This window comes from Coregonus lavaretus, assembly GCF_964263955.1.
Source record: "Coregonus lavaretus genome assembly, contig: HAP1_SCAFFOLD_1206, whole genome shotgun sequence".
NCBI classification, from domain to species: Eukaryota; Metazoa; Chordata; class Actinopteri; order Salmoniformes; family Salmonidae; genus Coregonus; species Coregonus lavaretus.
In genome coordinates, this window is record NW_028162821.1 from 1 (window position 1) to 105,000 (window position 105,000).

General features: G+C 45.6%; 3 protein-coding genes across 6 annotated transcripts; 2 read left to right on the plus strand and 1 right to left on the minus strand.

The window, feature by feature from the left end:
• Nucleotides 1–8,692: 8,692 nt before the first annotated feature.
• LOC311118799 (GMP synthase [glutamine-hydrolyzing]) lies at nt 8,693–26,375 on the minus strand. The gene is made up of 16 exons (XM_084193580.1): nt 26,174–26,375; nt 24,333–24,508; nt 22,837–22,951; nt 22,501–22,598; nt 17,793–17,896; nt 17,369–17,562; nt 16,926–17,091; nt 16,503–16,654; nt 16,021–16,194; nt 15,244–15,349; nt 15,002–15,117; nt 14,344–14,469; nt 12,309–12,424; nt 12,080–12,210; nt 10,906–11,078; nt 8,693–10,778 (listed from the first exon to the last, which is right to left on the minus strand). Exons 1-16 carry the CDS (start codon nt 26,198–26,200, stop codon nt 10,677–10,679), a joined length of 2,076 nt encoding a protein of 691 aa, XP_084049706.1. The 5' UTR covers nt 26,201–26,375; the 3' UTR covers nt 8,693–10,676.
• Nucleotides 26,376–35,140: 8,765 nt separating this feature from the next.
• LOC311118801 (acetyl-coenzyme A transporter 1-like) lies at nt 35,141–52,349 on the plus strand. Of its 4 annotated transcripts, none has more exons than XM_084193584.1 (9): nt 35,141–35,305; nt 36,679–37,121; nt 37,235–37,394; nt 37,483–37,678; nt 41,085–41,287; nt 41,929–42,113; nt 42,197–42,314; nt 47,860–48,075; nt 48,185–52,349. In XM_084193584.1, the coding sequence occupies exons 2-9, from the start codon at nt 36,721–36,723 to the stop codon at nt 48,350–48,352; spliced, it is 1,647 nt and encodes a 548-aa protein (XP_084049710.1). In that variant the 5' UTR covers nt 35,141–35,305; nt 36,679–36,720; the 3' UTR covers nt 48,353–52,349. The 4 variants fall into 4 exon arrangements, with proteins under 4 accessions (XP_084049710.1, XP_084049708.1, XP_084049709.1 ...); XM_084193582.1 differs by lacking the exon at nt 35,141–35,305 and adding an exon at nt 35,652–35,728; XM_084193583.1 differs by lacking the exon at nt 35,141–35,305 and adding an exon at nt 35,680–35,894.
• A 341-nt stretch (nt 52,350–52,690) lies between these two features.
• LOC311118800 (protein C3orf33-like) lies at nt 52,691–63,618 on the plus strand. Its single transcript, XM_084193581.1, has 5 exons — nt 52,691–52,818; nt 52,982–53,041; nt 55,006–55,159; nt 58,704–58,867; nt 62,687–63,618. Exons 1-5 carry the CDS (start codon nt 52,708–52,710, stop codon nt 62,939–62,941), a joined length of 744 nt encoding a protein of 247 aa, XP_084049707.1. The 5' UTR covers nt 52,691–52,707; the 3' UTR covers nt 62,942–63,618.
• Nucleotides 63,619–105,000: the final 41,382 nt, after the last annotated feature.

A 105,000-nucleotide genomic window follows, 5' to 3' on the forward strand; every position in this document is an offset into this window, starting at 1 on the left:
GAGGGATACAGGGAGGCAGTCAGGGAGGGAGGGAGAGATACAGGGAAACAGTCAGGGAGGGAGGGAGGGAGGGAGGGAGGGAAGAATGGAAACAGTCAGGGAGGGAGGAAGGGAGGAAGGGAAACAGTCAGGGAGGGAGGAAGGGAAACAGTCAGGGAGGGAGCCAGTCAGGGAGGGAGGGAGGAAGGGAGATAGTCAGGGAGAAGGGGGGGAGGGAGGGAGGGAGACAGTCAGACAGAGGGGGGGAGGGAGGGAGACAGTCAGACAGAGAGGGAGACAGACAGAGGGAGGGAGGGAGACAGTCAGACAGAGAGGGAGGGAGAGAGACAGTCAGAGAGAGGTGGAGGGAGACAGTCAGACAGAGAGGGAGGGAGGGAGACAGTCAGGGAGGGAGTGAGGGAGAGAGACAGACGGGTAGTGAGGGAAGGAGAAAGTCAGACGGGGAGGGAGGGAGGGAGATAGACAGGGAGGGAGACAGTCAGACAGGGAGGGAGGGAGGGAGGGAGACAGTCAGACAGAGAGGGAGGGAAGGAGTCAGACGGGGACCCTAGGAAGCTCTTTGCCACATTCTCCTCACTGCTGAATCCCCCCCCCCCCTCCTCCCTCTCTGTGGATGACTTTGTCAACCACTTTGAAAAGAAGGTTGACGACATCCGATCCTCGTTTGTTAAGTCTAATGACACTGCTGGTCCTGCTCACACTGCCCTACCCTATGCTTTGACTTCTTTCTCCCCTCTCTCTCCAGATAAAATCTTGCGACTAGTGACTGCAGGCCGCCCAACAACCTGCCCGCTTGACCCCATCCCCTCCTCTCTTCTCCAGACCATCTCCGGTGACCTTCTCCCCTACCTCACCTCGCTGATCAACTCATCCTTGACCGCTGGCCATGTCCCTTCCGTCTTCAAGAGAGCGAGAGTTGCACCCCTTCTCAAAAAACCAACACTCGATCCCACTGATGTCAACAACTACAGACCAGTATCCCTTCTTTCTTTTCTTTCCAAAACTATTGAGCGTGCCGTCTTTAGCCAACTCTCTTGCTATCTCTCTCAGAATGACCTTCTTGATCCAAACCAGTCAGGTTTCAGGACTGGTCATTCAACTGAGACTGCTCTTCTCTGTGTCACGGAGGCTCTCCGCACTGCTAAAGCTAACTCTCTCTCCTCTGCTCTTGTCCTTCTAGACCTGTCTGCTGCCTTTGATACTGTGAACCATCAGATCCTCCTCTCCACCCTCTCCGAGCTGGGCATCTCCGGCGCGGCTCACTCCTGGATTGCGTCCTACCTGACCGGTCGCTCCTACCAAGTGGCGTGGCGAGAAGCTGTCTCCGCACACGTGCTCTCACCACTGGTGTCCCCCAGGGCTCAGTTCTAGGCCCTCTCCTTTTCTCCCTATACACCAAGTCACTTGGCTCTGTCATATCCTCACATGGCCTCTCCTATCATTGCTACGCTGACGATACACAACTAATCTTCTCCTTTCCCCCTTCTGATAACCAGGTGGCGAATCGCATCTCTGCATGTCTGGCCGACATATCAGTATGGATGACGGATCACCACCTCAAGCTGAACCCTGGCAAGACGGAGCTGCTCTTCCTCCCGGGGAAGGACTGCCCGTTCCATGATCTCGCCATCACGGTTGACAACTCCGTTGTGTCCTCCTCCCAGAGTGCGAAGAGCCTTGGCGTGACCCTGGACAACACCCTGTCGTTCTCCGCTAACATCAAGGCGGTGACCCGATCCTGCAGGTTCATGCTCTACAACATTCGGAGAGTACGACCCTGCCTTACACAGGAAGCGGCACAGGTCCTAATCCAGGCACTTGTCATCTCCCGTCTGGATTACTGCAACTCGCTGTTGGCTGGGCTCCCTGCCTGTGCCATTAAACCCCTACAACTCATCCAGAATGCCGCAGCCCGTCTGGTGTTCAACCTTCCCAAGTTCTCTCACGTCACCCCCCTCCTCCGCACACTCCACTGTATTCCAGTTGAAGCTCGCATCCGTTACAAGACCATGGTGCTTGCCTATGGAGCAGTGAGGGGAACGGCACCTCCGTACCTTCAGGCTCTGATCAGTCCCTACACCCAAACGAGGGCATTGTGTTCATCCACCTCTGGCCTGCTGGCTCCCCTTCCTCTGCGGAAGCATAGTTCCCGCTCAGCCCAGTCAAAACTGTTCGCTGCTCTGGCACCCCAATGGTGGAACAAGCTCCCTCACGACGCCAGGACAGCGGAGTCACTCACCACCTCTTTAAGGAACACCTGGGATAGGATAAAGTAATCCTTCTACCCCCCCCCCCCCACAAAAAAATAATAATAATAATAATAATTGTAAAGTGGTTATCCCACTGGCTATAGGGTGAATGCACCCATTTGTAAGTCGCTCTGGATAAGAGCGTCTGCTAAATGACGTAAATGTGCCCTTGAGCAAGGCACTTAACCCTAATTGCTCCTGTAAGTCGCTCTGGATAAGAGCGTCTGCTAAATGACTAAAATGTAAATGTAAAATGAGTCAGACAGGGAGGGAGACAGACACAGACAGACAGGGAGGGATGGAGGGAGAGAGTCAGACGGGGGGGAGGGAGACAGTCAGACAGGGAGGGAGGGAGACAGACAGGGAGAGAGGGAGACAGACAGACAGACAGACTGGGAGGGAGGGAGGGTGGGAGGGAGGGAGTCAGGGAGGGAGACAGTCAGTTAGGGAGGGAGGGAGGGAGGGAGGCATTCAGGGAGGGAGGGATACAGGGAGACAAGGAGGGAGACAGACATACAGGGAGGGAGACAGTCAGGGAGGGAGGAAGCCAGTCAGGGAGGAGGGGGAGGGAGTCAGACAGAGAGGGAGGGAGGGAGGGAGGGAGACAGTCAGACGGAGGGAGGGAGGGAGCCAGTCAGACAGAGAGGGAGGGAGAGAGACAGTCAGAGAGAGGTGGAGGGAGACAGTCAGACAGAGAGGGAGGGAGACAGTCAGACAGAGGGAGGGAGGGAGACAGTCAGACAGAGAGGGAGGGAGGGAGACAGTCAGACAGAGGGAGGGAGGGAGCCAGTCAGACAGAGGGAGGGAGGGAGCCAGTCAGACAGAGGGAGGGAGGGAGACAGTCAGACAGAGAGGGAGGGAGACAGACAGAGAGGGAGGGAGACAGTCAGACAGAGAGGGAGGGAGGGAGTCAGTCAGACAGAGGGAGACAGTCAGACAGAGAGGGAGGGAGGGAGACAGTCAGACAGAGAGGGAGGGAGGGAGTCAGTCAGACAGAGGGAGACAGTCAGACAGAGAGGGGGGAGGGAGATAGGCAGGGAGTGAGGGAAGGAGACAGTCAGACGGGGAGGGAGGGAGGGAGGGAGGGAGGGAGACAGACAGGGAGGGAGGGAGGGAGATAGTCAGGGAGGGAGGGAGACAGGGAAACATTTCAGAAATGTAGATTTTTGGGTGTAGTTATCCTTTAATTCAAGTGCAGTGTACACTTAGCAAGAAACTGTTCTTTAGAGGTGGGGGGTTCTGCACACGTGATGGTAGAGTTTGCTAAACAAATACCCACTGGATTTATGCATATACAGTGGGGGAAAAAAGTCTTTAGTCAGCCACCAATTGTGCAAGTTCTCCCACTTAAAAAGATGAGAGAGGCCTGTAATTTTCATCATAGGTACACGTCAACTATGACAGACAAAATGAGAAAAGAAAATCACATTGTAGGATTTTTAATGAATTTATTTGCAAATTATGATGGAAAATAAGTATTTGGTCAATAACAAAAGTTTCTCAATACTTTGTTATATACCCTTTGTTGGCAATGACACAGGTCAAACGTTTTCTGTAAGTCTTCACAAGGTTTTCACACACTGTTGCTGGTATTTTGGCCCATTCCTCCATGCAGATCTCCTCTAGAGCAGTGATGTTTTGGGGCTGTCGCTGGGCAACACAGACTTTCAACTCCCTCCAAAGATTTTCTATGGGGTTGAGATCTGGAGACTGGCTAGGCCACTCCAGGACCTTGAAATGCTTCTTACGAAGCCACTCCTTCGTTGCCCGGGCGGTGTGTTTGGGATCATTGTCATGCTGAAAGACCCAGCCACGTTTCATCTTCAATGCCCTTGCTGATGGAAGGAGGTTTTCACTCAAAATCTCACGATACATGGCCCCATTCATTCTTTCCTTTACACGGATCAGTTGTCCTGGTCCCTTTGCAGAAAAACAGCCCCAAAGCATGATGTTTCCACCCCCATGCTTCACAGTAGGTATGGTGTTCTTTGGATGCAACTCAGCATTCTTTGTCCTCCAAACACGACGAGTTGAGTTTTGACCAAAAAGTTCTATTTTGGTTTCATCTGACCATATGACATTCTCCCAATCCTCTTCTGGATCATCAAAATGCACTCTAGCAAACTTCAGACGGGCCTGGACATGTACTGGCTTAAGCAGGGGGACACGTCTGGCACTGCAGGATTTGAGTCCCTGGCGGCGTAGTGTGTTACTGATGGTAGGCTTTGTTACTTTGGTCCCAGCTCTCTGCAGGTCATTCACTAGGTCCCCCCGTGTGGTTCTGGGATTTTTGCTCAACGTTCTTGTGATCATTTTGACCCCACGGGGTGAGATCTTGCGTGGAGCCCCAGATCGAGGGAGATTATCAGTGGTCTTGTATGTCTTCCATTTCCTAATAATTGCTCCCACAGTTGATTTCTTCAAACCAAGCTGCTTACCTATTGCAGATTCAGTCTTCCCAGCCTGGTGCAGGTCTACAATTTTGTTTCTGGTGTCCTTTGACAGCTCTTTGGTCTTGGCCATAGTGGAGTTTGGAGTGTGACTGTTTGAGGTTGTGGACAGGTGTCTTTTATACTGATCACAAGTTCAAACAGGTGCCATTAATACAGGTAACGAGTGGAGGACAGAGGAGCCTCTTAAAGAAGAAGTTACAGGTCTGCGAGAGCCAGAAATCTTGCTTGTTTGTAGGTGACCAAATACTTAATTTCCACCATAATTTGCAAATAAATTCATTAAAAATCCTACAATGTGATTTTCTGGAGAAAAAAAATCTGTCTGTCATAGTTGATGTGTACCTATGATGAAAATTACAGGCCTCTCTCATCTTTTTAAGTGGGAGAACTTGCACAATTGGTGGCTGACTAAATACTTTTTTTCCCCACTGTAAATGTCATATTTGCTCAAATTTATAAAAACCTGTTTTTGCTTTGTCATTATGGGGTCTTGTGTGTAGATTGAGGTAAAACAAAAATATTTAATCCATTTTAAAATAAGACTAATGTTATTTTTTTTGTGGAAAAAGTCAAGTGGTCTGAATACTTTCCGAATGCACTGTACGTATAGTAAATTACATGTGAATGTTGGTCTATATTCATGTTAACAAACATAAAAGTGCCACAGGCTCCGATTTAATTGGCTGTAGCATGTGGCAACTTGCAGAGATGATGCGGATGAGCGCTCACCAGACATTGGCCTTAATGCTCAATAATAACCTGGGATGCTGTATCGTTTATTTCCGAAGCGTCCTCTGGGTCTCTCGCTGTTGTGAGTCTGAGCTTGTCGACACTTGTCCTTCAGTCATCCGGGAGAGAGGAAAGGAACACCTGAACCCCTGCCGTGGAGACACCCATGGGATAGGATCGCTGGCGGTGCTCGGTTTGCACAAACAGGGGGCTTCTCGAGTTGACACTTAACTACTGAAAGTTATTTAACCCAAATATACAATTTATTGTAATGAAACGCACACCATTACAATACATATTTCATGAAGTAGGCTGACATAAGCAGGGCATGTTTTTCTGTCCTGAAAATGTATCTTCATCTCCTGGAGGCCTCTCTGTAAGTCTAGACTATCATATCTACTTCCCTAACCTCCTCGTGAGTAGGCTACAAGGACGAGCAGGGGTGTGTGTATATATGGATGCAAAGGGAAACCAGGCTTCCCCTAAAAAAATGACCAAGAACATTTTTTAAACATAAAATAAATGTTTCTTTCATCTCTCAGTTTCATAATTTCCCTTCAATTCGCAAGAGGCTGAATGTATCTCACAGCAGAAAGCATCTGAGCGAAAGAAACAGCGCCCCTCTGTCTCTCTACGTGTAGGCCATCTATCTGATGATGTCTGGTCCGAACGAGTATGGCATTGTTGCCGCCCGTAGCATTGAAGGCAAGGGAAGCCAGCGAGCATTTGGCCTCCCTTGACAAAGAAAAAAGTACAAAAAAAATGAGCTCACTCAGTTTAGCTCAATGCTGGTTGACACAACTGTGAATGGTCCTGGCGCACCAAAAAAAAGTGTGAAGGGAAGCCAGCTTGGATTTGGCATCACTCTTATCAAATCCCATTGAGAGCATACATCATTGACAGAAAAACTTGAATTGTTGCATCTCATTGTGTTGTCCTCCAGTGGCTGGCTAGCCAGCCAGCTAGCTAAAATTGGCCCTTTCCTAAATTAGCCATGGATGGAGATAGGGATTTGGACTTGTGGTTTTACTTAATTCTCCGTACTGGCCAATGATTATAACGACTATTCTGATCCAACAATTAATTCATACCTTGTTGTGCCCCTGGCCTGAGAGGATGAAAGTTCAATATGTAGCTAGATGTAGAAGGCTAATGTTAACTAGCTAACATTGCCCATGAATGGAAGTTATGCTAGTGAGCAAGCATTGTAGCCAGGTAGCCTAGGATAACAAAAAATAAAAGTGTGTACTATATTACAGAGTGATAGACCATTTCGTCAACATGAAAGAGAGGAGGATGGCATTGGCGTTTCTCTACAAGTAGGGTGAGTCAACATGTTTTTCTACTTGCACGAACGCACACACAAATCAGAACCATGGACAGCCACATCATATTTAGCTTACGTTGATTGGACTAAATTAGTTTTTGTTATCTTTTAGTTGTCGCTGTTTTAGACTAAGCAGAGGTGATTTCATGATGTTGAAATGTTGAATTTGAAATGGTGCTGGAATAGTGGAGGCAGCACCTGTTTTCTTTGCGACTTGCGGTAACTCTCTGTGGTTCTAAATCAATAGTTGTTTATTGGTCCGAAAATGTCGAAAACATGAACTTGCTTGACCATGCTGTAGGTCATGTAACTGTCTGTTACTGTACATGCAATAGGCTTTGTGGACTTCACTGGTCAAAGGTTGCTCTCCGGTTTTGTGATAAAACAAAGGTGTGGTTGAATTTATTCTGCCACTGTGTCTTCTTATTGTCTCGGGCCTTTAGGCCTATTTATTATTGTGGCAAGGCATACGAACTAACAGGTTATAGAGTAAACAATGCAATTATCACAACACATAGGTTTGTCACTGGCTTCCCCAGTGATTTTACCCATGCACCACTACTGGTGATGATGTTCGATGCGAGACATCAAACCCAATAAGAGGTGCGCGTTCCAGGGGATATGGTATTCTGCTACAGCAGAATTTTAAAAAAGTATTGCGAAATACAAACATTAAAAACATCTGTTGGTTGTGAAAATGCACTATATACACACACACACACAACAGTATGTGGACACCCCTTCAAATTAGAGGATTTGGCTATTTCAGCCACACCCGTTGCTGACAGGTATAAAATCTAGCACACCGCCATGCAATCTCCATAGACAAACATTGGCAGTAGAATGGCCTTACTGAAGAGCTCAGTGACTCAACGTGGCACCTTTCCAACAAGTCAGTTCCTCATATTTCTGCCCTGCTAGAGCTGCCCCGGTCAACTGTAAGTGCTGTTATTGTGATGTGGAAACCGCTAGGAGTTACAAATGGCTCAGCTGCGAAGTGGTAGGCCACACAAGCTCACAGAACGGGACCGCCGAGTGCTGAAGCGTGTAGCATGTAAACATAGTCTGTCCTCGGTTGTAACACTCACTACAGAGTTCCAAACTGCCTCTGGAAGCAACGTCAGCACAATAACTGTTAGTTGGGAGCTTCATGAAATGGGTTTCCATGGCCGAGCAGCCGCACACAAGCCTAAGATCAACATGTGCAATGCCAAGCGTCTGCTGGAGTGGTGTAAAGCTTGCCGCCATTGGACTCTGGAGCAGTGGAAACGCGTTCTCTGGAGTGATGAATCACGCTTCACCATCTGGTAGTCCGACGGACGGATCTGGGTTTGGCGGATGCCAGGAGAACGCTACCTGCCAGAATGCATAGTGCCAACTGTAAAGTTTGGTGGAGGAGGAATAATGGTCTGGGGCTGTTTTTCATGGTTCGGGCTAGGCCCCTTTGTTCCAGTGAAGGGAAATCTTAATGCTACAGCATACAATGACATTCTAGACGATTCTGTGCTTCCAACGTTGTGTCAACGGCTTGGGGAAGGCCCTTTCCTGTTTCAGCATGACAATGCCTCCGTGCACAAAGCGACTTGCATACACTAATGGTTTGTCGTGATCGGTGTGGAAGAACTTGACTGGCCTGCACAGAGCCCTGACCTCAACCCAATCGAACACCTTTGGAATGAATTGGAATGCTGACTGCGAGCCAGGCCTAATCGCCCAACATCAGTGACCGACCTCACTAATGCTCGTGGCTGAATGGAAGTAAGTCCCCGCAGCAATGATCCAACATCTAGTGTTATAGCAGCAAAGGGGGGGCCAACTCCATATTAATGCCAATGATTTTGGAATGAGATGTTCGACGAGCAGGTGTCCACATACGTTTGGTCATATAGTGTAAACATACACATTTTGATTAGTTGGTAAAGAGTTTGAGAAGATTCAATATGGACTTCTTTATTAAAGCTTGGTTTTTCATTATACAAATTTCATAGTTGAAACTGCATGCAGTGGCTTGGTTTGAGGCACGTTACTAAGGAAAAATGAGCATTGATCCATTTTAAACAAAACAAACAAAAAAATTATATCAAACACAGAATTGCATAAATTAATATTATTTCAATATTGCAGTAAAATCCAACTACAAAATTAAACTTCCATTAATTTTAAGCTGTTTTTGTTTTTCCAAGTAGACATATGTATTATAAAATACACAAGTAAAAGGCAACACAAAGGGAGAGACATTAAGAACAAGTTGCAATTAAGACAGTTAAGGAACAGATTCATTTTGCATTGGGGTATTTTGACCGTCGTAACTAAATAATATTGAAGGTGAGGGGTACAAAGTCAAACACAGAGGCATGTAAATCAGTACTATCGCACAGTAAAACATGACCTACAGGCTGCACATGGGGCAGACAGGGGTCCTTAAAAAGACTTGCTTCAGGCCCAGTAAAACACAAGAGTCCTGTACTAACGGAGGACTCTCTCAGTAAATGAGTGTTGAAAACATTGAGCTGACAGCCAGGTCACTGAGAATGCCTACTCGGGAGTCCTCTAGTAGATTAAATGTTCCAAGATGGCCACTGCCAGTCTTCAATTTGACCCTATAAAAAAAAAGGAGGGATGCTTTCGTGATTGTGTTTTAAAAATCCATCAGCTGGGAGTACTATCCCTTCCCTACGCGTCAGGAAAGCACCAAGGCTTTACGTGCAGAAGTTGCTCCTACACCACTGTAGGAGGTGCCACGTGCCAGTATGGTGATGATGAAGATGACACCACTGTAGGAGGTGCCACGTGCCAGTATGGTGATGAAGATGACACCACTGTAGGAGGTGCCACGTGCCAGTATGGTGATGATGAAGATGACACCACTGTAGGAGGTGCCACGTGCCAGTATGGTGATGATGAAGATGACGTTCACACATCAATGGTTGTTTTGACTATTACTAACATCTTAATTAATTCTCAGTCCTCTTGTTTCTCTTAAAAAGCATATATTTGCAGCATGAAAAAAAATAACAGTCAGGTCAAATAAAGAAGGAGCAGAAATGTAAAGAAAAACAGGCACAGAAAAGGACACACCGTCATTTTGGGGGCTTCCCACAGTTACACATCTCTGAAAATAAACTAATATTTTCTGTTGACCGCTGTTGGTAGCTTAACATCACAATTTTTAATTAAAGTGGATCGTCAACAAGAGCCAAGAACCCAGATCAAATTTCACCACATCTTATCTACATTTGGCAAAACATTTAATGACGTTGGACAGGCAGCCCCTGTCTGTCTCTTTGCACAGTATACAGTTGGATCGGAAATGGATGAGTAAAAATAATCTTGGGACAAAAATAACCGTCGTAAGTGGAACAAAAAAAAAGCCAAAACGCGATGGATAACTTTAAGCCACTGGCTGCTGTGCATTCTCCTTTATGTCATACAAGTATGTTCTTTTGTTTTCTTCTGTTGTTGGTCTCACGCTGTCATCTGAGGCACGCCGTGTACACAATCCACTTCCTGAACTCTCGGACTCTTAACCCTTGATCTCAACTGGCCGTTTCCAAACAGGAAGCAGCACTTACACCAAAGACGGAAAAATAATGCATTGTCACGCATGAAGAAACTGATCCAAAATGAAGGTTGAATAGTCATATCGATAATAACTATAATACAAACACCCCTCCCAAAAATTGAGAGGGGGGGGGGGGGCAGAGTAGCGGCTTCAGGTGTGCGCTGGTCACAGTACTGCCTGCTTCCCATGGGAATGTTCTAGAGGGGGGTGATCGGAAAGGGGGGGTGAGATGGGGGGGGGGGGGGTTGCAGGCCAGTGGAGTGTGGAGGTGTTAGGAGAAGGAATGAAAGGAGGAGGAGAAGAGGAGGAAGAGAGGAGCTCACCACTCCTTCCTTCTCTCGCTCTCCCCACAAGCTCTACTCCCACTCTGTGGTGCCGGGAGGTTTGGAGGTCAGGTCAAACATCACCCTGGAGATGCCAGGGATCTTCTTGATCTCATTCACCATCTTCAGCACTACCTGAGGAGACGTGAGAGATGGAGAGAAAAAGTGAAAAGGGTTGGAAATCGTGATTTATACATCTATACTGGGTGCAATAAAACAACGTCTGTCTGACTAATCCCCATCTCATGGCTAGCGGTAGTACCTCTTCAGGGATGTGGTTTCCGGGCGTGGCAGGTATCCCGGTCATGAAGTCACTGGTGATAAAGGTTCTGACGACCACAGAGCGCCGGCAGGACGGCTGCCTCTGTGAGGAATCGCGGTCAAAGTGCAGAGGGGTCAGGATGACCGGCATCTGACTGATCTTACCAGAGTAACCTGGGAGAAAGAGGGTTACCACACCAGACAGGGTTAGCAATGAGCAGTTCATAAGGGAAGTGTGTTCTACCGGGCTGGGGGGGTTTGAAATAATTTCACTATTCGAATAGCATCATGATTTTTTTTTGACGGATACACATGTTTTTTTGTTAAACGTAATGTTTTAACCTGAGCACTGCTGCGTGAGGGAGAGAGGCTGGCATTCTATTGCTGCAGCTGCGGAGGTGGTGTGTGAGAGATTGGAGTGAGCAGACGGAGGGTGAGAGAGAGAGAGAGACGCCAACGCAGCACTAGCTAACTTGTAGCAGCCACAACCGTATTCATCATCCCATATAACAGTGCCTGTCTTGACTGGAGTAACCTAGAGAAGCTAGCTAGGGTAATTGAGGCTACATGCTGTGTTTTCTCCCCAACCCCATTAAGATAAAACAACAGCCTACCTGTTGGTTGCTCACTGTAGCCTTCTCCTTCCGCTAACTTTTAATTCCGTAATTTTATTCCATCTTGCATTGCATTAGTGAACTCTCACACCATTTGCTCCACATTGAGCCTCTTTGCTGCTTTGATTGGCCAACAAACAAGCTACCAGTCTTTTTATGGGGCGCACCGTGCACATCATAAAAACTTACCTTGAAGTGTGTTGTTTCAATACATTAATAATTTTAAATGTCATGGTATATCCTTGTATGTAACAAAGTCACATGGATATTTTAATTTAATTCAGAAAAAGCCTTTTCAGTGTTAAAATAGGCCTATAATTGTTCTCTCTCGCAAAAATGAATACTCTCACAAGTATTTGAATACTAACGTCCGTTTGGCTATTCTAATAAGCGTGCACCTCCCTAGAGTTCTATACATTGTAGTTCTATACTCTATTCCCCGCTCCACATCCCTAGAGTTCTATACATTGTAGTTCTATACATTGTAGTTCTATACTCTATTCCCCGCTCCACACTGAATCCAGCCATTCTGCTCCCCTCCTGAAGCAGGAAACCACTTACCAGACTCTCTGAGGATGGAGTGAGCCACGAAGTCTGCCTGTCTGAGTGTGCTGAGAACGCCTGTGGTAAGGAAGGTGGGGGTGATGTCTGTGGGAGGCTCCTTCACGTGGGACCCAAATACATACACAACTCTGGAGGGAGGCAGGAGAGAGCAAAGACACAGACAGTCCATATGGCATCCTGCTAGCAGTAAAGGTGTTACTTCATCTACTAACATGTACTGTGTTACCTGTTGATGGTGTGGCACATGCGAGGGATGAGTCTGGCCAGGAACATCAGTGATTCCCAGTGTGGAGCCTCTTTACTGGTGACCCCACACACATAACTATAGGACCGACAGTCACCCTACACAGACAGAGAACAGGTTAGGAGCCTCTTTACTGGTGACCCCACACACATAACTATAGGACCGACAGTCACCCTACACACACAGAGACAGAGAACAGGTTAGGAGCCTCTTTACTGGTGACCCCACACACATAACTATAGGACCGACAGTCACCCTACACACACAGAGACAGAACAGGTTAGGAGCCTCTTTACTGGTGACCCCACACTCATAGCTATAGGACCGACAGTCACCCTACACACACAGAGACAGAGAACAGGTTAGGAGCCTCTTTACTGGTGACCCCACACACATAGCTATAGGACCGACAGTCACCCTACACACACACAGAGAGAGAGAGAGAGAAAACACACGATAGAGCTTTGCCTAGGACCACTGTTGTATGCTATAGTCGTTCTCTCTTGACCAACACTTCATTATTGTGATGATTAGTCAATAAAAAGTGATCTATTGGGGTCCATCCTTCCCATTTAGACTTCATTAAGAGACTGGGGGATTTGAGGCCTTTCTGTTAGTCACTTCCCTCTACTCTCAGCCAAACTCCACAGAGAATAATAAGCCCCTCTGTTTATACCCTCCTGTGGCTCTCCTGCCCCCCTTAACACACACAGACACACATTTACTCTTTCTGGGGTAAATATATCCCTCTGTGGCTTTCAGCAGGAAGTGAGGAGGAGACACCCACCACTGAATGGGCGGAGCCAGCTGTGTCACCATCCCATTACCCAGGCACTTGTCAACAAACACACATTGTGTAGCCACAGCCTGGGGCTGAAGGAAATGAATGGATGGAGCAGTAAATCTCCAAATTACCCATTGACTAGTGAGAGCAGCCAAACAGACATTGCCCCTAACCACAGATCTAGGATCAGATTGCCCCTCCCCAATCCTAACTATTAGCAGGGTAGTGGGTTCGATCCCCGGGACCACCCATACGTAAAAAAATATATGCACGCATGACTGTAAGTCGCTTTGGACAAAAGCGTCTGCTAAATGGCATATTATTATTATTATTATTATAATAAACAAATATATCTGACCCAGTATCGGCGATTAGAGGAGAGTTCTACCTACTCAGCACTGGCTGTAGCAGTGCCATCCTGTTATAGTGAGAGGGTGAAGGAGTACCAGGGAGATGGCTGCCAGGTGAAGGAGTAACAGGGAGATGGCTGCCAGGTGAAGGAGTAACAGGGAGATGGCTGCCGGGTGAAGGAGTAACAGGGAGATGGCTGCCGGGTGAAGGAGTAACGGGGAGATGGCTACCGGGAGAAGGAGTAACGGGGAGATGGCTGCCGGGTGAGGGGGTAACGGGGAGATGGCTGCCGGGTGAAGGAGTAACGGGGAGATGGCTGCCGGGTGAGGGAGTAACGGGGAGATGGCTGCCGGGTGAGGGAGTAACGGGGAGATGGCTGCCGGGTGAAGGAGTAACGGGGAGATGGCTGCCGGGTGAGGGAGTAACAGGGAGATGGCTGCCGGGTGAAGGAGTAACGGGGAGATGGCTGCCGGGTGAAGGAGTAACGGGGAGGTGGCTGCCGGGTGAAGGAGTAACTGGGAGATGGCTGCCGGGTGAAGGAGTAACTGGGAGATGGCTGCCGGGTAAAGGAGTAACAGGGAGAGATACTGTACACTACACTACTGGCCTACACCAGAGAGGCAAACAGAGACCTGTTTTCACTTCGTCATTATGGGGTATTGTGTGTAGATTGCTGAGGATTTGTATTCATTTAATCCATTTTAGAATAAGGCTGTAATGTAACAAAATGTGGAAAAAGTCAAGGGGTCTGAATACTTTCCGAATGCACTGCATGTATATACAGATATATTTGTATTTATTATAGAAGTCAAAGGTCACATAGACAGAGACCAGCGTCGTGGCGAGCAGTGCTTAGTGTGAGTATCCTGTAAGAAGTGTTACCTGGACTCCAACAGTCTTGATTGGAAGCAGGAAGGCATTGAGTGAATGGAGACTGGTGATCTGCAGGAGTTTCTCCTCCTCCTCGTCTGATATACACGACTTCACTCTCTGCAGCAACGTGTGGGGCTGGAGGGACAGTAGGTTATGTTTATTATTATTATTATTAGCTAGTCAAATCAAATGTTATTTGCCACATGCGCCGAATACAACAGGTGTAGACCTTACAGTGAAATGCTTACTTACAAGCCCTTAACCAACAATGCAGTTTCAAGAAAAATTAAATGTTAAGTAAAAAATAAAAAATAATTAAAGAGCATCAGTAAAATAAAATAACAGTAGCGAGGCTATATACAGGGGGGGTACCGGTACAGAGTCAATGTGCCGTGGCACAGGTTAGTCCAGGCAATTGAGGTAATATGTACATGTGGGTAGAGTTAAAATGACCTCACTCTCTGCAGCAACGTGTGGGGCTGGAGGGACAGTAGGTTATGTTTATTATTAGCTAGTCTGACATAAAGAGTTAGTTATCAGCATGTTGGTGCATAATGTTGGTGCATTAAGAAGGAAAGTTGGGGTCAATTACATCAACAGTCCATTCTAGAGCTCTGTTATTAGCACTGTTTTCCCGTCATAGACTAGTGATGCTCTGCTCTCTGACCTTTTTGACCATGGCAGAGAAGTCTGTGATGATCTTGAGGATATTGTTGGTCTCAGCAAAGTCCTTACAGATGTAGGGCTCATCTGCACATATCACTCTGATGGCCAGGCCAGGCCCTACAGGAGAGGATGGGGTTAACATTACAGCCATACTGCAAAACATTCTGCTATTCTCCATGTTGGTTCCAAATGTTCCATGACTACATATAACATTCTATTGTGTGTGTACGGTGGGGTACTGACCAGGGAAAGGGTGTCGACAGACGATGTCCTCTGGCAGTCCCAGTTCTCTGCCAAGTGCCCGTACCTCATCCTTATGGAAGTCCTTCAGCGGCTCAATGACTTTTCCCTGGAGGGAGTGAGAGGAGACCGTTCAGACCAGAGGTGTGGACTCGAGTCACATGACTTGGACTTGTCTCAAGTCATGAAATTTGTGACTCTTGACTTGTTAGAAAATAAAATAATTACTAGCATAGGCCTACTCATCTTTTGGTATGTCAAAATTGCTAATGTACTTATGAAGCTTGCATTTTGAATTTGTTGTCTGCAAACGTGCAGGTGAATAAGGGAATCTGACAACATTACTGTCGATGTCCAATGTTTACTTTACCCTCTGCATTTCATACATGATACAGCTTGTGTCACACTCAATGCGGTCCCCACACACCCCACTTATAGTCCATTAGTTCCTGGTGGAACACCCACCCATCTATATTGTCAAGATTAATTATTACTTCATCAAAATGTGTTGTAGACTAAATAATGAAAAGGGCCGTCTGGTAGCCTCAATAAATAGACAAAGATTTGTAGTTAAACAAGTCATTGCCTGTATAGATTTTTTTTACTTGACTTGCTTTTAGTCTGCACGACTTGGACTTGACCCGCTCAACTTGGGACTCGACTTGAGACTTGCTTGTGACTGGAATAATAGTGACTTGGTCCCACCTCTGGCTCAGACAGCTCTGATACGCGCTTTCAAGGTTGTGTTTGAAGTTTGTCTCAGTGTGTTTGTGTGTGTACCTCGTCTCTGAGCTTGCGGATGAGCTCTGTGTCGTTGTGGTGTGTTTTGATGACCTCTGCCTTGCCGCTGGCGAGGTGAGAAGCACTCTCTATGAGGTCTGGCCTCAGGGTGCCCTGGGCTAGGAACACCTCCTCCGGCTTCAGGTTCATCTCCCCTATCACCTCATTGGCCACCTACAGACACCAATCACACACACAAGATGTTAATTCAATAGTCTTGATTTATCTATTTTTTTGAGAAGGACAGACAGAAAGAGACTCGCAGACAGACTCTCAGACAGACAACAGACTAAGATAAAGTTTAGGACAAGTCATGATTCCATGTGGAAGCTTTTCAAAAATAAACAGGTTCATGGGACCAGCGCCGTTGCTAACTAGCATAGCTGGTCCATTGTTGCAAAGAGTTATGGGATATTAGAAATATCTCGACTTAACCCTTGTCATCTTCAACTTAGACAACAGACAGGCAAGACAGACAGTACCTTGACGAAGGTGTCTCCGATAATCTTCCTCTTCTCCTCAGGGTTGGTGGTCATGTTGAGGGTCTTGCTGATGCGTTTCCGTGGCGTCCGGTCCTCGTCGGAGATGGGCAGGGTCGTCGTGCCATTATAGAAGGTGTGTGCTGCGTTCACCACTGGAGAGAGAGAGAGAGAAGTATAGTTCAGTCAGTGATAATGTTTTTATATACACATCCAGGCACATGTATGCTACATGAGTCCATTCTAGACAGGTGTAGGACACCAGCTTGGCCTGACCTCTCACCTTTTGAGGACTCTCACCTTTTGAGGATGACGCCCAGCTTGGCTTGACCTCTCACCTTTTGAGGTTGATGCCCAGCTTGGCCTCTCACCTTTTGAGGACTCTCACCTTTTGAGGATGACACCCAGCTTGGCTTGACCTCTCACCTTTGAGGTTGATGCCCAGTTTGGTGAGGGCCTCCTCAACGCTCTGGCTCTCTCTCTTCCTCATGAAGCCGTTGTCGATGTGCACCGCGATCACCTGCTCCTGGTTCAGAGCTTTGTTCAGCAGGGCCGTACACACCGTGGAGTCTACCCCGCCACTCAGCAGAACCTGGGGACAACATTGGACCAGACACGTCAAGCAACACAACGCCAGGACTAGAAAAACTCTCTCGCTCTCTCACACACACACTTACTTTCTGAGAGCAGAGGGAGTCGATCACATCGTTTCAGCAGAGAACACAGTTTAATTTCACTGTCTAATTGAGTGTTTAATAACTCAGATTGACTTACTACGCCCTCCCCCTCCCAGGGTCTCTATGTTCTATACTATGGGGCACATGCTGTACACCCACATACTGCATCTAACCATACTATAGATTCCTCACCAGAACTTTGGACTTGCCAACTTTCTCCTGAATCTCTGTGATACAGGACTGCTGGCGGTTCTGGACAGTGAAGTTGGAGGTGCAGCCGGCGATCTCAAACAGGAAGTTACGTAATATCTCTGTGCCCCGCTCTGTCAGGTCCACTTCCGGGTGAAACTGGGTCCCATACAGCTTCTTCTGCTCGTTGGCAATACCTGTCAGAGAACACCGGGGGGCAGTGGTGAGGTGTGGGTGGTCAAAGACAAGGGGAAAGAAGGGTTGGGGATGGAAGAAGGGCAGGGGATGGAAGAAGGGCATGGAGGGCCAATGGGCTTCATGATCATATTGTGGAATTGACTGAACGCAGGGAAGTATGGCGGTAGACTAAATGAGTCTCAAATATAAATTATCCTCCAGGCCCAGGATCCTTTCCCAGAATGCTTACCTGCAATGATGCTCCCTGACTGAGCCACCACCTTGAAGCCATCGGCCACCTTGTCCACACTGTCGCCATGAGTCAACAGCACCAGCTCCTCCTTCTTCAGGCCCCTGACAACATCAAGTCACACACAGGGTCAAAAGGTCAGACAGGAAGTAAAAGCATCAAAACAAACAAGCATCAAAAGAACAAAAGCATCTCCCACTCCAAACGAGGAGAAGCTCCCAGCACGAATCTGCTCCTGTGGAAACAAGATATCGGTCAAGGACACCGGCTCGGTGTGCATCGCTTGCCTTGGGCTGCAACATGCCAGGGAAGCATTAGTCTCCCCCAGCTCCTGTCCACACTGTGCCGAGTCTCCGTCGCAAGCAGGCACGCCAAGCTAGCCTGAGTCAACAGGACCCTAACATGGGGGATGGCGTCCCCAATGGCTCATCAGAGGCAATGGATATCCCCACGGGGAATCCTGGAGCGACCAGCTCGACGCCATTGACCCACTGCTGGAGGAATCCAGCAACGACCTCGCGGCATCCCTGCCAGGCTTCCTGACTGGAGACGGCAACAACACCATGGGGTTTTCCGACAGCCTCCTTTTGAAATCATCGGACGGAGACGAAGACTCCTTCATCCCCTCAGGCCAGGCCACCAAGCCTCCTGCCGGGGAATCTGAAACCGGAGACGCAGGCCATCCCCACCAGCTCTCGGTGTGGACCTGCAGTATGTGTGCAAACGCGCTGTAGATAAACTGGTGATTCCCTGGCCCAATGCAGTAACAGAGACCACCACGTCCCGCTGCGAAGGTAAGAGGCTACCCAAAGCCAAACGGGCGGCAAGGCAATTACTACCAGTCTTCCCAGAATGCCCGGAGGAGGTTACCAGTACCTGGAGTACACCTTTATCCTCCAAGAACCCTGTCCAAAGTGGGTTGGTGTTAGACTGTGTTGACATGGAAGGGATTGGGCTTGCCGACATGCCTACCATCGAACCCCTGGTGGCTTCCCATCTACACCCCAGCCAGAAGTCCTCCATGACCTCGACTGGCCCCACCTTACCAAGTACGAGCGCTTCCAGTCCTCCGCGACAGAGAAGGTCTACAGGTCGGCCGCCACAGCGGTGCCTCCATGCTCTCGGCATACCAAGCTGACCTACAGGAGGAGATAATGGTCACACTGGAGCCGGGGGTGTTGGACGAGATCTGCATTGCCACAGACCTCAACCTGCGTCTGCTTAAAGCCGCCGTCCAGGCATAAGGAAGAGCGATGACGGCTCAAGATATCTCAGGAGAGGGCGCGATGGATCAATCTATCCACAGTGTCTGACAGTGAGAAGCTGAAGATCCTGGATGATCTGGGAGATCCTAAAGGCCTTTTCCACCGTCGAGATGATGCAGAAACGGTGCGAGGAGAAGAAGAGGGAGTGTGAAGCCCTCCAGCTCTCACTGCCCAGGAAGACACAGCCCAGTGCCTCGCCGCAATTTCTCTCAGGCTGCAACAGGTCGACCCCTCAACATTTAAGATCCCCAGATGTCCAGCCCCCCAGGCTGCGAGCCCAGGGCAGCAGAGAACCTTGGACCCTAAAGGCCCCTGGTCTAAGAATCCCCCCCCCCCCACACGACACCAAGGAGCCAGCTGGCCCCTAACCCCACCCTGGGGGTAAAGAGGAAGAAGCGAATGGCCTAGCGGTGTCCCCATCGCCAAAGAGGCAAGAACGGCCTCCCCCAAGCACCGTTCTATTTCCTCCACCAATCCTGAGCCTGTTCCAGTGCGCAAGTTCCCAGGCACCTCAGTGTTCTTTCCGGCGTACCGGTCCCAAGTCAGTGGTCACAGAGTAAAGCCCAAAGAGCAAAATAGACAATGGTGAATGCCCCTACAAAACACTCCCCAATGTCAGTTCACATTAAAAATGTTACCACTAGCGCAACCAGGCTACAGGCCAAGGGCGCAGTCAGACGTTGTTTCTCACAAGATCAAAACAAACAGGGTGCCTCCCTATAACGCCATCAGAGGGAGCCACATAAGCACTTTCCCGGTACGGGCCAGCCGAGCATGTGCAGTGCGTTGCGGATTGTTGTACACCCTCTCCCCGACAGTGGGGTGAAGCCCCGGCAGCCCTCTCTCGGAGCGGAGAGAGAAAACTGCCGGGCATGCAAAGTGTCAAACTGGGTACAGGGCACGATAGACGGGATACAGACTACAATTCGCTGTCACCCTGCCTCGATCCAAAGGCTCAGGGGGAATCAGCGTGTGTCTTCCGGGAGGAAATAAGAATTGTTCCTCCTGAGCAAAGCCACTGCGGTTTTTACTGCGGTAATAGCCTGATCCTAGATCTATGTGCTTTGAACAGGCACATGAGAAAGAGTACACGTTCAGAATGTTGACGCACTGCTCTGCTATGTTCTGTGCGCCCAGGCGATTGGTTCGTATCCGTTGACCTGAAGGACGCTTACATTCACATCTCAATTTACCCTGCTCACAGGACATTTCTCAGATTCGCTTTTCAAGGCGTAATCAATGTATTTCTGGTCCTCCCTTTCGGCCTCTCACTGTCACCTCAGGTTTTTACAAAGTGTCCCGAGGCAGCCATAGCCCCACTTAGAGAGAGGGGCATTAGGCTGTTGACGTACATAGACGATTGGCTGCTATGCGCTTAATCGAGACAGGACGTCTTAGAACACAGTCAACTGCTTTTGGAACACCTGACATTTCTAGGTTTAAAAATAAACACAGTAAAGAGCGTTCTGATTCCCACGCAGACAATCTCTTTCCTAGGTCTAACCCTAGAATTGGTATCATTCAAAGCTCGCCTCACAGTGGAACGTAGAACATTCCAGAATTGCCTAGCACTGTTTTCGCAGAGGGAACCTGGTGTCTTTCAAAACGTGCCTAGACTGCTAGGTTTGATGGCATCGGCTTTAGTAGTCATCCCATTAGGACGCTTGAATGTGAGAGGGTGTCAACGCTGGGTCTCTTCTCTAGGTCTGAGCCCAATACGTCACAAACATCACTGTGTACAGATCTCCATCGATTGCACGGCAGCACTACACTCCTGGAGACACCCGACGTTTCGGTCACAGGTTCTCCAGATATGCATTGTTTTAGGCAGAAAAGTAGTCAGGACGGACACAACTCTTGTCAGGTTGGGGTGTGCGACCCACGAGGGCAGAACGGTGAACAGGGTGTGGGGACCCCATCTCCATTTTACTCACATAAACAGCCTGGAACTCCTTGCGGTGTCCCTAGCATTAAAAAGTAGTTCCTCCCATTTCTAGAGGGTCATCATATTCTAGTCAGAACTGTTGTGGCTTACATAAAACAGACAATTATATAGATAGGCACGCTTGATCTTGTCTGGTTTGGCATCCCAGATAAAGCTAAATATTTTCTTCTCCTATGATTTGATCAAATCAGGAGTAGGCAGCGCCATAAGTGAGTAAACTGAGATATGACTAAGGAGTTAATCAGTGCAATTTTTCCATAAATACAGGTATTTACCTCTCCATGGTTGCAGGATCTTGTCTATTTGTTACTAGTTTTCTATTGAAATTCATTGTGGAGAGCTCATTTATATATTTTGTGATATGAATACCAAGTATGTCTACTTCACCATCAGCCCATTTTATAGGTAAACTGCAGGGTAATGGAATATTGTCCACTTATCATAATTAGGTTTTAGTCCAGAGAGTCCAGAAAAGTTATCTAGATGTTCAATGAAACATTGCAGGGATCTAGCTTGCGGACATAATATAAAACTTGAGTCATCGGCATACATGGACACATTTGTTTTTAAGCCTTGGATTTCAGGCCCCGTGTAGCTCAGTTGGTAGAGCATGGCGTTTGCAACGCCAGGGTTGTGGGTTCGATTCCCACGGGGGGGGGGGGCCAGTATGAAAATGTATGCACTCACTAACTGTAAGTCGCTCTGGATAAGAGCGTCTGATAAATGACTAAAATGTTTTTTTAAATGTTATTTGATCTGATTTTAATAGCTAGCATTTCGATGGCCATAACGAATAGATATAGTGACAGCGGACACCCATATTTGATGTGTCTTCCCCTTGAGCTGGTAGCTTTTATCCCCCACTGTTTTCCTCTCCGGAACATCTGTGGTTGCATTCATTGTGCCCACTATGTGCTCTGCGCATTTACATGGACAGGATTAAGTGGTTTAGAAAATGTGATCAGGTTGTTCATTTCCTGGGCAAAACTTTACACGGGTAAAGCGCTCACTAAACACAACTCTCCCACTGGATAGTGGGGGCTACTGCTTTGCCCTACACAAGTATGGGTCTTCAGTCTCCTGCTGGCCTATGGCTCATTCCACTAGAGGAATGGCTATATCCTGGGCTTTATTTAAGGGCATATCTATCCAAGATATTTGCTCAGCCGAGAGTTGGGCTTCGCCTCATACATTTGTGAAGTTTTATAGGCTTGATGTCTCTGCACTGACCCTGGCGCATACTGTTTTACCTTTAGGCCCATTTGTGTGATATATCGCACAGGGCAGTCGGTCGTCAGGATAAGCTTGTCTGGCAATACGAGAGTCGGTATATCCCATAAGTGAAATACCGAAACTAACACTTGAAAGAAAACCGCAGTATGTGACTGTTGAAATTTTGATCCAGATACACTTGTTTTGGCTCTTCGATCCCATCACCTCTTCTCTCTGAGTGGTTATGGTGAAACTGTCTGAAGAATCATTAGTTCTTCCAACCCACCTGAAGAGAGAGCAGGTGTTGTCCAGTCCGATGTTGAACACGCCATCCTCCCTCACACTCTTCCTGTGTACTGTGCCTCCAAAAACTTTATTCATCATCTGTGGACAGGACAATTGATCATTAGCCTCGTAAATCTGCATTTTGTATCGATTGAAAGATCTCCTTTCATTTGTATGCGATGTGTACATAAAGTGATTATTAGTGGGTTGTATCCAATTGATCCGTCTAGACACACTGTTATTGAACTCTAGGTGGTGATGTCCTGAACCCTGAGTTTTATGCTAAGATCTTCTGGAGGAAGGTTTCATGTATGTGCATTTCTCAGGGCCCTCCTACCTGCATTCCATAGCAGATACCAAGGACAGGCTTTCCAATGGTGAATATGGCAGGGTCAAACCAAGGGGCATCCTCAGCATACACAGAGTTAGGACCACCAGAGATGATGATCGCTCTGGAGAGAGAATGGGGGATGAAAGTAAAAAAAGGGTTGAAGGAAGGAGGATAAATATTCAAAGAGACAAACAATCAACTTAACCTTACAACAGAGTAGTCATTCCAGACTAATAGCATACACATGAGCATACAGCTGTTTGAAAACCCTGCCTCTCTCTAGTGTGCTCACAGTGCAGACATTCTCTATTGGCTGTTCAAACTGAAGCATTCTTAAAAAGGTGTGCGTGTGCATCTATTCTGTAGGGGTGGAGTGATGATTTCGCAAGCTGTAATGGGAAAAACAATGTATCCTAAAAAGCCCCCCCTGCCCTCTCGCTCTATCCTCTCTGCAGAGAGATGGGGACCTCTCCTAAGCTGTAGAATTATGTGTGAACACACACTCCCTCCCTCCAAGGTCAGATAAGAGAAAATGTACAGTAATATTTCACATATTTACAAAAGACCTGCTTAGTCTAGCCACTGGTTTGTGTTCCTTTTGTATAGAACTCCAGGCTCTCTCCCAGGCTGTCCTGACAACGGTGTTCCTTTTGTATAGAACTCCAGGCTCTCTCCCAGGCTGTCCTGACAACGGTGTTCCTTTTGTATAGAACTCCAGGCTCTCTCCCAGGCTGTCCTGACAACGGTGTTCCTTTTGTATAGAACTCCAGGCTCTCTCTCAGGCTGTCCTGACAACGGTGTTCCTTTTGTATAGAACTCCAGGCTCTCTCCCAGGCTGTCCTGGCAACGGTGTTCCTTTTGTATAGAACTCCAGGCTCTCTCCCAGGCTGTCCTGGCAACGGTGTTCCTTTTGTATAGAACTCCAGGCTCTCTCTCAGGCTGTCCTGACAACGGTGTTCCTTTTGTATAGAACTCCAGGCTCTCTCCCAGGCTGTCCTGACAACGGTGTTCCTTTTGTATAGAACTCCAGGCTCTCTCCCAGGCTGTCCTGACAACGGTGTTCCTTTTGTATAGAACTACACTGCCCTACAAAGGCAAAACGCAGCAACTATGAATTTGATCAAACATCTTTGATCGGTTGTAATGGCCAGGTATATTATCTGATTAATGTGGTATTTAGTTCTCTGACACAAGAACAAGCCAGTTGATCAGAATATATCATGGAGTATAAGAAATTGCTGTGTCTAGACAGAAAATTACTTTGAAATCATATTTTGCAGTAAAACAGCTACAGCGTTTTGCCTTTGTAGGGCAGTACAGGCTCTCTCACAGGCTGTCCTGCCAACTGTGTTCCTCCACAGACGATGGACAGATAAAGTGGAGATCTTGGGAATAATCACAGTGTCATTGTTCTGACAGGTTCTCCCTCTCACACTATTTGGTCCAGATTCGGTGACTTGTAAACGCCACCCAGGTGCAAGTTTGACGTCAGTCAGTCTCACCTGAAGCCTTGTTCTCTGATGGCGAAGGCTGGCGTCTCTAGTGGGAGGATCTCTGAGCGGACAAACAGCTCTCTGACCCGCCTGTCAATCACCTTGCCGTACTGAGCCCCAGCATCCAGGATGACCACCGCCCCCTCACATGAACCATTCTGAGGCTCAACGCTGCTGATGTCCAGCTGGGGGAGGAGGAACACATATCCACACACACTGTCATGACCACGTACGTACACTCAATCAGGATAACAACATAGGCCTACGTGTGGAATAGCCTTCAACCATGTACACGCATCAAGCATAGCATGGGGTGTTTTGAATGAAGATACAATAGCCTATTTCCCAACACAGTGGTTGAACCAGCGGGTGTTCAAAAAGCGTTGCAAAATGTTTAAATTCAATCAACGACAGACAAACCATTTGCAACGGTGAATGACCGCCACTTTGCCAACCTCTAACCTCACCGGGAGGAACTGGGATTCATTAAGGCCAGAACACAACTTGAGACATGTGAGTCTCAGTACTGAGAAGAGGACATGCATGACAAGACGTTACACACTCATTCCCTCAACAGAATCAGGAGTCACACAGAAGCTAGGGGCCTGAGTAGGGACCAGCTAGAGGAAAAATCCAGCAGGGGATGCCAAACTTTTGGAGGCTTTAACCCGCCTTTTGAGGTTTCTATTGACCGGATAGATGCTTCGAGCCAGGAGGCACAAGCCAGTGGACCTTACTCTAGAATAGATATATCGAAACAAGTTTTTTTGCATTATTGATGTAGCCATTGATTAATTGATATGACCAGTCAACGGTGTTATCAAGGGAGATAGTGATTGCCTTAACAATCATTATGGTTACAAGATTCATATTCCTATCAAAACTGTAAATTTCTCGTTCAATACATTGGGGCATTAGATATGGGCAAAACATTCAATGTACCGCTCTTGTAGTAAATTGTGAAATTGAGTAGCGTGTCCCCACGTGGTTTCTGACACGCCGTACTTCCGTCAATGAAAAACAACAGGCATTCGCTCGTATCAAACACTGCAAGTTACACCATAAAAACTGCCAACAACACATTGCATATAAAACCGCGTCGATACTGGACGTGTTGTTGTTATACTGGGCCTGCTTTCCTGGGGAAAGTAAAATTGAGTACTTATGGATATAAAAAAATAAGACCATGGTTGGCCTATGCTGCAGCTGGCACAACTGTGTGGTGGGTGGACAGACTGGAGACCGGGCGCTAGCTGGCAAGTCATAGTTAGCCATCAACCCGATGTATGTTTCTGTTAGTTAAATCACCAAAAAAACATGCATGTTCGTAACACGAAATCTCGTACTATTGCTACAAAGTTTAAATATTATATAAAGTCCACGACAATCTGTAGCTACACTGCTAGCTATTATGCTAGTGAGCTAACTATATATCGGGCTATTGCTAACGTTAGCTAGCTAACTACTGTAGTCGATATTCAGCTGTGCGGCTACGGTGTGGCTGCAGCTAGCTAGGCTAAATTACACGCGGCTTCAATTAGCAATGTCTACACCATGAAAAATACAACAGTGGCATAAAGGTTACATTCACTATCTGCTGGATGTTTATGAAACCCTCCAAAACATACATTTAAAAGACGAGGCAACAGGCATGAAGACATTCATCCCCGGCGGGGGAGCACGCACCGCCGCAAGTTTGCTGGAAACACGACATAGGCCGTAACTAACCGGGGACTCTCCCGGCGCCCATGTCACGCAGCCGACAACCACCGACAGACAGCCGATATACACTGAACGAGAAACGGGATATGTTGCTTCCTTGGCGGAACATAGGCCGTTGTTTGACTGACCTTGGTATCTCCGTTGCACAGAGCCATTGATGACTGTAGCGGAATGAACTCTCGTCCTCGGTCTTCCAGATATTGTACGCAACAGAGAGAGACTAGTGGTTGCTCGCTGAGTTGGTGCGCCGACCGCTGACGAAAATGTGTGCTAACTAGCGCTTCCGTAGCTACAGTACCCGCTAGCTGGATGGCTTTCTATGACCGTGCACTGTCCGACCACTTCACTCAATGCCTGTCTCTGTCCCCTCCCCTCTTGGAGAGTACTAGTGACTGCCTGCGTGGGAATTTGGCCTTCTAGGGAGGAGTTAGTCCTGGAGAATTCAGTGGAAAAGTTTATTATGGAAAAGCTGCTGCAGTTTACAAGCTGAATAATTTGCCCTATATGTCTATATCACGTGAATAATTTAAATAGTATATGTAATTGCTAGCGGACTAACGCCACTCCATGGAGAAAGACGTTTCTGGTGGACTCCATCACCGTGGAGTTTAGTCCGCTAGTTATGTAATTGCTAGATGTATGTTATCCTAGGGTACATAGGCCTAAATCAACTCAGCACCTTCAAACCAGAACATCCAATGTGCAGGTGCACCGGCCAATCACTTTAATAATTCTACCTACATGTACAGTTGAAGTTGGAAGTTTACATACACCTTAGCCAAATACATTTAAACTGGTGGTCCTCTGTAGCTCAGCTGGTAGAGCACGGCGCTTGTTATGCCAAGGTAGTGGGTTCGATCCCCGGGACCACCCATACACAAAAAAAATGTATGCACGCATGACTGTAAGTCGCTTTGGATAAAAGCGTCTGCTAAATGGCATATTATTATTATTTATTATTATTAACTCAGTTTTTCACAATTCCTGACATTTAATCCTAGTAAAAATGCCCTGTGTTAGGTCAGTTAGGATCACCACTTTATTTTAAGAATGTGAAATGTCAGAATAATAGTAGAGTGATTTATTTCAGCTTTTATTTCTTTCATCACATTCCCAGTGGGTCAGAAGTTTACATACACTCTAGTATTTGGTAGCATTGCCTTTAAATTGTTTAACTTGGGTCAAACGTTTCAGGTAGCCTTCCACAAGCTTCCCACAATAAGTTGGGTGAATTTTGGCCAATTCCTCCTGACAGAGCTGGTGTAACTGAGTCAGTTTTGTAGGCCTCCATGCTCGCACACGCTTTTTCAGTTCTGCCCACAAATGTTCTATAGGATTGAGGTCAGGGCTTTGTGATGGCCACTCCAATACCTTGACTTTGTTGTCCTTAAGCCATTTTGCCACAACTTTGGAAGTATGCTTGGGGTCATTGTCCATTTGGAAGACCCATTTGCGACCAAGCTTTAATTTCCGGACTGATGTCTTGAGATGTTGCTTCAATATATCCACATAATTTTCCTTCCTCATGATGCCATCTATTTTGTGAAGTGCACCAGTCCCTCCTGCAGCAAAGCACCCCCCACAGCATGATGCTGCCACCCCCGTGCTTCACGGTTGGGATGGTGTTCTTCGGCTTGCAAGCCAACCCCCTTTTTCCTCCAAACATAACGATGGTCATTACGGCCAAACAGTTCTATTTTTGTTTCATCAGACCGGAGGACATTTCTCCAAAAAGTACGATCTTTGTCCCCATGTGCAGTTGCAAACCGTAGTCTGGCTTTTTTATGGCGGCTTTGGAGCAGTGCCGTCTTCCTTGCTAAGCAGCCTTTCAGGTTATGTCGATATAGGTCTCGTTTTACTGTGGATATAGATACTTTTGTACCTGTTTCCTCCAGCATCTTCACAAGGTCCTTTGCTGTTGTTCTGGTATTGATTTGCACTTTTCGCACCAAAGTACGTTCATCTCTAGGCGGTATGACGGCTGCGTGGTCCCATGGTGTTTATACTTGCATACTATTGTTTGTACAGATGAACGTGGTACCTTCAGGCGTTTGGAAATTGCTCCCAAGGATGAACCAGACTTGTGGAGGTCTACACTTTTTTTTCTGAGGTCTTTGCTGATTTCTTTTGATTTTCCCATGATGTCAAGCAAAGAGGCACTGAGTTTGAAGGTAGGCCTTGAAATACATCCACAGGTACACCTCCAATTGACTCAAATGATGTCAATTAGCCTATCAGAAGCTTCTAAAGCCATTACATCATTTTATGGAATTTTCCAAGCTGTTTAAAGGCACAGTCAACTTAGTGTATGTAAACTTCTGACCCACTGGAATTGTGATACAGTGAATTATACGTGAAATAATCTGTCCGTAAACAATTGTTGGAAAAATTACTTGTGTCATGCTCAAAGTAGATGTCCTAACCGACTTGCCAAAACTATAGTTTGTTAACAAGACATTTGTGGAGTGGTTGAAAAACTAGTTTTAATGACTCCAACCTAAGTGTACAGTGAGGGGGAAAAAGTATTTGATTCCCTGCTGATTTTGTACGTTTGCCCACTGACAATGACATGATAAGTCTATAATTTTAATGGTAGGTTTATTTGAACAGTGAGAGACAGAATAACAACAAAAAAATCCAGAAAAACGCATGTCAAAAATGTTATAAATTGATTTGCGTTTTAATGAGGGAAATAAGTATTTGACCCCTCTGCAAAACATGACCTAGTACTTGGTGGCAAAACCCTTCAATCACAGAGGTCAGACGTTTGTTGGAGTTGGCCACCAGGTTTGCACACATCTCAGGAGGGATTTTGTTCCACTCCTCTTTGCAGATCTTCTCCAAGTCATTAAGGTTTCGAGGCTGACGTTTGGCAACTCGAACCTTCAGCTCCCTCCACAGATTTTCTATGGGATTAAGGTCTGGAGACTGGCTAGGCCACTCCAGGACCTTAATGTGCTTCTTCTTGAGCCACTCCTTTGTTGCCTTGGCCGTGTGTTTTGGGTCATTGTCATGCTGGAATACCCATCCACAACCCAATTTCAATGCCCTGGCTGAGGGAAGGAGGTTCTCACCCAAGATTTGACGGTACATGGCCCCGTCCATCGTCCCTTTGATGCGGTGAAGTTGTCCTGTCCCCTTAGCAGAAAAACACCCCCAAAGCATAATGTTTCCACCTCCATGTTTGATGGTGGGGAGGGTGTTCTTGGGGTCATAGGCAGCATTCCTCCTCCTCCAAACTTGGCGAGTTGAGTTGATGCCAAAGAGCTCGATTTTGGTCTCATCTGACCACAACACTTTCACCCAGTTCTCCTCTGAATCATTCAGATGTTCATTGGCAAACTTCAGACGCCCCTGTATATGTGCTTTCTTGAGCAGGGGGACCTTGCGGGCGCTGCAGTATTTCAGTCCTTCGCGGCGTAGTGTGTTACCAATTGTTTTCTTGGTGACTATGGTCCCAGCTGCCTTGAGATCATTGACAAGATCCTCCCGTGTAGTTCTGGGCTGATTCCTCACCGTTCTCATGATCATTGCAACTTCACGAGGTGAGATCTTGCATGGAGCCCCAGGCCGAGGGAGATTGACAGTTATTTTGTGTTTCTTCCATTTGCGAATAATCGCACCAACTGTTGTCACCTTCTCACCAAGCTGCTTGGCGATGGTCTTGTAGCCCATTCCATCCTTGTGTAGGTCTACAATCTTGTCCCTGACATCCTTGGAGAGCTCTTTGGTCTTGGCCATGGTGTAGAGTTTGGAATCTGATTGATTGATTGCTTCTGTGCACAGGTGTCTTTTATACAGGTAACAAGGTGAGATTAGGAGCACTCCCTTTAAGAGTGTGCTCCTAATCTCAGCTCGTTACCTGTATAAAAGACACCTGGGAGCCAGAAATCTTTCTGATTGAGAGGGGGTCAAATACTTATTTCCCTCCATTAAAATGCAAATCAATTTATAACATTTTTGACATGCGTTTTTCTGGATTTTTTTGTTGTTGTTATTCTGTCTCTCACTGTTCAAATAAACCTACCATTAAAATTATAGACTGATCATGTCTTTGTCAGTGGGCAAACGTACAAAATCAGCAGGGGATCAAATACTTTTTCCCCTCACTGTATGTAAACTTCCGACTTCAACTGTACATATTGCCTCGACTGGCCGGTGCCCCGCACATTGACTCAGTGCCGGTGCCCCCTGTATATAGCCTCTCTTTTTAGGGTATTATTTCTTAAAACTGCATTGTTGGTTAAGGGCTTGTAAGTAAGCATTTCACTGTAAGGTCTACAGCTGTTGTATTCGGCGCATGTGGCAAATACAATTTGATTTGATTTGATTGGGACACTAGTGTGACGACGAAAGACAATTAATTGTACATTCATCAGACACAAAGTAGCAAAAGAAAGCACTCATGTGGTATAAAAGAACAGCTACTCTCCAGGGCAATAAATCACTTAAATGAATAGCAAGAGATGCATCCATTCTGTTTGTGGATAGATTTCAGTGGTCTGCATAGATTCTGTGTAGGCTAGGCTAGGCTAGGCTAGGCTACTCCGCTCCTTTTTTTCAATGGGGTAGTGTGGCAGATGGGGAGAATCACATCCAGCCTCTAAGAGGCTTCTTTGGTTTCACGTGAGCGCTGTGCGCTAGCTGTCCCCCTCTTTTTCAGGCTCTGTGGGTGAAGTGTAACAGGAGCTATGAGGGGAAATCAAGACACCGGTATGTCTGGATCATGCTGTTCAACTTCAACTCGAGGAACAGAGTGTTTGTACACTCACTGTCAGCATGGTATACTGCAGGTAAAAAGGGACAAATATGAAGAGGAGTCATCTGACTTTCTGAAAGGGACTATTAAAGAAGGTTCCCTGCTGTTGGAGTAGATGGAAGATGGACGTGTGAACCTTTTTCAAGCTCTGTGTTGTGTACCTTCAGTTAAGTTATGCAACACCTGAGGAGGGCAGAGGAGAGGGAATCTCACAGCAAAGAGACAGAATGCCCACTACTGGAACAAAATGATCCAACTGTTGTGCTGCAGGGTCGTGTTTCACCCTTTCAGTTTCACGCGGAACATACTGGTTTGTTCACCTGGGATTATTATCTTTAATGAAAGGTGAATCATATTTGTAAAATAATAAAGAAAGCTGCTGGATATATAATTTGATATGACTCGTGGTTGGATGGATGCAGTTATCAGGGTGGTTTATTTCTGACAACATCTCTCTCATGTATCAAATGCTGAGAGAGTGAAAGGGGGCTTGAGGGGGAAATGATCCATTCTAAATGGCAAATTGTCAGAAAAATACTGTAGAAATGAGTACCACTAGATCAGGGCAAGATGGGGAAATTAGAAGATAAATAAAAAGGTTATTATTATGTAGTTATAATGTAATGTCAAATAAATACCCATATAGTGGACTGTAAATTCAAGTTTGAGGCCTAGCAATCCACCCCAAACCCTCATCCCCCTTTCTATCTGAAACAGTGACTTCTTGTGTATGGGGTTAGCTAACGCAGTGTCACATGCTTTATCCTCGTTTGCCTTGCCTGGTCACACGACATTAACCAGTTTCACATGGCCCTCATAGCTGTGGCATAGAGGAGCGTGCAGTCATTCATTACCTTAGACACAGAATGGAGACTCACCCTGGTTGACACGATGGATGCTTTACATGGCATTTACTTATAATACTATGAGAGGGGGCCCCTCACAACGTACCTCTTGTTTTAGGTTGGGTGAGTTGGTAGCACCTGGGTGATATAGGTCAAAGGAGGATCAGTTACCCCTCAAAAGTCTGTTTAAGAAAACAGAGTTTCCCCTCCATCTGAACACATCACCTTGACACTGCCACTCTTAGCATACAAAGATAAGTAACAGATCCATTCACAAACGGACAAATTATATCAAATTTAGAAAATGTCCTGCTTGAATTAAACTGGGCCCCGTATGAAATTAAACTGTTTCCAACAATCAGTGGAGTGCAGAGGTTTGTTTACATTTACATTTACATTTTAGTCATTTAGCAGACGCTCTTATCCAGAGCGACTTACAGGAGCAATTAGGGTTAAGTGCCTTGCTCAAGGGCACATTTACGTCATTTAGCAGACGCTCTTATCCAGAGCGACTCACCAATTGGTGCGTTCACCCTATAGCCAGTGGGATAACCACTTTACAATTTTGGGGGGGGGGGGGGGGGGGGGGTAGAAGGATTACTTTATCCTATCCCAGGTATTCCTTAAAGAGGTGGGGTTTCAAATGTCTCCGGAAGGTGGTGAGTGACTCCGCTGTCCTGGCATCGTGAGGGAGCTTGTTCCACCATTGGGGTGCCAGAGCAGCGAACAGTTTTGACTGGGCTGAGCGGGAACTATGCTTCCGCAGAGGAAGGGGAGCCAGCAGGCCGGAGGTGGATGAACGCAATGCCCTCGTTTGGGTGTAGGGACTGATCAGAGCCCGAAGGTACAGAGGTGCCGTTCCCCTCACTGCTCCATAGGCAAGCACCATGGTCTTGTAGCGGATGCGAGCTTCAACTGGAAGCCAGTGGAGTGTGCGGAGGAGGGGGGTGACGTGAGAGAACTTGGGAAGGTTGAACACCAGACGGGCTGCGGCATTCTGGATGAGTTGTAGGGGTTTAATGGCACAGGCAGGGAGGCCAGCCAACAGCGAGTTGCAGTAGTCCAGACGGGAGATGACAAGTGCCTGGATTAGGACCTGTTTGTTCTGAGGAATACTGTATAAATACTGTACCATAGGATATAGGCTCCATATTGTGAGAGAAATCAGCACCAGGTTAAAGTAAAGGCTTGTTCCAGCCACACACAATCTCTCTCATTCTATTCCTCTACCAACACTGCCCTGTCTCCCAACCCTGCCCTGTCTATGGGAAAGTGATGCATAAATGCACAATGGTAAACGGGCCAAAAGTACTGCTGTGGATAATATTTCACATGGTTAATTATCACAGTATGAGAGAGACAGGGAGAAAACTTATCTGGTGATAAGATGATCCCACAGTGTCAGTGGATGTCAGGTTTCTCTTGAAACTGTAGTTATACCAAATTACCACTAGAGGATGCACGTCAGTCAATTTTGAAAGGTGCTGTTCCCCCTTAGAAAAACAAAACTCACCTTAAATGTCACATTTCTAAGCAAATTGGGGAAAACAGTGACTAGATTAATTTTTGTGGAAATATCAAGCAGTAGGCCTATGAGTATTGCCGCAAACCAGCTGAGAGTAAATAAGTTAGTACATTTTCCAATTTCTTTTTTTATAATAATCTACTATTGTACAATATTAATAATAATAATATGCCATTTAGCAGACGCTTTTATCCAAAGCGACTTACAGTCATGCGTGCATACATTTTTTGTGTATGGGTGGTCCCGGGGATTGTGTGTGGAAGTACATCATTTGTATCCTGTCAAATGATCAGTGTTCCTACTAGTGACTTATAATGTGAGATCAATGGAACATGGAGATGTGATGAAATCCTTGGTGAGATCTTACCATGTGTTCAATGCCAGGTTCATTATGTGACGCCTTTCCCCCCTCAGAAGACTGAAAAGATATGGCATGGGTCCCCAGATCCTCAAAAAGCTATACAGCTGCACCATCGAGAGCATCCTGACCGGTTGCATCACAGCCTGGTATGGCAACTGCTCGGCATCCGACCGTAAGGCACTACATAGGGTAGTGTGTACGGCCCAGTACATCACTGGGGCCAAGCTCCCTGCCATCCAGGACCTATATCCTAGGCGGTGTCAGAGGAAGGCCCAAAAAATTGTCAAAGACTCCAGTCACCCAAGTCACAGACTGTTCTCTCTGCTGCCACACGGCAAGCGGTACCGGAGCGCCAAGTCTAGGTCCAAAAGGCTCCTTAACAGCTTCTAACCCCAAGCCATAAGACTGCTGAACAATTAATCAACATTTTCTTAACTCTATTTTCTTAAAACTGCATTGCTGGTTAAGGGCTTGTAAGTAAGCATTTCACGGTAAGGTTGTATTTCACCTGTTGTATTCGGCGCATGTGACAAATAACATTTGATTTGATTTGATTACATTAAGTAATAGGCATAAATGTTGTGTGTGTGTGTGTGTGTGTGTGTGTGTGTGAGAGAGAGAGAGCACATCATTTAGGAGAGTTGACTTGTTGTACGTGGCAGTTGAAGAAGTGAACGTGTTATCACATTTCAGTGTAGGATTGAGAGTGTGGTCACTTAAAATGTGCATTGTCCTCCTGTAGCTCAGTTGGTAGAGCATGGCGCTTGCAACGCCAGGGTTGTGGGTTCGATTCCCACGGGTGGCCAGATTGAAAAATGTATGCACTCACTAACTGTAAGTCGCTCTGGATAAGAGTGTCTGCTAAATGACTGAAATGTTTAAAAAAAGTTATAAATCCATTGCCCTCTAATTATTATTTGTCACAATCTATAACTCATAGCTATATAATATGTAACAAAAAGTTAAAAGAGATTAGCTATTAGATTCAATGCAGTGCCTCCTTAATTATTGGGACAGTGAAGCATTTTTTCTTTTGACTCTATTCTCCAAATGTATGAGGTTCAAGCGCAGACTGTCAGCTTTAAGTTGAGAGAAATCACAGGACTTCTTGTACATCCTGTCTGCTCCTGATAAATGCAACTATGTGAGACTGGCCTGCCTGAAGGCCTGGTATAAAATAGAACTCCAGTCTGCTCCTGATGAATGCAACTATGTGAGACTGACCTGAAGGTATAAAATAGAACTCCAGAGTGTGCAAAGCTATCATCAAGGCAAAGGGTGGCTATTTGATAAAATATATTTTGATTTGTTTAACACTTTTTTGGTTACTACATGATTCCATATGTGTTATTTCATAGTTTTGATGTCTTCACTATTATTCCACAATGTAGAAACTAGTACAAATAAAGAAAAACCCTTGAATGAGTAGGTGTGTCCAAACTTTTGACTGGTACTGTATATCTATATGTATATTTATTAATTATTTTTTATTAAAGATTAACATTTGCAACTGTAGTGAGTGACCTTTGATCATGACTCTCAGTTCCATTACATTACACATACGAGTCATTGGACGAAGGCGTCTTCTGTGCTGGGAGTTTTGTTAAGAGCGCCAACGATCAGTCTGAGCATCAACACGTATCCCTTGCAATACGGTTTTGGAAGCATAAGGACCTTCTTATCTTTCATGTCAGCGATAAATAATTTTCTAAAAACAAAAGGTTAAATTGTCGGCTGCAACTGTGTTAAAACCGGTTAAAACAGTGTACAGTAAGTGTGTATTTTGCATTTGTGAAATTATTTTGATGTGATATGAAATTACAGGGATTTATGTTTCTTGAACCATACCACAAATGTGAATCTATTCACGTTTAGATGGAGTATTTGGCTGTTTTGGCTTCCATAGCCAATTCGCCTTTAAATAAAACATGCAAGGTCCTTGGACTATAAGGAGTAACGTTTGGCTCATTAAGTCCATTACTGGGCTGAGTGACAAGAGGGCATACTGAACCACATGAAAGGCATACATGAAAAGCATAATAATGTGTACGCAGATCCAAGCGGAACTTTAATTAACAGCATTTTGACACGTCAGCTGAAGCACACGGACACATGTCGACGTTACACACATAGCTATACTTCCTCGCCCTCTGCAAAACAATCTATCGATGTAACCAGGTGAAGGCAAAATAGGTAGCTATTTATGTGTTGTTGACCGTATTAAATGCAATTCATACAAAGTTCAAGGCAACGTTCGCTGTCGAATCAACTACAATCCATTGTTTGAATGATAGTGATCGACACATTCATTAATCATTCATTGTTTGGTTTGGGATGTGGTGTCGCATGACAACACAAGGTAACGTCAAATATTTCCTACAACGTTATGATAACATGCTTAACTAGCTCGCTATATTGTCATCTCTCATTCGTTGTCAAATTCATGTTTGATCTTCAATTACCCCTTTAACCAATATTTATTGAATTCACGTTGCCTTTTTGTTTTTCTTAGCAAACTGAATACTATTTTGCTGTGTGTTAGATAAGATTTCCTGGAGAGTTTCTTTTTTAAACTTATCAATGTGTCATGGCACTGCGTTGTTTTGGTTCCCACCCACGTCAGGAGGTTGCAGGTGCCTGCTTGGGCTGCCTTCTCTCCCATGGATTAAGACTTCTAACTAGCAACCTTCTCTCTCCTATTGGTCTGGATTAAGACTTCTAGCTAGCAACCTTGTTTATGCAGAAGCTGAGCATTACTGTGCTAGCTGGAGATGCTAACTAGGGTCTCATCCAGACCAGGAATTCACTTGTTTGTAGTTCTACATTGCTTTGACAAAGGAAACCAACCTCAGAAAAGTGTGGCCTAGAGCCCTCAAACTCAACTCTGGACCCCGAAGCCAGTTCCACTGCATTTTTTCATCGCTCCCTTCTAATCAGGGACTGGTTTAGACCTGGGACACCAAATGGGTGCAATTAATTATCATGTAGAACAGAAAACCAGCAGGCTCCTGACCTCATAGGGTAAGAGTTGCGTACCCTTGGCCTAGAGTAACCCATCTAAAAACACAAAGTGAGGGATAGAACAAGGCGGATATTTTCCTACTAGAAATGGACTAACCCCTGCCTGCATCCTTCCTCTCCAGGTTTCCAGAGGGCACAGCTGGTTTGATGCCCGCAGCTGCACAATGGAGCTATCTGACTCAGTCACACATAGGAACGGGCGGCAGAGGAAGCCTGCTGTCCCCCAGGGAGACATGAGGGACGAGAATAGGGTTCTCAACACCACCCCTGACCTGGAAGAGGAGGGGGAAGCCCTGCTCCAAGGATCCGACACGGAGAACAACGGACATGAAAGTGTGCGGCCTGGGATCAGAGAGGAGCTGGGGAACGTGTCTCTGCTGCTCTTCCTTTATGTCCTCCAGGGCATCCCTCTGGGCCTGGCTGGGAGCATCCCTCTCATTCTGCAGAGTAAGAATGTCAGCTACAAGGACCAGGCCTTCTTCAGCTTTGTCTTCTGGCCCTTCAGTCTCAAGCTGCTGTGGGCCCCTCTGGTCGACGCGCTCTACCTGACCAGGTTTGGACGCCGGTAAGACAATTATTTATAAGGCTGATATGTTTACTTTATGTATTATATTGTGTCTGATGTTTTGACTGTTGCAGTCAAATGAGTGAAAGCCTTATCTCATGTCTCCCTCTCAGGAAGTCGTGGCTGGTGCCCACCCAGTACCTGCTGGGTCTCTTCATGCTGTACCTGTCGGTTACCGTGGATACGCTGCTGAAAAGTGACGAGGGGCGGGGCCCCGATGTGGTAACCCTGACGGCAGTGTTCTTCATGCTGGCCTTTCTGGCAGCCACCCAGGTAACACACACACACACACACACACACACACACACACTCCAAGTTATGGTGATATATAACTCTGTTATTTTCCCATCCCTGATCCCAGGACATAGCAGTGGATGGCTGGGCTCTGACTATGCTGTCTCGGGAGAACGTGGGCTACGCCTCCACCTGTAACTCTGTGGGACAGACCGCTGGCTACTTCCTAGGCAACGTGCTCTTCCTGGCCCTGGAGTCAGCTGACTTCTGCAACAAATACCTGAGAGCAGAGCCTGAAGAGACTGGCATCGTTACACTGTCAGGTAGGGAGGGAGAGACTGGCATCGTTACACTGTCAGGTAGGGAGGGAGAGACTGGCATCGTTACACTGTCAGGTAGGTAGGGAGGGAGGGAGGGAGGGAGAGACTGGCATCGTTACACTGTCAGGTACGGAGGGGGGGGGGGGAGACTGGCATCGTTACACTGTCAGGGAGGGAGGGGGGGGAGAGACTGGCATCGTTACACTGTCAGGTACGGAGGGGGGGGGAGAGACTGGCATCGTTACACTGTCAGGTACGGAGGGGGGGGGAGAGACTGGCATCGTTACACTGTCAGGTAGGGAGGGGGGGGGAGAGACTGGCATCATTACACTGTCAGGTACGGAGGGGGGGGGGGAGACTGGCATCGTTACACTGTCAGGTACGGAGGGGGGGGGAGAGACTGGCATCGTTACACTGTCAGGTACGGAGGGGGGGGGGGAGAGACTGGCATCGTTACACTGTCAGGTACGGAGGGGGGGGGAGAGACTGGCATCGTTACACTGTCAGGTAGGGAGGGGGGGGGAGAGACTGGCATCGTTACACTGTCAGGTACGGAGGGGGGGGGAGAGACTGGCATCGTTACACTGTCAGGTAGGGAGGGGGGGGGAGAGACTGGCATCGTTACACTGTCAGGTACGGAGGGGGGGGAGAGACTGGCATCGTTACACTGTCAGGTACGGAGGGGGGGGGGGGGAGAGACTGGCATCGTTACACTGTCAGGGAGGGAGGGGGGGGGAGAGACTGGCATCGTTACACTGTCAGGTAGGGAGGGGGGGGGGGAGACTGGCATCGTTACACTGTCAGGTACGGAGGGGGGGGGGGAGAGACTGGCATCGTTACACTGTCAGGTACGGAGGGGGGGGGGGAGACTGGCATCGTTACACTGTCAGGTACGGAGGGGGGGGGGGAGAGACTGGCATCGTTACACTGTCAGGTACGGAGGGGGGGGGGGAGACTGGCATTGTTACACTGTCAGGTACGGAGGGGGGGGAGAGACTGGCATCGTTACACTGTCAGGTACGGAGGGGGGGGGGGAGACTGGCATCGTTACACTGTCAGGTAGGGAGGGGGGGGGAGAGACTGGCATCGTTACACTGTCAGGTACGGAGGGGGGGGGGAGAGACTGGCATCGTTACACTGTCAGGTAGGGAGGGGGGGGGAGAGACTGGCATCGTTACACTGTCAGGTACGGAGGGGGGGGGAGAGACTGGCATCGTTACACTGTCAGGTACGGAGGGGGGGGGGGAGACTGGCATCGTTACACTGTCAGGTACGGAGGGGGGGGAGAGACTGGCATCGTTACACTGTCAGGTACGGAGGGGGGGGGAGAGACTGGCATCGCTACACTGTCAGGTACGGAGGGGGGGGGAGAGACTGGCATCGCTACACTGTCAGGGAGGGAGGGGGGGGGGGGGAGACTGGCATCGCTACACTGTCAGGTACGGGGGGGGGGGGGGGGGAGAGACTGGCATTGTTACACTGTCAGGTACGGAGGGGGGGGGAGAGACTGGCATCGCTACACTGTCAGGTACGGAGGGGGGGGGGGGGAGACTGGCATCGCTACACTGTCAGGTACGGAGGGGGGGGGAGGGAGGGAGGGAGGGAGAGACTGGCATCGTTACACTGTCAGGGAGAGAGGGAGGGAGGGAGAGACTGATTGATTGATTTAATATATTTGACAATTTGTAAAATACATACATAAGGGCGCTCCAGCCGGTGAAGCCTCCACATACAATTTAAGAAAATCGGATAACACAATAAAGCTTAATAGCTTATTTCCATTGTGGTCCTTTTGAAGAGGGAAGAGGGAAGGGGGAACGGGGAAGGGGGAACGGGGAAGGGGGAAGGGGGAACGGGGAACGGGGAAGGGGGAATGGGGGTACGGGGAAGGGGGAATGGGGGTACGGGGAAGGGGGAACGGGGAATGGGGGAAGGGGGAACGGGGAACGGGGAATGCAACAAGGTTGGGCGGTAATTGTAATTGTAATGGCAACAGACAATGACAGACACATTTTTCTGTTTGTTTCATAACATGAGATAATTAGTACAATTTCCTTTCCTAATGAACGACTATGGACATGTACTCCCTTGTCTCACATACCCTTAATATATAAAACAATCAATCCCTAATCTATACAAGACAATCACCATATAATAAACAACAGGCACCAAAAGGCAGACCATATGCTATCCCAGGTATTTCCTTCTCAGCCACTTACTATCATCTTACCACTCACTTTTGAGACTGGCATCGTTACACTGTCAGGTACAGAGTGAGGGAGGGAGGGAGAGACTGGCATCGTTACACTGTCAGGTATGGAGAGAGGGAGGGAGGGAGGGAGAGACTGGCATCGTTACACTGTCAGGTACGGAGGGAGGGAGGGAGGGAGAGACTGGCATCGTTACACTGTCAGGTACGGAGGGAGGGAGGGAGGGAGAGACTGGCATCGTTACACTGTCAGGTATGGAGAGAGGGAGGGAGTGAGTGAGGAAGGGAGGGAGAGACTGGCATCGTTACACTGTCAGGTATGGAGAGAGGGAGGGAGGGAGGGAGGGAGAGACTGGCATCGTTACACTGTCAGGTATGGAGAGAGGGAGTGAGTGAGGAAGGGAGGGAGAGACTGGCATCGTTACACTGTCAGGTATGGAGAGAGAGAGAGAGGGAGGGAGGGAGAGACTGGCATCGTTACACTGTCAGGTATGGAGAGAGAGAGAGAGGGAGGGAGGGAGAGACTGGCATCGTTACACTGTCAGGTATGGAGAGAGGGAGGGAGGGAGGGAGAGACTGGCATCGTTACACTGTCAGGTATGGAGAGAGAGAGAGAGGGAGGGAGGGAGAGACTGGCATCGTTACACTGTCAGGTATGGAGAGAGAGAGGGAGGGAGGGAGGGAGGGAGGGAGAGAGAGACTGGCATCGTTACACTGTCAGGTATGGAGAGAGGGAGTGAGTGAGGAATGGAGGGAGAGACTGGCATCGTTACACTGTCAGGTATGGAGAGAGGGAGGGAGGGAGGGAGGGAGAGACAAAGATGAGAAGGCAGAGATCTGAGAATGTAATCTATGTATCAGATATTTAGGCCAAGCAACATTTTGAGGCCAAGCAACTTTTTATTATCTTGGGAAATTTGAGTGGCAGTGTCACCTAGTGGGCAATGTTGGGGCAATCCTCCAATCAGAGCGCAGATATTGGTCATTATTTAGCTAAGTGAGATATAAAATAAACTCTGGGTTTGGAGTGAACTCTTGGCTGATGATTTTCAGTACAGTGTTGGCAGTCAACAGGCAGTAACATGCTATAGAAGATGGGTGAATAACCCTTGACCATCATTGCACTGTGTCATATCCCATTGCTCTGCTGTTGTAATCACTCTGTAACGTTGTTGTCTGTGATTGGCTCCCATGGCGCAGACTTCCTGTTTTTCTGGGGTGTGGTGTTCCTGGTGTCAACCACGCTGGTGGCCGTTATGAAGAAGGAGAACGCAAGGGGACAGCATGGGAAGAGGAAGGTCCGGGAGGAGACGCAGAGCGTCATGGAAACATACAAGATGCTGGTGTCCATCATCAAGATGCCTGCTGTGTTCACCTTCTGTAGCCTGCTGCTCACTGCTAAGGTGCCTGCGATACAGCTTACTGCACCTGACTTACCTGACATATCTATACATGTCACCCAGTATAGCTTACTGCACCTGACTTACCTGACATATCTATACATATCACCCAGTATAGCTTACTGCACCTGACTTACCTGACATATCTATACATGTCACCCAGTATAGCTTACTGCACCTAACTTACCTGACATATCTATACATATCACCCGGTATAGCTTACTGCACCTAACTTACCTGACATATCTATACATATCACCCAGTATAGCTTACTGCACCTGACTTACCTGACATATCTATACATATCACCCAGTATAGCTTACTGCACCTGACTTACCTGACATATCTATACATGTCACCCAGTATAGCTTACTGCACCTGACTTACCTGACATATCTATACATGTCACCCAGTATAGCTTACTGCACCTAACTTACCTGACATATCTATACATGTCACCCAGTATATCTTACTGCACCTGTAACTTAACCAGGCCAGACAAGCCCCCCGACTGTGGTCATCCTGTGTAGCCTGTCGCTAATTAACCAACCAACCTGGACAACTAACCTAACTCACCTGCTGTATCTAACCCACTCGCTGGAAACGTACCCGTGGGACTTAGCAGTCTGTCTGTGTGTCTCCAGATGGGCTTCTCTGCGGCAGACGCAGTGACGGGTCTGAAGCTGGTGGAGGCAGGTGTTCCTAAAGAGCAGCTGGCGTTACTGGCAGTCCCAATGGTTCCACTACAAGTACTACTACCACTCATCATCAGTAAATACACTGCAGGACCACGACCACTAGACGTCTTCTACAAGGCCTTTCCCTTCAGGTACACACGCGCACACACACACACACACACAGAGAGAGAGAGACACACACACACTTCCTGTACATTTGTGTTTGTGTGTGTAGGTTGTTGATAGGTCTGGAGTATGCCCTGTTGGTGTGGTGGACTCCCAGTTTAAAGCAGGATGGAGGATTCCCTCTCTACTACTACGCTATAGTACTGTTCAGCTACGCACTGCATCAGGTAACACTGCTCACACTCAATCTATCTCATCTCTGTTCTCTCTCTCTGTCTCTATTACCCTTTCTCTGTCTCTCTCTCTTACCCTTTCTCTGTCTCTCTCTCTCTTACCCTTTCTCTGTCTCTCTCTCTCTTACCCTTTCTCTCTCTCTCTCTCTCTCTTACCCTTTCTCTGTCTCTCTCTCTCACCCTTTCTCTGTCTCTCTCTCTCACCCTTTCTCTGTCTCTCTCTCTTACCCTTTCTATGTCTCTCTCTCTTACCCTTTCTCTGTCTCTCTCTCTCTTACCCTTTCTATGTCTCTCTCTCTCACCCTTTCTCTGTCTCTCTCTCTTACCCTTTCTCTGTCTCTCTCTCTCACCCTTTCTCTGTCTCTCTCTCTTACCCTTTCTATGTCTCTCTCTCTTACCCTTTCTCTGTCTCTCTCTCTCTTACCCTTTCTATGTCTCTCTCTCTTACCCTTTCTCTGTCTCTCTCTCTCTTACCCTTTCTATGTCTCTCTCTCTCACCCTTTCTATGTCTCTCTCTCTTACCCTTTCTCTGTCTCTCTCTCTCTTACCCTTTCTCTCTCTCTCTCTCTCTCTTACCCTTTCTCTGTCTCTCTCTCTCTTACCCTTTCTCTGTCTCTCTCTCTTACCCTTTCTCTGTCTCTCTCTTACCCTTTCTCTGTCTCTCTCTCTTACCCTTTCTCTGCTCTCTCTTACCCTTTCTCTGTCTCTCTCTCTCTTACCCTTTCTATGTCTCTCTCTCTTACCCTTTCTATGTCTCTCTCTCTCACCCTTTCTATGTCTCTCTCTCTTACCCTTTCTCTGTCTCTCTCTCTCTTACCCTTTCTCTGTCTCTCTCTCTCTTACCCTTTCTATGTCTCTCTCTCTTACCCTTTCTATGTCTCTCTCTCTCTCTTACCCTTTCTATGTCTCTCTCTCTCTCTTACCCTTTCTCTGTCTCTCTCTCTCTTACCCTTTCTCTGTCTCTCTCTCTCTTACCCTTTCTATGTCTCTCTCTCTTACCCTTTCTATGTCTCTCTCTCTTACCCTTTCTATGTCTCTCTCTCTCACCCTTTCTCTGCTCTCTCTCTCTTACCCTTTCTCTGTCTCTCTCTCTTACCCTTTCTCTGTCTCTCTCTCTCTTACCCTTTCTCTGCTCTCTCTCTCTTACCCTTTCTATGTCTCTCTCTCTCTCACCCTTTCTCTGTCTCTCTCTCTTACCCTTTCTCTCTCTCTCTCTCTTACCCTTTCTCTGTCTCTCTCTCTTACCCTTTCTCTGTCTCTCTCTCTCACCCTTTCTATGTCTCTCTCTCTCTCTTACCCTTTCTCTGTCTCTCTCTCTTACCCTTTCTCTCTCTCTCTCTCTTACCCTTTCTCTGTCTCTCTCTCTTACCCTTTCTCTCTCTCTCTCTTACCCTTTCTCTGTCTCTCTCTCTTACCCTTTCTCTGTCTCTCTCTCTCACCCTTTCTATGTCTCTCTCTCTCTCTTACCCTTTCTGTCTCTCTCTCTCTCACCCTTTCTCTGTCTCTCTCTCCCTTTCTCTGTCTCTCTCTCTTACCCTTTCTCTGTCTCTCTCTCTTACCCTTTCTCTGTCTCTCTCTCTCACCCTTTCTATGTCTCTCTCTCTCTCTTACCCTTTCTCTGCTCTCTCTCTTACCCTTTCTATGTCTCTCTCTCTCTTACCCTTTCTCTGTCTCTCTCTCTCACCCTTTCTCTCCTCTCTCTTACCCTTTCTCTACTCTCTCTTACCCTTTCTGTCTCTCTCTCTCGCCCTTTCTATGTCTCTCTCTCTTACCCTTTCTATGTCTCTCTCTCTTACCCTTTCTATGTCTCTCTCTCTCACCCTTTCTCTGCTCTCTCTCTCTTACCCTTTCTCTGTCTCTCTCTCTTACCCTTTCTCTGCTCTCTCTCTCTTACCCTTTCTCTGTCTCTCTCTCTTACCCTTTCTGTCTCTCTCTCTTACCCTTTCTGTCTCTCTCTCTTACCCTTTCTGTCTCTCTCTCTTACCCTTTCTGTCTCTCTCTCTTACCCTTTCTATGTCTCTCTCTCTTACCCTTTCTCTGTCTCTCTCTCACCCTTTCTCTGTCTCTCTCTCTTACCCTTTCTCTGTCTCTCTCTCTCACCCTTTCTATGTCTCTCTCTCTCTCTTACCCTTTCTGTCTCTCTCTCTTACCCTTTCTATGTCTCTCTCTCTTACCCTTTCTCTGTCTCTCTCTCACCCTTTCTCTGTCTCTCTCTCTTACCCTTTCTCTGTCTCTCTCTCTCACCCTTTCTATGTCTCTCTCTCTCTCTTACCCTTTCTGTCTCTCTCTCTCTCACCCTTTCTCTGTCTCTCTCTCTTACCCTTTCTATGTCTCTCTCTCTCTTACCCTTTCTCTGTCTCTCTCTCTCACCCTTTCTCTCCTCTCTCTTACCCTTTCTCTACTCTCTCTTACCCTTTCTATGTCTCTCTCTCTCTCTTACCCTTTCTCTGTCTCTCTCTCTCACCCTTTCTATGTCTCTCTCTCTCTCTTACCCTTTCTGTCTCTCTCTCTCGCCCTTTCTATGTCTCTCTCTCACCCTTTCTCTGTCTCTCTCTCTTACCCTTTCTCTGTCTCTCTCTCTTACCCTTTCTCTGATCTCTCTCTTACCCTTTCTATGTCTCTCTCTCTCTTACCCTTTCTCTGTCTCTCTCTCTCACCCTTTCTCTCCTCTCTCTTACCCTTTCTCTACTCTCTCTTACCCTTTCTATGTCTCTCTCTCTCTCTTACCCTTTCTCTGTCTCTCTCTCTCACCCTTTCTATGTCTCTCTCTCTCTCTTACCCTTTCTGTCTCTCTCTCTCGCCCTTTCTATGTCTCTCTCTCACCCTTTCTCTGTCTCTCGCTCTTACCCTTTCTCTGTCTCTCTCTCTTACCCTTTCTCTGCTCTCTCTCTCTTACCCTTTCTCTGTCTCTCTCTCTTACCCTTTCTGTCTCTCTCTCTCTTACCCTTTCTGTCTCTCTCTCTTACCCTTTCTCTGTCTCTCTCTCTTACCCTTTCTGTCTCTCTCTCTTACCATTTCTGTCTCTCTCTCTCTCACCCTTTCTCTGTCTCTCTCTTACCCTTTCTATGTCTCTCTCTCTCTCTTACCCTTTCTCTGCTCTCTCTCTTACCCTTTCTATGTCTCTCTCTCTCTTACCCTTTCTCTGTCTCTCTCTCTCTTACCCTTTCTCTCTCTCTCTCTTACCCTTTCTGTCTCTCTCTCTTACCCTTTCTGTCTCTCTCTCTTACCATTTCTGTCTCTCTCTCTCTCACCCTTTCTCTGTCTCTCTCTCTTACCCTTTCTATGTCTCTCTCTCTCTCTTACCCTTTCTCTGCTCTCTCTCTTACCCTTTCTATGTCTCTCTCTCTCTTACCCTTTCTCTGTCTCTCTCTCTCACCCTTTCTCTCCTCTCTCTTACCCTTTCTCTACTCTCTCTTACCCTTTCTGTCTCTCTCTCTCTCTTACCCTTTCTCTGTCTCTCTCTCTCACCCTTTCTATGTCTCTCTCTCTCTCTTACCCTTTCTGTCTCTCTCTCTCGCCCTTTCTATGTCTCTCTCTCACCCTTTCTCTGTCTCTCTCTCTTACCCTTTCTCTGTCTCTCTCTCTTACCCTTTCTCTGCTCTCTCTCTTACCCTTTCTATGTCTCTCTCTCTCTTACCCTTTCTCTGTCTCTCTCTCTCACCCTTTCTCTCCTCTCTCTTACCCTTTCTCTACTCTCTCTTACCCTTTCTATGTCTCTCTCTCTCTCTTACCCTTTCTCTGTCTCTCTCTCACCCTTTCTATGTCTCTCTCTTACCCTTTCTGTCTCTCTCTCTCGCCCTTTCTATGTCTCTCTCTCTCACCCTTTCTCTGTCTCTCTCTCTTACCCTTTCTCTGTCTCTCTCTCTTACCCTTTCTCTGCTCTCTCTCTCTTACCCTTTCTCTGTCTCTCTCTCTTACCCTTTCTCTGTCTCTCTCTCTCTTACCCTTTCTGTCTCTCTCTCTCTTACCCTTTCTGTCTCTCTCTCTTACCCTTTTTGTCTCTCTCTCTTACCCTTTCTCTGTCTCTCTCTCTTACCCTTTCTCTGTCTCTCTCTCTCTTACCCTTTCTCTGTCTCTCTCTCTCACCGTTTCTCTGCTCTCTCTCACCCTTTCTGTCTCTCTCTTTCTTACCCTTTCTGTCTCTCTCTCTTACCCTTTCTGTCTCTCTCTCTTACCCTTTCTGTCTCTCTCTCTTACCCTTTCTGTCTCTCTCTCTTACCCTTTCTCTGTCTCTCTCTCTCTTACCCTTTCTGTCTCTCTCTCTTACCCTTTCTGTCTCTCTCTCTTACCCTTTCTCTGTCTCTCTCTCTCTTACCCTTTCTCTGTCTCTCTCTCTCTTACCCTTTCTGTCTCTCTCTCTTACCCTTTCTGTCTCTCTCTCTTACCCTTTCTCTGTCTCTCTCTCTCTTACCCTTTCTCTGCTCTCTCTCTCTTACCCTTTCTATGTCTCTCTCTCTTACTCTTTCTATGTCTCTCTCTCTTACTCTTTCTATGTCTCTCTCTCTCTCTCTTACCCTTTCTCTGCTATCTCTCTTACCCTTTCTCTGTCTCTCTCTCTTACCCTTTCTCTGTCTCTCTCTCTTACCCTTTCTCTGTCTCTCTCTCTTACCCTTTCTCTGCTCTCTCTCTCTTACCCTTTCTCTGTCTCTCTCTCTTACCCTTTCTCTGTCTCTCTCTCTTACCCTTTCTGTCTCTCTCTCTTACCCTTTCTGTCTCTCTCTCTTACCCTTTCTCTGTCTCTCTCTCTTACCCTTTCTCTGTCTCTCTCTCTCTTACCCTTTCTCTGTCTCTCTCTCTCTTACCCTTTCTCTGCTCTCTCTCACCCTTTCTGTCTCTCTCTTTCTTACCCTTTCTGTCTCTCTCTCTTACCCTTTCTGTCTCTCTCTCTTACCCTTTCTGTCTCTCTCTCTTACCCTTTCTGTCTCTCTCTCTTACCCTTTCTGTCTCTCTCTCTTACCCTTTCTCTGTCTCTCTCTCTCTTACCCTTTCTGTCTCTCTCTCTTACCCTTTCTGTCTCTCTCTCTTACCCTTTCTGTCTCTCTCTCTTACCCTTTCTCTGTCTCTCTCTCTCTTACCCTTTCTCTGTCTCTCTCTCTCTTACCCTTTCTGTCTCTCTCTCTTACCCTTTATGTCTCTCTCTCTTACCTTTTCTCTGTCTCTCTCTCTCTTACCCTTTCTCTGCTCTCTCTCTCTTACCCTTTCTATGTCTCTCTCTCTTACTCTTTCTATGTCTCTCTCTCTCTCTCTTACCCTTTCTCTGCTATCTCTCTTACCCTTTCTCTGTCTCTCTCTCTTACCCTTTCTGTCTCTCTCTCTTACCCTTTCTCTGTCTCTCTCTCTTACCCTTTCTCTGTCTCTCTCTCTCTTACCCTTTCTCTGTCTCTCTCTCTCTCTCTTACCCGTTCTCTCGCTCGCTCTGTTACCCTTTCTCTGTTCTCTCTCAATGTGAAATTAGGCAGTATAAATCCACTTGATCCAGCTTGGGACACTATACACTTACATTTTCTCAAATTCCTGCCTTTCCCCTCCTTACCCACAGGTGGCGCTGTACAGCATGTATGTGGCCTGTATGGCTTTCCATGCTAAAGTGAGTGACCCAGTGATTGGTGGGACCTACATGACCCTGCTGAACACTGTCACCAACCTGGGGGGAAACTGGCCCTCCACCCTGGCACTGTGGATGGTTGACCCACTCACCTCTAAGGAGTGCCAGGGAGCTGCTGGGCAGAATTGTGGCTCCCCAGAGGAGACGGGGGTAAGTGGGAGAGAGAATTACCTGACCGTTATCCCATTGTAATGTCGTAGTCCATTGAATAGCTATTATGTGAATTCTGTGGAAACACTTCTCCCCCCCCCCCCTACAGATGTGTGTTAAGGAGGGCGGTCTGTGTGTGACGTCGTTGGATGGTTACTATGTGGAGTCGGTGGTGTGTGTGGTGATAGGACTAGCGTGGTGGGTGTGGCTAGGGAAGAGGATGAGAAGGCTACAGGACCAGAACCCTGCAGCGTGGAGGTGCAGGATCGGCCAATGACATTCACCCAGCTCCTGACCTGCACAACCCCTTCCTCACCCCAGCAAGGCCCATCACCAGACTGCTACAGTCTGATATAAAAGCTTCTGTCAGCAGCCTCTGACCCTGGCACGAACCTCACTGGAAATCATCTGTTCCTCTCTCTTTTCTCATTTCTGTTTGTCTGTCTTCCTCTGACTCTCTTTATTTATCTTGTCTGTCTCTGTGTCTCTCTCCTCTTCTCTCTCTCTCTCTCTCTCTCTCTCTCTCTCTCTCTCTCTCTCTCTCTCCTCTTTTCTCTCTCCTCTTTTCTCTCTCTCCTCTTTTCTCTCTCTCCTCTTTTCTCGCTCTCCTCTTTTCTCTCTCCTCTTTTCTCTCTCCTCTCTTCTCTCTCATTTTCTCTCTCCTCTTCTCTCTCTCTCTCCTCTTTTCTCTCTCTTTTCTCTCTCTCCTCTCCTTCTCTCTCTCCTCTTCTCTCTCTCATCTTCTCTCCTCTTTTCTCTCTCTCCTCTTTTCTCTCTCTCCTCTTTTCTGTCCTCTCCTCTCTCTCCTCTTCTCTCTCTCTTCTTCTCTCTCCTCAGTGTCCCTCTTTCCCCCCCCTCCCTTCTTCCCATCCTTTTCAGCTTAGTGTATAGATCATCCTTCAGCACTCTTTCTTTCTTTGAGTTAACTGTAACTGTTGTGCGGCCACCACAAGACTATGGCCCATAACGGTCAATACCCATAACGGTCAATACCCATAGCGGTCAATACCCATAACGGTCAATACCCACACACACTCTTGTAGAGCCAAGGGTTTTGTTTCTCCTTGCACCAAACATCACGTCCTCGCCATGGCTTCTGTGGCTGCCGCTTCAACCATTTCCCATTGGAAACAAAAGAAGGAACTATTCTTCTTGCTAGGAATATTTACAGTAGACATTTACTCCAGGAAGTAGCTGCACTTTCTTCTCAATCCACATTGTCTGCTACTTAAACTATTTAACTTTCTGTCACTGTTATTTGTGCCTTGCTCTGTTCTTCAAAGACTCTGATTATAAAGTTTGTGTCTGATATTTGAAAAGGCATTCATTGGGCCCCCCGAGTGGCGCAGCGGTCTAAGGCACTGCATTGCAGTGCTAGAGGCGTCACTACAGACCCAGGTTCGATCCCAGGCTGTGTCACAACCGGCCGTGATCGGGAGTCCCATAGGGCGGCGCACAATTGGCCCAGCGTCATCCGGGTTAGGGGAGGGTTTGGCTCAGGGTCGTCCGGGTTAGGATGGGTTTGGCCGGTGGGGCTTTACTTGGCTCATTGTGCTCTAGCGACACCTTGTGGCGGGCCGGGCGCCTGCAGGCTGACTTGGGTCGTCAGTTGAACGCTGTTTCCTCCGACACATTGGTGCAGCTGGCTTCCGGGTGTTAAGAATATTAAGAGGTGCGGTTTGGCGGGTCATGTTTCGGAGGACGTATGACTCGACCTTCGCCTCCCGAGCCCGTTGGGGAGCTGCAGCGATGAGACGAGATCGAAATTGGAGAGAAAAAGGGGGTACAGAAATAATGAAAAGGCATTCATAATAAAACATCATAAAAAAACACATTAAATATGGATGGTTAAATATCAACATTGAGATGTACAGTGAGGGGGAAAAAGTATTTGATCCCCTGCTGATTTTGTACATTTGCCCACTGACAAAGACATGATCAGTCTATAATTTTAATGGTAGTTTTATTTGAACAGTGATAGACAGAATAACAACAATGCCCTGGCTGAGGGAAGGAGGTTCTCACCCAAGATTTGACGGTAGCCCATTCCAGCCTTGTGTAGGTCTACAATCTTGTCCCTGACATCCTTGGAGAGCTCTTTGGTCTTGGCCATGGTGGAGAGTTTGGAATCTGATTGATTGTTTGCTTTTGTGCACAGGTGTCTTTTATACAGGTCACAAGCTGAGATTAAGAGCACTCCCTTTAAGAGTGTGCTCCTAATCTCATCTCGTTATTTGTATAAAAGACACCTGGGAGCCAGAAATCTTTCTGATTGAGAGGGGGTCAAATACTTATTTCCCTCATTAAAATGCAAATCAATTTATAACATTTTTTACATGCGTTTTTCTGGATTTTTGTTGTTGTTATTCTGTCTCTCACTGTTCAAATAAACCTACCATTAAAATTATAGACTGAACATTAATTATAGACTGATCATTTCTTTGTCAGTGGGCAAATGTAAAAAATCAGCAGGGGATCAAATACTTTTTTCCCTCACTGTAAGCCAAGACCTAGTTGATAAATAGGTCAAATGTGTCTGTGTAACATGGAGTCAGAAATCACATCTGTATTCTTGATGGTAATCAATAGCCCCTTCGACAGAAATGCCTAAACTATAACAGTACTGTTTAATATACACTGAGTGTACAAAACATTAGGAACACCTTCCTAATATTGAGTTGCACCCCCCTCCCCTTTTGCCCTCAGAACAGACTCTACAAGGTGAAACTGTTGAGCTTGAAAAACCCAGCAGCGTTGCAGTTCTTGACACAAACCGGTGTGCCTGGCACCTACTACCATATCTCGTTCAAAGGCACTTAAATATTTTGTCTTGCCCATTCACCCTCTGAATGGCACACACAAAATCCATGTCTCAATTGTCTCGGCTTAAACATCCTTATTTAACCTGTCTCCTCCCCTTCATCTACACTGATTTGAAGTGGATTTAACAAGTGACATCAAGAAGGGATCATAGCTTTCACATGGTCAGTCTGTCATGTTTCTTAATGTTTTCTGAATACAACAGTATTTTCTCTAAACCAGCAATGAGAGGTCATCGGTTGTGTGAAAGGGAGAAGGCAGTAAACAGTCAAGTCCGGATCTGGGATCACCTGTATCGGTTCTGTTTGGATTGTCATAGAAAATATTTGTTTTCTGTGTGTTTGTTAATTCTCAATAGTTATTTTAAGTTGTTTTGGTGCTCTCTGCTCTAGTCCACATCAGGCTGAACAAAATAATTTGCATTGATCCATGTGTGGAACACTGATAATTCAGAATGTGTGTCTCCCTTAATTTCTGCCCCTAACCACCAGTCCAAATTCAGGTGAAAGTCAGGGTTGGGGTATAATGAGATGATCCTACATCAGGTGGTTCTCCTTTTGTGGTGGGAAAAAAGCGCACACCGAGTTTCCACACCAATGCAAAGCATACATACTTTTGTTAGCCTTGAACATGGCATATTTTAACTTATGTTCATTTTACAACTTGTGATAGTGATGCTGCTCTATGTACATGGCCTTTTATGTCTGTGTCAGTACTTTTAACGTTTATTTTAATTTTTTATATTGCCTAAACAACTCTACCTGCGTTCACTTACATATGGATCTGTTTGTATATTTATGATTTGTTTGATTTACCAAATATTTAAATGAAATGAATGTTCTTTTTTTTTGTGGTTATTTTTAGCACCATTTTTGCATGTTGGTTTGTCACAATTTCAGCAGAACATTCTTTTAAAAGAATGTTCAGCTACTGAATTTCCCATGGATACAAATCAATTGTCATGGGCTGCTGCAAACAAATCTTTGATTCCCAACACACACTATAAATGCTGACGTTAAAAGCCTGCTTGGTGTTGTTTTCCCTACCCCCTCTGAGGACAGTGTTCACATTACCTCTTTTTAAATAGAAACGCTCAGACATTACATTTACATTTTAGTTATTTTACAGACGCTCTTATCCAGAACGATTTACAGCAATGAGTGCATACATTTTCATATTTGTTCGTACTGGTCCCCCGTTGGAATTGAACCCACAACCCTGGCATTGCAAGTGCCATGTTCTACTGAGAGTGACCACCAGGGTTGCCATCCATTTCATTTCCAGTCAGTTCGGGAAGGACACTACAATTCCAATCCATTCTCTTTGGATTATTATTATAAAATTGTATTTTTTGACTGAAATTTCAATGTGATTTACCCCAACTCTGGACTGTACCCTGAGATACTTGTACACTATGCTATGAAATGTTCTGAGGAACTTTTGTACCAACATTCCCAAGATGTAATATAGAAAATATTTATAGAAATACATATATATGTAATACAATGAATATGCACTCGGTGGTTTCAAATGGTTTTGTGTCTGATAACTCCTATAGCATACTGTACTTTACATTATGAAATAGTTAATGCTTTGTGGGTGTGTGAAATCATAATAATATTTTTACGTATCTCACGCCTAATTGTTGCAATGCATATACACGATACATAACGTTCAATTTAGCTCTAGGACCAGATAATAAAACATTTACGAAAACGCCACACCAGACGGTGCTGGAGGTTTTGGGTCCACGCCACCTTCACTACCTAGTGGGCGGAGCGACTTTTGTAGTCTTTTAGACATGTCAACAACATGCCGGAGTCCAGGAGTGAGGCAGAGACAGACGAGAAAGGAGAAAAGCCTTCTAAAAACATAATTTCTGTAATTTCTCAGTTCGCTGACGATCATTTAACCTTTGTCCGGGTAAGAACCGACTGGGATACAAATTGCACATTCAAACATTGATGGGGAGGAAGTAGACGCTTCGTTCAAATGAGACAGCAGATTAGCTGTTGTTAAAATGTACTAAAGGTCCAGCTAACACATTCCAACATCTTTAGCTAACATATCTTGTTTTCTCCTCTAGAACATCAGTACTGGACTAGCAATTGCCGGGGTAATAGTAATATCAAGGAGTATTAAATTGGTAAGTAATTTAGCCTATGCATAAAAAGCCAAATGTGATGCAGGCATGTTCCTCCAGGAGGCGGTAGCGAGTCGGGTTTCACACGAACCCTGGTTAAAGGAAGACTTGGGCGAAATTCTCTCTCTGGCCAATGTCAAGGGAATTCTCTTAACGATATCGACATATTGTGGCGTTTTAACCAGACGAGATGAGCCCTTCCCCCTTATTCAATGAAATGCCAGATGGCTGTTCTGCGTAGGTTATAAGGTCAGGATCAATTTAGGATGGCAGTTGATGAGCTGTTTGCCTAATGTGTTGTTTATCCTAGTTGATGTTGTTTAGATAGTCAGCCTAACAGCCTTTTCTTCTTAACCAGATCATCAACTTCCATCCCTTGGCTTTAGAAAGGTCGTTTTGTTTAGCTAATAGAATTATCTGTCGTTTTGTTTAGCTAGTAGAATGATCTGTCGTTTTGTTTAGCAGTAACCAAAAGGTCGCTGGTTCTAATCTCCGAGCCGACTAGGTGAAACATCTGTCGATGTGCCCTTGAGCAAGGCACTTAACCCTAATTGCTCATGTAAGTCGCTCTGGATAAGAGCGTCTGCTAAATGACTAAAAAATAAATAAAACATTTATTTAAAAAAATACTAATAGAATGATCTGTCGTTTTGTTTAGCTAATAGAATGATCTGTCGTTTTGTTGAGCTAATAGAATGATCTGTTTTGTTTAGGTAATAGAATGATCTGTTGTTTTGTTTAGCTAATATACTGAACAAAAAATATAAACACATGTAAAGTGATGGCCCCATGTTTCATGAGCTGAAATAAAAGATCCCAGAAATGTTCTATATACACAAAAAGCTTATTTCTCTAATTTTGTGCACAAATTTGTTTACATCCCTGTTAGTGAACATTTCTCCTTTGCCAAGATAACCCATCCACCTGACAGGTGTAGCATATCAAGAAGCTGATTAAACAGTGTGATCATTACACAGGGTGCACCTTGTGCTGGGGACAATAAAAGGCCACTCTAAAATGTGCAGTTTTGTCACACAACACAATGCAATAGATGTGTCAAGTTTTGAGGGAGTGTGCAATTGGCATGCTGACTGCAGGAATGTCCACCGGAGCTGTTGCCAGATAATTTAATGTTCATGTCTCTACCGTAAGCCGACTCCAATGTTGTTTTAGAGAATTTGGCAGTACGTCCAACCGGCCTCACAACAGCAGACATTTACATTTACGTCATTTAGCAGACGCTCTTATCCAGAGCGACTTACAAATTGGTGCATTCAATTTATGAGCGGGAACTGTGCTTCCGTAGAGATAGGGGGGCTAGCAGGCCAGAGGTGGATGAACATTGTGCCCTCGTTTGGGTGTAGGGTCTGATCAGAGCCTGAAGGTAAGGAGGTGCCGTTCCCCTCACAGCTCCGTAGGCAAACACCATGGTTTTGTAGTAGATGCGAGCCTCAATTGGAAGCCATTGGAGTGTGCAGAGGAGCGGGGTGACATGAGAGAACTTGGGAAGGTTGAACACCAGACCATGTGTAACCACGCCAGCCCAGGACCTCCAAATCCGTCTTAGTCACCAGCCACCCGGACAGCTGATGAAACAGGAGTATTTCTGTCTGTAATAAAGCCCTTTTGTGGGGAAAAACGGATTCTGATTGGCTGGACCAGCTGTCCCTGTCCAGTCATGTGAAATCCATAGTTTAATTGACTAATTTCCTTATATGAACTGTAACTCAGTAAAATCGTTGAAATTGTTGCATATTGCGTTTTATATTTTTTTTCAGAATGATCTGTGGTTTTGTTTACCCAATAGAATGCTAGTAGCAGTTCCAATTCTGTGTTGCCAAAACAATATTTCATGGTGACTTAGGAAGGTTCAGTGTAACTGATTACAACACATTGTACTTACAACAGTTATTCCCATTATGAATGCTTTTCTAACAAGGTCTTTCATGTCTCACCACCCTCGTCAGATGACTAGGTTCGGCGTAGCCTCTGAGATCCCAGCACGGTTCATAGAGAACAATGTGAGCCTCAGAGGGAGGGTCCAGACCATCACAGAGAGAGCCCTGGAAGTGGAGCACGTCCCCATCTACATCCCTCTGCTCTCCCCCCTGCTGGCTAAAGGTACCTCCATCTACATCCCTCTCCTCTCCCCCCTCTCCTCTCCCCCCTGCTGACTAAAGGTACCTCCATCTACATCTCTCTCCTTTCCCCCCTGCTGGCTAAATGTACCCCCATCTCTCTCCTCCCCCCCTGCTGGCTAAACATACCTCCATCTACATCTCTCTCCTCTCCCCCCTGCTGGCTAAAGGTACCTCCATCTACATCCCTCTCCTCTCCCCCTGCTGGCTAAATGTACCTCCATCTACATCTCTCTCCTCTCCCCCCTGCTGGCTAAACATACCCCCATTTACATCTCTCTCCTCTCCTCCCTGCTGACTAAAGGTACCCCCATCTACATCCCTCTCCTCTCCCCCTGCTGACTAAAGGTACCCCCACCTACATCCCTCTCCTCTGCCCCTGCTGGCTAAATGTACCTCCATCTACATCCCTCTCCTCTCCCCCTGCTGGCTAAATGTACCTCCATCTACATCTCTCTCCTCTCCCCCCTGCTGGCTAAATGTACCTCCATCTACATCCCTCTCCTCTCCCCCTGCTGGCTAAATGTACCTCCATCTACATCTCTCTCCTCTCCCCCCTGCTGGCTAAACATACCCCCATTTACATCTCTCTCCTCTCCCCCCTGCTGGCTAAAGGTACCCCCATCTACATCCCTCTCCTCCCCCCCTGCTAGCTAAACATACCCCCATTTACATCCCTCTCCTCTCCCCCTGCTGACTAAAGGTACCCCCACCTACATCCCTCTCCTCTCCCCCTGCTGACTAAAGGTACCCCCACCTACACCCCTCTCCTCTGCCCCTGCTGGCTAAATGTACCTCCATCTACATCCCTCTCCTCTCCCCCTGCTGGCTAAATGTACCTCCATCTACATCCCTCTCCTCTCCCCCTGCTGGCTAAACATACCCCCATTTACATCCCTCTCCTCTCCTCCCTGCTGACTAAATGTACCCCCATCTCTCTCCTCCCCCCCTGCTGGCTAAACATACCTCCATCTACATCCCTCTCCTCTCCCCCCTGCTGGCTAAACGTACCCCCATCTACACCCCACTCCTCTGCCCCCTGCTGGCTAAACGTACCCCCATCTACACCCCTCTCCTCTGCCCCTGCTGGCTAAACGTATGGAAGAATGAATGGGTTCACATCCCCTTCAACTTTCCCAACACACACAGACACACAAAGCCCACAGGGTAACGGTCAATCACACTGTAGTAACAAGGATTAAGATTCAACTCCCAGCTGTTGGAAAGCCTGATCATTCACACAGCTGTCCCCAATGAGTCATTTGTGTGTTTACTAATCCCAAGCCGTTGGACACATCCAAACAGATCAATTACTTAGTGGCTATTAGAGCGTCATAACTGTGTCAGCCGTAGACCATCTGCTGCGCTCTTTAACATAACTGTGTCAGCCATATACCATCTGCTGCGCTCTTTAACATAACTGTGTCAGCCATAGACCGCCTGCTGCACTCTTTAACATATCTGAGTCAGCCATAGACCATCTGCTGCTCTCTTTAACATAACTGAGTCAGCCATAGACCATCTGCTGCTCTCTTTAACATATCTGAGTCAGCCATAAACCATCTGCTGCTCTCTTTAACATAACTGAGTCAGCCATAGACCATCTGCTGCTCTATTTAACATAACTGTGTCAGCCATAGACCATCTGCTGCTCTCTTTAACATAACTATGTCAGCCAAATACCATCTGCTGCTCTCTTTAACATAACTATGTCAGCCATAGACCATTTGCTGCTCTCTTTAACATAACTGTGTCAGCCATATACCGCCTGCTCTCTTTAACATAACTGAGTCAGCCATAGACCATCTGCTGCTCTCTTTAACATAACTGTGTCAGCCATATACCGCCTGCTCTCTTTAACATAACTGAGTCAGCCATAGACCATCTGCTGCTCTCTTTAACATAACCGAGTCAGCCATAGACCATCTTCTGCTCTCTTTAACATAACTTTGTCAGCCATAGACCATCTGCTGCTCTCTTTAACATAACTGAGTCAGCCATAGACCATCTACTGCTCTCTTTAACATAACTGAGTCAGCCATAAACCATCTGCTGCTCTCTTTAACATAACCGAGTCAGCCATAGACCATCTTCTGCTCTCTTTAACATAACTTTGTCAGCCATAGACCATCTGCTGCTCTCTTTAACATAACTGAGTCAGCCATAGACCATCTGCTGCTCTATTTAACATAACTGTGTCAGCCATAGACCATCTGCTGCTCTCTTTAACATAACTGTGTCAGCCATAGACCATCTGCTGCTCTCTTTAACATAACTGTGTCAGCCATAGACCATCTGCTTCTCTCTTTAACATAACTGAGTCAGCCATAGACCATCTGCTGCTCTCTTTAACATAACTGTGTCAGCCATAGACCATCTGCTCTCTTTAACATAACTGTGTCAACCATACACCATCTGCTCTCTTTAACATATCTGTGTCAGCCATAGACCATCTGCTGCTCTCTTTAATATATCTGAGTCAACCATAGACCATCTGCTGCTCTCTTTAACATATCTGTGTCAGCCATAGACCATCTGCTGCTCTCTTTAACATATCTGTGTCAGCCATAGACCATCTGCTGCTGTCTTTAACATATCTGTGTCAGCCATAGACCATCTGCTGCTGTCTTTAACATATCTGTGTCAACCATAGACCGTCTGCTCTCTTTAACTATGCTGTTGGATTTAGTGGAAGGGAAGGTTGGCTTTGATATTTGCTGAAGTATTGTAGTCAACCTAATGGTTAGCCTCTCCTGTAGAGACAGTTTTCTATATTTTCCTAAAACCAAAGTAAATGCTACTTTAATCCAATTCATTTGATTTGATAGGTATTGGATCATGGCTTGATGTCTGATGAAGGTCATTGTGACTGAAACACGACATCTTTTTCACCTTTATCTAATTAAGACCAACATTTTTTTGTAAAAATTGAGTGAGTTTCATGCCTTCTGCCCGCATTCAGAGGCACCGGACCGTACACATTTACAAGATGTAGTTTAGCTCCCTACATCGGACTGAGTTAGCATAGTAAAGCCTGTTAGAGAAGAGGCTAGCTGCAGTATTAAGTTATGGTTCTTCCCTGCAGTCAAACTGAGGGTATTAGATTCTCTTTCAGCTCCATCCGTGGCCAGGGAGATTCTCTTACTAAGCTCTTCTCTAGTTACAGAGATTAGAAGTGTCTCTCTCTATAGCTCTGTCTCTTTGAGTTCCTGTTGTTTTACGACACAGGCTTGACCTCTGGCCACAGTTTTTTTGTTGTTGCGTGTATTCGCTTGCCTGTGCCTTTAGTAATACAGTATATCTACTGCTGTAGTTGGACAGCTTTCCATAGTGCATGTCTGCTGCTATATCTTCCAACAGTCTGTCTTTCTGTTTGTTCTTTCAGTTGGTCAGGATCTTCACTGTGCCACCTTCAGGTTTATGCAGTGGACCACAGCCATAGTTCAACATCCAGGTCCACTCTACAGGGGTCAAGAGGTCAGGTGGACTGTATGTGTGTCTCACCTGGGCAGGTCTTCTCTCCTCAGGTGGTGGTGGTGTGTTTCCCCTGGCTGTGCGCCTGGCGGGGGTGGAGCTGACCCCAGAGGGGAGGGCGTGGCTTGAGCAGCACCTGAGCCCGGCCCAGACGGTGTGGCTCAAACTGGTCAGCAGAGAGGAGGAGACACTGCACTGTCTGGTGTCTGTTAGAAGGGTCAGTTACTGTCTGTCTGTTAGAAGGGTCAGTTACTGTCTGTCTGTTAGCAGGGTCAGTTACTGTCTGTCTGTTAGCAGGGTCAGTTACTGTCTGTCTGTTAGCAGGGTCAGTTACTGTCTGTCTGTTAGCAGGGTCAGTTACTGTCTGTCTGTTAGCAGGGTCAGTTACTGTCTGTCTGTTAGAAGGGTCAGTTACTGTCTGTCTGTTAGCAGGGTCAGTTACTGTCTGTTAGCAAGGTCAGTTACTGTCTGTTTGTTAGAAGGGTCAGTTACTGTCTGTCTGTTAGCAGGGTCAGTTACTGTCTGTTAGAAGGGTCAGTTACTGTCTGTCTGTTAGCAGGGTCAGTTACTGTCTGTCTGTTAGCAGGGTCAGTTACTGTCTGTCTGTTAGCAGGGTCAGTTACTGTCTGTCTGTTAGCAGGGTCAGTTACTGTCTGTCTGTTAGCAGGGTCAGTTACTGTCTGTTAGAAGGGTCAGTTACTGTCTGTCTGTTAGCAGGGTCAGTTACTGTCTGTCTGTTAGAAGGGTCAGTTACTGTCTGTTAGAAGGGTCAGTTACTGTCTGTCTGTTAGCAGGGTCAGTTACTGTCTGTCTGTTAGCAGGGTCAGTTACTGTCTGTCTGTTAGCAGGGTCAGTTACTGTCTGTCTGTTAGCAGGGTCAGTTACTGTCTGTTTGTTAGCAGGGTCAGTTACTGTCTGTCTGTTAGCAGGGTCAGTTACTGTCTTTCTGTTAGCAGGGTCAGTTACTGTCTGTCTGTTAGCAGGGTCAGTTACTGTCTGTCTGTTAGCAGGGTCAGGTACTGTCTGTCTGTTAGCAGGGTCAGTTACTGTCTGTCTGTTAGCAGGGTCAGTTACTGTCTGTCTGTTAGCAGGGTCAGTTACTGTCTGTCTGTTAGCAGGGTCAGTTACTGTCTGTCTGTTAGAAGGGTCAGTTACTGTCTGTCTGTTAGCAGGGTCAGTTACTGTCTGTTAGCAGGGTCAGTTACTGTCTGTTTGTTAGAAGGGTCAGTTACTGTCTGTCTGTTAGCAGGGTCAGTTACTGTCTGTCTGTTAGAAGGGTCAGTTACTGTCTGTTAGAAGGGTCAGTTACTGTCTGTCTGTTAGCAGGGTCAGTTACTGTCTGTCTGTTAGCAGGGTCAGTTACTGTCTGTCTGTTAGCAGGGTCAGTTACTGTCTGTCTGTTAGCAGGGTCAGTTACTGTCTGTCTGTTAGAAGGGTCAGTTACTGTCTGTTAGAAGGGTCCGTTACTGTCTGTCTGTTAGAAGGGTCAGTTACTGTCTGTTAGAAGGGTCAGTTACTGTCTGTCTGTTAGAAGGGTCAGGTACTGTCTGTCTGTTAGCAGGGTCAGTTACTGTCTGTCTGTTAGCAGGGTCAGTTACTGTCTGTCTGTTAGCAGGGTCAGTTACTGTCTGTCTGTTAGCAGGGTCAGTTACTGTCTGTCTGTTAGAAGGGTCAGTTACTGTCTGTCTGTTAGAAGGGTCAGTTACTGTCTGTCTGTTAGCAGGGTCAGTTACTGTCTGTCTGTTAGCAGGGTCAGTTACTGTCTGTCTGTTAGCAGGGTCAGTTACTGTCTGTCTGTTAGAAGGGTCAGTTACTGTCTGTCTGTTAGAAGGGTCAGTTACTGTCTGTCTGTTAGCAGGGTCAGTTACTGTCTGTCTGTTAGCAGGGTCAGTTACTGTCTGTCTGTTAGAAGGGTCAGTTACTGTCTGTCTGTTAGCAGGGTCAGTTACTGTCTGTCTGTTAGCAGGGTCAGTTACTGTCTGTCTGTTAGCAGGGTCAGTTACTGTCTGTCTGTTAGCAGGGTCAGTTACTGTCTGTCTGTTAGCAGGGTCAGTTACTGTCTGTCTGTTAGAAGGGTCAGTTACTGTCTGTCTGTTAGCAGGGTCAGTTACTGTCTGTCTGTTAGCAGGGTCAGTTACTGTCTGTCTGTTAGAAGGGTCAGTTACTGTCTGTCTGTTAGCAGGGTCAGTTACTGTCTGTCTGTTAGCAGGGTCAGTTACTGTCTGTCTGTTAGCAGGGTCAGTTACTGTCTGTTAGAAGGGTCAGTTACTGTCTGTCTGTTAGCAGGGTCAGTTACTGTCTGTCTGTTAGAAGGGTCAGTTACTGTCTGTTAGAAGGGTCAGTTACTGTCTGTCTGTTAGCAGGGTCAGTTACTGTCTGTCTGTTAGAAGGGTCAGTTACTGTCTGTCTGTTAGCAGGGTCAGTTACTGTCTGTCTGTTAGCAGGGTCAGTTACTGTCTGTCTGTTAGAAGGGTCAGTTACTGTCTGTCTGTTAGCAGGGTCAGTTACTGTCTGTCTATTAGCAGGGTCAGTTACTGTCTGTCTGTTAGCAGGGTCAGTCACTGTCTGTCTGTTAGAAGGGTCAGTTACTGTCTGTCTGTTAGCAGGGTCAGTTACTGTCTGTCTGTTAGCAGGGTCAGTTACTGTCTGTCTGTTAGCAGGGTCAGTTACTGTCTGTCTGTTAGAAGGGTCAGTTACTGTCTGTCTGTTAGCAGGGTCAGTTACTGTCTGTCTGTTAGCAGGGTCAGTTACTGTCTGTCTGTTAGCAGGGTCAGTTACTGTCTGTCTGTTAGCAGGGTCAGTTACTGTCTGTCTGTTAGAAGGGTCAGTTACTGTCTGTCTGTTAGCAGGGTCAGTTACTGTCTGTCTGTTAGCAGGGTCAGTTACTGTCTGTCTGTTAGCAGGGTCAGTTACTGTCTGTCTGTTAGCAGGGTCAGTTACTGTCTGTCTGTTAGCAGGGTCAGTTACTGTCTGTCTGTTAGCAGGGTCAGTTACTGTCTGTCTGTTAGCAGGGTCAGTTACTATCTGTCTGTTAGCAGGGTCAGTTACTGTCTGTCTGTTAGCAGGGTCAGTTACTGTCAGTCTGTTAGCGGGGTCAGTTACTGTCTGTCTGTTAGCAGGGTCAGTTACTGTCTGTCTGTTAGAAGGGTCAGTTACTGTCTGTCTGTTAGCAGGGTCAGTTACTGTATGTCTGTTAGCAGGGTCAGTTACTGTCTGTCTGTTAGCAGGGTCAGTTACTCTCTGTCTGTTAGCAGGGTTAGTTACTGTCTGTCTGTTAGCAGGGTCAGTTACTGTCTGTTAGAAGGGTCCGTTACTGTCTGTCTGTTAGCAGGGTCAGTTACTGTCTGTCTGTTAGCAGGGTCAGTTGCTTTCTGTTAGAAGGGTCCGTTACTGTCTGTCTGTTATCAGGGTCAGTTACTGTCTGTTATCAGGGTCAGTTACTGTCTGTCTGTTAGCAGGGTCAGTTACTGTCTGTCTGTTAGCAGGGTCAGTTACTGTCTGTCTGTTAGCAGGGTCAGTTACTGTCTGTCTGTTAGCAGGGTCAGTTGCTTTCTGTTAGAAGGGTCCGTTACTGTCTGTCTGTTATCAGGGTCAGTTACTGTCTGTTATCAGGGTCAGTTACTGTCTGTCTGTTAGCAGGGTCAGTTACTGTCTGTCTGTTAGCAGGGTCAGTTACTGTCTGTTAGAAGGGTCTGTTACTGTCTGTCTGTTAGCAGGGTCAGTTACTGTCTGTGTATGTTAACAGGTACAGTTACTGTCTATGTCTGTTAACAGGGTCAGTTACTGTCTTTGTCTGTTAGCAGGTCAGTAAGGCTGCAAATGAGCAATTAGTGTAAAAAAGATCAGAATTGGACTGCCTGTGTAAATGCAGCCTTACTGTCTGTGTCTGTGATTGGAGGAACATTAGTTAGTTACTGACTCTCTGGTATCTTCAGGACACTGTTACTCTTTATGACTGTATTAATTAACTGAATGTTGGAAGACAATGAAACCTACAGATAAGTGTTATTAACCTCCCTCTGTCTCTCTCCCCCAGGGGTCACTGAGGAGTCTGTGTCTGAATGACGAGGTGTTGAGGTTGGGTCTGGCACGCACCGTCCCAGTCTCTGGACTCCACCCCCAGTCCCGTCTCTACCTGCGGCTCCACCAACGGCTGCTCAGGGCAGAGGTCAAGGCCGAGCGGAAGGGGCGGGGCATGTGGAAAGAGGACAGCCTATGGGAAAGGACCTCACAGGCTGTCAGGGAGAACTCACTGGTCAGACTGATCAGGAGGATCTTCAAGTGGACATGATTGGTTGATTGACTGACTGACTGATTGGTTGACTGACTGACTGATTGATTGGTTGATTGACTGACTGACTGACTGAATGATTGGTTGATTGACTGACTGACTGGTTGATTGACTGACTGACTGATTTGGTTGATTCAAGTGGGCTTGAAAGGAAGTTTATGAATGTAGCAAGGTTCAAGCCACGTCCACCTGGGAAAACAGCTCTGCCATCATTTGTCTGTTTTTGAGAAGTGGGCCATCTATTTGTCAACTAATTGCCACTTCACCGATTGCTGTCAAAATAGAAACTGATAATATTCATACGATTACCCGTGCAAACCATCTTTTCTCCTGTACTTTAATGTCGGGTAAAAATGTGAAACGATGTCTCAAAAAGATGGGGGTTACATGGGGTTGACCCACGTGTCTATCAAAGTTGATATGTCGATGGGGATTAAACGCACTGACACGGCAACTACATGACCAGAGAGCATAGAAAATGGTCTAATTACAGGAAGTGTTCTTTGTGGGATAGAAATGTGTGGATGTTTGATTAGATAATGTAAACAAACTCGTTAGTCAAAAGAAAGGCGACACGAAAAATCCACATATCTAGGTCAATCGCGCAATTTTTTATCTTTCCCCTATTGTGAAATAAATATGCATATACAGTATATTGACATTCACAACAGGTGGGTGCTATTTTGGTACAAAACATTTTCGTCTTGTGTTTAGTATTCTACAAGACATCAATCATGAACTGTGGGTTTTCTAGCATGAACTGCACGTTTCAAGCCTTGCCACAACATCTCAATTGGGATTAGGTCTGGACTTTGACTAGGCCATTCCAAAACTAGAAATGTGTTGCTTTTTAGCCATTTTCATGTAGACTTGATTGCGTGTTTTGGGTCATTGTCTTGCTGCATGACCCAGCTGTGCTTCATCTTCAGCTCACAGACGGATGGCCTGACATTCTCCTGTAGAATTCTCTGATACAGAGCAGAATTCATGGTTCCTTCTATTAAGGCAAGTTGTCCAGGTCCTGAGGCAGCAAAGCATCCCCAAACCATCACACCACCACCACCATGCATGACCGTTGGTATAAGGTTCTTACTGTGGAATGTGTTTGGTTTTCGCCAGGCATAATGGGATCCAAGTCAAGATGGTTTATAGCAGAAGAAAAGACATGCACATTTAGGTAAATAAATAAAATAAAAACTAATTTTCCAATGGTTGAATTTCATCTCAAGAATATCAGCAAAAGAGTTATGTGGGCATGAAAAATGTTTGGTTAAAATACTAATATAATTTTGCTGACAAAGAAAAGAGGGACAGACCGATTTGCTAAGTGTTTATAACTGAAAAGTTTGCACATATAATTTCAAATTATCCGTCTCCCATTCCTTGTTGGGCTCTTTAGTTTAGTTCTTAACAGTTATGTTCCCTTAGAGAAGTGTTTGTGTGTTAGAGAGGGGAAAAGGGGGGTTTGGATTGTCACGGCGATAGAACTGTGGGGGTCTACTGGTCTCCCCCCTACGAGATCACCGTTGCCACGGTAACACCAAATCTGAGAGGTGAAACCCTAGTTGGGCCCTTGCAAACCACAGAGGGGAGAGAGGGGGAGAGAGAGAGAGAGAGAGAGAGAGAGAGAGAGAGAGACCCCCACTGGTTGCCCTCTAGGTTACAGAGAGCTGGTAGTCCCATCCACCAAACTACCAGGTGTGAAACAGGGAAGGGACTCAGGGGGTATGCTAATTTGGTATAGAGCAGACCTAACTCACTCTATTAAATTAATCAAAACAGGAACATTTTACATTTGGTTAGAAATTCAAAAGGAAATTATCTCAACAGAGAAATATTTCCTCCTGTGTGCTACCTATATGCCCCCACTAGAATCCCCATACTTTAATGAAGACAGCTTCTCCATCCTGGAGGGGAAAATCAATCATTTCCAGACCCAGGGACATGTACTAGTCTGTGACGACCTAAATGCCAGAACTGGACAAGAACCTGACACCCTCAGCACACAGGGGGACAAACACCTACCTGGAGGTGACAGCATTCCCTCCCCCATATGCCCCCCTAGGCACAACTACGACAACATAACCAACAAAAATGGGTCACGACTCCTGCAGCTCTGTCGCACACTGGGTATGTACATAGTCAATGGTAGGCTTCGAGGGGACTCCTATGGTAGGTACACCTATAGCTCATCTCTTGGCAGTTGTACTGTAGACTACTTTATCACTGACCTTAACCCAGAGTCTCTCAGAGCGTTCACAGTCAGCCCACTGACACCCCTATCAGACCACAGCAAAATCACAGTCTACTTGAACAGAGCAATACTCAATCATGAGGCATCAAAGCCAAAGGAACTGAATAATATTAAGAAATGCTATAGATGGAAGGAAAGTAGTGTTGAAACCTACCAAAAAACAATTAGGCAACAACAAATTCAATCCATTCTAGACAACTTCCTGGACAAAACGTTCCACTGTAATAGTGAAGGTGTAAACTTGGCAGTAGAAAACCTAAACAGTATATTTGACCTCTCAGCTTCCCTATCAAATCTAAAAATCTCTAACAGAAAACCAAAGAAAAGTAACAACAGTGATAAATGGTTTGATGAAAAATGCAAAAACCTAAGACAGAAATTGAGAAACCTATCCAACCAAAAACATAGAGACCCAGAAAACCTGAGCCTACGCCTTCACTATGGTGAATCACTAAAACAATGCAGAAATACACTACGGAAAAAGAAGGAACAGCATGTCAGAAATCAGTTCAATGTAATTGAAGAATCCATAGACTAACCACTTCTGGGAAAACTGGAAAACACTAAACAAACAACAACACGAAGAGCTATCTATCCAAAGCGGAGATGTATGGGTAAACCACTTCTCCAATCTTTTTGGCCCTATAACAGAGAACAAACAGCTAAAAAATATACATGATCAAATGCAAATCTTAGAATCAACTATTAAAGACTACCAGAACCCACTGGATTCTCCAATTACATTGAATGAACTACAGGACAAAATACAAACCCTCCAACCCAAAAAGGCCTGTGGTGTTGATGGTATCCTGAATGAAATGATAAAATATACAGACCACAAATTTCAATTAGCTATACTTAAACTCTTTAACATCATCCTTAGCTCTGGCATCTTCCCCAATATTTGGAACCAAGGACTGATCACCCCAATCCACAAAAGTGGAGACAAATTTGACCCCAATAATTACCGTGGGATATGCGTCAACAGCAACCTTGGGAAAATCCTCTGCATTATCATTAACAGCAGACTAGTTCATTTCCTCAGTGAAAACAATGTACTGAGCAAATGTCAAATTGGCTTTTCACCAAATTACCGTACGACAGACCACGTATTCACCCTGCACACCCTAATTGACAAACAAACAAACCAAAACAAAGGCAAAGTCTTCTCATGCTTTGTTGATTTCAAAAAACCATTTGACTCAATTTAGCATGAGGGTCTGCTATACAAATTGATGAAAGTGGGTTTGGGGGAAAAATATACGACATTATAAAATCCATGTACACAAACAACAAGTGTGCAGTTAAAATTGGCAAAAAACACACACATTTCTTTCCACAGGGCCGTGGGGTGAGACAGGGATGCATTTTAAGCCCCACCCTCTTCAACATATATATCAACAAATTGGCGAGGGCACTAGATCAGTCTGCAGCACCCGGCCTCACCCTACTAGAATCTGAAGTAAAATGTCTTCTGTTTGCTGATGATCTGGTGCTTCTGTCACCAACCAAGGAGGGCCCACAGCAGCACCTAGATCTTCTGCACATATTCTGTCAGACCTGGGCCCTGACAGTAAATCTCAGTAAGACAAAAATAATGGTGTTCCAAAAAAGGTCCAGTTGCCAGGACCACAAATACAAATTCCATCTAGACACCGTTGCCCTAGAGCACACAAAAAACTATACATACCTCGGCCTAAACATCAGCGCCACAGGTAACTTCCACAAAGCTGTGAACGATCTGAGAGACAAGACAAGAAGGGCCTTCTATGCCATCAAAAGGAACATAAAATTTGACATACCAATTAGGATCTGGCTAAAAATACTTGAATCAGTTATAGAACCCATTGCCCTTTATGGTTGTGAGGTCTGGGGTCCGCTCACCAACCAAGAATTCACAAAATGGGACAAACACCAAATTGAGACTGCATGCAGAATTCTGCAAAAACATCCTCCGTGTACAACGTAAAACACCAAATAATGCATGCAGAGCAGAATTAGGCCAATACCCGCTAATTATCAAAATCCAGAAAAGAGCCGTTAAATTCTATAACCACTTAAAAGGAAGCGATTCCCAAACCTTCCATAACAAAGCCATCACCATTACAGAGAGATGAACTTGGAGAAGAGTCCCCTAAGTAAGCTGGTCCTGGGGCTCTGTTCACAAACACAAACAGACCCCACAGAGCCCCAGGACAACAACAACAACAACAACAACAACACAATTAGACCCAACCAAATAATGAGACAACAAAAAGAGAATTACTTGACACATTGGAAAGAACAAACAAAAAAACAGAGCAAACTGGAATGCTATCTGGCCCTAAACAGAGAGTACACAGTGGCAGAATACCTGACCACTGTGACTGACCCAAACTTAAGGAAAGCTTTGACTATGTACAGACTCAGTGAGCATAGCATTGCTATTGAGAAAGGCCGCCGTAGGCCCACAAAATGCCCACAAAATGAGGTGGAAACTGAGCTGCACTTCCTAACCTCCTGCCAAATGTATGACCATATTAGAGACACATATTTCCCTCAGATTACAGCGATCCACAAAGAATTCGAAAACAAACCCAATTTTGATAAACTCCCTTATCTACTGGGTGAAAAACCACAGTGTGCCATCACAGCTGCAATATTTGTGACCTGTTGCCACAAGAAAAGGGCAACCAGTGAAGAACAAACACCATTGTAAATACAACCCATATATATGTTTATTTATTTTCCCATTTGTACTTTAACTATTTGCACATTGTTACAACACTGTATATATACATAATATGACATTTGAAATGTCTTTATTCTTTTGAAACTTCTGAGTGTAATGTTTACTGTTAATATTTATTGTTTATTTCACTTTTGTTTACTATCTACTTCACTTGCTTTGGCAATGTTAACATACGTTTCCCATGCCAATAAAGCCCTTAAATTGAAATTGAATTGAGAGAGAGAGAGAGACAGGGAGAGAGACAGAGGGAGAGAGAGACAGGGAGAGAGAGACGGAGGGACAGGGAGAGAGAGACGGAGGGACAGGGAGAGAGAGACGGAGAGAGTCGGAGAGACAGGGAGAAGGGGTGTTGAAGAGCTCATAAAAGGGCTCTTTAGAGCTAACATGACTCAGACGTTAGAGAACTACAGTGGGGAGAACAAGTATTTGATACACTGCCGATTTTGCAGGTTTTCCTACTTACAAAGCATGTAGAGGTCTGTAATTTATATCATAGGTACACTTCAACTGTGAGAGACGGAATCTAAAACAAAAATCCAGAAAATCAGATTGTATGATTTTTAAGTAATTAATTTGCATTTTATTGCATGACATAAGTATTTGATCACCTACCAACCAGTAAGAATTCCGGCTCTCACAGACCGGTTAGTTTTTCTTTAAGAAGCCCTCCTGTTCTCCACTCATTACCTGTATTAACAGCACCTGTTTGAACTCGTTACCTGTATAAAAGACACCTGTCCAAACACTCAATCAAACAGACTCCAACCTCTCCACAATGGCCAAGACCAGAGAGCTGTGTAAGGACATCAGGGATAAAATTGTAGACCTGCACAAGGCTGGGATGGGCTACAGGATAATAGGCAAGCAGCTTGGTGAGAAGGCAACAACTGTTGGCGCAATTATTAGAAAATGGAAGAAGTTCAAGATGACGGTCAATCACCCTCGGTCTGGGGCTCCATGCAAGATCTCACCTCGTGGGGCATCAATGATCATGAGGAAGGTGAGGGATCAGCCCAGAACTACATGGCAGGACCTGGTCAATGACCTGAAGAGGGAGCTGAAAGTCTGTATTGCCCAGCGACAGCCCCGAAACCTGAAGGATCTGGAGAAGGTCTGTATGGAGGAGTGGGCCAAAATCCCTGCTGCAGTGTGTGCAAACCTGGTCAAGACCTACAGGAAACGTATGTTCTCTGTAATTGCAAACAAAGGTTTCTGTACCAAATATTAAGTTCTGCTTTTCTGATGTATCAAATACTTATGTCATGCAATAAAATGCAAATTAATTACTTAAAAATCATAATGTGATTTTCTGGATTTTTGTTTTAGATTCCGTCTCTCACAGTTGAAGTGTACCTATGATAAAAATGACAGACCTCTACATGCTTTGTAAGTAGGAAAACCTGCAAAATCGGCAGTGTATCAAATACTTGTTCTCCCCACTGTAACTCAGTCTTAAAGCAGGAGGTAGAGACTAGAGGCCCGTAGACCAGGCTCTATAACCCAATGAGAGACACTGGAGCAGTCTAATACACAGAGAGATGGACGAACGAACAGAGAGGAGAGAGGATTACACATATGGCTGTGTATCTGTTCATGACTATGCTACAATGCACTTGTCTGACGATTTACTGTGTCCATGTTGATGATAGTATCTTTCCCCCATCAAATAAACTATTTGAAAGTACCACCCTTCACTCGTCATGTGCTTGGGGTGACAGTGTTAACCATGTGCTTGGGGTGACAGTGTTAACCATGTGCTTGGGGTGACAGTGTTAACCACATGCTTGGGGTGACAGTGTTAGTGTCATGTGAATTTCTATCTCTAATTCACCCTAAGCTTGAATCATTACCAGAGGTTGTAAGGCTCTGGTTTTAATCATCAATGATTCAAGGTCCACAACTCACAAGTCTTATCTGTATTTTTATTCATGGCGAGAGCTCTGGGGCCAAAAACACAAACATACTGTTTTTATACCCCTTGACAAACAAAGGCACTATGCTCCTCCCACCTTTAGGTGGCTTTCTTAAACAGTTCCCGCCTTCCCCCTTGAATGGTTAGTAACGCCCCTTCTGTTAGTGGGTTGACACTACATGATAATTCTAACATTTATACTGTGTTTGGGGTGAAATTCTTTAGTCATTATTCTTAAAATCCAAATTAATCTAACAATCCACCCCTTTGACTAAATATTCCCACATTCAGGATAAATGTATTTTACAAGCATGATTAATCTCAGAGATCACATTAGAACTAATAAACATTTCATCCAATTGCGGTCTTTCAGGGTCCAAATCCTCGTCATCCACCAAGCCTGGAGGATCGTTTTTCACATTCCCCTGGTCAGAGTCCGGAGTCAGTCCATCTCTCATCATTGTTTAGATACTGCATTTCACCAACGCCTGACTCACCAATCCTCGGACACAGGGAACAAGACAACAACCACATAATACAAGAATACCCATACAAACACTGATCGCTCCTAAGATGGTGGCTGCTAGGGTTTTCCATTTACCAAATATTTCATCAAACCACCCTATCCACAATGTACTAACTTCTGAGTTCAGTTCATCCTTCACTTAGTGCAGTTAATTCTGTAAGAGCTCTGGTGACTGTCCCATCCGGTGTGGTGTTGTTAGGGATAAATATGCAACAATGGCTTATCTTTCTATAGACACCGGCCCTTTCTGCCTGATCTAGAACCAACCTCTACTAAGTTATGAGCGGGATGGCGGATAATCGCTCAGAGATCCCCTTACTGCATCTCTAGTCTTGTCAATAAATCGCTGTTGGTTGTAATAGATATAATTTATCCAATCCATATTTTTGTTTGTCCCCCACCAGAAAAATGTTGTAGTAAAACTCTCCCATATTTGATTTATAGCTTTGTATTCGTCTGGAACACCCCTGGGGATGCCTATACCATCTATCCAAATTGGGCTATTTCCTTCCTGACTTATTTATTTTTCTCCTAATTATTCTTCCTGTCACTGGTCTTTGATGACCAATTCTTACAGGTTGGACCAACAATACTGGTGCACAAGTACCCACCCATCCCTCTGGTAATGTCTGCCGAATGCTCCCTTTTTTAGTGCATGCCCATCACACATCAGTCAAAGGGATGGTTAGGTTCCTAATTTTTTTTCCCTTCCTTCCTTATCTAAATCAGTCACATTAATTATCTCCTTACAGCCATCAAAATCACCCAAGTTACGGGTGCCATTTCTATGTCTGTAACACTGGTATTCGCCAGGAGTTAAAGTGAATCTAGGTGGGCTGGCCGAGTATGTCAATTTTGCCAGCCCAATCCCTGTGCAATTTGGCTCTTTTTGATTGGACCCCAGGTCTAATACACAGGGAAACATTGCCTTTGGCATTGGGGCGGTCAACATTGGTCGCCCAATGGAGCATGCATAACAATTGGTCTCCCCCAAGGCCCTAGCGGTGTATTTCATCCACTTTAACCAGAGATTCTCATCAGGGACCCCCTCCACTTCCCCATTGTTCCATTCCTGGAGGAGAAAATCTTTCATAGTGGACGGGTTAGTCAAATTGACTCCGTCATCCCTTGACTGATTTACTCTGTCTATTGTCATCAATGGATTAATGCCAGTACCTGCTCCCTCTATCTCTTTTGACTCCATTAAATATAATCTTAGACAAGTATCCCGTCCGTATACGTCCGCGCAAGCCCAGTAAGTTCTTTTCATGTCCTCTTTAGTGACCTTTACTATCGTTACTACCATCTCCGTGGGGATGTCGTTATACCTTCTTATCCTCCATCTGGACGTCCAGCCCCCCCCCCCCCCCGTCTCATATCTCCTTCCCCCAGTATGTCTAAATACTTGAGCCCAGGAACAATCCGCTGAGGGGGCTGAACATAAATACAACGGGATCTTATAATCCCATGTTGCTTACTTATCCGCTCTGATAAGATCCCTAATCATAATTTTGAATCTTACTCCCCACCCTTCTCTGACTCCTATTTTGTAGATCACTCGCCCTTGATGGTCAGTATGTCGGGTCGCTTTCCCTTTATTTCTTAATAATGGTAAGGCCATAGCGTAATTGGTGCGAGGTGGTGGTGGATGTTGACCTACCACGACTATTGCCGAGACTATGATGCAGCTCAGGGTCACCCATATTCCCAAAAAAACCCAACCCTCTCCTGTCTTGAGTCCTTCTGCTCGGTACCACCCCATACTCACACCCTAGGAACACACTACAGTGATGATAGGTCTGGGTAGGAGATCTTCGTTGACAGAGGTGACCCCCGCACCCTGTGGCGCAGTTCCGCTCGTCAACTCTGCGTGTGCTAAGCGGTGCTTGTATGTGGTCCTACCTTCTTGCAGTGGGTAACATGGACCCAGGTTCCTCTCTCTGCTATTCGAATGGCCAAGGTGGTTACCAACATAACCTGATAGGGCCCTTCCCAACAGGCCTGCTTCCAGTTTTCCTTCTAGTGACTGGATGCTCACCAGTCACCTGGTTAGATAGTGGGTCACCTTCTCCTTTAGTACACCTGTGGGGCACAAAACCTCTGACATACGGGTGTGGTTAATAAACTATCTTCACACATGTTCAGATTAATGTAACAATTTCTGACTTCATTCTCTTTTTAGACTATCTAAAAAAAAAATTTTTTTTTTTTTTTTTAGTCCTCTCCTTCGTATATTATCTAATACAATTAGCCTCTTCCCCCCTCTTGACACATAGTTCTGCTTATGTGTCAATTTTTTCCACCTTCCTAAACATTCCCTTAGGTTATTTATCAACCAATTGCCATGCCTTTCATTTTTGATATTCTTTTGTGCTTCTTTATTGCTCCTCCCACTTCCTTTGTCTTTATGGCGGCTAAATTCGACTTTCATTCAGTTCAGAATCAATTAGTAATCCAATCAAACAATCTCTTATCTTGTAAAAACACTTATGTTTAGTTCAACCTCTGTTCTACCCAGGCTCTCCCGGGCTTGACCTGAAGACTGATTGTTGGACATGACAAGTCCATTTTTTAAGTCACCTAAGTCTTCTGTCTAGCAACAAAGAATAAAAATCTCTATGTTCATGATTAACCCAGTTATATCTAATAGCCCACCAAAAAACGTCATCATCTTTAAATCACTACCAATGTCATATCCCTCGTTACTCTCTACCATTTGGATAACATCCCTGATGTATGTATGATTTAATTGATTACCCTAACTCTGCTACATGTGATCTCATCTCAAATGATCCATTATCAATTATTTGATCCACCCCCTAGTAAATCTCTCTCCTCTTCTATCCTGGAGTTCTACCGATCCCAGCTATTTCCCCTAGTGGCCATTAAATACTCTGCTCTCGTCTGTTCCTTTTCTTACTCTGTTAGTCTCTGCTTTTCAAGCTCCAGAAACTGTTATCTCTGTCTCTCAGCCTTTTATTCTCTCCCTCTCTAACTTCCTCTGTCTCTCTAAGTCTGTCTCTGCCTCTCCTTTTTCCCGCCAACCAGAGCCACAAATCATTCTCCTTGTCCTCGACTCTCAACCCTCTCAGCTCTATCGCTACTTCCCTCCTATCATTACTGAATCAATGATAATACATTTACATTCTAGTCACCCAGCAGACGCTCCTATCCAGAGCAACCTAGTGAATACATTTTTATTATTTTAATCTTTTTTTTTTACTGGCCTCCCCCCGTGGGAATCGAACCCATAACCCTGGCGTTGCAAACACCATGCTCTATCAACCGAGCTCCATCCCTGCCGGCCATTTTCCCCCCTACCCTGGACGACACTGGGCCAATTGTGCGCCGCCCATGAGTCTCCCGGTCGCTGTCGGCTGCGACAGAGCCTGGATCCGAACCAGGATCTCTAGTGGCACAGTTAGCCCTGCGATGCAGTGCCTTAGACCACTGCGCCACTCAGGATAATAATAATTGCAATAACTATCAATAATAATTATAATAACTATTATGGATTATATTGTCCTTTTTCTGATGTTCCAATTGTAGTCTATTCATTTTAGTTTAAAATATAAAGTTATTTATAACAAATCCAGAACCCACCACAGGCTGGCGCTATTTCCCCAGCACAACAGCCAATGCCACTTGCTTCCTTGTAACGAAAATAAATTATCGTTTTAAAATTTTCCAATTATTTGTATTCCATGCCTTTCATTTTCAGTTCGCTATTCAATATATTTAACAGTTTTCTCTGATTCGGCCCCAATCAATAAAACAAATGCTTGATATTATTTATCAGCATACACTTAATGACATTCCTACCATTTGAACGATGTCCTGTCTCTCACTCCCCCCCTCTCCTGCTCCTTCCTACATTATGGGGGAGGCGCGGGAAACTTCCCTACAATTTTCCTTCTTAGGAAATAATGTCATTAGTACGTATAACATATTTTCATAGACATATCTAGAATATTACTAAAGCTATCTAATGCAACTTTTAATACACGTAAAAAAACTCTCTCTCCACCCATTCCTTTTTGAATAAGTGCGTCTTCCTAGTTCCCCCATAACCACGCCTCAAATATTTTATTTAGCATTTAACCAACCAAATACTAAGTAGTATCCGGTTATCATTCATACCCGCCGTTGAATTTCCTCATACACACATATTGTCACGGTTTCGGCCGAGACTGCTCCTCCTCCTGGTTCGGGCAGGCAAAGGCGTTCGCCGTCCCCGGAGTACTAGCTGACACCGTTGGATGTTTCGTGTGTGATTGCTTTGGTCTGTCTTGTACAACTGTGTCTGTTTGTGTGCTGATTACGTGTCCTATAAGTTCCCTGTTTTGTATTGGTTAGTTGTGTGTTGTTGTTCGCCTGTCCGTAGTGCTGCGTGTTTTGTTCTCTGTTTGTTGTTTTATTGTTTACGCATGGTTGCGTAATTGCTCGCCTCTGTTTGTCTTTTGAGGCCGTTTATTTGTATCATACCTTTTTGGATATTTTGTAAACTCTGTTGGACTGAGCTTCGGTGTCCTGCGCCTGACTTCCACACCACATACACCTCACCTCTTGACAGAACAACACACCACCATGGAGTCAGCAGGAGCAGTGGCGGCACCCAAGTCGCTGGAGGATCGGATCAGCGACCAAGACACCATGATCCGGCAACTTGGGGCCGCCATGAACGAGGTGTCCAACACGCTGCGCCGGTTGGTGACTGGGGAGGTGCCCACGCCTTCGCACACCATCCCATCACCAACGGCCAGTCCTCCTCTCTCAGCACCGGAACCCAGTGGCATTCGGCTCTCGCTCCCGAGGGCATATGACGGTTCTGCAGCCGGGTGTCAGGGATTTCTCCTGCAGGTGGAACTTTACCTGGCTACTATACACCCGGCGCCCTCGGGATACGAGAGCGTCTCCGCCCTCATCTCCTGTCTATCCGGCAAGGCGTTGGAATGGGCCAACGCCGAATGGAGGGGAATAGACGCCGCAACCATCACCTACGCGGAGTTCTCCCGCCGCTTCAGGGCTGTCTTCGATCATCCACCTGAGGGTAAAGCGGCGGGAGAGCGTCTGTTCCACCTCCGACAGGGGAAGAGGAGCGCCCAGGAGTTCGCACTGGAGTTCCGGACACTAGCAGCGGATGCGGGGTGGAATGAGAGGGCCCTCATCGACCACTACCGGTGTAGCCTACGAGAGGACGTTCGTCGTGAGCTGGCCTGCAGGGACACCAACCTGTCGTTTGACCAGTTGGTGGACATTTCCATCCGTCTAGACACACTGCTGGCTACCCGCGGACGTCCCGAGTGGGGGTCGTCCATTCCACCCTCCAGCACCTCCGAGCCGATTCCTATGGAGCTCGGGGGTGCTGGCGCTAGAGAGAGGAGGAGAGGGAACCCGAGGGGGGCCATCCCCTGCACCACCTGTGGTCGTGGAGGACACACCGCGGCCAGGTGCTGGGGAGGGTCTCCTGGGAGGGGTGACAACAGGTCACGCACTGGGGAGTCATTTCAGGTGAGTAGGCGCCCCACTTACCCAGAGCTTTCTGTTGGTCACATGAGTATTCCTGTGAGATTTCCACAGGTGGCACCTCATTCCCAGCATAAGGCGCTAGTAGATTCAGGCGCAGCTGGGAACTTTATTGATCGGGCATTTTGTGGTAGGTTAGGGATTCCCCTTCGGCCGGTAGAAGCTCCATTTCCTGTCCATGCATTAGACAGCCGGCCGTTGGGGTCGGGCCTGATCAGGGAGGTCACAGCACCACTGACGATGACGACGCAGGGGGGTCATGAGGAGATCATTCAGTTTTATCTGATTGACTCCCCTGCGTACCCAGTGGTGTTGGGACTTCCCTGGTTAAGCACCCATGATCCTACCATAGCGTGGCAACAGAGGGCTCTTATGGAGTGGTCTGCCCAGTGTGTAGGGAGATGTCTAGGTGTTTCCATAGGGGCGACCTCGGTAGAGAGTCCGAACCAAGTGCCCGCACTGCGCATTCCCCCTGAGTATGAGGATTTAGCACTCGTGTTTAGCAAATCGAGGGCAACACGGCTGCCTCCTCATAGACAGGGGGACTGTGCGATAAATCTCCAAACAGGAGCGGCTCTGCCACGGAGTCGTGTGTATCCCCTGTCTCAAGAGGAGACAGCGGCTATGGAGACTTACATAGCCGAGTCCTTGGCACAGGGATACATACGGTCCTCTACTTCTCCGGTCTCCTCGAGTTTCTTCTTTGTGAAGAAGAAGGATGGGGGATTGCGCCCGTGTATTGATTACCGTAGTCTCAATCAGATCACAGTTAAATACAGCTACCCACTTCCACTGATTGCGACGATGACGGAATCATTACGCGGAGCGCGGTTCTTCACAAAGTTGGATCTCAGGAGCGCGTATAATCTGGTGCGCATTAGGGAGGGGGATGAATGGAAAACAGCATTTAGCACCACCTCGGGTCATTACGAGTATCTCGTCATGCCATACGGGTTAATGAATGCTCCTTCAGTCTTCCAATCCTTTGTTGACAATATTTTCCGGGACATGCATGGGCAGGGTGTAGTAGTTTACATCGACGACATCCTAGTGTACTCTTCCACACGAGCCGAGCATGTAGCCCAGGTGCGCCGAGTGTTGAGAAGACTGCTGGAGCATGACTTGTATGTCAAGGCAGAGAAATGCCTGTTCTTCCAGGAGTCCGTCTCCTTTTTGGGTTATCGGTTGTCCGCGTCAGGGGTGGAGATAGAGGTAGACCGGGTATCGGCCGTGCGTAATTGGCAAACCCCAACTACTGTAAAAGAGGTGCAGCAGTTCTTGGGTTTTGCTAATTACTACCGGAGGTTTATTCGGGGTTTTGGACAGGTTGCAGCTCCCATTACATCTCTGCTAAAGGGGGGTCCGGTTCGTTTGCAGTGGTCGGCTGAGGCGGACAGGGCATTTGTTAAGCTGAAGAACCTGTTCACCTCGGCTCCGGTGCTGGCGCATCCGGATCCCTCTTTACCCTTCCAAGTAGAGGTGGACGCGTCTGAGACCGGTATTGGGGCAGTCCTGTCACAACGGTCCGGCGCGCCACCTAAACTCCGCCCCTGTGCCTTCTACTCGAAGAAGCTCAGCTCGGCGGAGCGCAACTATGACGTTGGGGACAGGGAGCTGTTAGCCGTAGTCCAGGCCCTAAAGGTGTGGAGGCATTGGCTTGAGGGGGCTCAACACCCTTTCCTCATTCTGACAGATCACCGTAACCTGGAGTACATCCGGGCAGCTAGGAGATTGAACCCTCGTCAGGCTAGGTGGAACATGTTCCTAGCCCGGTTTGTTTTTAAGATCACATACATCCCAGGGTCCCAGAATGGTAAGGCAGACGCCCTGTCCCGGCGGTATGACACAGAGGAGAGGTCCAACGAGCCTACTTCCATATTGCCGGAGTCTTGTTTGGTGGCTCCGGTGGTTTGGGAGGTCGATGCGGAAATCGAGCGGGCACTGCGTACCGACCCTACTCCCCCCGAGTGTCCTGTGGGGCGGACGTACGTTCCGCTCGAGGTTCGTGATCGACTTATTTATTGGGCTCATACATCACCCTCCTCTGGACATCCAGGTATTGGCCGGACCGTGCACTGTCTTAGCATGAAATACTGGTGGCCAACGTTAGCTAGGGATGTGAGGGTTTATGTCTCCTCCTGCTCGGTGTGTGCCCAGTGTAAGGCGCCTAGACATTTGCCCAGGGGTAAGCTACATCCCCTGCCCGTTCCACAACGACCATGGTCCCACCTATCGGTGGATTTCGTAACCGATCTACCCCCCTCCCAGGGGAATACCACCATTTTGGTCGTTGTGGATCGGTTTTCTAAGGCCTGTCGTCTCCTTCCAATGCCGGGTCTCCCTTCTGCCCTACAAACCGCTGAGGCCCTATTCACCCATGTGTTCCGGCACTATGGGGTCCCCGAGGATATTGTGTCTGACCGAGGTCCCCAGTTCACCTCCAGAGTTTGGGGGGCGTTCATGGAACGGTTGGGGGTCTCGGTAAGCCTTACCTCGGGGTACCACCCAGAGAGCAATGGGCAGGTGGAACGTGTCAACCAGGATGTGGGTAGGTTTTTGAGGTCCTATTGCCGGGACCGGCCGGAGGAGTGGTCTAGGTTCCTCCCCTGGGCAGAGATAGCCCAGAACTCTCTCCGCCACTCCTCCACCAATTTAACACCTTTCCAGTGTGTTTTAGGTTATCAGCCGGTCCTGGCACCATGGCACGAGAGCCAGATCGAGGCCCCTGCGGTGGACGAGTGGATTCGGCGCTCGGAGGAGACGTGGGACGCTGCCCATGTCCATCTGCAGCGTGCCATCCGTCAACAAAAGGCGAGCGCCGATCGCCACCGCAGTGAGGGACCGGTGTACGCACCGGGAGATCGAGTCTGGCTCTCGACTCGAAACCTGCCCCTCCGCCTGCCCTGCCGGAAGCTGGGTCGGCGGTTTGTGGGGCCCTTCAAAGTCCTGAGAAGATTGAACGAGGTGTGTTACAGGTTACAACTGCCTATAGAATACAAAAATATTAACCCCTCGTTCCATGTGTCTCTTCTCAGGCCGGTGGTAGCTGGCCCACTCCAAGAAGTTGACTCCGCCCCCTTTGGACATCGAGGGGGCCCCGGCGTACAGGGTCCGGACTATCTTGGACTCGAGGCGCCGGATGAGTGGTCTCCAGTATCTCGTGGAGTGGGAGGGGTACGGTCCGGAGGAACGGTGCTGGGTGCCCAGGAGGGACATCCTCGATCCATCCCTCCTCACGGAGTTCCACCGTGGGCATCCCACGCGCCCGGGTCCGCGTCCTCCTGGCCGTCCCCGAGGCCGGGGTCGGCGCACGGCTGGAGCCGCGCGTCAAGGGGGGGGTACTGTCACGGTTTCGGCCGAGACTGCTCCTCCTCCTGGTTCGGGCAGGCAAAGGCGTTCGCCGTCCCCGGAGTACTAGCTGACACCGTTGGATGTTTCGTGTGTGATTGCTTTGGTCTGTCTTGTACACCTGTGTCTGTTTGTGTGCTGATTACGTGTCCTATAAGTTCCCTGTTTTGTATTGGTTAGTTGTGTGTTGTTGTTCGCCTGTCCGTAGTGCTGCGTGTTTTGTTCTCTGTTTGTTGTTTTATTGTTTACGCATGGTTGCGTAATTGCTCGCCTCTTTTTGTCTTTTGAGGCCGTTTATTTGTATCATACCTTTTTGGATATTTAGTAAACTCTGTTGGACTGAGCTTCGGTGTCCTGCGCCTGACTTCCACACCACATACACCTCACCTCTTGACACATATTTCATCTTCTGCCATTCAAATGCCCAACACGACAGAATAGTTCCATGCAAACCTCTATTGGCTCTTCAAGTCGCTCCGGATTAGAGCGTCTGCCAACTTCTCCACCTTCCAACCCATTACGTACGTCTACGTTTGAGTGCGGAAGTCCAGACACACGCATAATAATATGCCATCTAGCAGACGCTCCCATCCAAAGCGACCTACAGTCATGCGTGCATACATTTTTTATTATGGGTGGTCCCGGGGATCGAACCCACTACCTTGGCGTTACAAGCGCCGTGCTCTACCAGCTGAGCTACAGAGGACCACATCGTTGGACTTTATAGGTACCTCTCAAGTAATCGCTTTGTGGTGTTTTTAGCCAATTCTTAATTGACACGAATCATTTTGTCAAACATTTGTTCGAACCAAAAATATTGACTGTCATTCTCCTTTTTATCCCCTGCAGTCACGATAGTTAAATATTCCTTTGTCCCCGTTAAAGCATTTTCGCGCTTAAAAAGAACACACTCCCTGTCTTCAGCCCCTCCTTTCGCTTTTTTTTCATCTAATTTTATATGCATCTGCCCACTAACTTTTTTACTTCGAGATGCCCAATAAATTCATACCTCTTCTCCCAAATGGACCCATAAAAACATATTTCTCCGATCCCTCCCTAACATATATATTTCATCTCCCGTTAATTCTCGGACTTGTTTAGAAGATGTCTTTCCCATCGTGGAACAATAAGAAATCCCTCCCCCCCTTTTTGTTTTTTAAATAATTCACTCCCGAATTATTTCCGTAGGAGCCAATCTCTTAGTGCGCCTCTTGCTTTTGTAATCAACCCTTTAAAATTATTTAACCCCTAACCCAGAGTTTCTATTTAAAACTCCGGTTTCAGGAAAAGAGTAAGTTACCCAATTTTCCTCACGCGACTTATTTTTTCCCCCACCCCTGAAATAATAACCACGTCTCCCGAGGGATTCAGTCTCACACACATACGACCTTATCATCCGTTAAACTTGTTTGCACAGTTCTAGCAAATGCCCAGTCGCATATATGAACTCCCGACATATCCCTCTCATACGATGATAATTATTTCCCTGTTTATGCTGAACATTGCAATTCGTACAATGACAATATTAACTTAGTTTACATTTGTGATTGCAATTCACTACCATGTCATTTCGGACTAGTTTTTTTTTTGTAATAGCTATTTACCTCTAGGATCAATTGCGGACCCTCCCTGTCGTAATAATTATTACCTTCTTTGACTTTGGTAACTAAGTTCAACTCATTTTACCAAAATCCATGAATAAAAATTACTGACCTTTTCCTTGCAGTCTGGATTAAAATGCTTTTTCAAACTTGTTAACGTCTTTATCGTTCATAAAGAGTAATCACCGGCCTGTTTATTAACCTTAACGTGGAAGGCCAGGACTCTCTAACGGATGCTATCACCCGCCCGTGCACGGATTTCGGTGTCTCTAGAACGATAAAGATGTATTAAGCTCCGCTTCGAAGGACCAATCTGTCATGTGAATTTTTATCTCTAATTCACCCTAAGCTTGAATCATTACCAGAGGTTGTAAGGCTCTGGTTTTAATCATCAATGATTCAAGGTCCACAACTCACAAGTCTTATCTGTATTTTTATTCATGGCGAGAGCTCTCGGGCCAAAAACACAAACATACTGTTTTTATACCCCTTGACAAACAAAGGCACTATGCTCCTCCCACCTTTAGGTGGCTTTCTTAAACAGTTCCCGCCTTCCCCCTTGAATGGTTAGTAACGCCCCCTCTGTTAGTGGGTTGACACTACATGATAATTCTAACATTTATACTGTGTTTGGGGTGAAATTCTTTAGTCATTATTCTTAAAATCCTAATTAATCTAACAGTTAGCCATTTTGTTTTCCCAGCAGGGTTGATGTGATGGTCCTGGAGGTTGTGTGCATGTGTGTGTGTTTCAAGTTTTATTTTCACGTGCACAAGTACAGTGAAATGCCTTTCCAGTAAAATGTGTGTGTATGTGTGTAGTGGTACTGTGGGGGCCTAGGCAGTGAAAGAGGGCTTCATCAACTTTACTGGGCACCAGGGGATTAGAGGGGAGAGGGGGAGAGTAGAGGGGGAGCCGGGGAGAGAGGCAGATGAGATTTTGAAACCAGGGGGAAGGAGGAAAGAGGGAGGGAGGGAGGGAGGGAGGGAGGGAGGGAGGGAGGGAGGGAGGGAGGGGGAGTGTGTTGAATCAGCCTGTGTGTCTTTTGTAAATGTCACTAGCGGTTGTTGCTGTGATAGATATTACTTGTTAGATATTACTGCACTGTCGGAGCTAGAAGCACAAGCATTTCGCTACACCCGCCATAACATCTGCTAAACACGTGTATGTGACAAATACAATTTGATTTGATTTGATTTGTGTTCGTGGGCTCTCATTGGTTGGCTGGTTTGAATTGTAAGGTGCATGGAGCATTGATGACTGGTGCTGGCAGACTTTGAACTGCCACTGAGGGGAATTGTGGGAAGGAAACCACGGAGAGAATCGGCCAGAGCCATCAGTGTATGTTAACTATAGAGCACCATCACTACAAGCCTGTCTGATTCACACTGCACTAGATAATAACACACTCCACTAGATAATAACACACTGCACTAGATAACAACACACTGCACTAGATAATAACACACTCCACTAGATAATAACACACTGCACTAGATAACAACACACTGCACTAGATAATAACACACTGCACTAGATAATAACACACCGCACTAGATAATAACACACTGCACTAGATAATAACACACCGCACTAGATAATAACACACTGCACTAGATAATAACACACCGCACTAGATAATAACACACTGCACTAGATAATAACACACTGCACTAGATAATAACACACTCCCACTAGATAATAACACACTCCACTAGATAATAACACACTGCACTAGATAATAACACACCGCACTAGATAATAACACACTGCACTAGATAACAACACACTGCACTAGATAATAACACACTCCACTAGATAATAACACACTGCACTAGATAATAACACACCGCACTAGATAATAACACACTCCACTAGATAATAACACACTGCACTAGATAATAACACACTCCACTAGATAATAACAGACTCCACTAGATAATAACACACTGCACTAGATAATAACACACCGCACTAGATAATAACACACTCCACTAGATAATAACACACTGCACTAGATAATAACACACTCCACTAGATAATAACACACTGCACTAGATAATAACACACCACACTAGATAATAACACACTCCACTAGATAATAACACACCGCACTAGATAATAACACACTCCACTAGACAATAACACACTGCACTAGACAATAACACACTCCACCAGACAATAACACACTCCACTAGACAATAACACACTGCACTAGATAAAACACACAGCACTAGATCATAACACACTGCACTAGACAATAACACACTGCACTAGATACTAACAAACTCCACTAAATAAGAACACACTGTACTAGACAATAATACACTGCACTAGATCATAACACACTGCACTAGATAACACACTGCACTAGATATTAACACACTGCACTAGATCATAACACACTGCACTAGATCATAACACTGTACTAGATAATATCACACTGCACTAGATAATAACTATGAAATGGAAGACTGTCTTTGAAATTGAAGCACAAGAAAAAGATCACTAAAATTGAATTCTAAACCTTTCTTTCATAGTTAATTTTTTTTACAAGGATAATGTGATTGTTTTGGAAGAGAATTAATTAATTAATGTTTCACTTGGAAAACTTTGATCTGCCCATTAGGAGAGTGAGTGAGTGAGTGAGTGAGTGAGTGCATTTCGCTACACCCGCCATAACATCTGCTAAACACGTGTATGTGACAAATACAATTTGATTTGATTTGATTTGTGTACGTGGACTCTCATTGGTTGGCTCGTTTGAATTGTAAGGTGCATGGAGCATTGATGACTGGTGCTGGCAGACTTTGAACTGCCACTGAGGGGAATTGTGGGAAGGAAACCACGGAGAGAATCGGCCAGAGCCATCAGTGTATGTTAACTATAGAGCACCATCACTACAAGCCTGTCTGATTCACACTGCACTAGATAATAACACACTCCACTAGATAATAACACACTCCAATAGATAATAACACACTGCACTAGATAACAACACACTCCACTAGATAATAACACACTCCACTAGATAATAACACACTCCACTAGATAATAACACACTGCACTAGATAATAACACACCGCACTAGATAATAACACACTGCACTAGATAATAACACACTGCACTAGATAATAACACACCGCACTAGATAATAACACACTCCACTAGATAATAACACACTGCACTAGATAATAACACACTGCACTAGATAATAACACACTGCACTAGATAATAACACACTGCACTAGATAATAACACACTGCACTAGATAATAACACACTGCACTAGATATTAACACACTGCACTAGATAATAACACACTGCACTAGATAATAACACACTGCACTAGATAATAACACACTGCACTAGATAATAACACACTCCACTAGATAATAACACACCGCACTAGATAATAACACACTGCACTAGATAATAACACACTGCACTAGATAATAACACACTCCACTAGATAATAACACACTGCACTAGATAATAACACACTCCACTAGATAATAACACACTGCACTAGATAATAACACACTGCACTAGATAATAACACACTCCACTAGATAATAACACACCGCACTAGATAATAACACACCGCACTAGATAATAACACACTGCACTAGATAATAACACACTCCACTAGATCATAACACACTGCACTAGATAATAACACACTCCACTAGATAATAACACACTGCACTAGATAATAACACACTCCACTAGATAATAACACACTGCACTAGATAATAACACACTCCACTAGATAATAACACACTGCACTAGATAATAACACACTCCACTAGATAATAACACACTGCACTAGACAATAACACACTCCACTAGATAATAACACACTGCACTAGATAATAACACACTGCACTAGACAATAACACACTGCACTAGATAATAACACACTGCACTAGATAATAACACACTCCACTAGATAATAACACACTGCACTAGACAATAACACACTCCACTAGATAATAACACATTGCACTAGATAATAACACACTGCACTAGATAATAACACACTGCACTAGATAATAACACACTGCACTAGATAATAACACACTCCACTAGACAATAACACACTGCACTAGACAATAACACACTCCACCAGACAATAACACACTCCACTAGATAATAACACACTCCACTAGACAATAACACACTGCACTAGATAAAACACACAGCACTAGATCATAACACACTGCACTAGATAACACACTGCACTAGATAATAACACACTGCACTAGATCATAACACACTGCACTTGTTAATAACACACTGCACTAGATCTTAACACACTGCACTAGATCATAACACACTGCACTAGATCATAACACTGCACTAGATAATATCACACTGCACTAGATAATAACTATGAAATGGAAGACTGTCTTTGAAATTGAAGCACAAGAAAAAGATCACTAAAATTGTTTTTACAAGGATAATGTGATTGTTTTGGAAGAGAATTAATTAATAAATGTTTCACTTGGAAAACTTTGATCTGCCCATTAGGAGAGTGAGTGAGTGAGTGAGTGAGTGCACATCTTTCCAACACTGTATATAGCCATAATATGACATTTGAAATGCCTCTATTCCTTTGAAACTTTTGTGAGTGTCATGTTTACTGTTCATTTCTGATTGTTTATTTCACTTTTGTTTATCTATTTCACTTGCTTTGGCAACGTAAACACGTTTCCCATGCCAATAAAAAGCCCTTTGAGTTGAATTCAGTGGCAGACAATGAAATAACTTTAGAATACAATTTTTGTGGTCTTTTTCTTGAGCTTCAATTTCCAAGACAGGTCCGAGTAGGATTCCGTGTGTAGTAAGTAGGCTAAGCGAAGCAGAGAGAGCTTTCAGGAACCCGTTCCAATAAATCCTTTCCGGGTTTTCCCAAACTGCCGGGTCCCTAAATGTACTTGCGAGTTTGAATGGGGACTCGGCTGTTGGCGGTAGGGACTTTCTCGAGACAGTTGGACACTCCCTTCACTACTAGACGGGAACAGGATAGTATTGATGTGCTTCATGACATGGAAGACAGGACCCTGAAGGAATATTATTCTGGTGAATAGATGTTAACATTTTATTAGAAGTTGACTCTGGAAAGAACGGACTAACGTAAGTATTTATTTTCTTTGTTGGACTAGCTGGTACATTTTATGGAAAAATCTATGTGGCGGATGTTGCATGTGTTCTTGAGTGCTCTTCGATAGTCAACATAGTTTGTTTTCTCTTGGCACAATGTCCTGTCTGCGTAAAGTGCGCATGTTGCCATTGACAATGTTAAAGTTGCAAGATTGTTTTCACGAGATGAGCTTCGCACAGGAAGGCTACAGGAGAAGGAGCCAAGGAACTTGCTGACCAATGCGCCTGCCCTTGTTTTGAGTTAGGCTACTGTGGCTACCACATAAACCAATGGCAGTCTATGTTTTGAATAGGCTATCTGCCCAATGTTTTGTCACAATTTTTCTTATAGGCCTAAAGAGGTTTTATAGTTTTGTAGTTTATAAGAAAGACACTGCAATATGCTATTTATTAAAGCTTTATTGCATCTCTTAAGCTTTTAAGTTTTTGATTAGGCTATATTTTTTTTTTACTTTTACACATATTAGGCAACATTGTTTCATTGTTGTGCAAACAGCCTAATTAAGTGAGCATTAAAGGCATATGTTTCATGTGACATCAAAATCATGAATTAATTTGCAAGATTGATTCAAACCAAAGTTGAGTGTACTTTCTATATTTTACAATAATTTTGGAATTTCGCTTCATTTTCCTTTTGCACCACCGATTTGCACCAGAATTGGTTGATGGGAATAACAAAGGCCTTTACCATAGCCACGGGATGGAGGGGTGCTGCAACACACCCTGATCAATGGGAAGAAAAAAATACGTATATACTTTTTTTTAATTCCTCACAAAATTGGTAAACTAAGCCTTTATTATGCCTGTATCAGGACATGGCATTTACACCCCGCCGGTAGACGTCCCTTAAAGAAAGATACATGGCACTCCTCCTCTGGGCCCTTTGGGATTTTCGGAGAGAGAGAGAGATAGAGAATTGAATTGAATAGAGAGGGGCACTTCATAAATGACGTCCCACGGACAAAGCCCTAAAGGTTCACCCCTCACCCCGTCCCCTCAACCACATTGTGCGGCGTAACCGCAATCATCACTTGGTCAGGCCTACAGGTAGGTAGAGATCGTATGTACAGTAAAGCGATACAGGCGTGTTCGCCCGCCTCTGGTGGTTCTAGAGTCAGTTACTTATTTGTTTCTGAGTAAAAAAAAAAAAAAAGAAGAGCCATAAAGTTGGAGCCGTTATAGTTGTTAATCATGAACTGCGCTATAGTCCCGGGACGCGCTCTATTTACACTCACTCTTCAGTGAGTCGGTTGGTTCCGAGTGTCACATGAGGAGTCATAAAGATCAGGGAGCAATAAAACAGCCCATTAGAGGAACAGGATCAAGCGCACAGTACACCAGTCTCCCCACGCTTATCCCTCTACCACGCACGGCAGTTCCACCACAGGGATCAGATGGCCAAGCCTCTGTGCCAGTCTGGTTATGCTTCAGTCGACTTGTCCTGGTCATGCATGGCTCCTCCCCTTCACGGCCACTCTGACACAGTGATGATAAGGATGTACACTAACGTTGAAAGCACCTGTGTTTGTTATAGGAGGTTTTCCTGATAGGTGTGTTGTTTTACTAGGACATTGAGGTAGACACTGCTGCAGATTCTATCTATAGTCTATCTGAATGTGTACAGAACATCAAACACACTCCAATGTTATTGTCTGTCTCTTGGACACTTGTGGTGACAGGACGTGTAACTTCCCTCAACCCTCCTCTCTCTCACTCAAGGGAAAAGAATCCCACTTGCACAGTAAAGGAATGCCCCTCATGAATACGTAAACAATCTTCTCCTTGTCACAAGGATCTGTTGTGGGTGTGTGTGTGTGTATATGTGCATGTGTTTGTGTGAGGGTAAAGTCATTCCAGTGTTATGTGAGTGGGGTACTCTGGGGTGGTTCAGTTTGCTGGGTGTAGGGTTAGAGTGGAGTACTCTGGGGTGGTTCAGTTTGCTGGGTGTAGGGTTAGAGTGGAGTACTCTGGGGTGGTTCAGTTTGCTGGGTGTAGGGTTAGAGTGGAGTACTCTGGGGTGGTTCAGTTTGCTGGGTGTAGGGTTAGAGTGGAGTACTCTGGGGTGGTTCAGTTTGCTGGGTGTAGGGTTAGAGTGGGGTACTCTGGGGTGGTTCAGTTTGCTGGGTGTAGGGTTAGAGTGGAGTACTCTGGGGTGGTTCAGTTTGCTGGGTGTAGGGTTAGAGTGGAGTACTCTGGGGTGGTTCAGTTTGCTGGGTGTAGGGTTGGAGTGGAAACAATCTCTTTGTTAGTAGAGTGAGTCCTAATTAATAATTTATCTATTTCTCTCAGAGGACTGGAGGAGTAGAGGACTGGAGACATGGATTAGTGTGGGAAAGCAGGAATAGAGGACTGGAGGAGGAGAGGACTGGAGAGATGGATTAGTGTGGGAAAGCAGGAATAGAGGACTGGAGGAGGAGAGGACTGGAGAGATGGATTAGTGTGGGAAAGCAGGAATAGAGGACTGGAGGAGGAGAGGACTGGAGCGATGGATTAGTGTGGGAAAGCAGGAATAGAGGACTGGAGGAGGAGAGGACTGGAGGGGTCAGATATTGGGTTGAAGTGAACCGATCTCTTTGTGGGTCCACTGCTGTAGTGTGTGTCAATCAAGATGGACAATAATGTGAACAGTAGGGAGATTGTGTGAGTGTGTGTGTGAGTGTGTGTGTGTGTGTGTGTGTGAGTGAGTGTGAGTGTGTGTGTGTGTGAGTGAGTGTGTGTGTGAGTGTGTGTGTGAGAGAGCGTGTGAGTGTGTGCGTGTGCGTGAGTGTGTGTGTGTGTGTGCGTGTGCGAGTGCATGCGTGCGAACGTGAGTGAGTGTGTGTGTGAGTGTGTGTGTGTGTGTGTGAGGGTGTGAGTGTGAGTGTGTGTGAGTGTGTGTGTGTGAGTGAGTGTGTGCGTGAGTGTGTGTGTGTGTGCGAGTGCATGCGTGCGAATGTGAGTGAGTGTGTGTGTGTGTGAGTGTGTGTGTGTGTGTGTGAGGGTGTGAGTGTGAGTGTGTGTGAGTGTGTGTGTGAGTGTGTGTGTGTGAGGGTGTGAGTGTGTATGTGTGAGTATGTGTGTGTGTGTGCGTGTGCGAGTGTGTGAGTGTGTGCGTGTGCGAGTGCGTGTGTGCATGTGTGCGAGCGTGAGTGTGCGTAAGTGTGTGTGTGTGTGAGTGTAGGTGTGTGTGTGTGTGAGGGTGTGAGTGTGAGTGTGTGTGTGTGTGTGTGTGTGAGGGTGTGAGTGTGTGTGTGTGTGTGTGAGTGTGTGTGTGTGTGAGGGTGAAGTAGATAGTAAACAAAAGTGAAATAAACAATAAATATTAACAGTAAACATTACACTCAGAAGTTCCAAAAGAATAAAGACATTTCAAATGTCATAATATGTCTATATACAGTGTTGTAACAATGTGCAAATAGTTAAAGTACAAATGGGAAAATAAATAAACATAAATATGGGTTGTATTTACAATGGTGTTTGTTCTTCACTGGTTGCCATTTTCTTGTGGCAACTGGTCACAAATCTTGCTGCTGTGATGGCACACTGTCGTGTTTCACCCAATAGATAAGGGAGTTTATCAAAATTGGGTTTGTTTTCTAATTCTTTGTGGATCGCTGTAATCTGAGGGAAATATGTGTCTCTAATAAACAATAAACAATGAACGGTAAACATTAGGGATGCACAATATATCGGTAAGCTTATTGGAATTGGCCGATATTAGCTGAAAATGCCAACATCGGTATCGGCTCTGTGTATAGTTTAACGCCGATGTGCAAAACCGATGTCAAAGCTGACGTGCATACCTGTATATAACGTAGGTAGATGACGTAATGACGCCACGAAAAATACAGTGCTACACGTGCAACACAGCATTCCCAACCTAGCCCACAATGTCTGCTGTGTGGACCTATTCTGAAGTTTCAAAGGAAGATAACAGAAAGGCCATATGCAACGTTTGTGTTGCTATTTTTTCCTGAGGGAGGGAGAAAGTGAAATTTTTCAAACCACAAACCTAATTGCTCATTTGAAAGTGCATCACCCCCAGACGTTCAGCGACTACTTAGAACAAAAGCAGAAAAAACTAAGCGCACACTTCCAATCACTAAACAAGTTCAAGTCCAGCAGTCATTTGGAAGAGTAAGAACATTTCAGCGAGACTCAAAGGCCAAATCCATTAACGCCAAGATAATGGAATTCATTGCCCTTGACAATCAACCATTCTCTGTCGTGGATGTTGTTGGCTATTGCCGACTGGTCGAGCACCTCGAGCCCCGGTACACACTACCAAGTAGGCACTATTTTTCAGATGTTGCCCTACCGGAGTTACACAGTATTGTTGAAACGCACATCCATTTGCTACTTGCCATGGGCGTCACTGCTATTAGCTTCACCACTGACATTTGGACCAGCGATGTCAGCCCCACGAGCATGCTGAGTCTGACAGCACAGTGGGTCGACGAGGATTTCGTACTGAGGAAAGCCGTATTGCACGCTCAAGAATGTGCTGGTTCTCATACCGCTGCTGCCATTTCAATGGCATTTTGAGAACATGTTTGAAACTTGGAAAATCCCCAAGAACAAAGTACAGGCTGTGCTACGTGATAATGCACGTAACATGAGAAAGGCTTTGGAAGAATGCGGAGTCGCCAGTTTGCCATGCATGGCACACAATCTGCAACTGGCTGTGAACTAAGATGTTTTTGCATAACTCAGCATATCTGACACAGTGACAACAGGTAGAAAGATAGTGGGTCATTTTAAACACTCACAGCTAGCATACAGCCACCTGCAAGCAATACAGGAGCAGCTTGGAGTGAAAACGGAAAGGCTTAAGGAAGACATTTCCACCAGATGGAACAGTACCTTTTACATGATGGAGAGCCTGCTGGAACAGAAACCAGTGCTTGGCGTGTACACAGCCGACTATGAGTTACCTGCAACAATCAGTACAAACCATGAACACACTCCTAGCTCCATTCGAACAACTGACTAGAGAAATAAGCTCATCAACTGCGTCTGCAGCAGATGTGATACCCTCTGTCATGGCATTGAAACGCCTGCTCAACAAAACTGCCGACACAGACCGTGGCGGTTAAAACTTGCAAATGTACTCTACTAGAGGCTGTGAACAAGCGATTCGGAGGCATTCTCTCTCAGCCTCTTTACTGTGTTGCCACCATGCTCGATGCCAGGTACAAGGACCGCTACTTCGACGCAGACAAGAAACAGGGTTTAGGTGAAATGTTCCAGACACAGCTGGACAAGATGGAAACAGACACGGTGACACTGCGCATCGATAGAGAGGAACCACAACAGAAGAGGCCACGGACAGACAGAGCTGAAACTTCACTGCTTGACATGACTTGACCTCGAGCAGGTCCTCTTTGTGAAGAAAATCCTCTCCCAAATGTTAAATTGTAAATGGGCAGTCATATTGTACCCAGCCATCTAGAGTCCCTGGACAAAAATTGACTAAAGCCCAATGGCTTTCCTGTTTATTCATGGCTGGTATAGGTCAAGATTTTCATTTAATTTAAAACAAAGCAGTTTTGTTATTTTGTTTATTTCAAAGCATTTTTAAGTTTCTCCATACAGTCAATATTGGATAGTAAGGAGAGCCACCAACTGAACCATCTTTGTAATGCGTGGCTGCTAAAATATTTGTGTCATGAATATCAGTTGTGCGATAAAATACGTTAATGGATTTGTTGTTTTTCTGATTTACAAGTTACTAAACAATCTGTTCCTAACTGAACAAATGAACATATGACACTTTGTTTCAACTATTTAACTGTACTAGAATGCTTAAAAGGCCACTAACATTTTTAAATATCGGTTATCGGTATCAGTTTCTGGTTTTTTGGCAAGAAAATATTGGATATCGGTATCGGCCAAAAATAACTGGAGCGGTTCCCAGCACTAAACCACCTGGTAACTGATAACTGGAGAGGTTCCCAGCACTAAACCACCTGGTAACTGATAACTGGAGAGGTTCCCAGCACTAAACCACCTGGTAACTGATAACTGGAGAGGTTCCCAGCACTAAACCACCTGGTAACTGATAACTGGAGAGGTTCCCAGCACTAAACCACCTGGTAACTGACAACTGGAGAGGTTCCCAGTACTAAACCACCTGGTAACTGACAACTGGAGAGGTTCCCAGCACTAAACCACCTGGTAACTGACAACTGGAGAGGTTCCCAGCACTAAACCACCTGGTAACTGATAACTGGAGAGGTTCCCAGCACTAAACCACCTGGTAACTGATAACTGGAGAGGTTCCCAGCACTAAACCACCTGGTAACTGATAACTGGAGAGGTTCCCAGCACTAAACCACCTGGTAACTGACAACTGGAGAGGTTTCCAGCACTAAACCACCTGGTAACTGATAACTGGAGAGGTTCCCAGCACTAAACCACCTGGTAACTGATAACTGGAGAGGTTCCCAGCACTAAACCACCTGGTAACTGATAACTGGAGAGGTTTCCAGCACTAAACCACCTGGTAACTGATAACTGGAGAAGTTCCCAGCACTAAACCACCTGGTACCTGATAACGAGTTACTTCAGCTGATAGGAGGGACATGGAGAGCATTAGGTCAGGGGGGTTAGAGGAGAGTCTGGGGAGTGTTACAGAGCAGAGGTGGAGGTGTTGAAACTCTGCAGCAGCCCTGTAGGACTGGAGAAGACTAAGTTACGTAAGAGGACACCGAGGTCCAGTCGGTAACTTTCAAAAATTATTGTTCTATAAAATAAAAAAAAAGAGGAACTCAGTCGGGGTCTCAAGTTTCAAGTTTAATGTCACATGCCCAAGTACAGTGAAATGAATTTCTTGCAAGCTCCAAATCCAATCATGCAGTAATTAATATCAATGTAGTACTAAAAGTAGAACACAAAGTAGAACAAAATCACACAAGAAATAGAAATAAGAAGACCATGAGAAAGTAAGTAAAATCTTGGAGTTTTTCCTATTTTGTTGCATTACAACCTGCAATTTAAATGGATTTTTATTTGGATTTCATGTAATGGACATACACAAAATAGTCCAAATTGGTGAAGTGAAATGAAAAAAATAACTTGTTTCAAGAAATTCAAAAAAATTAAATAACGGAAAAGTGGTGTGTGCATATGTATCACCCCCTTTGCTATGAAGCCCCTAAATAAGATCTGGTGCAACCAATTACCTTCAGAAGTCACATTATTAGTTAAATAAAGTCCACCTGTGTGCAATCTAAGTGTCACATGATATGTCACATGATCTCAGTATATATATACACCTGTTCTGAAAGGCCCCAGAGTCTGCAACACCACTAAGCAAGGGGCACCACCAAGCAAGTGGCACCATGAAGACCAAGGAGCTCTCCAAACAGGTCAAGGACTAAGTTGTGGAGAAGTACAGATCAGGGTTGGGTAATAAAAAAATATCAGAAACTTTGAACATCCCACGGAGCACCATTAAATCCATTATTAAAAAATGGAAAGAATATGGCACCACAACAAACCTGCCAAGAGAGGGCCGCCCACCAAAACTCACGGACCAGGCAAGGAGGGCATTAATCAGAGGCAACAAAGAGACCAAAGATAACCCTGAAGGTGTTGCAAAGCTCCACAGCGGAGATTGGAGTATCTGTCCATAGGACCACTTTAAGCCGTACACTCCACAGAGCTGGGCTTTACGGAAGAGTGGCCAGAGAAAAGCCATTGCTTAAAGAAAGAAATAAGCAAACACGTTTGGTGTTCGCCAAAAGGCATGTGGGAGACTCCCCAAACATATGGAAGAAGGTACTGTGGTCAGATGAGACTAAAATTGAGCTTTTTGGCCATCAAGGAAAGCACTATGTCTGGCACAAACCCAACACCTCTCATCACCCTGAGAACACCCCACAGTGAAGCACGGTGGTGGCAGCATCATGCTGTGGGGATGTATTTCATCGGCAGGGACTGGGAAACTGGTCAGAATTGAAGGAATGATGGATGGCGCTAAATACAGGGAAATTCTTGAGGGAAACCTGTTTCAGTCTTCCAGAGATTTGAGACTGGGACGGAGGTTCACCTTCCAGCAGGACAATGACCCTAAGCATACTGCTAAAGCAACACTCGAGTGGTTTAAGGGGAAACATTTAAATGTCTTGGAATGGCCTAGTCAAAGCCAAGGGGGGGTGAATAGTTATGCACGCTCAAGTTTTCAGTTTTTTTGTCTTTCTTGTTTCTTTCAAAATAAAAAATATTTTGCATCTTCAAAGTGGTAGGCATGTAGTGTAAATCAAATGATACAACCCCCCCCCAAAATCCATTTTAATTCCAGGTTGTAAGGCAACAAAATAGGAAAAATGCCAAGGGAGGGTGTATACTTTCTCAAGCCACTGTATGGGGCATACAGCCGTCCCAGCTCTGCAGATTTTGCTGTGAAGAGACAGAATCATTAGATCACTTGTTTTGGTACTGTCTATATGTAGCTTGTTTTTGGTCGCAGGTTCAGGAATGGCTGAAGAATTGCAACATTTACCTGGAGCTAACTCTGCAAATAGCACTGCTGGGTGATTTGAAGTCATAGTCAATAGATCAATAATATATTAACACTCTTAGCAAAAAAATCTATCTTTAATTTACAATCTGTAGAAACTATGAGAATAGAAAGGTTCAGAACTTTTGTTAAACATCACAGCTGAAAAATATTTGGCAATTAAAACATCTAAACTGGATGGTCTACAGAGATAGATTTGTATTTGTATTTGTTTTTATTATGGATCCCCATAATACTACTCTTCCTGGGGTCTAGCAAATTAAGGCAGTTATACATAAAAAAAAACATTACAATACATTCATAACAGATTTCACAACATATTAAGTGTGTGCCCTCAGGCCTCTACTCTATTACCAAATATCTATAACACAAAATCCATGTGTATAGTGTGTATGTTATCATGTGTTTGTATGCAGGTGTCAACGTTCCTGTTGCTTCACAGTCCCTGCTGTTCCACAAGGTGTAGTTTTATCTGTTTTTTTTATAAAATTTTACCACTGGCATGAGTTACTTGATGTGGAATAGAGTTCCATATAGTCATGGCTCTATGTAGTAATGTGCACCTCCCATAGTCTGTTATTGACTTGGGGACTGTGAAGAGACCTCTGGTGGCATGTCTTGTGGGGTATGCATGGGTGTCCGAGCTGTGTGGGACGTTCAAATTTTGGATATTTTTTTTATAACCCAACCCTGATCTGTATTTCTCCACAACTTTGTCCCTGACCTGTTTGGAGAGCTCCTTGGTCTTCATGGTGCCGCTTGCTTGATTGTGCCCCTTGCTTAGTGGTGTTGCAGACTCTGGGGCCTTTCAGAACAGGTGTATATACAGTGGGGGAAAAAAGTATTTAGTCAGCCACCAATTGTGCAAGTTCTCCCACTTAAAAAGATGAGAGAGGCCTGTAATTTTCATCATAGGTCAACTATGACAGACAAAATGAGATTTTTTTTCTCCAGAAAATCACATTGTAGGATTTTTTATGAATTTATTTGCAAATTATGGTGGAAAATAAGTATTTGGTCAATGACAAAAGTTTCTCAATACTTTGTTATATACCCTTTGTTGGCAATGACACAGGTCAAACGTTTTCTGTAAGTCTTCACAAAGTTTTCACACACTGTTGCTGGTATTTTGGCCCATTCCTCCATGCAGATCTCCTCTAGAGCAGTGATGTTTTGGGGCTGTCGCTGGGCAACACGGACTTTCAACTCCCTCCAAAGATTTTCTATGGGGTTGAGATCTGGAGACTGGCTAGGCCACTCCAGGACCTTGAAATGCTTCTTATGAAGCCACTCCTTCGTTGCCCGGGCAGTGTGTTTGGGATCATTGTCATGCTGAAAGACCCAGCCACGTTTCATCTTCAATGCCCTTGCTGATGGAAGGAGGTTTTCACTCAAAATCTCACGATACATGGCCCCATTCATTCTTTCCTTTACACGGATCAGTCGTCCTGGTCCCTTTGCAGAAAAACAGCCCCAAAGCATGATGTTTCCACCCCCATGCTTCACAGTAGGTTTGGTGTTCTTTGGATGCAACTCAGCATTCTTTGTCCTCCAAACACGACGAGTTGAGTTTTTACCAAAAAGTTCTATTTTGGTTTCATCTGACCATATGACATTCTCCCAATCCTCTTCTGGATCATCCAAATGCACTCTAGCAAACTTCAGACGGGCCTGGACATGTACTGGCTTAAGCAGGGGGACACGTCTGGCACTGCAGGATTTGAGTCCCTGGCGGCGTAGTGTGTTACTGATGGTAGGCTTTGTTAGTTTGGTCCCAGCTCTCTGCAGGTCATTCACTAGGTCCCCCCGCGTGGTTCTGGGATTTTTGCTAACCGATCTTGTGATCATTTTGACCCCATGGGGTGAGATCTTGCGTGGAGCCCATGATCGAGGGAGATTATCAGTGGTCTTGTATGTCTTCCATTTCCTAATAATTGCTCCCACAGTTGATTTCTTCAAACCAAGCTGCTTACCTATTGCAGATTCAGTCTTCCCAGCCTGGTGCAGGTCTACAATTTTGTTTCTGGTGTCCTTTGACAGCTCTTTGGTCTTGGCCATAGTGGAGTTTGGAGTGTGACTGTTTGAGGTTGTGGACAGGTGTGTTTTATACTGATAACAAGTTCAAACAGGTGCCATTAATACAGGTAACGAGTGGAGGACAGAGGAGCCTCATAAAGAAGAAGGTACAGGTCTGTGAGAGCCAGAAATCTTGCTTGTTTGTAGGTGACCAAATACTTATTTTCCACCATAATTTGCAAATAAATTCATAAAAAATCCTACAATGTGATTTTCTGGAAAACATTTCTCAATTTGTCTGTCATAGTTGACAGACTATGATGAAAATTACAGGCCTCTCTCATCTTTTTAAGTGGGAGAACTTGCACAATTGGTGGCTGACTAAATACTTTTTTCCCCCACTGTATACTGAGATCATGTGACAGATCATGTGACGCTGAGATTGCACACAGGTGGACTTTATTTAACTAATTATGTGACTTCTGAAGGTAATTGGTTGCACCAGATCTTATTTAGGGGCTTCATAGCAAAGGGGGTGAATACATATGCACGCACCACTTTTCCGTTATTTATTTTTTAGAATTCTTTGAAACAAGTTATTTTTTTTCATTTCACTTCACCAATTTGGACTATTATGTGTATGTCCATTACATGAAATCCAAATAAAAATCCATTTAAATTACAGGTTGTAATGCAACAAAATAGGAAAAATGCCATGGGGGATGGATACTTTTGCAAGGCACTGTATAATGTACACTATATAACATTCTATTGGTTGCAATAATTTTTTATAATAACTTAAATGGAAAAACTCTAAGTCTTGTTGTGTGTGTGTGTGTCTCTGTGTCACTGTGTGTGTATGTTTGTGTGTGTGTGTGTGTGTGTGTGTGTGTGTGTGTGTGTGCACAAACTCAGGGGAGACAGATGCTCTCTTTGTGTGTAATTTGTGATGGCCAATCTCATTTAGACACACAGACACATATAACGAGGCTGGACTGAGCGCTGGCAAAGCAGATCGATCACCTTTTGACTTATTGACTTATCTCAAAAACCACAGCTGGTGTTTCAGTTTGGGATGAAAGCAGAAGCACTTTGGCACTGTGTGTGTGTGTGTGTGTGTGTGTGTGTGTGTGCATGTGTGTGTGTGTGTGTGTGTGAAAAAGAAAGAGAAAGACAGGTCTCGGGAAAGAGGAGGAGAGTGATAGGAGAAAAAACTATAGGAGAGAGAAGAGTAGCTTCTGGGGGTTAAGGAGAAAGGGGGGGGTTAGAATTTTAGGACCCCTTTAGGTATCAAAAAAATAATACTTAATTTGACCTTTTACTACCCTAGAAACACATTGAATAACACATTCATAAATGGCCAAAAAGACGGTAAAAAAATTAATTATAAGGAATAAGGTTTTGAAGTGTCTGTCCTATATCTAGGATAAGAAAGCTCAGGAAATATTTTTGTTTTGTTTTACACATATTTAACCCCTTATTTTTGTGGGCACAAAACGACCTCCATATTTCCATTAATTTGTAAGGGTTACCTTCAGACAGACGAGTCCCTTGACATTTGTGGACCATCAGAATGAGAGGATATCCACTCTTTATGACACAGCCTTCAGAAGGAGAGGGCAACTAGTAGGACTGCATTTATTTATGAGGGCAGGTTTTCACACTACCCCGTTGGACAGGAAGGAGCAGATTGTGTTCCTCTGGGCTAGGGACCCTCCCATGTCTGAGTGGGTGGCTTGGGTTGTAGAGAGGAGAGGAGAGGTGTTTTCACAGCATTACCACAGCATGACAACACACTCATGCCCATTAATACTCCCCCCGGGCCAAGCCACCGTGGATCTCAGCAACAGCCGTTTTCTGTCTAGGTACAGATGGAGTACGAAGTATATGTGGCAGATTTATATTAGCTTCCTATATGAGATCTGACAATGATATTTGTCTTTATGGAAGAGAGGAGAGAGAGCCAAACAACATTTCACTGTTTCATCTATGTGCTCGTATTAATGTAATGTATTTTTCACATTTGATCAGTGTTTGGATATCACAGTTCTACAGGCTACAGGGATAGATATTATGGTGTTGTAGGGGCTATATTAGATACATGTAAATGAACCCTTGCAAACAAAGAACCATATATGTGTTTTTATAAATTCTGATATTGGCCAAACCTAGCCTTATTGTAAAGCTATGGAAGGTGCTGTGAATAGCAAACAAACAAAATGTCTTCCATCATAAAACTCAAATCAAATCAAATTGTATTTCTCCATTGCTTCATAAACAACAGGTTTAGACTAACAGTGAAATGCTGACTTAATGGCCCTTCCCAACAATGAAAAAATAGAAATAATATAAAAATAATAACACGAGGAATAAATCCACAATGGGTAACGATAACTTGGCTTTATACATGGGTACCAGTACTACTCATCTACACATGTTTACCGTATCAGAATAAACGTGCAGAGGTTAAACATGTGTCGAAGTCATTTGCAACCTCCCGTCTCCGTCCTGTCATGTCTCCGTCCTGTCCTGTCTCCGTCCTGTCATGTCTCTGTACTGGCTGCCTGTCACAGTGGAGCAGTTACTCAGGGCAGTGACCTCTCACCTCCAACCCCAGTCCAGACCACCCCTAATCTCCTGCTACTTTAGACTGGCTCCCCCATATAGTGCTCAAGCTCCCGTTCTGTCAGTCCCCTCTCACCTCCAACCCCAGCCCAGACCAGCTCCTGTTCTGTCAGTCCCCTCTCACCTCCAACCCCAGCCCAGACCAACTCCCGTTCTGTCAGTCCCCTCTCACCTCCAACCCCAGCCCAGAACAACTCCCGTTCTGTCAGTCCCTCGCAACTCCAACCCCAGCCCAGACCAACTCCTGTTCTGTCAGTCCCCTCTCACCTCCAACCCCAGCCCAGACCAGCTCCCGTTCTGTCAGTCCCCTCTCACCTCCAACCCCAGCCCAGACCAGCTCCCGTTCTGTCAGTCCCCTCTCACCTCTTTAATCCTTTTTCTTTCCAACTCTTTCACTCTATTTGTTATTTTCTGCTTCCCTTTCTCTTTCATTTTCACCTTTCTCTATAGCATTCTGTCTATCCCAGTGTTTTCCACAAGTACATAGACTAGCCAGGTCCGGGGGTCCTTTCCCGCCTGGGTTTGAAATGTTGTGCAGAAGGAGCTCTATTTTGGTGGTCTCTGGAACATTCTAATGCCTTGATTCCATCTGAAATACACAGCGGAATTATTGAATACTTTAACGACTTTACCTACCAGACTGGAAAAATGAGTTGTGCTATTGTGTAGAAAGACATGACTTTACAATTAAAATGACTGAAAATGTATGAGTTCAGTGTATTGTTAGTAGTTTTGGATCTTGTCTAGGACTATATGATCAGGACTGTTTTCTAAGAGAACATTAAACCTTTTTTAACATTTAACCCGTGTTCTCTTGAGATTAAAGTCTTATTTACAGTTTTACTGCAAGATATGAATTGTCGCAATGATGTTAGCTCTTCAAATTATGTATTTTATTCAAAAAGAAAAATGAAGTAAATAAAATAGCCCACATTATCTATTTTCTTTTCAGGTTTTTCAGGTCTCTGTTTTTCGCTCTCAAAATCACACTTTTTAAATAGAAAAAACTACAGAATTGGTTATTCTAAGTCCACAACAATGCTTAAATCACATCAGGAGACCACTTTTGAGGTCTGGGAAAAATGTGAGACATTTAGATTTTTGTGTGTAGTTACCCTTTAATTCAAGTACACACCCCACTAGAGGCTCTAGTTTAGCAGTGTTTTTGTTGCTCACCTTTGCAAAACCAATACCCACTGGATTGATATTAATGAAAATAATCATGATAGCATTCTGCCAGGTAAGCATAGGCTACTTTGTAGATAACTGTCATGTTCGTTGAAGGACGGGTCAGACCAAGGCGCAGCGTGATATACGTACATGTTTATTTACACTGAATAAACACACGACAAAACAACAAACCAACGACACGTGAAGTCCAAGGTAGCACACACAACATACCTTACACGGAACAAGATCCCACAACCCACTAGTGCCAATAGGCTGCTTAAGTATGGTCCCCAATCAGAGACATCGAGCGCCAGCTGCCTCTGATTGGGAACCACACCGGCCAACATAGAACCATACATACTAGATCGACAAACAAAGACCAAACACAACAAGGAATATACACACCCTGACTCAACATATAAGCGTCCCCTGAGTCAGGGCGTGACAATAACATCTCATTGAGAATGTTTTTGGGAAAGCCTTTCCATCTACTAGAAGACTGTTTTCATTAGCATCAATGCTAACGACTACACAAAGTGGTAGACTGGTGCACCACGCACACACACAAACAGACAGGGGCATTCTCGTTTCCTCTTCAGAAAGTTGCAGGAAAATACGATGCCTTCTGTTCATGTCTTATGATAAACTTGGGCGAATTAATACATTTTCAATACATTTAGTTGATTCCATAAGGTCAATGCATTTTTGAATATTGTTGAATTCCGTTTTAATGGCTGGATTCCGTGAGGGCCCAGATTATCCTATTTGGACCAGAATGAGGTTCTCCGCTACCTGTTGTTCCCTCATGGTATGTTTTCATAATTCATCTGCAGATCATCGACAAAAAGCATAGGTCTACCAGTAGCCTATGCAAATGAAGGAGCCAAATGAACGTCTTTCTCACCAATGCGGTTTGGTATTCTACACTGACTGACGAGACGAGAGTCACTCACTTTAGCGTCGCTGTCTGGCAAGGCCCGACATCGTATGAAAGGAAACCTACGAAGTCCTTTGATTTGCTTGTCCCGATGCGATACCATGGACATATAACCACGTTGCATGATTTATTAATGGTAAAGGGATATAGGAGATGGACTTTATTCATTCAGTTAGACACCTTTTATAAACTAGTCAACGCTTGCTGTTCAGTTGTCAATCAACGCACAGGAAATAGCCTAGTGTTACTATGCCCCACAACTCTGTGTGGCTGGCTATGTGATGAATTTGTCAGAAAACAATCATCGATACCACTTACATTACATAGGACGTGCAAATTCACCAGCATCATGCTCTCTCTCTCTCTGTGTGTGTAAAGAAATTCCACTGCAACCAGAGATTTGTACACTGAGTGTACAAAACATTAGGAACACATTCCTAATATTGAGTTGCACCCCCCCTTTTGCCCTCAGAAAAGCCTCAATTCGTTGGGGCATGGACTCTACAACGTGTCGAAAGCGTTCCACAGGGATGCTGGCCCATGTTGATTCCAATGCTTCCCACAGCTGTGTCAAGTTGGCTGGATGTCCTTTGGGTGGTGGACCATTCTTGATACAAACGGGAAACTGTTGAGTGTGAAAAACCCAGCAGCGTTGCAATTCTTGACACATTCAAACCGGTGCCACTACCATACCCCGTTCAAAGGCACTTAAATATTCTCCCTACAGATCTAACCCTAACCCTCTCCTCTACCTCTCATCTTTCATATTCCCTTCTCCCTACAGATAACCCTAACCCTCTCCTCTACCTCTCATCTTTCATATCCCCTTCTCCCTACAGATAACCCTAACCCTCTCCTCTACCTCCCCTCATCTTTCATATTCCCTTCTCCCTATCATGTCCCTCTCCACCTCCACTCTACCATTTTGTTTTTCCATTGCTCCCCTTAACCCTTAGTCCCTTCCTCTCTCTCTCTTCTCATCTTTCCTCTCCTCTTTGTTTTTCCACCTGTTCCTGGTCCGTCTCCCTGTGATTTACAGCCTCTGTCTACAGAGTTCAGGAGCGTCTTCTGATAGGCTGGGGTGTCTGATGTCAGCTGACCTGAGAGGAAGGAGTCTGTCTAGACCAGAGTTCAGGGGTGGTAGTTCATTCTTAAGGCTCTCTGAGGTGAACGGGGTATTTAATTCTAAATGCTGTTGCTTCATCACATCACACATAGAGATGTCACGTCTGTGGTGTTCTATTCCACACAGAGTGACGTCAGTGACTCAAGAGCATGCTACACTAGTTTCATCAATCAATGAGATTTTATGAATCCCTTTTTTACATGAGCAGTTGTCACAAAGTGCTTAACAGATACCCGGCCTAAAACCCCACAGAGCAAGCCATGCAGAGGCAGAAGCACAGTTGCTCTGAGAAACTCCCTAGGAAGAAACCTAGAGAGGAACCTAGGAAGAAACCTAGAGAGGAACCTAGAGAGGAACCTAGAGAGGAACCAGGCCTATGGGGAACTGTATTCTGTCCAGTCCACTGAGTATCACGCTTTTCTCCCCCTTCACAGGTCTCCCATCGCACCCTCCATCTTCCCTCCATCATGAGTTCCTGGGTTGTGAACAGGAAAGGAGGACTGCAGTACTCCCGCCACTTCCTCACAGACAACAGCATCTTTCATGGTGAGTGTCACACACACACACACACACACACACAAACACACACACACACACACACACACACACACACACACACACACACACACATAGAATCCCATATCTGCACACATGAACGCAAGCAAGCACTCTGTTGCTCTAATTCTACAGATATCAGATCTTAATTTGACCAGTTTCTCACAGCAGGAAAATAATCCTCCAGTAACAGGAAACGTGAATTATTATGTGCATATAAATTAATTGACATTTTTGTAAGGGGTTAATACATTTTTCGTTAGGGCAAATCAAGTCAGACTTTTTTGTGGAAATTACAAACTTTAGAAGCCTTTTCAAACTTCGAATACACTACACATTTGCATTTCCTGCTGCACAGGAAAGTTCTCTGCGAAAATAGAGTGATCATATTAAGAGAGATTACGTAGGTGATGACGAAACATGTATTTATTTTATTTTATTTAACTTGATGGAACACAAGGGGGCGATATGCCTCAGCTGTTGTGACTGTGCAGTTCATTCTGAAATACTATATAGCACATTACACAGAGCCCAAGAGTCATCACCAACCATCATCACACCACTAAGACAAGAAAAACACTAAATGGCACTACATGGCAATTCACCAGGTAACGTAACGAACCCTGCAGGACCATTGGGAGCATCAAAATAACAACCTGCAGGGGGCGTCTGTGTGTTTGACTAGAGAGTGTGTGACACTTTGGTTATTACAGAGAGCCACAGGTGGCCCTCACAGTGGAATCATTTAGTTATGATCTATTCTAAGTTTGCAAAGGAAGACAGCTCACTGATGAGGGAGAGGGGAGAGGAATTAGACTGTGTGTGTTTATAATGACAGGTAAGGTTGCTTTAAAGGTGGGGTTTTGACTTTAGTCATTCATAATTAGGTTAAATCCTAAACCTTGGTGCCTCAGGGTTGGATTGCATAGCATTGTCAGCTGGTTGTCAAGTCTCATTCCCCTCAGTTGATTAATCAAAGTAATTGATTATCATTGATTAGCTGGACATCCCTTTAGTTAGTCTGGTCTGAATAGATGTTGAAAGGTCAACCTGATGAAGACTGCTACGGCTAAATGCTTGCTGCTCAGATAAACATCCCACTGCATTTACTCCCACTTCATTTAGATAAATATGAAAAGAATACTGAAAACATTATGTCCTCAAAGGTTATAGATGGGGCAGCAGGGGACATTTTCAAACAGAACAGACATATAGATCTGTGACACATAGATCCGTTCAGTTCCAGCTCTATGATAGATCAGTGTTCGACTGCCTGGGCTGTTACAGCAGCAGACAGACAGAGTACCTGCTGCAGAGACAGACAGACAGACAGACAGACAGACAGACAGACAGACAGACAGACAGACAGACAGACAGACAGAGTATCTGCTGCAGAGACAGATGGACAGACAGACAGACAGACAGACAGACAGACAGACAGACAGACAGACAGACAGACAGACAGACAGACAGACAGACAGACAGACAGTCAGGCAAGCAGACAGACAGACAGAGTACCTGCTACAGAGACAGACAGACAGACAGACAGACAGACAGACAGACAGACAGAGTACCTGCTGCACAGACAGACAGACAGACAGACAGACAGACAGACAGACAGACAGACAGACAGACAGGCAGGCAGACAGACAGACAGACAGACAGACAGACAGACAGACAGACAGACAGACAGACAGACAGACAGACAGACAGACAGACAGACAGACAGACAGACAGACAGACAGACAGACAGACAGACAGACAGACAGACAGACAGACAGACAGACAGACAGACAGACAGACAGGCAGACAGGCAGGCAGGTAGAGTACCTGCTGCAGCGACAGATGGACAGACAGACAGACATAGTACCTGCTGCAGAGACAGACAGACGCCTATCCTCTGGGCCGTAACACACCACCTCACTGAGATACAGCTGGTCTATTACTAGGATTATAGACAGGGCAGCAGGGGCCGTTTTTCAAACAGAACAGACACATAGATCTGTGACACAAATCAAATCCGATCCTTTCAGTTCCAGCTGACAGACAGAAAGACAGACAGAA

What these genes read in the sequence shown, in the direction of transcription:
- LOC311118800 (XM_084193581.1), top strand. Translation starts at nt 52,708, where the DNA reads ATGCCGGAGTCCAGGAGTGAGGCAGAGACAGACGAGAAAGGAGAAAAG. An exon ending in ATCATTTAACCTTTGTCCGG is followed by an intron (nt 52,819 to 52,981) that starts GTAAGAACCGAC and finishes TTTCTCCTCTAG; the next exon opens with AACATCAGTACTGGACTAGC. An exon ending in GTCTGGTGTCTGTTAGAAGG is followed by an intron (nt 58,868 to 62,686) that starts GTCAGTTACTGT and finishes TCTCTCCCCCAG; the next exon opens with GGGTCACTGAGGAGTCTGTG.
- LOC311118799 (XM_084193580.1), bottom strand. Translation starts at nt 26,200, where the DNA reads ATGGCTCTGTGCAACGGAGATACCAAG. An exon ending in TGTGCAACGGAGATACCAAG is followed by an intron (nt 24,509 to 26,173) that starts GTCAGTCAAACA and finishes CTCCTCCCCCAG; the next exon opens with CTGGACATCAGCAGCGTTGA. An exon ending in ATGTGCCACACCATCAACAG is followed by an intron (nt 12,211 to 12,308) that starts GTAACACAGTAC and finishes GCCTCCCTCCAG; the next exon opens with AGTTGTGTATGTATTTGGGT.
- LOC311118801 (XM_084193584.1), top strand. Translation starts at nt 36,721, where the DNA reads ATGGAGCTATCTGACTCAGTCACACATAGGAACGGGCGGCAGAGGAAG. An exon ending in GCCTGCTGCTCACTGCTAAG is followed by an intron (nt 41,288 to 41,928) that starts GTGCCTGCGATA and finishes GTGTGTCTCCAG; the next exon opens with ATGGGCTTCTCTGCGGCAGA. An exon ending in TACAAGGCCTTTCCCTTCAG is followed by an intron (nt 42,114 to 42,196) that starts GTACACACGCGC and finishes TTGTGTGTGTAG; the next exon opens with GTTGTTGATAGGTCTGGAGT.